The sequence below is a fragment of the Lynx rufus genome, unplaced genomic scaffold (assembly GCF_022079265.1).
Source record: "Lynx rufus isolate CCGP_SWC_20201006 ecotype Redwood Valley unplaced genomic scaffold, mLynRuf1.p SCAF_5, whole genome shotgun sequence".
Classification (NCBI taxonomy): Eukaryota; Metazoa; Chordata; class Mammalia; order Carnivora; family Felidae; genus Lynx; species Lynx rufus.
The window spans coordinates 132,798,683-132,942,861 of NW_025814867.1; the positions used below are offsets into that span (position 1 = coordinate 132,798,683).

General features: G+C 38.7%; 2 protein-coding genes across 2 annotated transcripts; one reads left to right on the forward strand and one right to left on the reverse strand.

Moving 5' to 3' along the window:
• Window positions 1-22,787: 22,787 nt before the first annotated feature.
• CXADR (CXADR Ig-like cell adhesion molecule) lies at window positions 22,788-79,343 on the forward strand. The gene is made up of 8 exons (XM_047100097.1): window positions 22,788-22,858; window positions 47,037-47,203; window positions 51,281-51,485; window positions 57,831-57,986; window positions 59,356-59,478; window positions 60,011-60,149; window positions 61,654-61,837; window positions 78,986-79,343. The coding sequence occupies exons 1-8, from the start codon at window positions 22,816-22,818 to the stop codon at window positions 79,025-79,027; spliced, it is 1,059 nt and encodes a 352-aa protein (XP_046956053.1). The 5' UTR covers window positions 22,788-22,815; the 3' UTR covers window positions 79,028-79,343.
• BTG3 (BTG anti-proliferation factor 3) lies at window positions 79,343-100,843 on the reverse strand. Its single transcript, XM_047100098.1, has 5 exons — window positions 100,687-100,843; window positions 97,148-97,326; window positions 93,152-93,289; window positions 86,726-86,933; window positions 79,343-80,162 (listed from the first exon to the last, which is right to left on the reverse strand). Exons 2-5 carry the CDS (start codon window positions 97,318-97,320, stop codon window positions 79,923-79,925), a joined length of 759 nt encoding a protein of 252 aa, XP_046956054.1. The 5' UTR covers window positions 97,321-97,326; window positions 100,687-100,843; the 3' UTR covers window positions 79,343-79,922.
• Between the last annotated feature and the right edge of the window lie 43,336 nt (window positions 100,844-144,179).

Here is a 144,179-nt window from a genome sequence, read left to right on the forward strand (position 1 = left end):
GCATTGCATGATTTACTGCATGTATAGTGCTTAGCAAGTACTTGATGTGCATATAAGTGTTGATGGTTTGGGTTGTTGTTCACTCACTGAAACATCATCTCCCTTCCCCCTACAACCCTGAAACAGTCCAAACTCCCACATAAATTTATTGCAGATATCTTCAAAACTGTAAAATACAGTGCTGTCTCCATGGGTCCCGGGAACAACCCCGGGTGTTGTGCTCTGAATCCACCACAGCGTGGGTTCCAAGGTCAAGCTGTCCAGTTTCTCCCAGCAGATGACCAAATGCAGCATGGAAACAAAGGCAAGCTCATTGCAGGCTCATTCCTCACTGGTAACTTTGGTTTGAGGATTCCCCGTTGGCCTTGCTGAACTGCTTAGAACTGCTCTGCATTCTAAGATCCTTCCCACCCACCTTTCTTTCCTTCCCTCTCCTTCACAGGGGTCAGAAGGGTGAGGTTGTCTCTCCTCTATTCCCTCTCTGTCCATCTTCACTCAAAGGCATTTTCTCCAAGAAATTTCATACACTTCTAATCCTGTCTTGACATCTGCTTTTGGGAGGACCTCAACTAACCCAGCTTGTAATCATCTTTTCATTTCTGTGTGCACATTTCTCCCTAAATGACTCAGGCCATGCAGAACTATCAGACTTGTTAAAACACACACACACGCACACGCACATGTGCACACACACACACACACACTCATTCAAAATTTCTTGGCCATCAGTTGGCCTTAGGGACTTGGCAGTATTAGTTAGGGGACACAAGGCTGCGGTTAAAATCACCAGGAACCACAAGCACTGGCAGATTATCAAGAAGCTGAATCATGGACAACTGTTCCTCCTCTTCTCCTCTCCCTCCCCCCAGCCTTTTTTGTCATCATTTATTTATTTAAATTAGTTAAGAAATAGGAATGATCCCAGTATTTTCTAGTTTAATTTTCTGAAACACCTATGTATATTCCTGGCACCTCAAAATTGGAGTTTCTGGCACATCAACCTTATTCCCATCCCCCACTACTCAATCCCAGTTATTGAGGCACCACAAGGGAACCACGTGGGTCAAATGTGTTGCCACCACTTAATCTCCTTTGTATCAATAGCTCCTCTTGAAAAACAAGCAAGCAAAAAGAATTCTTAGACCTTTTAGAGTTGTTTTATGATATCTACATTGACCAGCTTCTGCTTAAGAGAAAGGATCTACCTCAGCCACAAACCAGACTGTTGCCTGTCTTGCCCTGCAAACCTGTGCCAGAACCCAACACCTTCATGATCCATCCCCACCAGTGGGTTACCAAGCATTTTTTAAGACATAACCTTGTCATAAGAGATATCTAGTGACTCCTGATCCACCACAATGAGAGAAAGTATGCACGTCCCAACATACAAGGTCTATGCCATGCCAGAAATCTCAGTAAACCAGAACCAGTAAGCCAAAAAGCCTCCTTCTTAAAGTGGCACAGGCATGCGGGGACTATACTTACTCGTTTTATGATAATGACTTTGTTCCAAAGTCGTGATGATATCATAGCAATTTGGATACTGTTTCAATACTGGTTAATTTTCCTAGGTACTGGGAATCTCTTTCTCATAGCCATAAACACTACTAAGCTAGAAACTGATAATAATTATTGCTTCTGGAGGAACTCTAGCTAACTGGCAAGTCATAAGGAAAAAAAATACTTTTATATCCTTTTATAGCTACTAAAATTGAAGCTATACAATTGCATTGCCCACTCAACAAACATGACGTAAAATAAAAATAGACCGTTTTGAATTTTAGATGGCCTTATCAGAATCAAATAAAAGTTCATAATTCACCTAATTAGGGAAAATGCTTATCTTAGTCTGTTCGAGCTGCTATAATAAAAATGCTACAGGGGCACCTGGGCGGCTTAGTTAAGTGTCTGACTCTTGGTTTTGGCTCCTGTCATGATCTCACGGTCCATGAGACCAAGTCCCGCATTAGGCTCTTGCACTGACAGTGCGGAGCCTGCTTGGGATTCTGTCTCTCTCTCCTCTCTCTCTACCCCTACCTCTCTCTCTCTCAAAATAAAAATACCGTAGACTGGGTGGCTTAAACAACAAACATTTCTCACAATTCTGGAGACTGGAAAGTCTAAGATGAAGGCACTGGCAAATTCAGTGTCTGGTGAAGACCTGCTTCCTAGTTCATGGATAGCCTTTTCCCTACTGTATACTCACATGGTGGAAAGGGCTAAGGAACTGTAGGATCTCTTTTATAAAGGCACTAATTCCATTCGTGATGGCTCAACCTTCATGACCTAATTATTTCCCAAAGGCCCCACCTCTAAATACCATTACATTGGGAGTTAGGGTTTCAACATATGAATGGGAGGGGGGGGGGTGGTCACAAACATTAAATCCCTAGAAATACTATTCTATATAACACTTTTACAGTGATATCTTAACTATACCACCTGCTACAGGAACACTTGGACTTCCCTCCTTCACATCCCTGATTCCTTCTAAAAATGTCATCCATTCCATCATCAAGAATACAGCATTTCAAAATAACTATGCAGTCTATGATTCAGATTTCATAATACTTTCTTCCACAAGGCTGTCTAAGATTCGTAATTCCCTAACTGGCCCCAACCACCTTGTATTCACTTTCCAGCAAGATGGGACAAGGTAAAAATTTTCCATAGATCAGCATAGATCCCAAAAGATAGAAACTCTTTGACACTTCAGATGTAGCTTTTAAATCCCAATAAATTGAAGACAAAATCATGTACATATAGGCACTTACTGTTTTTTCTACTGAGATGATCCATAATTTTAATCAAATTCTCCAAGTGGTTAACAACCAAAAAACCTTAAGAACCATGTAGGACAAGTTTTGGTGCCAGGCCTATATTTACTCAGCATATATCGTTCCCATATTTCCTATGGGTAAGAACCAATGACTGACTGACTGCCTGAGGGTCTTCTCTAACTGCAGGAATGTGCTGGACTCCTGAAGGACAGACTGGGAATGCTGGGGAGTTCATATCCCAGGAAAAGCCTTCAGCCATCAACATATGGGAGTTGGTAAATAAACACCCCAGATCCCCACCCTTCAGATGGAACAACTCCAAGACTTTGTCTACACAGTCTTTCAGGATTTCCCATTGGGATTGATGCATTACCCAGAGTCAATCTACATATCAACATACCTTCTGTTGGCTTTTTTCCATGGTTATCTCACTTCCCCATTTCCCTACTTGTGTTTCCTGGAATCATATTCTAAATAAAATCTTGCAGTTACATCTGTACCTCAGGGTCAGCCCAAGTCAAACCACTACTCTACTGGTTCCCATACAGGTTATTCATCCTGGTTATGCTTAGTTCATCTATACTCTAACCAACCAATGCTAAAATCAGATGCCTGCTAAATGGGCCGAGTTCTGGGGTGCCTGGGTGGCTCAGTCGGTTAAGCATCTGACTCTTGGTTTCAGCTCAGGTCATGATCTCCACAACTTTGTGGGCTCAAGCCCCACATCAGGCTTTGCACTGATGGTGCAGAGCCTGCTTGGGATTCTCTTTCTCTCTCTGCCCCTCCCCCACTTATGCTGTCTCTGTCTCTCTCAAAATAAATAAATTTAAAAAAATTTTTAAAAAATGGGTTGAGTTCTATATTGATCTTTGGAAACCTATCTGTGTTTCACTGACCCTTTCTATAATGATTACATTAGACCCTTGTCAACAACAAAAAAAAACATCCTGGAAAGCAAGGATTTTGTCAGAGGCAAGGAAAAGCTTTATTGCCATGCAGTTTGCAAACCAGGGAGATAATAGCCTTTGGCTGCAAACCGAAAGTACACTTCAAAGGCGAAGGATTAAGCTCAGGGTTAAATGGGCAAAAACCATAAGTTCTGTGCCCTTTATGTGGGGACTGGTCAGACTCAAGTCCCAAACTGCAAGTTTCAGGAGTACAGTGGCAAGGAGGATAGAGTTCACTATTTCTGGTAGCACTTTCAGGATGTGGCAGCCGTTCAAGAGCATGACAGGATGTGTTACAGGGGTCTTTTTGCAAATTGTGCTGAATTTTGTGCAAGCTTGCCACCTTAGGTGGTGCTGACTGGTTTTGTTCCTCATGGTCATTCAACCTGATTAAAATTTTAGTTTTTTCTCCTTTTACATGGGGAACCCATACTCTCTATTACTTGTTACTGTCTAATTATTGGGTCTTTTGTTATAACCCTAGTTTGTATTTAACCTCACTATATTCCATATACACTAGAGGTAGTTTATGGAGAAAATACATTTTTCTTCCTAATATCTTAGGCTTTTGTATCTAGCATCATACCACATGTGATTATCTCAACAGATGCAGAAAAAGCACTTGACAAAATCCAACATCTTTTACTGATAAAAACTCTCCACAAAACCAAGGATAGAAGGAAGCATCCTCATTTGATAAGACATCTATGAGAAACTCACAGCTAACATTATATTTAATGGTGAGAGACTGACTGAATGCTTCCCCTCTGAGGATCAGAAACAAGAGAATAATGTCCACTTACAACTTCTACTGTACTAGAGGGTCTAGCCATGGCAATTAGATAAGAAAAAGGAATAAAAAGCACCCAGATTGGAAAGGAAGAAATGAAACTATCTCTATTTCCAGATGACATGATCTTGTTTTATATAAAATCCTAAGGAATCCACATTAAAAAAAAAAGTCCTAATGAAATTAACAAGTGAGTTCAGTAAGGTTTCAGGATATAAAATCAACATACAAAAATCAGTTGTATTTTTATATACCAGCAACTTTGACCTTTGGGCAACTTAACATTTTTGAGCTACTCCTTCCTCAAACAATCAGAAAATGAAATTAAGAAATCAATTCTAGGGGCGCCTGAGTGGCTCAGTCGGTTAAGCGGCCGACTTCGGCTCAGGTCATGATCTCCCGGTCCGTGAGTTCGAGCCGCGCGTTGAGCTCTGTGCTGACAGCTCAGAGCCTGGAGCCTGTTTCAGATTCTGTGTCTCCCTCTCTCTGACCCTCCCCCATTCATGCTCTGTCTCTCTCTGTCTCAAAAATAAATAAACGTTAAAAAAAATTAAAAATAAAAAAAAAGAAATTCTATTTATAACAACATCAAATATAATAAATTTAACAAAGAAATTTTAAGACTTTTACCCTGAGAACTATAAACGTTGTAGAATGAAATTTTAAAAGACCTAAATAAATAGGAGGACGCCCTATGTTTATGGGCCAAAAGACTTAATATTATTAAGATGACAACATTTCCCAAATTGATTTATAGCCGATAAGCTGAATCTTTAAAATGCATATGGAAATGCAAAAAGCCTAGAACACCCAACACAATCTTTTTTTTTTTTTTATGTTTATTTATTTTTGAGAGAGAAAGAAATAGGGTGAGAATGGTGGTGGGGCAGAGAGAAAAGGAGACACAGAATCCAAAGGAGGCTCCAGGCTCTGCAGGGCTGGAACTCACCTACTGCAAGATCATGACCTGAGCCAAAGTCGGATGCTCAACCGACTGAGCCACCCAGGTGCCCCTACCCAACCCAATCTTGAATAAAATAACAAAGTTAGAAGACTTAGACTTCCTGATTTCAAAACTTATTACAGAGCTACAGTATATAAGACATACTGGCATAAAAATAGAATCTATAATTTAAAATAAAAAAGATAGACTTATAGATCAATGGATTAGAAAAGAGAGTTCAGAAATAAACATTTATATTCTATGGTCAATTGATATTCTTTTTTTTCTTTAATGTTTATTTTACTTTTGTGAGAGAGAGAGAATAGGAGCAGGGGAGGGGCAGAGAGAGAGGAGAACAGAGGATTCAAAGCCAGTTCTGTGCTGATGGCAGAGAGCCTGATGCCAGGCTGGAACTCAAGAACAATGAATCATGACCTAAGCTGAAGTCAAATGCTTAACCGACTGAGCCACCCAGGTGCCCTTGGTCAAATGATTTTCAATAAGGGTGCCAAAAAATTATGAGGGATAAATATACTTTTCAATAAATGGTGCTGACACACTGGGTATCCACATGCTGAAGAATAAGATTGACTCATAAACCTAAATTTAAGAGCTAAAACTTTTTTGGTTAAATGTTTATTTATTTATTTTGAGAGAGAGAGAGAGAGAGAGAGAGCAAGTTGGGGAGGGGCAGAAAGGGAGACAGAGAAGTGCAGAGCCCAATGAGGGGCTTGATCTGTGACCCAAAGATCATGACTTTAGCCTAAATCAAGGGTTGGACACTCAACGCACTGAGCCACTATGCCTAAAAATTAAGTTTTTAGTTTAAGCTAAAACTTAAAACTCTTAGAAGAAAATGTAGGAGTAAATTTTAATGAGCTTGGATTAGGTATAGGCTTCTAAGTCACAGCACCATAAACACAGGGAGAAAAGAAAATTCTCAGCAGCCCTTTGGGACCTGAGGGGAAAAATAAAAGGGTATGAAAAGGAGCTGACCCAGGATATCAGGAGGCTCAATGTTTATTTCTTCTTCTTGAAGATTATAACCCACTTTGGTTTATTTGTTTTTTGACTTGAATTGAGACCTTTCCTTCTTGCTGCCTTTATTGGGCTCTCAACCTTGAGAGATTAACTGGAATCTTAGTATTGGTCTAAGAAGTTGGCCCCTACAATCTGCAGGCATGTCTTTTGGCAGATGGCTTTTTGCCGTTCTGCAGACCAAACCTAATTATCCACTCTGAGTTGTCATCTGAGTTTCTATCTGAGTTGCCAATGTTTGTCCATTTGATTCTTCTTCTGTCCATTAAGCAATTTTAGTGCATGAAAGAGCATCTAAAAGAATGTCAGGAAACCAGCAGCCATTTATTAAGAGCCATATGGGATATCCTGGCACTATTCACCAGAAGTCCATTTCTTTCCTTAATCAAGCAAGAAGGAAATGTATAATATTGTAATAATAATAATAATAATAAACTCAAAAAAGACATGGCCTAACACATCTGCAGAATAGTCTACAAAATTCCTGTCATGTTAACAGAGTTTAACATATGCACTGAATGCAATTCCACTTGATCAAGCCAGAATGTACTTAATCTCTATCAGAGATTACAAAAAAACCTAAAATGCCACAAACTGCCCTGTATTCCTTTCTTGCTTAGCAACAGAAGGGAAATTAAATAAACAAGCAAGTCAGCCAAAGTTTATTTTTATATGCAATAAAGTTTTCATAAAAGTGAAATTATAAAGCTCAGTGGAGTCAAGAATGCTTTTTTTTTTTTAGTTTATTTATTTATTGAGAGAGAGACAGACAGATAGACAGCATGAGTGAGGGAGGGACAGAGAGAAAGAGACAGAGAATCCCAAGCAGGCTCCATGCTGCCAGTGGAGATCCCACCATGGGGCTGGATCCCACACACCGTGAGATCATGACCTGTGCTGAAATCAAGAGTGGGACACTTAACCTACTGAGCCATCCAGATGCCCTGAGAATGCTTTTAAATGATAAGGGGGCTTCTTCAATCTTTCAAGTACTTTTGAATCAGGAATGCATAACTGACTTTTAAACATGTAAAATTAGGGACAGGTAAGATCACCTTGATAACAAGCCCATCTATAGAATAATACAATTATTCCTTTATCAGAAATTTACAAGTTTCCTAGCTCTTGAGAACTTGAGTTGTGAACTGGGATATGTTCTCCCTACTAGCAATCTGAAATTAGAAACATACAAGGTAACTGCAAAAGGCTGTCCCAGCTTGGGAGTCACCTGGTGGTCCAAAGAATAGCCTTACCCTGCCTACTCCCACTATCCCTGGGCATCTCCTCTATTTCATCTTCTCTTCTTCACTACTGATTAGCAGAATGCATAGCTGATAAAGGCTCTGCTCCCCAATTTTTTAAAAAGATGATTTCTTTACTTTTTAATTTTTTTTTATGGAACCTCTACCCCCATGTGGGGCTTGAACTCACAACCCTGAGATCAAGAGTAGCATGTTCCACCAACTGAGCTAGCCAGGCACTCCATCTGCTCCCCAGTTTAAATGTTTGTATGTGTGTGTGGTGTGGGGGGGGGTGCTGGGTTCAACACCACCAACCGATTCTCTAACACCAGCCAGGTGTCCTAAAATTCATCTCAGTTCTGACACTATCTACCCAGAGACTGCATCAGATTCCATAGGTTGAGGGCTCAGTTTACAAGTGGCCTCTCCCCCACCTCATCACTTGTGCTTCTGACCAACCAGTTATAGATTAGGGGTTCCAATAACCCTCTCCGTGGGTTTAATTTGCTAGAGTGGACCTCAGATGCCAGGTGCCACAGCCAGGTTGTCATCTGTGCTTCTCACTGAATGCCTATAAATCAGAGGTTCCCACACCTCCCTCCTTGGGTTTGATTAATTCGCTAGAGCAGCTCACAGAACTCAGGAAACCCATTTATCTACTTGACTACCAGTTTACTACAAAGAATATTAAAGGATACAAATCAACAGCCAGATGAAGAGATATACAGGGCAAAGGCTCAAACACAGGGGCTTTTGTAATTGTTGAGTTTGGGGCCCTGCATGGTGGCATGCATGGAAGAGTTCTGGTTCACGTACAGGGAAGTTCCCTGAACCCCAGCCTTTTGGATTTTTATGAAGGCTTCATTACACAGGCATGATTGATTGAATCACTGGCCACTGCTAACTGATTCAACATCCAGCTCCTCTCCCCTTCTCAGAATTCAGAGGGTGGAAATGAAGTTCCACCTCTCTATTCAAGACTGGTTCTCCTGTGGGCGCCTGGTGGCTCAGTCTGTTAAGCATCCAACTTCCTTTCAGGTCATGATCTCACAGTTCATGGGTTCAGGCCCTGTGACAGGCTCTGTGCTGACAGCTCAGAGCCTGGAGCCTTCTTGGGATTCTGTGTCTCCCTTTCTCTCTGTGTCTCCCCTGCTCACACGTGCTGTCTCTCTCTCTCTCTCAAAAATAAATAAACATTAAAAAAAAAAAAAAAGACTGGTTCTATAGGCAATCAGCCTCCAAAGGTAGGGAATTTCCAAAAATCACCTCATTAGCAAACCTAGTGGTGGTGAAAAGGGGCTGGTTATGAATAACAAAACATCCATTTCACCTTTATGGCTGTGAAGCATTTTCAGGAACTGAAGACAAGAGACCAAACATTATAACAAAAGGTGTTCTCATTGCTCTTATTGCTTTAGAAATTTCAAGAGTTTTGGCATCTATGAGCCAGGAAGTGTAGATGAAGATCAAATATATATGAGAAATATTTCTCATATATATTTGGTCATTCAGATGAACAAAATATTTTTTTCTGAATGACCATATGTATGTGTGTATGTATGTATATGTATGTGTATACACATACATATATATATATATTTTTTTTTCTTTTAAGTAGGCTCCATACCCTGTGTGGAGCCCAATGTGGAGCCCAATGCAGAACTTGAGCTCATGACCCTGAGATCAAAAGTTGGATGCTTAACCAACTGAACCACCCAGGCACCCCTATCTATCTATCTATCTATCTATCTATCTATCTATCTTCCTTCCTTCCTTTCTTCCTTCCTTATAAATCACAGCCTATACCTTCCCAAACTAATTCATAAGGTTGCAAAAGTTGCCTGGAGTCTATGGTCCCAAGCTTTCTATTCTTGCTGATTCTCCTGCTATTCACTCAATGCCGACCAGGTCCTTCACCCCAATTTTCCCCTATATCCCCACCAGCGTCTATCCATGCTAGATCACTTATCCCTATCTGAACAATATGCCAATTCTCCCCTTCACATGTTTAAATGTAAATGTAGTCTCTTCTCTCTAAACTATAATATTAATCCCACATCCTAAATATATGCAACTTGCCCTCAAACATTCGATGCTCCATTGTTCTTGGAAAAAGAATAAGGTTTTCAAGCAAAGAAGTCTTGGCTCCCAATTCTATGTCTGAGGGAGACAAGTTGCTTTACTGGAGTGTGGAGTTGGCCTTGTGAATGCAAGTTCCAAAGAAACATTCTTCTGAAGGATGTATCATCATGTTCTGTCAGGAAGACTATAGGCTAAAAAGGTATTTATCAGCTTCCTTGTGAAATTCATATTTACAGCATGGCTGCTATGAGCTTTACAACCAATATAAAAAAACTAATTCCTCAAAGGAGTATAATCTAAGTTCCAAAATCTGGATCTCCAGCCAGTTGTCTCTCTTTCTGGCATCTCCACTTGGATGTCCCCCAGGCGCCAAAAACCTAACATTTATACTCTACTAAACCTGCTTGTCCTCTATTCCCTATTTACTTAATAGCACCCTTATCCACTGATTGCCCAAACCTAGAAACCTGACCTGGCTTTGTTTCCTGTTCCTCAGAGCCCACATTCAACTGGGCTCAAATCCTGCTGGTCCTTTCTCTGAAATGTCTCCTGTTCTCTCACCAAAACTGGAGTTCACACCCTACCAGCTTTTACTGTAACTATGACAATAATTTCTTCAAAGATCTCCTCCTTTGTTTCTTCCTACTTCCTTCAGATCTATCCTTGTACTACCTCTAGAGTTTCTTTCCAAAACAAAGGTAGCATTAGGAAAGGCCCTTTCTATTTATTTTTAAATGTTTATTTATTTTGAGAGAGAGAGAGAGAGAAAGAGCGAGCATGGATGGGCAGTGAGAGAGGGGGAGAGAATCCCAAGCAGGCTCCAAGCTGTCAGCACAGAGCCTGACAGTGGGGCTTGATCTCACAAACCATGAGATCGTAACCTGAGATGAAATCAAGAGTGGGACGCTTAACCGATTGAGCCACCTAGGCGCTCCCACCTTGATCATATTTTTAATGAGCTCATGCCCTTTCACCATTTTCCTAACTTGTCTTTTGTCATCTTACTAGAGGCTTAATGGTTTTAGTTTGCATTAAGTTGTTGAGGCATTCTATATATTTTCCTATTCAAATGATAGAATAATAGTTTAGAATGTCAACTATTGTCTTACTGATTATATTTCTGAATTGAAATGTTCAGATTTGGGCTTGAATTGTGAAAGAACACTTTTCCTAAAATCTAAATTATTTCACTCAACAAATAGGTTTTGAGGTCAAATTTAGCACCAACCACACAACTAGATGTTGGGACTACACTAGAAAGAGGAAACAGACATGTTTCCTGACATTGGGGGAGTGGGATAGGCATTAATCAAACGATCAAATAATTTACACATTCAAGTATAGAACCGTAATTATGCCAAGTCCTCTGAAGAGGAGGTGCCTAGTACTTTGGGAAACCCTGATTCTGAAAGTTGATTTAATTAGGGGCTCATTTTAGAAGGAAACACTCTGAAATGGGATCCATGAGTAGGAACTACCCACCTGGTAGGTCAAATGTTCCAGGCATAAGTGACAGCATCTGCAGAGTGGGTGCAGCAATGGGAGGGTAGGAAAATGAGATGAGCTTGGAGAAGTAAGAGCGCAACTCTTCACAGCTGAGAAGTATTATCATTTTTATAAACACAACCGAAGCCCTTGTAGATCTTACCATCATGGGGATGGAATGTTAAGGTCTAATCAGAGAAAGGGGAGACTTAGCTGAATTCTGTCTCTGACTCCCAAAATACCTCGTTAACACTTTAACGCCTCCATGACACTAGTTTCTTTACCTCAATAACCAGTTTACCTCAATGCATGTCATCTCAAGTTTTGTAGAGATATTTTAAGGAACAATGAGTCATAATTGCGGAGTTCTTTGAACTCCTTGGATGAAAGATGTTATATGGTCTATAAATGTAAAGCATTGCTATTATCTATCAGACAGAAAGCTGTCTCCAGCCAAAAAGAAACCAGCAAAATATAAAGTATATGAGGCTCCATCCACTTCTGTCATATTTAAATATATAATCTAAGTATAAATTAAATGGTTTAATGCTGGGTAAGCTCAGCATCTTTGATCTAAAATGCCCAGAGCACTGTGCAAACATTAAGTCATCTGTTCTCAAAATGCCCTATGTATACGTCATAAACACCAGCCATTGTAATTCTTCCTGAGGATTATTATAGTATTCAAAGAATATAATTTTCTTTCCAGAGGTTACCAGCAGAGTTAGTGTAAAATCCCAGAAAGAGGATAGAGGCTCCTGGTTTATTCTGCCAGTCCTATTTACTTTCACCCAAACAAGCAAACATAAACACCTCAAAGCCAAAATACAAACTACATAACATGGAGATGAAGAGCTTAAATAGAACAAGCAGCAAACTTTTATCCTTAGGTAAATATCATATCCCTTATCTTTAGTACAGGGGAAATTCAGTACTTTGTGGGTTGTTTTGACATAGAAAACGTAGAGAAAAGGGACTGAAGATCAAGACACCATACGGATGGGACCTTTAGCAAAAGAGGTGAAACAGAGATGAGAGGAATATTTATAAGTTCACTCTTTTCCTTCCCTTTCATATTAAACCTTTAATGTTTTAGGTACAGAAAAACTTATAATTGAGAGGAGGGGAATTGAGAGGCAGGAAGAGGCAAGTAATGCCCAGAGACAGTATATCCAGGGCCTTTGAAAATGTTTTCATTTCTGGGGCGCCTGGGTGCTTCAACTGTTAAGCGGTTCAGGTCATGATCTCACACTTCAGTTTGTGAGTCTGAGCCCCGCGTTGGGCTCTACACTGACAGTATGGAGGCTGCTTCAAATTCTCTATCTCCCTGGCTCTCTGCCTCTCTCTCTCTCAAAAATAAACAAACATTGAAAAAAAAAGAATATGTTTTCATTTCTTTTAAACTCAGAAGAAATAGGGGCACCTGGGTAGCTCAGTCGGTTAAGTGTCCGGCTTAGGCTGAGGTCATGATCTCGCAGTTTGTGAGTTTGAGCCCCGAATCAGGCTCTCTGGTGTCCACACAGAGCCCACATAAAATCCTCTGTCCCCCTCTTTATCTGATCTTCCCCTGCTCTCATGTGCACACATGTGCTCTCTCTAAAAAATAAACATCAAAACAAATAATAATCAGAAGAAATAATGATATAATGTAGCCTGGATTAAACTTGTCTTTTTACCAACACAGTTGTGAAAGACAATTTTAAATATCTTTTGTGGTGGGAGGGGACCACAAAGATAAAAGTACCTAGGGTCCCCAATAGTCAGAATGTGGCCCTGGAAATGCCCTAATTTAGATAGTTTGAGGAAAACCTGCTGAGGAAATCCTTAACAAGGATTTATTTATTCCACCCAGACACTAGAGAATCTTGCAAAAGCGACTAAATACAATGTTTTTCAAGTGATTCCACAAACTGAATGGAGCAAGCTCAATGAAAAACCCTAGAGGGCTGTCAACAAAGGAAGATGTGGTCTGATTTCTGTGTACAGCCAATCTACAGACTACAGGAGTGTTATTTTATTTTAAAGGGCTAAGGAAGATCTGAGAATGATGAGCCTCATCTGAGAATTTAGAGTATTTATAACTACCAGCCCTTCCTCATGCTGGTTTATGATCCAAATTTATATTAATCGTGTCATTTGGGAACTTAATGCCAAAAATTATTTTTAAAGTTTTCCTGGATTGGTAGTGCCCTTGGATCCTGGCAGAAGCTAATACAAATTCTCTCTCAAGGAAAACACTTCAAACCCTCAAATACTCCACAAAGATAAAGTTCCACAAATACCCACTTGCAGTAAAAAATAACCATAAAACATGAAAAAAGAAGCCTAACACAAGCAAGAATCTGTATAAACAACAAAAAACAAAATGAGGTACCCAAAGATTTCAAATCACATAATTATTGCACACGTAAGATATATTAAGTGCATTTAATATGTTTAAAGAAATGTAAGAAATATTTGGGAGAAAATATTTGGACGTAGGAGTACAGAATAAGAAACCCAACAAATATAAAAAAAGACTAAATATCTATGGATGAAAAAATATAATTGAAATTAAAACTCATTCGGAGAATTGAAGAGTAGATTCAACACAACTGAAGAGCAAACTGGAAGATAAAAATGAAAAAATTACCTGGGATTCAGCTCAGAATATTAAATATATGAAAATGATAAAGGATGAGATGTGAAGGATAGAATGAGTTGTAACATACATCTAATGGGCATCTCAGAGGGCACATCTTAGAGAATATGAAAAAAGCAATATTCAACAAGAATTTGAATATTGAGATTTTTCAAGAATTGAGAGATGACAGGAATTCTCTCAGGTTCAGGAAATCCCTGGCTGGCTAAATAAACAGAAATCCCAAATTAGACACAACGTAATGAAACTGAACAACAAATCAAAGAGAAATTTTTAAAAACAGCCAGATGATCTACAAAGATCATTAGATAGATTTTATTAGAGCTGCAAAGGAAGCCAGAGTACAGTGGAATAGTTTTTTTTTTTTCTTTTTAGTGTCTTTATTTTATTTTTGAGAGAGAGAGAACAAGAGCAAGGGAGGGGCAAAGAGAGAGGGAGACACAGAATCCAAAGCAGCAGCTCCAGGCTCTGAGCTGTCAGCACAGAGCCCGAGGTGGGGATCAACTCACAAACTGTGAGATCATGACCTGAGCTGAAGTCAGACTCTTAACCAACTGAGCCACCCAGGCGTCCCCAGTGGAATAGTATTTTGAAAGCATTGACAGAAAAGACCAATAAGCCCCAAATTCTATATACCAAGAACTCTACCTTTTAAATTAAAAATAGATATTTTTAGACAAACAGAAACAAAGTTTACCTTAAAGAGATCCTCAGTAAAGAAATTTATAAAGGACATATTTCTGGAAGAAGGAAAATCATCCCAGAAGTGGTCTGACATGCAAGAAGAAATGATGAAAAAGATATGTAGACAAATCTAGTTAAACATTGGCTATATTAAGGGGCGCCTGGGTGGCTCAGTAAGTTAAACATCTGACTTCAGCTCAGGTCATGATCTCACAGTTCATGGGTTCAAGCCCCACATTGGTCCCTGTGCTGATAGCTCAGAGCTTGGAGCCGGCTTTGGATTCTGTGTCTCCCTCCATCTCTCTGCCCCTCCACTGCTCACACTCTGTCTCTCTCTCCTTCAAAAATAAACATTAAAGAAAATTAAAAAAAAAAACATTGGCTATATTAAAAAAATGACAAGGTATACTTTACAATGTGTACAGAACAAAAACATTAGATTACAATATAAATTAGGAGAGGTATTTGATAGGAATTAAACCAGTCTGAGATCCTTGTATTACTCAGAAAATTACTGTTAATTTTCTTCAGATTTTTAACATTTCAATATGCATGGGGACATTCACCTCAACTGAGGGCAGATTTTTGCTCAGTATTTATATACTAAAGTTGATGCCCTCAGTGCTATTCCAGCCATCCTTCCAGAAAGCTGGCTCAGGGGTGCCTGGCTGGCTCAGTCGGTAGAACATGAGACACTTGGTCTCAGGGTTATGAGTTTGAGCACTATGTTGGGTCTGGAGCCTACCTTAAAAATAATAATAATAAAGTTAGCTAACCATGTGTTTACTCCCAAGAGCTAGATACCAGTTGTATTTTCTAAAAGTAATTTTATTGGTGGTCTCCCCAGATTGACCCAGTCTGAGACCACAATGGAAAAATGTCCCCTATAAGCCGGGAATTTTCAATATGCTTCCTTTTTTCTGCCCTATTTTAACTTTTGAGCAGAAAAGAAGAAATTAGCAGAAATTGGAGAAAAGCAACTAGCATGAAGTGACAGAGACCAAAACAAATAAAGCAATTGGAACAAACAGACTATTCTTGGATAAGAAAATTCAAAGGACAGGGGCGCCTGGGTGGCGCAGTCGGTTAAGCGTCCGACTTCAGCCAGGTCCCGATCTCGCGGTCTGTGAGTTCGAGCCCCGCGTCGGGCTCTGGGCTGATGGCTCAGAGCCTGGAGCCTGTTTCCGATTCTGTGTCTGCCTCTCTCTCTGCCCCTCCCCTGTTCATGCTCTGTCTCTCTCTGTCCCAAAAATAAATAAACGTTGAAAAAAAAATTTTTTTAAAAAAATAAAAAAAAAAAAAAGAAAATTCAAAGGACAGCAATAAAATCTTTAATTTTAGTCTGTATAAGCTTATCACTTTCTTTTTTTTAAGATATTTTATTTTTCATTTCATTTTATTTTTATTTAAATCAAAGTTAGTTAACATATACTGTAATAATGATTTCAGGAGTAGATTCCAGTGATTCATCCCCTATGTATAACACCCAGTGCTAATCCCAACAAGTGCCCTCCTTAATGCCCATCACCCATTTACCCATCTCCCCACCCAACACCCCACCAGCAACCCTCATCTGTATTTAGGAGTCTCTTGTGGTTTGACTCCCTGTCTGTTTTATTTTATTTTTGCTTCTCTTCACCTATGTTCATCTGTTTTGTTTCTTAAATTTCACATGAGTGAAATCATGTATCTGTCTTTCTCTGACTGACTTATTTTGCTTAGCATAATACACTCTAGTTCCATCCGCATTGTTACAAATGGCAAGATCTCATTCTTTTTGATCGCGGAGTAATATTCCATTGTATATACATACCACATCTTTATCCATTCATTAGGTGATGGACATTTGGACTCATTCCATACTTTGGCTATTGTCGATAGTGCTGCTATAAATATTGAGGTGCATGTGCCCTTCAGATCAGCATTTTTGTATCCTTGGGATAAATACCTAGTAGTGCAATTGCTGGGTTGTAGGGTAGTTCTATTTTTAATTTTTTGAGGAACCTCCATACTGTTTCCCAGAGTGGCTACACCAGTTTGCATCCTCTTTCTCCACATGTTCACCAACATCTGTTGTTGCCCGAATTGTTAATGTTAGACATTCTGACAGGTGTAAGGTGGTATATCATTGTGGATTTGATTTATATTCCCCTGATGATGAGCAACGTTGAGCATCTTTTCATGTGTCTGTTAGCCATTTGGATGTCTTCTTTGGAAAAGTGTCTATTTATATCTTTTGCTCATTTCTTCACTGGATTTTTTGTTTTTTGGGTGTTGAGTTTGATAAATTCTTTATAGATTTTGGATACTAACCCTTTATCTGATATGTCATTTGCAAAAATCTTCTCCCATTCTGTTGGTTGCCTTTTAGTTTTGCTGATTGTTTCCTTTGCTGTGCAGAAGATTTCCTGTGCAGAGGTCCCAATAGTTCATTTTTGCTTTTGTTTCCCTTGCCTCTGGAGACATGTCGAGTAAGAAGTTGCTGTGCCCAAGGTCAAAGAGGTTGTTGCCTGTTTTCTCCTCTAGGATTTTGATTGCTTCCTGTCTTACATTTAGGTCTTTCATCCATTTTGAGTTTATTTTTGTGTATGGTGTAAGAAAGTGGTCCAGGTTCATTCTTCTGCAAGTCACTGTCCAGTTTTCCCAGCACCACTTGCTGAAGAGACTGTCTTTATTCCATTGGATATTCTTTCCTGCTTTGTCAAAGATTAGTTGGCCATACCTTTGTGAATCAATTTCTGGGTTCTCTATTCTGTTCCATTGATCTATGTGTCTGTTTTTGTGCTAGTTCCACACTGTCTTGATGATTACAGCTTTGTAATACAGCTTGAAGTCCGGAATTGTGATGCTTTCAGATTTGGGTTGTTTTCTCAACATTACTTTGGCTATTTCAGGGTCTTTTCTGGTTCCATACAAATTTTATTTTATTCCTTAATTTTTTTTTTAACACTTATTTACTTTTGAGAGACAGTGAGACAGAGCATGAGCAGGGGAGGGGCAGAGAGAGGGAGACACAGAATCTGAAGCAGGCTCCAGGCTCTCAGCTGTCAGCACAGAGCCCGATGCAGGAATCGAACTCACAGACCGTGCATGAGATCATGACCTGAGCTGAAGTCTGACGCTTAACAGACTGAGCCACCCAGGTTCCCCTGGTTCTATACAAATTTTAGAATTGTTTGTTCTAGCTCTGTGAAGAATGCTGGTGCCATTTTGATAGGGATTGCATTGAATGTGTATATTGCTTTGGGTAGTATTGACATTTTAACAATATTTGTTCTTCCAATCCATGAGCATAGAATGTTTTTCCTTTTTTTTTTTTTTTTGGATCTTCTTCAATTTCTTTCATAAGCTTTTTATAGTTTACAGTGTATAGGTTTTTTACTCTTTGGTTAGGTTTATTCCTAGGTATTTTATGGTTTTTGGTGCAGTTGTAAATGGGATCAATTCCTTGATTTCTCTTTTTGCTGCTTCATTTTTGGTGTATAGAAATGCAACCGATTTCTGTACATTGATTTTATATCCTGCCACTTTGCTGAATTCATGGATCAGTTCTAGCAGTTTTTTGGCAGAGTCTTTGCGTTTTCCACACAGAATATCATGTCATCTGCAAAGAGTGAAAGTTTGAGTTCCTCCTTGCTGATTTGGATGTCTTTTATTTCCTTTTTTTGCCTGATTGCTGAGGCTAGGACTTTCAACAGTATGTTGAAAAACTGGTGAGAATGGAAATCCCTGACATGTTCCTGACGTTAGGGGGAAAGCTCTCAGTTTTTCCCCACTGAGGATGATATTAGCCGTGGGTCTTTCGCATATGGCCTTTATGATCCTGAGGTATGTTCCTTCTATCCCTACTTTCTTGAGGGTTTTTATCAAGAAAGAGTACTGTTTTTTGTCAAATGCTTTTTCTCCATCTATTGAGAGCATCACATAGTTATCATCTTTTCTTTTATTAATATGATATATCACATTGATTAGCAGATATTGAGCCAGCCCTGCATCCCAGGATTCACTTGATTGTGGTGAATAATTATTTTAATGTATTGTTGGATCTGGTTTGTTAGTATTAAGATTTTATTTTTACATAATCTTTACACCCAACATAGGACTTGAACCCACAACCCCAAGATCAAGAGTCACACGCTCCACTGACTGAGCCAGTCAGGTGCCCCTAAACTTATCACTCCTGTGTATTCCTTCTGGAATCACATTATTGGGAATAAAAAAAAAAAAATTCTAGGTCACTGACTAAGGGTTGATTTCTAAATATTATATACATGGCATTAAACTAAAAATGTATTTATAAATTCATTTGCACAGGGGTAAATAGATGTCTTGGATGGTATTAACCCATGAAACCCATGTTCTTGATATTGCAAGTAGAACACTTGTGAGAAACCTTCATTTCTTTTTCTTTTTTCTTCTTTTTTTTCTAGTAAGTAGGCTCCATACCCAACATGGGGCTTGAACTCATGACCCTGAGATCAAGAGTTGCATGCTCTCTGGACTGAGGCAGGTGGGTGCACCAGAAACCTTCATTTCATTTTCCAGAAAATATAAAAATCAGCCAGTGTCATCTATGAAAGAAAGTTTCTTGCTTCACATGCCTTCATAGTCCAGGTTGGTAACAGGGAAAAATCCTTTAATTCTTATGAATAAGTCAATCTCTGAATGTGTTCATAGGATTTTAATCATCTCTCAGTGTGTTGACAAGTTCACTGCTGCTGAGAAATCTTCGTAAGAACATATGCTATGTTAACCATAGTTGTTTATGTCTCCACAATTATCACCTTCTTGACAGACCAAGAATCACCTTTCTGCTGGTTTAGAGGCTATACAATATGGAATGCTTGGTGCTTTACTAAACTAGGACAATTCATTTAATGGCTGTGCACTATTGTCAGCTTGTTTTGAAAATATCAAATAATCAGGGGCGCCTGGGGGCTCAGTGGGTTAAAAGGTTAAGCATCTGACTCTTGGTTTTGGCTCAGATCATGATCTCAAGGCTCTTCGGAATGAGCCCTGAGTCGTTCTCTGTGGTGACAGCATGGAGCCTGCTTGAGATTCTCTCTCCTCTCTCTCTGCCCCTCCCCTGCTCTCGTGTGTGTGTGTGTGTGTGTGTGTGTGTGTGCGTGAGCACACGTGCAGTCTCTCTCTCTAATAAAGAGTTAGAAAAATATATCAAAGGATCAATAATTTGCATGATCCAGAATTAATGACATTATCTTATTACAGTTTTGTATACATAATTTCTAAGCTAACTATAGCCACAAAGCCTTTTTTTGTTAAATGTTTATTCACTTTTGAGAGACAGATATAGAGTGTGAGTGGGGAAGGGGCAAAAAGAGTGGGAGATACAGAATCTGAAGCAGACTCCAGGCTCTGAACTGTCAGCACAGAGCTGGACATGGGACTTGAACCCACGAACTGTGAGAGCATGACCTGAGCTGAAGTCGGATGCTTAACCAATTTAGTCACCCAGGCACCCTTAGCCACAAAGGCTTCTTAAAGGTATTAATAAGTTTCAGATATTGGCATAATTTTAGCTGCTGTTTTTATGAAATAATATAGTCGTAAACCAAAGTGTAAAGATGACTCCATTTAACTTTTTTCCTCCCCCCCATCTTTGATATAATTGTTTAAAGAATAGTTTCCTGAATAAGGTAAATTACTCCTTTCAAAGTTACTTAAATCTTAGAGATGATATACTTGGAAAAATTTGTGTTCAGTAACCTAATGAAGGGTAAAACACTAATTTTGGGGGTGCCTGGTTGGCCCAGTCTGAGAAGCATGGACGCTTGATCTCAGGATTGTGGGTTTAAGCCCCATGTGAGGTGTAGACATTACTTAAATAAAAACTAAAAAAAAACTCCAACCAATAAAAAAAACATTAATTTTGTAAAATTTACATTTTAAAGGTGCATTCTAAAAAGACACATTCAGATGTGATGATTTGTGAGTTATTGTATACATACTTAAATACTTTTTATTAACATACATCAACATTAACATATGAATTAAATATACTCAGTTCAACAAATACTAGATTCTACTATGGGCTGGCTTCCTAGAGTGACAAAGATGAATAAATAATGTGCCTTTCTGGCCTTCTAGAAATATACAGAGTAAGAAGTGATTGATAGGTATGAAAATGTCTACCACAGAAGGAGGCAAAAGGGAAAGATTGGAAAAAAAAAAGTACTAGAAGGAAAATGTTACGATAAAAATCCTTCTGGATAATTTCAAAAGATTTCCTCTAGTATGTGGTTGAGATAACCCATGAAGGGTGAGTTTAATTTCTACCAGAGACACTTAAAATAAATGTTGCTTCTTTGAAGTGATTAATACTAGAGAAATTCTCATATAACAGTCTGAAATAGATATGAACAACTTTAATATTTATTCTTTTCTAATTTCATGAACTATAATGTGTTAAGAAAAAATTTAAGTTCCCAATATTTTATACCTTCAATTATATCAGGTAGAATTTTTGTTTCCTCTGCTAGGAAATCCCTAGCAGTTACTCTGAACTCTCCTCCGTAGATCAGTCACGACTCCACTGGAGGCCCTTTGAATCAGGATCACCGGAGTGGGTTCAGATACTGGTATTTTGAACAAGTTCTCTGGATGATTTTATTTTACTTTTTATAGATTTTATTTTAAAGTAATCTCTATATGCAAAGTGAAACTGAACTTACAACCCTGACGTTAAGAGTCCCAAGCTCCACCGACAGGGACAGGGAGGCCCCCTCTAGATCATTTTAATATGCAGTCAGTATAGCCGACCACGAGGCTAAATTGCAGTTGAGCAACTTTGGTCTTACCAACAACTGATTTATTTTCTCTTTGCTGGTTCAACAAATAATAAGAATTTTCCAATATTATTCTTTATTAGCTGCCACTTTAAAAAAATGTTTATTTTCGGGGGGGGGCAGAGAGAGAGGGAGAGGGGATCTGAAGCACTCTGTGCTATTAGCTGCCATTTGACTGAGTATTTACTATGTGCCAGGCACAGTGCCAAATATTCTTTTGTGCCGTATGTCATCTAATTGTCATAGCTAGGTGTATTTCCAAAACACTTGCCCAGTTAACTGTCCCTTTCCAGGACCCAACAACTTACCCACTGCACCACACTGCTTCTCTCCTCTAAGTCATTCCAAATAGGGAACTGTTGGAAACACAAAAGTCTCTTAGCAGTTATATACAAACCCTATCTGGAAAGGGCAACTGAGAACACAAATGACACAAGAACAAGTATGGAGGATTCCAGGAAGTGACACTGTAGGGCAGACCAGGAGATTCAAAATCTCTTTCGCTGGTCCCCCCAACACCGCCTCCAGCCTTTAACCACCCCTACTTAGCCTCACTTTTAAAGCTCACTGGTCCACGATGGCCAATTATAGGGTTAGAATAACCTTTAAATACACAGGGTCAAAAACACCAGTCCAGATATTTCCCAAATCCGAAGCTGCAGCTGAGGGGTTCGGTCATTACTGGAGATAGGGAAAAGCCTTCTCGAGCCTTCCGCATCATCCCGCCGACTCAACGATATGGGAGCAAATGCCCGGGGTAGGGTGGTTGCCTGGTTCTGGGTCCTCACAGCCTTAGGAGGGAGACCTCGCAGCAAACCGCCAGAGGTGGGACCCGTGGCTGGAGGCCCCTCATTCCGTACCAGCCAGAGGGGAGGGCGGGGTGAGCGCCTGCGGGGCCAACCGTGTTTGCCGCCCTTCAGGATCCCGGGGCAGGACCGCAGGCGTGGGTCGTTCCGTGCCTCATCCTGAAGCAAGGGCGCGACCGCAACTGGGGAAAGGAGCCTGCTCGACCCTAGTGCACACACCCTGATTTAACTAAAGGCACTGAAGCGGGGACCTGGGCTCATGGGGGGAATGGCTGCCGGCTCACCCCAAGACAGAGCGCAGCTGGCCAGGGAATTCTATTCCAGAGGATCCCTAGGGCAGTCCGCACTGGTTGCCACGGCAACCCCACGCTCTTGGCGGAGCCGGCGCGCGCCGCGGGGCTCAGCCACTACCGGAAGTGACGTATTTCACCTGCCGTGCAAGGGTGGGGTGGGACGGGGGTGCGGAGGTGCAGCCGCCGCCAGCCAGTCGGGAGCGCGCAAGGCGCAGGGTGACTGAGACCCCGGGTGAGAGCCGCCTACCTTCAGTCACCGCCCACGGCCGGGCCGCCACCATGGCGCTTCTGCTGCGATTCGTCGTCTTGTGGGGAGTCGCGGGTGAGTGGGGGGCAATTCAGTTCCTAGGGTTCCTGTTGCCGGCACCGCCCTGGGGCGCTCGCTGCCTGCGGCCACCCGGGAACAATGAGGCGTGGGGGAGGGGACGGGTGCGGTTTGGGGGCGCTGCGGCAGTGGTGGCCGTGCGGGAGGTATCAAAATGGGGTGGTTTGCGGAGCCGGGCGTGCGAGCCGGGAAGGTGGAATGGCTCGGAATAGAGCCATGCAGGGGCATGAAGTATCCGGGGGGAGTTGGAGATGGTGGGGACCGAGCCCCGAGATGAGGGGCGGCGGTACAGGGGCTCCTCGGGCGCGGGTGGTGGGCGCGGCGTGCCGGATGCGCCTGGCGTCTCTCCCAGACCATTCTTTGCTGCGGGTGCAAGCTTTGCTTTATTCGCGCTTGCCTTTTCCCTTGTTAGCCGCGGTGTTGTGTCCGCCCGGGGTTACTCGATTTCCAAAGCCTTGGGCTGCGAGTTTGCAGGTGTTGAGCAGTCCAAACGGGGAGGCTGAATTACAAACGCCATGATTAAATAGACACCGAGCTTTTCAGTGCCTCAAATCGTCCAGGCTACCTCTAGGAAAGAGGCGCTGAACGAACAGTAGCCTGAGCCTTCTTGGTCTGGTAGAAGAGGAGAGCCCAAGCACGAGCTGTTACCTAGAAGGTAACTCGACGAAGTAGACCGTGTTAAATCAAAAGTAGATTCCAGCAAAAAATAAATAAATAAATAAATAAAAAATGCGGTTTTGGTTTCCGCAGTCCCGGCGCAAAGTGCAAAGGAGAAATTCGTAACCTCGGTTTGAATTTATGATGAGTTAATTCATTTTGAAGATAAGAGGGGATGACTTGTACGGGGCACTTCTTAAAGGATTCGCCAAGTACATTTTTCGACTGCGTCTTTCTCGGGAGGGGAAAAAAGGCATTTAAAAAATGCGTGGACTATTAGAAGGCACAATCATTTGACACTTTAAGTGATCTGTTTTCATGTCAGTGTTTTAACTACCTGATCTTGTTTGTCAGGGTAAGCACTTGTATTTTAGAACCAAATTGTTAATTAAAGGAAAAAAAAAATCCATAGGTGGGACCCTGGAGACACATTCGTGTAGCTTCTGGAAGGATTTTTTTTTTTTTTTTTTTTTTTAAGCCTGAAAGGATCGGGTGGCCCTTTCTGTTGGGATGGCTCTCCGTTTCCTGTTGAAATGTTAATTCCATTGTTGGATGCCACATCTGTGAGCATTACTCATGGGATCAACATTCTATTACCAAGTCTAATCTTCAGACTATAGCACCACCTCCACCTTTTTGATACATATCATTTAGACTTGGGTGAAATTTCCAAAGTAAAGCTTCTGCAAAAGATGAAGGGTCAGTAACCAGTTTACTTGGTACATTCCATCTTTGTTTTGTCAAGGACTAAGCTGAAGTTGAAGTGGAGAACACATGTTCTCTATGGGAAGAATATTTTAGGCTACATTTAGAGCAGAAAAGTGGAATAACATAAACAATGTAGAGGATTTAAAAAAAAATTTTTAATGTTTATTTATTTTTGAGAGAGACAGAGATAGAGTGCGAGCTCGGAAGGGGCAGAGAGAGGAGGAGACAGAATCTGAAGCAGGCTCCAGGCTGTCAGCGCAGGGCCCGAGGTGGGACTCGAACTCACAAATTTAGGAGATCATGACTGAGCCCACATTGGCCGCTTAACCGACTGAGCCACCCAGGCGCCCTGAAGAGGATTCTGTTTTTCACCCCCTGGGGATGTCCAACTAATTGTCTGGATCTCATTTTTTCTGGGTGCCTCACTTTGTTAGGCACAATGAGCTTCTCATTAAAGGACTATTGTCCTTAGCTTAACAAGACAACTATTTTTAGTTCCAATTTCCCAGTTTAGGGAACAACTCAAAAACTATGTAACTGATGTATGGCTTCGAGTATTTCTTGAGATACTCTTTGCCATTTTAGAAGTCCGTTGCTATGAATTCAGTTTGGGTGGTAACATGATTGGCTTCTACATTTGGCAAAACAGAGTGGAGGAGGCTTACAGATTAAAAATTGCAGTGCTATTTTTCTTCTAGATTTGTCTCCATATGGGTTGTAAAGCGTTTTGTGGTATATTCTGGTTGCTAGTGGAAGTCCTTTTGATGCATTTTATTACCCACCCAGCAGCAAGTCATACTACCTAAGTCACACTAATAATAGTGGCAGTGGTAGTGCCACTAATAATAGTGGCAGTGGTAGTATAGCTGTAGCAATCGTAGTAAAATTAAAGCCTTGATTGAGCAGTTATTAAATGCCAGACACTGTTAAGGGCTTTACATATACTCCATCTACCTAGTAACCCTAGAGGGTGTGTATTACAATGATCCCTATTGTACATGTGAGGAAACTGAGGCATAGAATAGTTCTATAACTTAATTTGCCAAGGTCACAAACTTCCTCTTTAATCCTTGCTCTTACCACCATGTTATTTTGCCTCTTTCCTCTTTGATTACCTCTGATTGACATCCTAAATTTTTGTCACTGGTTATCTGTCATGTAATAAGAACCTGCTGTGTGCCAAATGCTGAAGTCTTCTGTTATTAGCCCTTTACTTTTTTGATTTTAGTTGAATGCTTCCTGGCACCATTATGAAGACACGGGGAGTCAGGGCTTAGTGTTGTAAAACTGACGTGGCCCATGTACCAGCAGCATCAGCATCACCTGGGGATCTGGTTAAAGTTTGGGGGGCTGCTGTTTCTCACACTGTCAGCATGAGTGAAACTAAAAATTACTTGTCTACCTACCGCTTGTTAGTCATTTGATGGCTGCAGGCCCCTGTCCTTTCTGTGTGCCTCAGTTGCTTTATGTGTCAATAGTAGGGATCCTACCACCGCAGAGTTGTTGAGGAGCAAAGTGAAATGTTTATCATTTTGCTTTCCGGAAGTCTTCTTTTGCATAAAATATATGAAGATTAAGTGGGAACTTTATCTCCTCTATATATGTCTCTTACTGTTCACATTTTGGCCATTATACCAACCACCTAAAAAAAGTCACCCCTCCTCAGAGGCAAGCCACGTTAGATTGGCTCCTTACCCTGCTCGTTGTGGGGTGTCCATCAGTCACTCAGTTTATCTCATTGCACTAGGTCAGAGGGCAGGGGCATGACCTGTGTTCTTGTTACAGTCCCAGTGTTAGTTAGCTTGTGGTATGTGGCAAATAGCAAATGTTCAGCAATATTGTGTGGCTAAAAGTTTGCAGCTTTTTTACCACTACGCCTGTGTATATGACGTAGCTCTCATCGGTTCCATTTCTCTCTCTCTCTCTCTCTCTCTCTCTTTCCCTTCTCATCAAATAAAGATGGTCCTTCTAGTGATCATTCCAGTAGCCTTGTCTCATTCAGTTGTTAGTCTAAAGTTAAGCTTCTGCTTTATCTTTGATCTCATTGTTCTGTTCCACTTTAGTTGCCAAAGGTAACAATCACCGTGTTCCAAATCCGCTTATCTTTTGGAACTTCTTTTTGGTTCTTTCCCACCCTGTTAACTTGCTCTTCATTGACTTCTACAGAAGGTCCCTAAAATGTCAACCTTAGCCAAGATTTGGCCCATAGTCCTCTTCTTTCAATCTTAGGCCTGGGTGACCTCATCTACCCATTACTGTAACCTCCAAACAGTTGCTAATGACTTAAAAATAGTGCCAGCTCAGCCTACCTCTCCTTTGAATTCTGGGCCACTGTTTCCAACTGCTTAACATTCACATTCCATCCGAATGCACTTTAGTACCTTACACTGTGCAAGTCTGGAGCCGAACTCATCCGTTAATTAATTGATTAATGATCCAATCATTCAAATATTTATGGCCTATGTACTGTGCCTGTACTAGGCGCCCTTACAGTAGTAGGTGCAAAGGTTTGATAGGACATTCCCAGCAGATGGTACAGCTTTTGCAAAGTCATGGAGTTCTGAAAGGATATAATGTATTGTGAGAGGTGAGAAATTCAGTGCATTAGAGCATCTAACCAGCACTTCTCAAAGTTTTGATGTGTGCCTGAGTCTTTCTTATAAGAAAATATGGGGTGAGGCCTGAGATTTTGCCTTTTAACCAGTGACCCACACTGTGGGTGGGTGAAGATCTAAGGCTGTGCCAGGAGCTTAGTAGATGAAGACGATGGACAGCTGTCAAGTGCTGCCACCCTCCTTGGTGGTACAAAGAAACTTGTGAAGGCATTAAAAAAGTGAGATTATACACTGAGATTATTCTCTTGAATGATGAACCTGGAGGCAGTTCTGGAGGCAGATAGAACCAATAGATCTGATACAGGAAGCTATCTGGGATGATCTACACATAAGCAGTCCCTGTTAAAAAAAACAAAAACACAAGAGTTGTGTTGGGCTTCCTCTGGTGTGAAAAGTTTTAAGGGAAATGCAGTGAAACCTGATACCTGGTTGGTTGCAAGAAAAAGTTGGAGAGAAGCAGTAAGATTTCTGGCTTTGGGAGAATGGTGAAGTCACTAACCAACAGAGGGTAAAGAAAAAAGGAGCAAGTTTTAGGGGAAATGACCAATGAGCTTAAGTTTAGACAGGTGATATTTGAGGAGCCCGAAGGGAATGGAGGTAAAAAATACCTATTAGGAAGATTGAAACAAAGGACTGGATCTCAGGAAAGACAAAGTTTGGTGATAGAGAATTGAGAATCACCACTGATAGGTGGCATCTGTGTAAGGTTAACCAGGAAAAGCTGGTAGGACTAGGAGAGATGGTGAAATGTGACACTGGAGAGCATCAACATCTAATAAGTAAACAGAGGGTGAATAATAAGGAGTGATGGGGGGGGCATGTAGGAGAACTATGGGATGAGGGTATCCCAGAAACTGATGTAGAAATGAGGCCAGTGGGTCTTACCATTGGGAGATTATTGGCGACATTCAGGAAGTTCTTGATTCCATAAGGAGGACAGTTTTCTGTAGGGGATAGAGTACAGCTGGATTTTCATATATTAAGGAGTGGGCATCAGGTAAGTAAAGAATGAAAAACACGCTTAACGTTTGCAGTTGTCTTGACAGTGAAACATTGCACAAATGACCTTCATTCCAAGGGACAGTAGCAGAAGCTAAGCAGCTAAGGACTCCCTTACCTTCCAGCCACCCAGACTTAGAACCTTGTTCCTTATTTTCCTTTGTGCACCATTTCCTCCTTGTACCTTAAATATTGGGGTTCCTCAGTTTATGGCTTCAGTTAGCGTTTATGTCTTGACAGCTTCCAATCTATTTCTAGTCTGTCTCCCAAGCTTTTTCCCCTCATTTGAAACCACCCACTTGACATCCCTGCTTCGACTTTTGCAGGTGCCTCCAATTGAACCTGTCTACATAACGACTGTTCCCTCTCCCATTAAGTGGCTTTTTCAGCTAGCAAAATACCCAGGCAGAAATCTGGGTACCTTACTGACTCTTCCTGTTCCCTCATCTGCTTACATCCAGTCACTTTCTAAGTCACTTGTATCCCTCCAGCCACTACTCGTAGTCCAGGTTATCACCTCTTAAGATGGTTGAAATAGCTTCGTTGGCCTTTGATTAAGTGAATTTTTCCCTACTCCAAGCACATTACATTACTGGAGTGTGTTCTAATGTTTGTCAGGTAGGCCTTTATTGTAATTGTTTTTCCTGACCAGACTGTACATTTCATGATGTCAAGGATTGTCTGTTGATTCCATATTTTGTTCCCAGTGTATGCACAGCCCATGCTAATTAAATGGGAAAATGTTCTAGACAGGAATTGATGTTTGTTGGCTTGTGGAAAAAGACCTGGAGGGAAAGAGCACTTGAAGATCAAGAGTATGTTCCTCACAGAAGAGGTGAGCAGGGCTGGGCTCCGTACCCTGCACAGGCAAGCTGTGTGTGTCCGTTTTGCCCTGCGCTCGGTAACGGAGTGAATTTGTGTTAACACCGTCTCATTGTAATCTCCTGTTGCAGCCTGTTCTCCCAATCATGTTGTTTCTACCTTTCCTCTGTTTTATACAAATCATTATCAGGTGTAATTAAATAAAGGCAAGAATTGATAGTGGGAACTTTTGGTTCATTTATTTGGTGGCCAGCAAGAAATGGATAAAGTAACTAGCCCATGGGGTGCCTGGATGGCTTAGCCAGTTGAGTAATTGACTTCAGCTCAGGTCATGATCTTGCCATTCATGAGTTTGAACCCCACATCAGGCTTGCTGCTGTCACCCTGTCAGTGCAGACCCCACTTCGGATTCTCTCTCCCACTCTCTTTCTGCCCCTCCCCCACTTGCACGCACACACTCAAAAAATAAATAAAACATTAAAAAAATACATTTGTAAAATGATAAAGTAACCCAGAACATAATTAAAAATTATGTAATTAAAAAGAACTTAAGGCTTTATCCTGCTGTTTTTCATCTATCTTATATATTTTTAAGAAAACAAATCTAATATTCTAGAATAATTGTTACATTGGTGTTGGAATTAGACTGGTTTCTATTAGGAGTGTGGTGCGAAATATAAGTAAAAAGCAACAACCTTTTCTAGTGGTGGTTCCCTACTCATTTTCTACTCCACATTTGGGGGGGGGGTGCGGAAATGACAAACAGTGGAATGTGAAGGGGTTGGAAAACATCACCCTGGCATGGTGAAGTGAGCTGTTGGGGGAGCTGGTTTGGAGTTCATGGTTTGGTGATCTCTTTGGGGGTCTATTATTGGTATTGCTTTGTAAGTTGTTCAGTCTGTTGAATCCATTACGGTCTCTGTAAAAATGCAAAGAAAGCTGAAAATGTTTCTACATTCACTGGTGAAATGGTGACTTAAAGAGACAATTTCTCTTTTGTGCTTTTGCACAGGCCTTTTCTGTCACCTTTCTTCCCTCACCTCATTGACTCACTCTTCCTGGTTTCTAATAAAGAGTTAGCCAATTAGAGTTTAAGCATTAAAGGCCTTAACTTGACTCAGCATTATTTGCAATTTTAATTAGCAGTGTGCTGTAGAAGAAAAGACTGTGGTCTGCCCTGTTGACAAAGAGAAGGTAGGATAAGGGAGGGAGATAATAGTCTATTTTAGGGTAAGTGTGAGATCAAGGCATGGTCTAGTTTGTCCTTTGATAGTTGGTGAGAAAAAGGATTAACAGTCAAATTAACCATTGTTAATTGGTTAACTGAGACAATGCAAATTTCCTGTGAAACTATGAAATCACTTTCATTCTTTCAGAGGTATTTTATAAGTTGGAATGTGAATGGCTTTGATTTAATTTACTTCTAAGACATAAAAATTTGTTTAGATTTTAAGAAGAAACAGTAACTAATTGTAATCACGACCTCACCATTTTATAGTGTAAATGTATGTTTTGTGTGAGTTTTACAGGTTTCTCCAAAGGAAGGGTAGTTTGGCTGCACAGATCACATGCTCTCAAGGAATCTCAAGAAACATTCAGATACAGTGAATCAAATGTGTTCAGCCACATCTCTGTTAAATCCTTAGAGTGACTGTAGCTGACCCTCTCAGGCTCACTTGGATTCCTTAGGGAAGAGAGCTTTGAACTCTTGAATACCAGACGAGTCCCATGGGGGTTTTCCTTAATGGCCCAGACAAAAACTCTTGAGTATTTTGTGCCCTGGGTAGTTTGTACGGTAAAATTGAGAAGAGTCTTTAACCTACTTGGTGGCACAATGTGAAATCTGATACTTTTAGAATCTACTGGTAACTCTGGGCTGGAAAAGTGATTGTACCTTTTTTACCCCCTGCTAAATATACACGTATATTTTATTTCGAAAAACACACTATAGAAGTCTTAAATTTATATTTTACAATAAAAGATACCAATATATGCATTGTTTGTATAACTTCATGGACTGGAATTTGAATCAGTGCTATGTTGCGGTCACTATAGACCATCACACTGAACCACGATGCATAGTTATGATGTACCATATATTTTTTTGAGTTTAGTTATTTTGAGAGAGATTGAGAGTATGCGCTCGAGCTGGGGGTGGGGGTTGGCAGAGAAGAGGGAGAGAGAATCTCAAGTAGGCTCCAAGTGTTGTCAGCGAGGAGCCCCAACGCTGGGCTCGAATTCTCGTACTGTGAGACATAACTGAGCTGAAATCAAGAGTCAGATGCTCACCGACTGAGCCACCCAGGCACCTTATTTTTTAAGACAATTTCACACCCATCTCATTTGGGTCTTCTCTTCTGACATCCTTGGGGTAGGAAGAACAGTTTGTATTACTCTAATTTATAGGAATTAAGTCCAATAAATTGTCACATTGGTCTAAACAGTACTGTCCAGTAGAAATATAATGCAAGACACATATGTAATTTAAAGTTTTCTGGGGGCGCCTGGGTGGCGCAGTCGGTTAAGCGTCCGACTTCAGCCAGGTCACGATCTCACAGTCCGTGAGTTCGAGCCCCGCGTCAGGCTCTGGGCTGATGGCTCAGAGCCTGGAGCCTGTTTCCAATTCTGTGTCTCCCTCTCTCTCTGCCCCTCCCCCGTTCATGTTCTGTCTCTCTCTGTCCCAAAAATAAATAAACGTTGAAAAAAAATTAAAAAAAAAAAAATAAAGTTTTCTGGTAGCCACATTTAAAAGTAAAAAGAAAAAGTGAAATTCATTTGAATATGTATTTTGTTCCTTTTTCTGGCTTGCCTTAAGCATATCTATGGATGTTACAGGGGTGGTGGGATTTAGATGGAATTGGAGCTCTCGGGCTCCTGAGCCCTACCAGGTTGTACCTTGTTAGAAATATTTGAGTCCAGAGTTGTGAGACAATACAGTTCTTCGGAAAATATATGTTTTGTTTAACTCAGTATATACAGAATAGTTCCATGTGATCAAATTAAACATTAATAAGATTAAAATTTTTTTTCTCACTAATTCTCTGAAATCTGGTTAGTATTTGGCCTACACACATCTCAGTTTGCACCAGCCATGTCTGAAGTGCTCAGTAGCCGAATGTGGCTAGCAGCTATCCTGGTGGTCAGCACACGTCTAGAATTTGAAGCTTTAGTTCCAGTCACCTTCTAACATAACTAGTCTCGGAACATCCTGCTAACTGAACAAACATGGGTGTAGTGTTCTTATGAGATAATTATGTTATTATTTGTATCCATAGTATTCTTATTGGTAACATGCTAGCTAACTTTCTTGAAATTATGAGAACAATTGTTACCCATGCACAAAACTATATTAGCTGCCCTTATTTGATTGCTATGTGCATTTACATCTTAGGTATGAGGCAGAAAAAACAAATACATGCACCAAAATCACATTTTTAACTTGCCTGTGAGGGCAATAAATGCATTTATGGAAAGGTGGAAAATAAGGACAGAATGGCCCCTGATGATGGTTGCTAGGGAAATTTGAATTCACTTTGGGATATTAGAAAGGAATTAATGCCAGTATTGAGGCAATCAAGTTAGACATGCTTACAACGGAGATGATTTTCTTATTGTAATGAACCCTTTTTTTCTTACCTTCAGGATTTTCCATAAGGAGATAATATTATTTACTCATTTTGCTGTTATATCTATTTCTTTGCTTTCTTACTTACTGTGAGCTCATCTTTTTAACACATTTCACCTGAGGGCTGTGTGTGTGTGTGTGTGTGTGTGTGTGTGTGTGTGTGTGTGTGTTGCCAAGTACTCACTTTTCCTGTTTCATGTTAATTAAAGGAAGGGAAGAGAGCCTGAGGTTTTTATGAGCAAGGAGGCAAAGGCAGATTTTTAACAACAGAGCATATTCTGTGAAGGCGATGAAAGTATTCACCATGGCAATGGATCTACTTTACTCATAAGGCAAAATATGCCGTTTGCGTTTGTTTTGCCAGAGAATTCTAAAATTAGAAAACATGGGGAAGGTAACATAGTTCGACAAAAGGCTTAGACTTAATTCTGATTGCAGTTGAGATTTGAATTTCTTGAGAGGAGTATTTGTGTGTGTGGAGAGGGTGGGGGGAGAGAGGGTGGGGAAGGTTGGTCACAATCCAAGACAGAAAATCTGTCTTGCGTGTTTACTTTCTTAATTTCCCCTGGCTTTCCTTTATAATTCACATTTTTCCTGGTCCTGGTTTATAATATATATCGAATATTTCTTATTCAGAACTTCAATTCTTATGGAAGACATTTGGGGGTAAATAGATTATAATGTGTACATGTGGGGGAGGTTTTGTGCCAGATGCTTCAGAAGATGTGAAGAAGACACCATTCTGATACCGTAGGAAAGCTTCAGTTCAGAGAAGCGAGTCAGGCACTTACTCCCCAGCTCTGATTCTCAGCAGAGGAGGATGGGGATCAGAGTAGAAATGTTACGTGATATAAAAATGTATGGTTTTCTGGTTATTCTCTTTGGGCCCCACTGGCTTCTCCACACTACTTTCCCCTCCTTCAACCTTGTGTCCTAGCCCTTCAACCTTGAGACTCCTGCCCTCTCCTTATACCAAACTTCTGGTTGCTTCTTCACAATGACTGAGAAATGCCTTACCTCATACTCCTGTCCTGCCCCCATCACAGCATTATGTTTCATTTTTACAGTTCATTCTTCCACCATTCTTACATAGCAGTTCCTTGAGCTCTCAAATACAGTGATTTTCTCTCTAGTTTACTTAGGTAACCCTCTCTTTATACTTTTTCCTCTGAAATCTTGAACTCTGTGGTCATTGGCACCTAGAGCTTTCCTGAAATTCTGTCATATACCTTCTTGCTATCAGTGAGATCTTCAGGCCTTTAACCACCCTCTATCCCACTTCTGGTTACTTTAAAACAAGAATTTCTTTAATAATCCAGGGTCCCCTGGTCAGACCTCAGTTCTCATCTCTGATATGGATTGATCTTCCAGGCCAGTTTCTTTTTTAAGAAGATTTTTTTTTTTTTTCAACGTTTATTTATTTTTGGGACAGAGAGAGAGACAGAGCATGAACGGGGGAGGGCCAGAGAGAGAGGGAGACACAGAATGGGAAACAGGCTCCAGGCTCTGAGCCATCAGCCCAGAGCCCGACGCGGGGCTCGAACTCACGGACCGCGAGATCGTGACCTGGCTGAAGTCGGACGCTTAACCGACTGCGCCACCCAGGCGCCCCTAGGCCAGTTTCTTTGGTCCTGCTCATGGACTGTGATGCTCAGCTGTGTACATTGGAGAGACTTTATTGTCCACTTTAGCAAGACTTTTTTTTTTTAATATATAAAGTCCATTTATAAAGCAGTGGGATGTGATTTTTTTAACAAAAACAAAATAAAAATAACTTTTATCTCTAACTCATTCAGCTCTTTTAAAATTTCTTTAAAAGTAAACCTTTTAGGGTTGTCTGTCTCAGTTGGTAGAGCATGCAACTCTTAATCTTGGGGTCATGAGTTTGAGCCTCATGTTGGGTAGAGTTTACCTAAATTTTAAAAATTAAAGAAGAAAAGTAAACCTTTTATCTCAAGTATGTCATTTATGCATAGAGAAGCGCAAAGTTTAGAGCATTATTTACAGATGTACAGGTGAGAGCATTATCACAAAACAGAAACATCCGTGTAATTCTTACCCTGGGTAGGAAATAGAATATAACCCACATTTCTCATTTCGCAACAACTCTTCCCTGACCACACATCATACTCCGCTACTTTCTTTCTACCCTTGAGAGCCAAGTTCCTCAAAACTGTCATTTCTGTCTACTGACATATCTCAAGTCCCCGGCCTTTTCCAGTCACTTCTTCACTCTCTTCTGATTTCTAACAGTGTAGGTTAGTATTAACACTTTATAGAAATGGAATTATACGATATATGTTTTGTGGGGGGGGGGTTTTGGTGTAACTTTCACTTATGTTTGTAAGATCATTCATTTTTTGTAGCTGTAGATTGTTTGCATTGCTACATGGTATTCTATTGTGTGGCGATATCACAATTGACTTACCCATTTTACTGTGGCTGGACATTTTTTTCCAATTTTTTGCTATTGTGAAAAATGCTGCTGTGACTTTCTCATTCATATGTTTCAGTGCACATTTGCACACATTTCTCTACCTGTGAATGTTGTTTCTGGGGTCCCATAGATAATACCTGTGTTTAGCTTTAGTTGAAACGGCTGCACAGTTTTCCAGAATTAATCGTGCAGGTTGACACTCCCACCAATAGAGTGTGCGAGTTTCCATTGTTCCATGTCCCCATCAAAGCCTTTTATCATTTATGCTCTTCTGAGGGGTGCATATTGCTACATCCCCTTTTTTAAATTATTATTATTTTATGTTTATTTATTTTTGAGACAGAGAGAGACAGAGCATGAGCAGGGAAGGGGCAGAGAGAGAGGGAGACACAGAATCCGAAGCAGGCTCCAGGCTCTGAGCTGTCAGGACAGAGCCTGATGCCAGGCTCGCTCGAACTTGTCAACTGAGAGATTAGGACCTGGGCTGAAGTCAGACGCTCAACCGACTGAGCCACCCAGGCGCCCCAGTGCCACATCATTTTTAGAAAACATTTTAATTACGGAAATTTTCAAATCCATAAAACTAGAGAAAAGGGTATGGTAAGGTCAGTATGTAGATCTTTGCTCAGCTTCATCGACTATGAGCTTGTATCATTTGGACTCGTGGTACCATTCTGCAGTCTCACTTCTTTCCCCATTCCTTTCACAGGTATTTCAGAACTTGAACCTGCCTTCCAAAACCCTCTGCCCACATTTTTTTCTGCCTCTTTTATTCTAAGTAAATGCTGTTTGCCTCCTTTGTCACAGAGGAAATAGAGGCTATCAGGTACAAATTCCCTTAATTTCTTGTACCTTAGTGAATAAGCTTATCCATAATTGTACTGTCCTCTTAACTCCTTCCCTCCATTCTTATTTAAAGGTTGTCTTATTTCTTATTTTCTAGGCATCATTCTTTCTGGGGTCTTGATCCTTCAGTTTCTGAGGGTTCTGCTCTGTGTATTTTTAAACCTCTTTCATTCTATTTGCTCTTTCCTTTTGACTTGTATAAACATGCTCTACATTTCCCATTTCACAACAACCCTTCATTGACCACACATCATACTCTGCCACTTTCCTCCTACCCTTGAGAGCTAGTTCCTTAAAACAGTAGCCTTCTACTTCTGTGTCTAGTCACACATCTCAACCTTTGTAGTTAGCTGTATTCCACTGTAACTGCCCAAAGCCATCACTAAATCAGATTTGACCTAGGTCACCAGTGATGTTCTTTTTGTCAAACCTAGTGGATACATTTCAGTGTCATTTATTTACAAAACAGATTTTAAGTTCGTCCTGTATGGAAGGCACTGCTAAGTGTGAGTGATAAAAGATTAAAAAGTACCTTCCCTGGGGCTCCTGGGTGGCTCAGTCGGTTAAGCGTCCCACCTCGGCTCAGGTCATGATCTCCCGGTCCGTGAGTTCAAGCCCCGCGTCGGGCTCTGTGCTGACAGCTCAGAGCCTGGAGTCTGTTTCAGATTCTGTGTCTCCCTCTCTCTGACCCTCCCCCGTTCATGCTCTGTCTCTCTCTGTCTCAAAAATAAATAAACATTAAAAAAAAAAATTTAAAAAGTACCTTCCCAACACTACAGGAGTTTATGTCCTAGAAGTGACATAGTGTTATAGGATGACAGTGAATTGTCATATTAGATGTTGTTTATTGAAAGATGATACCATGTTGCGCTAGAACTGTTCTAAAAGCTTTACATACATTCTTTTATTTAATTCCTACAATGAAGTAGGCATTATTACTATTGATTGTCATTTTATTTTTGAAAAAAATTTTAATGTTTATTTTTTGGGAGAGAAAGAGACAAGAGTATGATGAGCAGGGGAGGGGCAGAGAGAGAGGGAGACACAGAATCCAAAGCAGGCTCCCGGCTCTGAGCTGTCAGCACAGAGCCTGATGCAGGCCTCAAACTCACGAACCATGAGATCATGGCCTGAGCCCAAGTTGGATACTTAACTGACTGAGTCACCCAGGCGCCCGTATTCCCATTGTAAGAGAGAAACACACGGACTTAAAAATGCTAGAAACTTACCAATCATTTAGTAAGCTCAATATGAATTTGAACCCAAATCTTACTTTGGAGCCAATGCTATTAATGGACAGAACTGTTTTCATAATTCAGTATGCAAATGTTTCAGAAATGTCTGCACATTTAAGTGAGCTCAGAACTACTTCTTACTTACTACCTTTGAGTTGCAGAAGAAGGGGAGGAGATGGATGTCAGGGGAAGACTTCTTGTTGGTTGATTGATTATCTAAAATTAGGACATATTTAGATCTGAAGTAGACATTTTGGTTCAGTATCCTTAATTTATGTTTAAGCCCTAAAGAAGCAACAACATGTTCAAAATGGTAATGGGTTTCTTGTTATTGTTACTGTTTTGTGACAAATGACAACAGATTCCTAGTCTGGTATTTATTTCCTTGTTAAAAAAAAAAGGTTCACCCAGGGGTGCCTGGCTGGCTCAGTTGGTAGAGCATGAAACTCTTGATCTCATGGTTTTGAGTTCAAGCCCCACGTTGGATGTAGAGATAAGTTTAAAATCTTTTGTTTTAAACAATTTTTAAAGTTTATTTATTTTGAGAGAGAGAGAGGAGCCAGGCACACATGTGTGCGTGAGAGCAGTTGAAGTGGCAGAGAGAGGGAAAAAGAATCCCAAGCAGGTTCTGTGCTGTCAGTGCTGAGCCAGACATGGGGCTCTATCCCACGAACTGTGACATTATGACCTGAACTGAAATCAAGAGCCAGCCGCTTAAGAAACTGAGTCACTTGGAAGTTTTGTATAGCAGAGGAAAGTGTGAACTTCAAACTCTCCTCCACCATAGTGATTGGAGTGGGGTCTAAAACCTACTCTTGTATTTCATACTGATTTTTAAAACAAGATGTCTGTGTTCAAGGGTGTTTACTGGTGGACTTCAACTCAACAGGATAAGTGTGGGAACATCTTGCTCCCCGTAGTAGCCCAGATACCTCTCAGGGTCTTGATTTCTTCACTGTAAAATGGGGATAATAGTAGTACCTCCTTCAAAGAGAATTTAAAGAGTTAATATGTATACACCTTTTTAAAAAAATATGTATACACTTTTGAAAAGTGCCTGACACATAATCTCAGTCACTGTTAGTTATTGTTTATTGTTAAGGATTTCCCCATTTCCATCTCTGTTTATTTCCTGGGTACTTTTTATTTCTCCTTGGGAGTGGGGAGCTGAAAATTTATATTTAAGAAACTGCATAGAAAAGCATGTAAGTATACTCAGTGTCATTTTTCATTCTTAATTAACTTATCTGACCGTCAGTATTATTTTCTTAGCTCTAAGTACATATTAACATACTGTACTGGGTAGCCCATATAGGAATTAAACAATTAAAACCGGTAGACAGCCAAGAGCATAATTTCTACCTTCCTGTAAGTGTTTTCTTCTCTCCTCCGGCAATATTGAAAGGCCTAGTTGGAGCAGTTAAATGTCTTTTTTTTTTTCCCCCTAGACACACTCACTATGTAGGTGACTTTTAAAAATTGCTAATTCTGAGGTGCCTGGGTGGTTCAGTAAGTTAAGCATCTGACTCTTGATTTCAGCTCAGGTCATGATCTCACGGTTCAGTTTGTGAGTTCAAGCCCCATGTTGGGCTCTGCACTGACAACAGCACAGAGCCTGCTTGAGATTCTCTCTCTCCCTCTCTCTGCCCCTCTGCTGCTCATGCGTGTTCTCTCTCTCTCTCTCCCTCCCTCCCTCTCCCTCTCCCTCTTGTCCTCTCAAAATAAGTAAATAAACTTAAAAAAAAAATTGCTAATCCCCAATCAACTTCCTTGTGAGAAGGAAAGTTGCTATAGGTTGAAGGTAGGATCAAGGAAATGATTTAAGAGTACAGCAGTTGCATTAAAAAAAAACATTTTATTTATTTATTTAAAAAATTTTTTCAGTAAACTAGTACCCCCAATATGAGGCTGAAACTCATGAGCCTGAGATCAAGAGTCACATGCTCTGCTGATTGAGCCAGCCAGGTGTTCTAGGAGTTGCATTTTTGCACAGTTTGGAATATCTCAGTGAGTTGGTTGCTAACACAGGCATCTGTAGTATTTGTCATCAGACACACACAACAGAATTATACTTGTCCTGATCAACGTGTCCTTTAAACATACCAGTTCCTGATTTACCCAGTTTATTTCTTAACGTTAAAATAGTAACCCTTGGGGCACCTGGGTGACTCAGTTGGTTAAGCATCTCTTGATTTTGGCTCAGGTCATGATCTCACGGTTTGTGGGTTTGGACCCCATATCCAAATCCACGCTTGTCAGAATCTATTTCTTGGGATTCTTTTTCTCTCCTTCACTTTCTGCATGCACCCTCCCTCCCCCCTGCTTGCGTGTACACGCATATGAATGCATATGCTGTCTCTCAAAATAAATAAATACATTTAAAAAAAATAGTAACCGTTATGACATTTTTTGACATTTCTCATAAAAGTCAATATCAGGTGAATTACTTACGGCATTTGATGTTAAGGTCATCATAATGTACCTCTTCCCATGAACTCAAAGAAATCTGCAAGACTTTTGGAATGTAAATTTAAATTCTCCCCCCCCGCCCCAGTTTTCCCCCTTTTTTGTTAAGATTTTTGGAATGACTCTAGATATTTTGAAAGGCCATGCATCAATATTTAGTGTTTTTTCTTTTTGCTTCATGTTGTTCTAAAGATGGTTGAAAAATAAGACTCTTAGCTGCAGTTGTGATTTTAGAATATTTACAAATAAAAGTTTTTCTCAATGTCTGATTTCTCTCATGTTAACATATACTATATGTAAAGTTGCATATGTGTTAATTTCTTATCAGGTTTACTAACATTTCTTGTAATGTTAGTTTTAAAGAAAGCATCAGGGGGCACCTGGGTGGCTCAGTCGGTAAAGTATCTGACTTCGGCTCAGGTCATGATCTCATGGTTCATGAGTTCAAGCCCCACATCAAGCTCTGTGCTGATGGGTCAGAGCCTGGAGCTTGCTTCCAATTCTGTGTCTTCCTCTCTCTCTGCCCCTCCCCTCCTTATGCTCTCTCTCTGTCTCTCAAAAATAAATAAACATTGAAAAAAAATTTAAAAAAAAAATCAGCCTTTGCTCCCATCAGAACATGACCAGGTTTGTTCAGCTTTTTCGCAGCTGTATCTTCTGTGTAGGGGTCATTCTGTTCCTTTGCTTTCCTGGATACATGGTTTCCCATGGCCCCCCTTCCCATGCTTTTCCCATAAGGACTGATGGTCTTGTCTCCCATTAGTCACCTTTCCTCTTTCAAGCAGCTCCTTCACCTTCCCTCTGATCTGACCTTCGCTGTCTGCTTGAAGTTCAGCAGTTTTGCCCAATGCCAAGTCTGGGGGGTTATTTTTTATTATTAATTTTTTAATTTTTATATAGTTTATGTATTTTGAGAGAGAGAGAGAACGTGCAAACAAGATCTGAGGACTGAGATCACGACCTGAGCTGAAATCAAGAGTCAGATCTTAACCAACTGAGTGACCCAGGTGCCCCAGGTCTGGGGGTTTATTAAATTAGTCTTGGGACGTACCCTCCAGAGATGAAGCCCCGAGACACTGTCAACTGAGTGAAAATATGTGTTTAAGGATGGGGCCGCATAAACAGTGTCAACAATAGAGGAACACATTGTGTAATGTAGAGGAGGGGGCAGTTCCCACTGTGAGGAACAGAGAGGAGGGAACAAGTAAGAGGTACTTTGATAAGTGGCTAAAGATGCTCTGAGTGGGAGAAGGTGGAGCAGGGAGAAAGTGGGCAGCATGTACAAACACAGTGCTCCACAAATATGGACTTTCTTATCTTTCTGTCCTCAGTGCTTCCACTGATTTCTTTGATTTCCTATGTATGATTAGCCCCAGACACTTTGACAGTTATAGTTCCATCTTTAATAAAGGAAGGTCTTAATTGATTTCTACCTTTTAGTCATATTACAACTTAAGTTTTCTCCACTATTTTGAAATAGACCATCTTTTATTTCTGGTAGATCCATTCTGTTTTCCTTCTGGTGTGAAGGTGCTTGTGTTTGTGGGTCGTGTTGTATTTTTTCTTTTCTTCTTTCTTGCTTTGGTCTTTAAAATCAAATGTAGGGTGCCTGGGTGGCTCAGTCGGTTAAGCAAACCGACTCTTGGTTTCCACTCAGGTTGTAATTTCGTGGTTTGTGAATTCGAGCCCTGTGTTGGGCTCTGCAGCTGGCACTGTGGAGCCTGCTCGGGATTCTCCCCACGCTCCCCCTTCTGCCCCTCCCCTGCTCATGCTATCTCTGTCTCTCTCAAAATAAATAAATAAACTTAAAAAAAAAATAAACTGTGAAATGTTCACTGGGGGTACAGGGTAGGAAGCACACAGTAAAGCAACTTCAGTAAAGCAGGAAAAGTGCTTATGATGGAGGACTTATCAGTTGCCCAAGATGTACATAGAGGACATCTAATTCAATCCGTGTTTGGGCACAAGGAATGCTTCCTAGAAGAAGTGCCTGGACTCAGACATGATCTTTAAAATCCCGGTCCATATGCCATCACTGGTCAGACTTCACGTTTAATATCTTGTTGATATACATAAAGACATGAAAAAAATGTTTGAAGCTGTTCTCTTTGTTTCCCAAGTGATAGAAAAACAGAAAGCCTTCCTTCATTCAGCAAATTTGTTAAAAGCTAGCCTGTGGTTTTCTTACCTAATACAGTTAAATTTGTGTCTTTTCTTTAATAGCTTTTGTGTTCTCCATTTCTAAGACTTTATCCACTCAACATTATTGAAAATCCCTATGTTTACTTCTTTCTCTCTTTTTTAAAAAATCAACCATAAGGTTTCAGTGAGCGCTTTTCATTTGCCTATGATTTTAAGATTGTGATAAGGAAAAGATCGCTGAAGGCCATCCAGATTAATGTGTAGCTTAAATTTGAAGAAGTCAGTTAAAGAAATGAAAGCAGAAGGGAAGCAAAAATGAGATAAAAACAGAGAGGGAGACAAACCATAAAAGACTCTTAAATACAGAGAACAGACTGAGAGTTCCTGGAGGGCTGTTGGGTGGGGGGGGGATGAGCTAAATGGGCAAGGGGCATAAAGGAGGGCACTTGTTGGGATGGGCACTGGGTGCTATGTAAGTGTTCTATTCCTGTAATCATTATTACACTGTATGTTAACTAACTTGGATTTAAATTAAAAAAAAAAAAAGAGAAATCAAAGTAGGTCATCAGTTCAAAATGTTGCCTTCCAGCTAGAGGAATGGAGTCTTCCATTATCTCCAGTTCTACTCCATTCTTAGGGTAGCAACAATTCTAATGTTTGGTAGGAGATGACCACATCAAGGCTAGAAAAATACTTGGGTGAGCTGGTGTCATTTTGATGCTGCAGTAGAAGGCAGACCGGGCAGAAGAGAAGCTCTGAAGATTCAAATGATTTGAAGTCTGGAGGTTAAAAAAAAAAGCAAGCAGAAAACCAGGAGATGTTATTTTAGTCACTGCCAAAAATGGGTTGTGATTCAGTTTGTTTACTTATATAATCCAATGCTGAGCACTTATTCACTGGATTCAGCGAATACTTGTGGTTGATAATGTTCTTCTATGCATTTAATCACACTGAATATAAGTTTGAATAACATCATAAGATTTGTTATTTGATTTAGTTTTCAGACCATGTTTGAACCTGCAAGTAGTTTGTAAGTTAAATTATCGCTCAATTTGCTGCATAAATAGAATTGGGCAGCACATATTAGGAAAGAATCCCCGGAGACACGGCATGGGACCAAGTGTCTGCCTTTTGTCTTGTATTAATTTGTGACTGTTGCATACTTCAACACTTGAAAAACTATGCCTCTGTGCAAAGAGGACCCTTCAATGTTGCTAGGAAACCCAATAACTGTTTTGTACAATCTTGAGATTTTAATTCATTTCTAGTGCAACACATTGAAGAGCAGTTGAATGCTTTAAGCATTTTTTTTGGAAAAAAATACTGAAAGCCATTTAAAGAGCTGTTTAAAAAAGTTTTTTAGCAGCATACACATTAAGAGAATGTCAGTGTAAAGCAGAAATGGGCAATCACCCTTCTTAAAATCTCAGTTTTGAAACAATAACTGCTGCTAAGAGTTTGGTATATATCTTTCCAGATCATTTTAATACATATGTAACTGTTTCCTGAGGTAGTCTTTTAAGATAAAAATAATTTTTATGTGTCAAACAAGAGAATGAAAGATACTGTCATGAAAAACTAAGTTGCATTTTATTCTAATGACTGTGCAATAGAAGTACAGAGTATGGTTAGGAGGACTTGAACATTATACACATTTAGATGTTTGATGTCATTGAACTTTGTTACTTTTTTTTTTAAGTTTACTTTTGAGAGAGAGCTTGAGTGAGTGTGGGAGGGACAGAGAGAGGGAGAGAGTAACTTTTTTTTTTATTTTTATAAAATAAAAACTCTAAAAGCACTGAATAACCTGAAAGTTTAATAATTAATAGCAAAACTTCACTCTCTTATGTATTGTTCCTTCCATATTTTTGGGCTATGTCTTGATTCATTTTGGAATGGAATTTTCATTCTGGAGTACACTTAGCTTGTTCTTATCTTAATACATAAAGTAATAATATCCAGACAAATTAAGTGCAGGTAACAAATTATAGTAGCTATGGAAAGAAGATCTTCAAGTAACAGGAACAATTTATGGGGGATTTAGTACTCTTTTTCAACCTTTATAAAATTGATCAAATTTATAATCCGTTCTTTTTCTACTAGCGTGCAAGGAACTACAACAGAAGATAGGGGTATCCACAATTTCTTTTAACTGTTTTGGAGCCTAATGATTTAAATTGGGACATGAGTTTTTAGATTTCACTTAATACAACGTATTATGGGAAGAAGATAAGCTCATCAACATCTAGAGCATATGACAAAAACCGTGGAGGCTATCTAAATCAACTTTGCAAGAAAGCTTATAAAGGAAAAAAACCCTTGCATAGTATGTGCTAAGTGCCAGTTGGATAATAAAGAGAGCAGAAAGTAAAGTACTGTGAATATGCATACAAAGACAGAAAGAAAAATCAGTGTAGGTTGAAGGTAGGAGAATGAATGTCTTAGTGAATGAGGTAGGAATGGAACTGAGTTTATTGGAAAAGGTAAACTGTGTATATTCAGAGGACTGAATATTAATTCAAGAGAAGCACTTGAGATTATACATGCAAAAATCAAATAATTTTAAATAGAATGTGGGCACAAAATGGAGATTGAAATAGTAATGGGTCTTTTTTAGGATATTGAATAAAATAGTCCATTTGGGTTGAATCAGTGAGTTGGATGCTGTGTAACAAACCAACCCAAACTCTAAAGTCTTAAAACAAAAACTGTGTGCGAGTTCACGATCCTGGGGGTCGTCATTTTAGGCTGTGCTGAGATAGGGAGTTCTAGGCTCACTCATAGGGCTGCAGACAACTGGTCTAGGTTGGGGCTGGGTTTTCTGGGTGTCTGCATGTTGAGTGGTTGCAGCTGTTGGTTGAAACCTCAGTTCTCTCCTGTGTGGTTTGGTCACTTAGTGGCAGGGGTCTGAGGGCAAGAGTGGGAGCAACAGGATCTTTTGAGACTTTGCCTTGGAACTCACACAGCAGCACTCTTTTGGTCAGAGTTAGGCCAGCCTCTGACTTAAGGGAGGGTAGAGTACATGTCCAGTTTTAATATGCTTTTTGAGGAGTGCACTTAAATGTGATTAAAAGCTTAGGATGATGCTCGAATATAAATAGCTTGTGTGTTATCTTGCTTTTCTTTCATTCTCAATCTATTAGCTTTAACTTTATTAGCATTTTATTATAAGTGACAGATATGCATTAACCTTCTTTGAGGGATAATGGAAAGGATTTTGGGATGGCTAATAATTTAATTCTATATTTTGGCTTGGTCTGTTGGAATTTATTATTTGAAAAACAACATCAAAATCATCATTATGGAGAATTAGGACTCACATTTACTTACTTTTTTTTTTTTTTTTTAAAGTAGGCTCCATGCCCAGCATGGAGCCCAGTGCTGGGCTTGAACTCATGACCCTGAGATCAAGACCTGAGTTGAGATCAAGAGTTGGATGCTTAACTGACTGAACTACCCAGCCACCCCTATTCTTAATTTTGCTCTAAAATGTTAATATGTTGGTCACAGCAGGGGAAAGAAAGGACAGAGAGGCAGGTCTCATGTACCATACATAATCTTAGTGCTTAGGACCTCTTCCAGATCATCACTGAGCCCTGAAAGTCAGTGTTAGGTTATGGAGAGGACCAAATGTTATGATCATTTGAAACTCTGGTTCTGTATATGTTGATACTTGAAGTTTATATGCAAGAAAATGTTGGGTTATCAAAAGGAAAACAGATGTGACAAACTAGTGCTGTGCAAACTTTTATAGTGTAGGTAGTTTAAAAAAATAAGTTCTGTGTGATAGTTTATTTACATACTAAATTTGCATTTCATATCATATTGTTGGCTTTTTCAGACTTTGATCTTCTAAGACCTACCTAGTGAACAAACCTATTTTTATATGTGAGTTGATATGAACAAAATTGCTTTCCTCTTGACAAACAAAATGTGAATTTATTAAACTCAGTGTTTTTTTCTCTGATATTTATCAAGAAACTACCATTTTGTTTGTAGTTTACTTTTAACTTTTTTTTTTTTTTTTTTTGGCATGTAAGTGGTACGAGTTTTGCAGCAAAGAGGAGACTTTTTGTTCTGTTCTTACAAAGATATGGTGGGTTTAGGGGGTGCCTGGGTGGCTCAGTCGGTTAAGTGTCTGTCTTCAGCTCAGGTCATGATCTCAAGTTTCCTGAGTTCGAGCTCTGCATCAGGCTCCCACAGAACCTGCTTCAGATCCTCTGTCCCCATCTCTCTCTGCCTCTCCCCTGCTTCTGCACCTCTCTCTCTCAAAAATAAATAAACATTAAAAAAAAAAAAATCAGTGGGTTTAGGCCATTTCTTTTTTTTTTTTTTTTTTTAATTTTTTTTTTCAACGTTTATTTATTTTTGGAACAGAGAGAGACAGAGCATGAACGGGGGAGGGGCAGAGAGAGAGGGAGACACAGAATCGGAAACAGGCTCCAGGCTCTGAGCCATCAGCCCAGAGCCCGACGCGGGGCTCAAACTCACGGACCGCGAGATCGTGACCTGGCTGAAGTCGGACGCTTAACCGACTGCGCCACCCAGGCACCCTAGGCCATTTCTTTTTAACAAACTCAGAAGAGTTTTGGAATTTTTATTTGGGGTTTAGGACATCTTATTTTGGTTTTTACATACTTTTCAAATATTGCCATTAATGGTTATTAATTCTCTGTGACCTAAGTGGAAGTTTCATAGAATACAAATTCCAGAATAAGTTATGGAATTTTAAGATATCTTTTTAACAATAATAAGTATGACAGATATTTTTCAGAAGAGAAATAGGAAGAGAGAAACAGTAAGAAAAGTCTTCCAGAAAATATTAAGGCCAAATATTTGGTAAATTAAAAAATACATAATTTTTTTTAAGTTTATTTATTTTGAGAGACAGAGAGTGGGGGAAGGGCAGAGAGAGAGAGGGAGAGAATCCCAGGCAGACTGTCAGTACGGAGCCCAACATGGGTCTTGATCTCACAAACCGTGAGATCATGACCTGAGCTGAAACCAAGAGTTGGATGCTTAACCAACTGAGCCAAATAAATAAATATTTATTTATTTCTTTTGTGTAAGCTCTGTGCCCATTGTGGGGCTTGAACTCATAACCAGAGATTAAGAGCGCATGTTCTACTGACTGAGCCAGCCAGGCACCCCTAATTTAATAAAAATTTAGAATTGAAGAAGCCTTGGTGGAAAACATGTCAGAATTCATCAGCATGTGCCCCAGCAGCAAGAGTTCCCAGTGTGTCTGTGGCACTGTGACAAGTTTGAATTAATGTAGCCTGAGCTGGTATGATGTCATTGACCTTTTAGAGACTGTAGTTAAGTTTACTTTTAAAACATCTACTTGGATATAGAATACCCTCTACCAATAGAAACTTGTATTGCACATAATGTTGGGAGATTCACAGTGCCCTTAAAGGAAATTGTATCAAACGAGATGTTATTAATATTGGCATTCCATTTCTTTCTACAAGGCACAAGCTAAAAACTGGGCACCACTGTGTTTGGACCTCCTCACTCTGGTCCCAAATCACAGCCTGTTCTCTTGAACAGCTGGGGTATGCTGAGCATGCTACCAGCCTAACAGCAGATGCTTAGTCCATGTGCATGTTTCTTTCTCCAGATTTCACCAGAAGTTTAAGTATCACTACTCCTGATCAGATGATTGAAAAGGCCAAAGGGGAAACTGCTTATTTGCCCTGCAAATTTACCCTTAGTCCAGAAGACCAGGGACCACTGGACATCGAGTGGCTGTTATCACCGGCTGATAATCAGAAGGTGGATCAAGTGGTAAGTTTGCTAAGTGCTTGCTCACCCACCAGAAGTCTAGAACTTGTCTTAAGTGTCCATCACTATGCCGATCACATGGACGGGGGTGGGGATGGGGGAGCTATGAGGAAAGCCCAGACTTCTCTCTCTTGTGATATGGGGGAGGAAAGCAGTCACTCTGGCAGAAAGTGAGGACATGTGTAATGGAGTGAAATGGATAACAAGTGGCCTAAGCTTTCTTAGAGAAAGCTTTAAGGAAGAAGAGGAACTTAGGAATGTTCTGAAATCTGGAGTTCGAAGTGTGAGCCACAGCATGGTGGGAGGAGGAGCGTATGGAGCAGGCATGATGCATGGCAGGAATATGCATAATGTGCCAGGGGACCACGAGGAAACTCGACTTTGTGAAGAATTGGATGGAATTCAGTTTTTTGTTTTTGTTCTTTTTAGAATTCAGTGTTGTTATTGTTGTTTTAATGTTTATTTTTTTGAGAGAGAGAGACAGAGCACAAGCAGGGGAGGGGCAGAGAGAGGGAGGCACAGAATATGAAGCAGGCTCCAGGCTCTGAGCTATCAGCACAGAGCCCGATGTGCAGCTTGAACTCACAGACTGTGAGATCATGACCTGAGCCAAAGGCAGACCCTCAACTGACTGAGCCGCCAGGCACCCCTGGAATTCAGTTTTTAACACAAGGATTCTCTTACCTGTGTAAGGGTCACCATGTGTAACAATGTAATGTAGGTACATATTATGACAGAGGCTGTTTTCTTTATTCTTCAAGTTAAATATCCTGTGTAATGAATTCTTAGAAAGCAAAGCCTTCATACCAGAAAAATTTATAAAATATCTAATTTTACATTAAAAAAATTAAATAGCAAAATATTGTTATAGAATTTTTTCTTTAAAAAAAATTTTTTTTAAAGTTTATTTTTGAGAGGGAGAAAGAGGAGACAAAGCGCAAGCGGGGGAGGGGCAGAGAGAGAGGGAGACACAGAATCTGAAGCAGGCACCAGGCTCTGAGCTGTGAGCACAGAGCTGGATGTGGGGCTCCAACTCATGGACTGCAAGATCCTGAGCTGAAGTCGGATACTTAATTAACTGAGCCACCCAGGCTCCCCTATAGAAGTTTTGTCTGATTATAAAGTATTAAGAGCCTAATGTAGAAAACCTAGAAATCCAGAAGTGGCACAAAGGAGGGAAATTGCCCAATAATCTAATTTCCAAATACATATATCACACTTTGCCTTTTAATGGTACCAAAGTATTTCACCTAACTTAGGATGTTGCCTATTAGCTTTGTCTGACACATTTAATTTTATTTATTCTCTTAATTTTGTTTAAAGATTTTATTATTTTTTAAAAGTAATCTCTACCCCCAGCATGGGATTTAAACTCACAACCCCAAGATCAAGAGTTGTACACTCTACTGGGCAAGCCAGCCAGGCTCCCACTGACACATTTAATTCTTAAAAATAACGTTTTATTAGAACAGGGAGAGAAAAATAAATGTAAATATTTAGAGGAATATAGTAACATACATTTGGAAGAGAAAATTTATTTTTATTTATGGTCCATCTAAAAGAAGGGGTTATTAAGCCATTTAACGACTGTATCAGTGCAGTGAAATACTTACTGTTTTTGGCAATTTCACGCAGGTTTCCCATGATGTATTTCTGAAGGAAAAAAATGAACGTCTTTCCCAGGTTGTGAATGACTAGGGCCACCCCCTCCAAGCACATACTTCTGCCCTGATTCTGCTACCGCAACTTCCTTCTATCTCCCTAAGCAAAATAGAGCCTAACTCATTTTGTCTGCTCAGCCCAGAAATCCTGCACCTCCCTGTCTTGCTCTGCTGTCCCTTGTCTCTCCTTCCATGTCAGTGCCAGCACCCCGAACACAGGCTTCTTTCTACCTGAGGTTCTGTGTACTCCTCACACCCTAGCCAGTGCAGAGGCCATTTCCCCTTAGAGCCCATGACTGCTCCCCCAGTTCACATGAATGAATGGAAAGCATGGGTCTTCAGTGCTTCTGGCTTAGGACTCAGGTGTTAAGCTGTGTGACAAGGTACATCTAGAGACCAGGAAGCACAGTATTTTGTGAAAGGAGGACCCAAAGTCTTCTGTGCTGAGTGGGAGGCACAGCTTTGTCACCTACAGACTTCTGAGACAAGTATGAGACTAGAAACTGGGTTTAAGTGTCCATTTCTGGGTTTAGAAACCTGGCCTCTAACCTAAAACACAGTAAAATCAAACCAAAAGATAGGTAAAAGGGACAGGAAAAGATTGATGCAAAAGAGGATGCTGATAGAGAATTTCAGTTACATTATATGTTAGCTGAGCCATTATTTACTTCAGTTAAATTAGTAGTCACTATGGTGGGGGACTGGACTGGAGAAGTTACCATCCTTGTTTCTTGTATGATTTTAGTCTGCAAACAGTTACCATGTCCTGTGCACTTACTGTGTGCTGGGCAGTGTTGTATATACTTCAATTACATATACTTATTTAAGCCTTAAAACAACACCCTAAATGAGAATCATTATACATGTGAAGAAGAGGAAATGGATGTCCAGAAATTTGAAGGAACATGCCCAGGGGCACACAGCTAGCAACAGAGCTGTTGGGGTTTGAACTCAGGTCTCTCTCACTCCCCTCTTGCGCTTTATTCTCCTTTGCACTATCCTGTACTGCCTCCCACATTTCATAAGCCTCTGTCCTCATGTGTGAAATAGGAACAAATACACATACCTCTCAGGATTGTGATAAGAATTCACTGAAATACTATATGCATAAGGATTTTGTAAGCTTAAAATGACACAACAAAGTTAATAAAGTCAGTACCAAGTCAAATGGATCTGATTTGCATCTTAGCCGTGTGACTTTGCAACAATTGATCTCTAAGAGCCACTGCTTTCCTCAGCTTCAAGGTTAAATGTGGACAGTGGCACCACCCTGGCAGAGTTGTGAAGAGGAATCAAAATTGCCTGGCAAATGTTAGTTTTTCATTTGATAACCACCACTTGTAATATTGTTTTCATGGGAAAATACTAAGAGAGTTTACAAAATAACTAACGGTGAGGACACCTTGTCAGATGCTCCTTAAAGGCCTATTAAGGTGTGTTTGTAACAAAATACGAGGGATTGAGTGGAGTAGATTGAATAAAGGAGTCAGTGAAATGCAGAGGAAGATAGCACAGCCTCATGAGTTTACAGTGTTGCTATTGACAAGTCAGTGTGAAAAGTAGATGCAGCAAGGACAGTGATGGTTTGTGTTTATAGAGTAAGTCAGCTGTGGACCTTTCAGTTGTTGCTTTTACTTACTTAACAAACTGATACTGAGTGCTTCCTAGATGCAGACATTTAATATATAAGTTAAAACATCTAGTGGGTAAGGTAGTGGGCTTAGCATGGCTGTTGCACAGGGGAGGTGATAATACAGAAAAGAATCCAAATCCCTGCCATCAAGAAATTCCTACAGATGACACTATTTCTGATTATACTGCCCATAGTTAACATCTCAGATAAAAGTTACCTGCTGGATATGGACTATAGTCATGTTCTCTGATTATTATTTGAGTTTGATGCCAAAGTGTGTGACCATATTCAAGGATCAGTTGCTTTCTGTTTTCTTTTCTTTTTTAAGGTTTTTAAAAAATTTTTAACGTAAATTTATTTTTGAGAGACAGAGTGTGAGCTGGAGAGATAGGGAGAGAGAGGGAGACACTGAATTCGAAGCAGGTTCCAGGCTCTGAGCTGTCAGCACAGAGCCCAACGTGGGGCTCGAACTCAGATGGTGAGATCATGACCTGAGTCAAAGTTGGACGTTTAACTGTTCTAAGTGATCTCTACACCCACCATGGGGCTCGAACTTCCAACCCGGAGATCAAAAGTCACATGCTCCACTGACTGAGCCAGCCAGGCACCCCATGATCTGTTTTTTAAATCTGTGATTTGAGTAATTGTAGGTTTCCTGATAATACTGTGCTTTTATTTTTATTTTTTTTGATCTACAGAAAGTACCGTGGCATATCCAGAACTCCTGTAATGAGACAGAGGGTTGGTTTGCTTGTTTATTTTTCCTCCTGTCTTATTTTCTTTCAGATTATTTTATATTCTGGAGACAAAATTTATGATGACTACTATCAAGATCTGAAAGGACGAGTGCATTTTACAAGTAATGATCTCAAATCTGGCGATGCATCAATAAATGTAACAAATTTACAGTTGTCAGATATTGGCACATATCAGTGCAAAGTGAAAAAAGCTCCTGGTGTTGGAAATAAGAAGATTCAGCTGACAGTTCTTGGTAAGTTATTTGTTTTAAATGGTACTTGTTAAGAGGGTAGTACAACATGGTTCTGTAGGAGCATTTGAAGGAATTCGAATCTCCTCAGATAACATAGAACATAAAGCTAACATACTTTATTGGATTAAAAAAAATAAGAGTGACTAGCTTCTTTGTGAAATTCATAAAAGAGTTTAAAGGTAAATGAAGGAGTTTTGTGATATGAAAAAAGAACCCTAAGCCAGGCATTAGGAGATGAGGGATTTTTTTTGTTGTTTTTTTGTTTTGTTTTGTTTTGTTTTTGTATTCTCAGATTTGCCTTGAGACTGAAATGGAATCTCTTCATTTCCTGGGCCTCAGCCTACCTTTTTGAAACAAAAGAATTTAATTATCCTTAAATCTCTATCCTTTTCCATTCAGTTCAGAAGTGTTTGTTATGGACACTTTAAGCTTTTTTCAAACTACATAACTCAATAAGTGAGATTTCTACGATGAATGGTTGGAGTATTTAGAACAGAGAAGTGAAATATAGTAGAAGGTTGGGATAAGGTCCTTACACATCAGATAATCACTTAACCTCCCTGAGGATCACTGATTTTCATCCTTAAAGTAAAGGGATTAGATAGGTGATCACTAGGTTGTCTTGTTGTCTCCATGACAGTTAAGGAGATAAGTAAACTTTCAGAGACTGCAATGTTTATTCTTCTCCAGATTCTGTGGTTGTGCACAAATACCCCTAATTCCTTCCAATCGAGAAACTGAAAGGTTATTGTTCGTAAATACACTTCTAAAATACCGCAGTAGACTTTACACAAAAGTATAACTGCTACTACATAGAAAACCACAACTGTCTAGCTCTGTTTTATGACAGGAAATTCCCTTTCTTTGTGACCTAAGGTCTCCTGGTTTGGGTTACATTTGGAGACCCACTTTGTGTCGGAATTTTGGATTGCTAGAACTGCCTAGCACACCCCTAGAAATAACTGATCAAGCCAGTTCTCTCCCACATCCTCATTCCTTTTGTTTTAGAGAACTGATCAATGTGGGGAGGATGGAAAATTGATGTATTGGATTCCAGACTCATTTAGAACATCCCTCTTTTCTAAAGAATGAGTATCAGAGCAAGTAGAGACTAGGAACAAGAATGTGGGTTTTTGTGCACTCCAGTGGCAAATTCAGGGGTGTTTTGGTTGGTATGGCAGTCTTCCACTTGAGTAGCACACCAAGGCCCTGGTAAAAGGCACTTCATCCTAAATGGCACTAGTTCAAAATGTTTCCTATGGTAATGTTGGAAATTCTAGCTTTCTGTGTCTACATTTAATAAACATGGAGTTACCTTTCTTTTTCATAAATGTGAAAGCGGGTAAAAGTTTAATAATTTGTCCGAACTTTTATCCCAGCTATAGGTATATTTAGGATTATAACTCTGATTGTGTATCTTCTTTTAACAATGCTCTCCAGAAAGCATTGTGTTAAGACATATATGGAATTTTAACTGGTCCGTGATGTACCAGTCAGACTGTACTTGTTATTGGAATTATTTGTTGTGGACCCTGAGGTGGGCAGGTACACTGGGAAGAATTTGTTGGCACACATTTCCAGAAGCAGTGTGAATAAGCACAGTGTGTGTGAGTGTGTGTATGTTCCCATCGGACCAAGTTCTGGATTGAATTTGCAGTTCCTGACTAAGGAATCATTACAGCAAAAGGCAGCTCATGTCCTAGAAGGAACCTGGGTCAGTAATAATGGTTGGCACATGATGTGGCTAAGCACATTGGTGACAGCAGCCATGACTGCCATGCAGGAACCTCACAAGCCAGCATCTCACACCTCAAGATGGGTAAGTGAGAAGCATTGACACAGTAACTGTCTTTGTTAGCTCTGGAGGGGATCACCTTGGCCAGGCAAGCTGTGAATCCAAACCAGAGAGGGAGAGATGGGTTAAGTGGAAGAGAAGAGGAGAAAGGGAAGTGATTGCTGAAGGGCAATGGGGATGACTGTGATTTGAGAGGCTGTGTCAGAGCTGGAGGAGAATTTCTTGTAACTTTCTCTTCCATCTTTTCAGATGAGTCATGGCTGCTGCTGGGAGAAACTATCAGAATTTTGAAAGTGGGGGGGTGAGGGTGATGCCTGGCTGACTCAGTCAGAAGAGCATGTGGCTCTTGATCCTTGGGCTGATGAGTTTGAGCCCCATGTTGGGTGTAGAGATTAAATAAATAAACTTAAAAAAAAAAAAAGAGTTGGATGGAAGCTTATCTGTTAGCTTTTCCTGAAAGATCTGTTTGTATAGTCTGGAAGAAAGATAAAACAAAGAGGCCTCTAGGGACCAGATTGAGTGTTAGTCCAGTGGAGCTCAGTTCACTTGAAGGCTTGACTGTATAATACCTTGATTTTCTTGTGGGAATCTGGAGGTGATGCCATCATGGTGTTCACAGAATAACGAGAGTTTATCTCTTGAGCCCTATGTGTGAACATGGACAGGGATGACTGTTAGTTGCCTAGGTGTGAGGGGTGATGTGTTACTATAGCTTGCCCCATTGTCAGAGCCTGCCCAGCTCTTTCAGATATGCCAAAATTCCTGTGGATGTAGCTCAGTAACAAAGAGAATTGATGGAGGGTTAGTATGGTGGTCAGATATCACTACCACCTTCTGATAGGACCTCTGATAGGGCATATTATTGAGACCCTTTGGTATAAACAGACTGGGTTGTCTTGAAGAGTAGAGTAACAGTCATCCCCTGTATGTGTATAGTGTACCAGCATGTGGAGTAGCTCACTGGCCTTGAGGGGCCTGAGGGATTTGCAATCCATTGGTAAGGAGTGTGGCATTTGTTTTCCATTTTTTGCTTTGAAATGATTTTAGTTTTATAGAAAAGTTTCTCCAATAAGAAAATGGATTAAGTTTAAAAAATCTGTAATTAAAATATATATATATATATACACACACACACACACACATACATACATATATGTATGTATGTATGTGTATGTATCATGGGACCATTTTTGAGACTATGCAAATATCTTGTTTCTCCTCAGATTTTTGCCCATTGATTTCTATGTGTGACTTCACCTGGACTCGGCATTTTTGTTGTTGTTACATAAAGTAATCCATTTGTTATAGGCTAGCGGTGTTTCAAATGGTGAAACTGATCTACTGGTCTTTTTATCTTTCTTTTCTATAGTGTTTATTTTTGAGAGAGCAAGTGAGCAGGGGAGTTGCAGAGAGGGAGGGAAAGAGAATCCCAAGCAGGCTTCATGCTGTCAGTGCAGACTCTGACATGGGGCTTGAACTCATGAACCATGAGATTATGACCTAAACCAAAATCAAGACTCTGACACTCAACTGACTGAGCCACCCAGGCACCCCTGGTCTCCTAGTCTTTGAAGTCCTTTAGTCTTGTGATGGCAAACTTTACTGTGATGGCAGAAGTGGTGTTGTAGGTCCAGTAATCACTGGCTACCATTTCCATGTGGGAGCCACAGTACCTTGTCCTCACAGCTCTTCCTTTCATCTTGATTTTGCCACAGTGTGCTTAGTGTGCTGGCTTATTTCTCATATTTACCAATAGTTCCGACCTTCTTGTGTTTAGCCATGTTACTGCAAACTAGATCTAAGCCCAGGAAGCCTGGTATTTTGAACCAAGCAAAAATAGCTTTCCTGGATGAATGATGTGATGATAAATTATACCCTGTCCCATATAGGAATTTCGAGTGTTCTTCCTATAGACTGATGTAGGCCACTAGCATGGAGGGGTGATGATGCAGGACATATGGAGTACAGCACTAGTAGACCTTGAGACACTGCCCAAGTGCAAGGTGATAGACATGCACCTTTACTTGAGAAGGACTGTTGGCTATGCTAATAATCATGGAGGCAAATGTTCTGGGGACATTGGCCAGGTGTCCTGGAACTCCAGGCCAAAGAAACATTAGAAGACAAGACTTTTCTGTGTTCCTTTGTGGTTTCTTTATCTTTCTTTCAGGATAGCCAAGTGCCATGGATTAAGAGTTTTCTTCCCTGTGGTATGATGGTTGGGGTTAGCATGTAAAAGACTTGGCACTTTCTCTTCCCAATGGAAAGCAGGCGGACCACTCCAGAGTGACACCCAGAAGCCAGTGTTGGTGAAGTCTTATTCTGATATAGAGTATGGATCTCAAGCTCTGTGGCAGCCACTTTAAGTAACTGCCCGTTATTGGATATGTTGGTTTATGGGAAAGAGATATTTTCAGGAGAAAAGATGAAGATTAGGGTTAGAATACTTGGTACCAATAGATATTTGATGTAGAAAGGATTGCTTTAATATCTCACTTACTGCTAGTTTATGTAATAAAAGGTTTATTTGGTAGTTTGAAGAAATGGAGAATAAAGCTCATTTCAGTGGAGATTCACAGGATGAAATGATTTGCATTAGACTGAATTGAAAGTCTAATTGATGTAGTAGTCCCCAGAGCGACTGACCAATCTGAAAAAGAAACAAATTTTCTTAGGAAAATCATCAGTGCATTTAAATAAATGCATGTGTTGATCCTTATTAAAAAGTACAGTCAGTAAGAGATGGCGTGGAGAAATAAAATCAAATTTAAGGATTATCAAGAAATATGTGAAGTGAAATCATGATTGACAACCTTAAAGATGCCCCCCAACAATTCTGTTGGCCAACTTTGGAAAACCATTTGCCCATTTTTTATTGAGTTAAACATGCATTTACCATGTATGACCCAGAAATTACCAAGAAAAAAGAAAACATGTATCGATATTTATGTACTATTCAAGCAGCATTTGTAATAGCACAAAACTGTAAAATCCATTTACATTTTGATAGTAGTGAAAGAATAAATGCCCATTCAGGACTGAAAGAATAAAAATGAGCTCAGGCTAAAAAAGAAAAACACAGTCGTGCTACTTATCAGGCTGGGAAGACGGATGCTGATAAAAGCCAGCTGCAGAATTCATAGGGAACACAGTTTCCAAAGTTGTGGGGCAGGAGTAAACTGGAGACCACTGTGGCCTCCCCCGTGATGCCCCCACTTTGCACTACTCCTCTTTTCCTGGGGCACTCCATTGCTAAATGGCCCTCATCTCCAGTTTAATCCCTGCTTCTCCTAATCCTCCCTCAGAAACATCATCTGATTTAGAACAGGTACACGCTTCTCTCAGACCGTCCTCAGAATCTTTCATAATCCCTCCTCTCTTGCCCAGTGACATGCTATGGCTCCTTATAGTGCCTTCCTTATGGGTCACTCACCCTGATGGTGGCAGACTACACACGTCTCCTGTTCCGTTTAGCTGATTGAGTTTTAGCACTGGCCCTAAAACTGGAAACAGTGTTCATTAGAAGCTGAATGGATAAGCAAATTTATGTTATAGTCCATCAAAAGATAAAGCTCAGCATTGAAAAAGAATGAACTACTGATATACGCAACTGCATGGGTCAGTCTCAAAAGCCTTACGGTGAGTAAAAGGAACAAGACAAAAGGTAAATGTGTATTATTCCATTTATATGACTCTGTAAGAAGTGGAATGAATCTATAGTATGATAGAAATCTGATCAGTGGCTGCTTGGGGTGTGGCATGAGATCTCAACATGAGGGAACTTGCTTGGAAAAGGATTGGACCCGTTCTTAATGGTGGTGCTTATACATTCATTAAACCTGATCATCCCACAAGATTCAATTGTGTTGATTTTATTTTATGTACATTGTGCCATAATAAAAGTTCAACAGAAGAGTATGAAATCCAACGTGTTAATCCAGTGTTTGGAGTGAGTTGAAAGTAATGGGTTTAGCAGCTGCTTAAACGGTTACCTAGAGAGACTTGGAATATAACCTCAGGTTTACCTTTTTATAACACTGCAGTCTGGATAGTTTGGGGTTAATGTAAATGCAGTGTTAATTGGTCCTGGCTTTGGTAAACATATGTATCCCTATTATCAGCATTGTTTATTATAAATCCGTCGATTGGTGAGGTAGCAGCACTGAGAGATATGACGTGGTGGATGCTGCCAGAGGGCTAACTACCTGTCACACAGTTCAGAAGAATAGGTAAGGAGTGGAGGGAGGCAGAAGCTTCCTTGAGTCTGAAGTGGGTACTGTTCGCACCGTCCTTTCTTTTTTCAGATGTGCCCTTTGGAAACGGGGGTGCACAGAGCTACCACCCGGGATGCCTGAGCTCATTCTTGCCTACTTTGTTTTGGATAAAGCTGAGTAAACTGGTGTTGATAACCTATTACAGTCTTTCAGTCCCATCAACTCTGGACTCAGGACCACATGATTATGAGTCTGTGGTTATGCGACACGCTGTGTGTTTAATCCTTGTAAACATAAATTCTGTTCTCTTACATGAAGTTACATTTCTTTTCTCAGTTAAGCCTTCAGGTACAAGATGTTATGTTGATGGATCAGAAGAAATTGGAAGTGACTTTAAACTAAAATGTGAACCAAAAGAAGGTTCACTTCCATTACAATACCAATGGCAAAAATTGTCCAACTCACAGAAACTGCCCGCCTCATTGTTAGCAGGTACTGGTGATTTTGCAGTTGTACTATGTGCCTTTGATTTGTACTTAAGTCTGGTTAGGGGTGTGTGTGTATGTATACATATTTTCAAATTCCCAAATACCTTCCCTTTTCTGGATTCCATGAGAATTATTCAGTGTTTTATAATGACAACTTAGTGTCATATAATGTTAATGAAAATATTTTTATAGTGATTTCACTGCTTAGGATATTATAATATTTTGTTTCATACACACACACACATATTAATGTTTATTTATTTTGAGAGAGAGAGAGAGAGAGAGAAAACGAGCCAGGGAAAGGGCAGAGAGGGAGACAGTGGGAGAGAGGGAGAGAATCCCAAGCAGGATCCACACTGTCAGTGCAGAGCCCTACACGGGGCTCGATCCCATGAACTATGAGATCATGACCTGAACCAAAATCAAGAGTTGGATGCTTAACCAACTTGAACTCAGCACCCTGAGATCAAGAGTTGCATGCTCTGCCAGCTGAGTCCAGCAGATGCCCCAATATTTTTTATAATTGTTGTGGCTCTGCCTCAGCTGAGACCTTACCTGGCTAAGGCAGTTGTGGTTACTGTCACTGGTGATACAAATGAACTGGAGGGACAATTACAGTTGGTCCTTGAACAACACAGGTTTGAACTGTGCGGGTCCATTTGTATGTGGATTTTTTACAGTAGAATACTGTAAATGTATTTTCCTTATGATTTTCTTAGTAACATATTCTTTTTAGCTTATTTATTGTAAGAATATGGTATATAATACACATAACCTAGAAAACATGTGTTAATCGACTGTTTGTTACTGCAAGGCTTCCAGAATCAAGAGTAGGCTAATTATAGTTACATTTTGGAGGAGTCAAAAGTTATACCCTGTTCTTCAACTGTGCAGTGGATCAGAATGCTTAACCCCCACCCCCTTGTCCAAGAGTCAACTGTGTTTGCATTCTGGAGACCTGCAGATGTCTCCCTGGCAATTTATTCTGTTTCCAGGTTTAGCTTGTCTCACTTTTTTTAATTTTTATTTAAAAAAAAAATTTTTTTTAATGTTTATTTATTTTTGAGACAGAGCATGAACCGGGGAGGGTCAGAGAGAGAGGGAGACACAGAATCTGAAACAGGTTCCAAGCTCTGAGCTGTCAGCACAGAGCCCGACGTGGGGCTCGAACTCACGGACTGCGAGATCATGACCTGAGCCGAAGTCGGACGCTTAACCAACTGAGCCACCCAGGCGCCCCTCAGCTTGTCTCACTTTTACCTGGGTTGTCAAGCTTCATAAGGGCTTGCCTTTACTAAAAATTTAGGAATACAGTATTGTAAAAGTGGGTTTTGCCACACACACACACACACACACCCTTTTTTTCCTCCTAGAAATGACTTCACCTGTTATATCTGTAAAAAATGCCACCACTGAGTACTCTGGGACATACAGCTGTACGGTCACAAACAGAGTAGGCTCTGATCAGTGCCTGCTGCGCCTGGATGTCGTTCCTCGTAAGTACCTTCTTTCTGTCTGTTGTGATGATGTTTGTTTCCATGGGCTTTATACAGCTTCCTTTGGTTCAGTCAGCAAGTGTGTATTAACGGCAAGGGGATGCCAACTTTTAGCAAAGCACCCTGTGGCTCAGTGATTAGCTATTCTAAGTCATGGAAAGGAAAAAAAATACAATATTAATAAGATCTTCATTACTGTAATGACATTAAGAAGCTAAGAGTTGTCAAATCAACTCTCGGACCATGTTTCGCCATTATAAACACAAGCTATTTAGAATATTCTTATATGCCTGCCAAGATAGCTGTGAATATTAAAATCTTTTAGTTTCATAATTTTTATGCTTGAAATAGATTATACATTTCAGAAAAAAGTTCTTTCAGTGGATTTTCCCACTGGACCAAAAACTAATTAATTTGTCTCTTAAAGTTAATATATGCTATGAACTCTGTCAGTGTGTATCCTTACCTTCAACATGACTAGATATAGGTTTTTGTTACTATTAATTATTTTCTTATTAACATCTTGTTCCAGCTTCAAACAGAGCTGGGACAATTGCAGGAGCTGTTGTAGGGATTTTGCTTGCTCTCGTGCTCATTGGCTTTATCGTCTTTTGCTGTCGTAAAAAGCGCAGAGAAGAAAAATATGAAAAGGAAGTTCATCATGATATCAGGTAATTAAGTGACATAAGACTTCAGTGATATAAACTAAATTGATTTGGTTTCCAAAGCATGAGTTCTCTTAACCATCTGAAGCATTTACCACTTTAAGAACTGGGTAAAAGCTGTAGCTCTTCCCCTCAATGCATTTGAAGGCTTTTACTTTCAATTTCGAGGGTGCAGAATCCACCAACCTCCATTGTGCCCTGCCTTCTGCCCCAATATTGAATCCTATCATAAGGGCCTCTGCAAAATACTTATCTCTAGACTGCCTGCCTTCTCCCAGTAAGTGCAGGCATGAAATTTTTTAAAAAAAAAAAGAGGGGCGCCTGGGTGGCTCAGTCGGTTAAGCATCCGACTTCGGCTCAGGTCATGATCTCGCGGTCCGTGAGTTTGAGTCCTACATTGGGCTCTGTACTGACAGCTCAGAGCCTGGAACGTGCGTCAGATTCTGTGTCTCCCTCTCTCTGCTTGCCCTCTATCTCTCTCTGTCTCTCAAAAATAAATTAAAAAAAAAAAAAAAAAGCAGATAGTAAGGTTTGAAAAGAAAGACCTGATAGTATCAAGTGACATAGGTAGTTTATAGTACTGTTGATAATGTGATATTATTTTATTTTTTAACATTCTAAGCCAGTAGATCTTAACTAGAAGTGCATATTGTGTTATAGAACTTTTTTAAAAAATGAGAATATGACCTAAATAACATCCAGGAAATAAATTGACATTTTGATAGGTCTAGCATGGGGTCTGGGCACTTGAATTCTTCTTTTTCTTTTTTTCTTTTTCTTCCTTTCCCCCCTCCCTCCCTGACTTCCTTCCTTTCTGTCTTTCTTTCTGTCTTTGCATCCACACCCAGCTTGATCCCACAACCATGAGATCATGACCTGAGCTGAAATCAAGAGTCTGATGCTTAACCAACCGAGCCACCCAGGTGCCCTTGGGCACTTGTATTTTTAAACTGCACCAGAGGTACTCATATATATTCTTTGTCAGTGTTTGGTGTGAAAATTCTTATGCCTAAATGCTCAGCTTTTGCAAATTTAAATCTGCTAAATTTTCAGCTAAGGTCTTAGATAAGTAACTCTCATAACAAAAAGGTTTTTCTTTCTTTCTTTCCTTCTTTCCTTTTTTTTTCAGTGGAAATACATCTGTGAGTGTTAGTGCTTTATCAACTACAATGTGTTGCCTGACTCTAACTAGACTATCTTAATCAGTGATAGTAGAGTATGAAGATATTTGAGGTTTGTTTCTTATAAGATAACATTATAGAAACATACATTTTTGTAAAAATTACATTTTTGTGTGGAGATATACACTCTGTAAATGATAGATTTTGGACAAATACACAGTTCATGACATTGTACCTTACTGTGCTTGCTTTATTTGTGTCACACACAGTTTTATATACCTGGTACTTAGAGGATCTTTTCTCACTCCTGTCCATTTTTCACAGCTTATATAACTGTAGGTTTTTAGAAACTTGTTCTTTGACCTTGTGTTGGGATCTTTGCTTTCTAGGGAAGACGTGCCTCCTCCAAAGAGCCGCACATCCACTGCCAGGAGCTACATCGGCAGCAATCACTCGTCCCTGGGATCCATGTCTCCTTCCAACATGGAAGGATATTCCAAGACTCAGTATAACCAAGTACCAAGTGAAGACTTTGAACGCACTCCTCAGAGTCCGACTCTCCCACCTGCCAAGGTAGCGGCCCCTAATCTAAGTAGGATGGGAGCGGTGCCTGTGATGATTCCAGCACAGAGCAAGGATGGGTCTATAGTATAGAGCCTCTGTGCTTTCATCCAGGCTTTCCATCTCTCTTTCCTTCTCTTCAGATAGGGAAGCCAGTTCCGTTTTAAATTCTGCTACCAGCCTCAAAATAGATCAAAAAGAAGTTAACTGGAAACTGAGAGTTATACTTTAAAAAGTTTTGTTTGGGGAAAAAAATAATAATAAAAGTTATGTTTGGTTATTGAAATAGTAAAGACATTGAAGTCACTAAAGACATTCACCATCTGAAAAAAATTTCCTTTAGGAGATTGATTTGATAAGATTTCTAAATATTAATACTTAAAATATAGCACTTTGAATATGAAATCATAGGTGAAGAAATTGGTGAACTTACATGCACTCTGAGTTGATACTTGAATCATCTGAAAGTGGTACTTACTTTTTTCTACCATTATTTTTAGATTGCTTTTCTCAATTTGTGATCAGATAGTTCCCTCCAAGTTGATAAAGAAACATTCATGGCAAAAATATTTATGATACATTTATGTTTGTTCTTTTTATAGCTTCTTAGAAAAGTCATTTAAATATGAGTTTGAAATCCTTCTAATAACATAGAAAACAGTACAGTATTCTAGAAATTGCTACTTTTACTTCAGAATCATTCATAAACCTTGTCTATGAAATGATTTCTTAACTATTTAGTTGATAGACTGCTATAGGCAACAGGGACGCAGTAAGCTCTTTTATATGCTAAAATAATGGAGCATCTCTCTGATTTGTTTAGAAAATTTGCTGTCAGCTACATACAGCAATGACACTAGTTAGGGGTGCAATAGTGAGTATGGGTTTTGTTGAGGAGTAATCCGAGGGCCTTGAGGCCTATGATGGTCTTCAGAACAATGACCAGCCAGAAACAGGATGGAATATTTTGCAGTTCCAACTAAATACTAGCCCCGGACAAGATATTTTTCTAACAAAAATTATGGCTCATGTATTAACAGTTTGAAATTCCCTAATTATGGGTTCCAAATTTAAAAGCATTTTTTTACCTGGTTGGTTCAGTGTGGTTGTTTTTGGCGGGGGCGTGGGGGGTGAGCTTTGTGGTTGGTATTGCATATTACGTGTTCTAGAAACATGTAATCCTAAATTTACCTACTTGAATTTAGTCCCCGGAGGATATTTTCTTTCTAGACTCAGAAGATGAAATAATTTTAAGCTAGTAAGTGTCCTCCATCAATTCTGTATTTCAGACTTGGGAGGGTGCATAGCTGCTCTTGTGTGGCCAACATGTCTGTGTAGTTGCAGAAAATGAAGGTGAGCTTTGAAAAGAATGAGGCTTAGTTTTGTGAAAGTGATTTATTCTTAATAAAAAGCAAGAAATGAAAGGAAAAGGAGTAAAAGGTATACTCTTAACTGCCAAATGTGTTAAATACTGTGGTAGTAGAAGAAAGTGAATTTCTTGTATTTCCCTTAAGATTGTGAGGGAGTGTGGATATAGTCAAATGAGCCAACAGTTTTCTTTTATAGTAAATAAGGTTTGCAATAAATATTTCACTAGCTCTAAAACCTTTTCCCTAGATTTTGGTAGGGAGTTGGTTTCTGTAGATCTCTTTGGGTGCTGTGGTGGTAAATGCTACATTATAAATTAATGTTGGTATGAATTTGAGATTAGGCAGAATACGGTGTATACTTTATAATTAATGGTGAACTTAAGCTGAATGTCTGTGTAATGGATTAGTGTATAGTTTTATATATTTGGAAGCATTTTTTTTTAGGTAGGTTTTTAACCCTACATAATATTGCTTTTATACTTGTGTTAACATTTTCATCTGTGCCTTTGGGTAATTTAATTTTTATTATGAATTTCTGGTGCCTATGAGCTAGCTATCACCTGAAAGGTGCTTAGAGGTGAAGGTACTGTTCCTAAAAAACACATCACTGTGACACGTTTCTCTTTTCATACTTTGAATCTTGCCTCCTCTTCTCTATTCTTTTTGGGTGCAGCTTAACTGTGTTATTCATAAAGATTTTAAAACTTCAACACCCCCAACACTCTTTGTGTTTATGGTTTTATAACAGTAGCTATTTTTGAATGCCAGATGTCTGGCCTGTTTTATATGATAAAACTTATAAGATAGTATAAGAATAAATAACAGATCACAAAGTTCAATTAATAAAAAAAAAAAAATCTGGTCCTTCCTGTTACCAGTTTTCATACAGTGTCAGTCAGTCTAAGTAGGAATTACCATAATAGGTGGACATGTAAGACTTTCTAGTGTAGGATTTGGTTATAAGTAAAGTCCATACCACCTACAACCTGAGAATGGAGCTTGTAAAAACATCAGTTGCGTGACCTGAAAATGAAAAGACTTGCCGGGTGTGATTAAATTTCAAGGACAGAATTCAGTTTGAGACTTAGTTCTCCAGCTGCTCTCATTGTAAATTTCAGTCTAATCCAAAAGTTGGATGGCACTGATAACTTCCCAGATAACTCTCAGTGATAATTCAGTTGAACTAGAGATCGGGTATTTGTTCTTTACTATTGGTAATCACCAAGCAGTTCAGCCAAAAACTGTAATTCGTGCGTTTCCATCAGAAAGCCAGTGTCCGTCAAGATGGGCACTGCATCTGTGAAGACAAACAGGTTGATTCTACTGTACCCTTGAAAGACTGGACACCATCTTTTTCAGTTTCATTTGAATCATTTGAAAAGAAACAAAAGTGTAGAGTATGAGTTCTGTGCTTTAAATATGTAGTTTACTGGTTTTCTTTTTCTTTTTGGCAATCTTAGCAGTATTCCCGTTAGAGAACCCCCACAATTTCTTACTGAAGACACTGACCAGTTATTCCAGGCGAATAACTTCCTTTAAATTTGGGCTATCTACCATGGAGTTGTTACAATGGAAACAGAGCCTGAGTATGTCTGGGGGGGTTAAATGAAGAAATGCAGTTAGATTATGGATATGAAGAAATAGTTGACTTTTGTTAAAAATAATTTTTAAGATTGAGTTCTGGAAGTTTGGAGCAAGTGAAGGGGCAAGTAAACGTGATTAAATATAAAAAGAACTTGCTGCATGAAGTTGGATATCAAATTCTATAATGTATGACTTCTTAAAATAACTGTTTTGTCTTTTTGTGTGCGTGTGGCATGTAAATTTGAAGTTCTATGAATGTTTAAAGTTTTTTTTTCTAATCTCTTCAATTTCCACAGTGTTTAGGGCTGTCAGATGCCTTATTCCAGTGTGAACAGAAAAAAAAAAAATTTATGTGGTTAATGCTTTGATGTAAGGAGTAGCTGTAGAAAATGTTGGCACAATTTTAACTTTTTAGTGGCTTGTGACATTATATATATATATATGTACATATATCTTTATAATAGCCATGTGTTTAGTAGTATAAATGTTCTGGGCAAGTTTTAATATTTCAAATGCCTTTAGACTTGGAATAGAGGCAACACATTCTGCAGTTGGATTTTTTTATTCATTTGCCTGTTTTGACACTAAAAAAGGTCTATAACTGAGCACAAATTCTACAGTGTTACAGAAGCAGGGAAAAATAATAAATTTGTGAATTGTGGTTCTGTTTATCTTATAGATATCAGCAAATATTTTGCTTCATCTAATCTCATATTAAAGTTACTAAAATTATTATTTAAAATTATTTAAAATCAAGTTTAAAAAATACCTTATTTTGTAATTTTAAAAGTGTGATGATGTCCGTTGGATTTGGCTTTGGTCACGAACACCAAAAGCTCCAATCAGAGAACTCTGTTTTCTGCTAATTTATTCAATGGGAAGTGTTAAGAGAACCACAATTTATTCACTTACTCTCATTCCTAACTGTGAACTTTTGTGATAAATACACCTGTACTACTGATAAAAAATATTTTGACACTTCACATATGCAAGTAGAGAATTGATAAGTGTCAGTTTCAAAAGTGATTTTGTATTTAAAGTTTCTGGCTTAAGTATCCAATGGTGCAGATTTTGAAATTTGTAAGAACAAAATTTGTTTTTAAAAAAACAAAAACTTGCTCTAGTTTTGTGACCTTGTGTACTTTTGAAATAAAATGAAGAAAGCAGTTTTCTGCCTCGTGTGGCTTCATTGTGCCTCTTGAGAAATGTCTACTTTATAAAACCTCAATAATGCTATTCCTCAGAGTTTCCTTTTCTCCTCCCCTCCTTGCATCCTTTTGAACAGAATAAAGATCAGACTGTCACACTTCATGAAAACATGTCAAACATACTTCTCTTTCCCCACTCTGTGCATTTACATGACAGCATATAGCATAATGTAATATTTGGGGTTGAAGCCTCCACAGAGTTTGTGATCAGTTCACAGTTTGGAGCATGAACTCAAATTTGAGTACTCCAAGAGTAGCATTAAGTACATACACAGCTAGTTATGGTTCATTGATTCTAAACAGTGACTACAGGAAACAGAATGAGGTAGTAATACCTCTGTAAGAAGACACTTAGGAATGTTTTGTTTAGTGCAGGGTTTTTCGATCTTCCCACTTGTAGCATTTGGACTGGATGATCCTTTGTTGGGAGGAACAGTCTGTGCGCTGTAGTATGTCGAGCAGCATCCCTGGCCTCTACCCACTAGACGCCAGTCGCATTCTTTCTTCTGTCCCGAGATGTGATAGTCAAAAATGTCTCCAAACTTTGCCACATATCCACTGGGATGGGGGGCAAAATTGGTTTAGTTGAGAACCACTGGTTTATATTAATGTGAAATTGTCTGCTCCTAGATTAAAAGATTAAAAGATAAAGATAAAAAGATTATAAAATAGGCCTTGTAGTCAGACATAAACTTCTGCTCATTACTATATGCTTTACTTAGCTTCAGTTTCCCGCTGTTTAAAATGGGGATACAAATCCGTCACAGGGGATGTTGGATGGTTCTAAAGAGAGAACTGATAGAATAATGAAAATTCTTTGCATTTGTCCCTCATAGCTGGGATGCTGATAGGGATTCACAGATTTTCAAAGAATCAAGATTTCAATAAAATATGCTAAGTGAAACTACTGAGTATAATTTAATGCCTTTAATTTAGTCCATACTTTAATCTTTTAAAAAATTTTTTAATGTTTTTATTTTTGAGAGAAAGAGACCCAGAACAAGTGGGGGAGGGGCAGAGAGAGAGAGAGAGAGAGAGGGAGACACAGAATCTGAAGCAGACTCCAGTGCCTCTCTGAGCTGTCAGCACAGAGCCCGATACAGGGCTTGAACTCATGAACTGTGAGATCATGACCTGAGCCAAAGTTGGATGCTCAACCGACTGAGCCACCCAGGCACCCCTCATATTTTAATTAGCCAGATCACATTTCTGGCTAATTAAATACCAAATGGCAAAACTGATGAAATTCTTGAAATTTGAGATAAAATTGAATATAATTTTTTTAAGTTTATTTATTTTGAGAGAGAGAGAGAGAGAGCGAGTGCGTGTTGTGCACAAGCAGAGAAAAGGCAGAGCAGGTGAAGAGAGAATTCCAAGTAGGGTTTCACTCACGGCATGGAGCCCAACTCTGGACTCATGAACTGTGAGATTATGACCTGAGCCAGGATTAAGAGTTGGACGCTTTACTGACTGAGCCACCCACGCCCCTAAAGTAACTTGTTTTTAAGTAAAAACGGTCTACTTTTAAGTCTAAGGCATAATCAAATGTAATTTTCTAAATGCAGTAAAGGTAACAAAAGATGAAAAAGCCAGTCCTAGGAACTGAAGCTCAGTTTTTCTTGCCATTTCTGAAATCAAAATCAAATGTGAATGTGTTGTTACTTAAATGATTTTTCTAGATTTGATAACCATGGTGGGGGAGGGGGTGGAGGGGGAAGCGCTGTTGCCCTGAAGTGTAATTGCAGGAAAAAAAATTTCTAGAGTTAATCGAAGGACCAAGAAATAAATTTCAGGACAAATCCATGGTTAGTTTGCTTCTCATTTCACCGCTGAGCTGTGAAAATTCTAACTCTAATGGGGGAATGAGAAAGGTGGGAGAAGATGTAGGAAATTAGAGGTAAAAACCAATGTCAGTCCCCAACAAAGTACCAGAAGCCGTCATGATCTTGACTATCTTCCCCTACTACCTTGTCCCTTAATCCACTAAGTAAATCTTAGTGGATTGGTTGTCTTCAAATGTAAATATGGTCCAATTAAAAACCAGGTCATCTTAACCTAATGTAGAAGATCTTGCAAGGTCCATTCCATTTCCCTACGGTTTGTTACCTCCATAGCTGCAGATGCACCTTCACGCAGTAGACACGCTCAGTAGCTGAGGGGCCTTGGTTTTGGACCTTTGTGGGTATGCGATTTCTTCAACCAGAGAACAACCCTCGTTTACCTGTCCTGCTAGTGTCAACTGAGTCATTTTTCCTGATATGTACCCCTGTTCCTTACTTATAAGTTGGGGGTGCATCTGAGCTCTCAACACTGCCAGCACAGGTCTTTGAGGGCACAAAGTCTTTTCCATTCCGTTTGTTGAACATGCTTAATATGCCCTTTTTCAAGTTTGAAGCTGATTTGCTCACCTCATCATACTCAGTGCCTAACTCTGACTTGCATACTAGTAAATGCTGAGTGAATTTTTAGAAAGGAAACTACGTAAACACTAGGGGCAAGTTTGCATTGACTTGGTATGTGTCCTGTGTTCTGCAAGACAACTGCCCTGATCTCTTCCAAAAAGACTGTATCCGGAGAAAAAGTGTGAGTATGTGTGGTGAGAGGAAAAAGTGTGACATTGCTTAAAAAGTTAACTTGGACAAATACAGAATGGGGTGACCTGATTGAATAGGAGCAAACACTAAAACAAACCTAATTATTATAAAAACCCGGAGAAGTGGAGAAGCATTTTAGAAGTAAACCTGTAAAACCTTCCTCAGATTCTGAATAGTCTGGAGTCAAGTTAGTGACTGTTTTCTCTCCAGGGTTATTTTGGTAATAAATGAAATTCCTTGCAGATGACTGGTTTCCAGGCCAAGTCATTAATGGTAGTATGTTTTTTTCTCGGGCTTTACAAACTTCCAGAAATATTTGAGTACACCTTTAGAGAAGCCAAGAAACTTACGTACTTAAATATCATTGCCTAATTGTGATATACTAATTTATCTTGGTTTCAGAATTCAGGGCAATCTACTTAGATGGCTGGAACACCATTTCTTAGAAGATTTTAATTTCAAACAAACATAGAATGTCAATTGTTTTCAAGTCTTTTTAAATGATTAGTTTTCTGAAATGACTAGTCATTTATAACTAATTTCTATGTATAATTGTATTAGTTTGTTAGGGCTGCCATAACAAAGTGCCACAAACTGGGTGGGTTAGACAAATTTATTGTCTCCCATCCTGGAGGCTAGAAGTATGAGATATAGGTGTTGGCAAAATCGGTCCCTTCAGATTGCTGTCAGGGGAGGATCTGCCCAGGCCGCTCTCCTTGACTTGTAGGTGGCTGTTCCTCTATGGGTATCTGTTTCTGTGTCCTAACTTTCCTTTTTTTTATAAGGATACCAGTCACGCTGAATTAAGACCCACACTGATGACCTAATTTTAACAAACTGTAACTTCAAGGACCCTATTTCCAAATAGGGTCACATCCTGAGGTACTGGGGATTAGGACTACTACCTAGGAGTTTTGAGGCACACAGTTCAACCCATGTCAGTAATGATGACTGGAAATTATGATGAAGAACTAATAAAATAGTGAAAGTTGGTGTGGAACACATTCCCAGAGAGCTTCTTTGCTTACTTTTTAGCAGTGTAATAAAAATATCAGCACACAGGGCACCTGGGTGGCTCAGTTGGTTAAGCATAGGACTTCGGCTCGGTTCATGATCTCACGGTTCATGGGTTCGAGACCCGTGTTGGGCTCTGTGCTGACAGCTCAGCGCCTGGAGCCTGCTTCTGATTCTGTGTCTACCTCTCTCTCTGCCTCCACCCTGCTCATACTCTATCTTATGTTTCTCACAAATGAATAAAATGTTAAAAAAATATATCAGCACCTAAATAACTATGCCAACAGCTATTTCATGGTTGTCTGTCTCCCTCATTCCTAAACCAAGAGAGTATGTGTGATCTTGATTTCAAAACTGGAGTGACTATATATGCTGTTAACCTCATATCTGCTTGTCAACTGGAAAAGTAGTTGATGGAATGGTTATGATTTGTCTTTCCTTACGAATCTTGCTGACAAGATGAAACTGTTTTTCTGGAGAAATAGTGTTTAACCTCAGGAATATATGGAATATATGAAGAGGTGATGGACCACTGTAGAAAGAAAACAAGAATCCACCTGATTATGGAAGCAAATAGATGGCCATTGCTCTACAATCACCTCTATGATCTAGACAAAAGTTGATTAAAACTCTGCTTCTAGGTTAATTGTCTTAAAGCACTTAGGTTCATTTCTTTTGCTCAAAAGCTTTCCAGGACAACCTCTAACTTGAAGTTTATACTCTGGCCTGATTTTAGACTTTCACAACGGGCCCTCCAACTACCACACTTATTTGATGCTTACACTTGCATTACATGTTTTGTTTTTTTTTTAAATAAAGTTTTATACAGTTTCCAGTTTAGCAAATCTTTTCACATTATTCTATACATTTTTATCTTTTATGTATCTACCCACCTAAAACAACCATATTTGTCTTAAAACTATATATTGTGTCATAGTGATATACCATAACTTTATTTAACCAGTCTCCAATTGAGGGCCATTTAAGTTGGTCCCATCTTTTTAATATAATGAGTAAAAGTACAAGCAGTATACTTGTATAGACATTATTTTGCATATGTATAACTATATCCTTAAGGTAAATGTCTAGAAGAGGTGCTGAGTCAAGAATATTCTGATAGCTATTATTAACATACCTTCTTACAGCACTTTGTCTTGCAGTGGATTAGAGTGCTTAGCTTCCCCCAAATCCTCACCCATACTCTTACCCAACTTTTTGATCTTTCCCAATTTCTGAGAAGAAAATTCTCTCTTTAAAATTGTATTTCTGTTTATTCACTTGAATATCTTTTCCCGTGTTTAAAAGCCCTTTGTACTTTTGAGAACAGTGCTCATATGCTTTGCTCAGTTTTCTTTTGTACTGATTTTGCTAATTTGGAGAAGCTCTTAAATATTAATAAAAATTAGTCCTTTGTGGTGTGAAATGAACTTTTTTTTTTTTTTTTTTTTGGCTAGGCTACCCTTTCTCTTTCACTCTGATTATGGTTTTAACCCTTTCCTGATGGTGTAATCCAAACCCTTCCCAAACCATCCTCCTGGTGTAATCTGCCTTCTCCCTTCTTGAAATTGTACCCTCAGAGGAAGCTGAAGGTCCCGTGTCTTTCCATGTTCGCATGGAAACTTAAGCAGATGTCAGACCTTTCAAAGATGGGACATCTTTACCCAGATGTTCAACACACAGATTCAGTAACCTTGGTTGATGATCAAATTGCAGGAGCTCTGTGTTCACATCAAGCCATTGCTTCATGTACTCCCATCACAGTGTGTTTTTTCTTAATTTATCTTTGGTTTCTAGTTGCTGGTGTTTTGGCTCACAGCATTTTAATGGAATCAGCACAAACTAAAGTAATGAAGAAAATGAGTTCTCTTGCACTTGAAAAGAAGAGATGTGTATGTCACGTGTTAGGTCAGTTATCACACACTCTCCCAAATTGAATGTTGGCTACCCTCACTGTGCTCTTTTAATGTTGCTAAGTAGGACTCTTTCCCTCTCGCATAGTCCCAGAACTGTCAACAGCGAGAACCTTCGTAGGGAACAGTAGAATGAATGACCTTGCAATTCTAAGGAGAGTGGGATATAGAAGATACCAATGACTGGTTTGCAACCTGTTGGAAAATCACAGTCCTTTGACATTCAGCCTCCAGTAGTATTTTGATCTACTAACAAGAAGGGGACTTATTATGTGTTCACAGGAACAACAGCACAAAGTAAAATTAAATAATCACATGAATAATCACATTGCCAACTAAAAAATACTTTGTTCTACGCCCAGGACAGAGTAAAGATACATTGTATAGTACCCAACAGGGCTTTTATGAGCATGTTTATAAATTTGATTTAAACCTTTTTGTAATATGAGCAACAAATTTGTGATATAGTTAAGAAAATTGACATGGCAGTTTAAGTTTTGTAAAAAGACAAAAAACCTAAAATACCCATGGGCTACATTATCTAGTTCAATATCATTTCAGGAAAAAAATAAAGATCCAGAAAGGTTTTGATCTCCCCAGGCCACATAATTAGGAACAAACTCCAGGTCACCTGACTCCCAATCTAGTATTTTTCTAAGAACCTCCAGTTCTTGGCAGTCTGGGCCCCTTGAGAACCATTTGAAAGAAAGAAAATGGGAATTTGCAATGTGTGGCTGTCTCATCTCTCACTGCTCCCACCAGCACCAGCCAGGCAGGCCAGTGGAAAAGAGCAGACTCTGGCCTAACCAGTGCTTTCTGTGCATAAACGTGGTCACTGATGCCCAGGGCACGCTGAGCATTGGCAGCTGCACTCTTCTCCCAGATGGATTGATGGTCCCATGGGGGTTATGACTGGAGTGCATGTTGTTTGGTACCACGCCCATGTATGCTTGTTATGTTGCTGATTACAAAATTTAAGTAAATTGTACATAGCAGCTATACTAGATGTGGCAAAGACAACATATGTAAGGAAATGATTCTGCTTCAAAATATGTTGGTTTCATTTGACTATAAAAAACCTAGGCTTTAATTAGGATCAATATGGATGTAGGTTATGGGAAAAAGAAAACATAATTCTTAGCAGTAGACCCATATTCTAAGAAAAATTCTTAACTACATGATTTGGTGACAAAGTATATTGGTACATTTTAAGCATTTAAAAATTTTTAAGAGATATATCACTTTTAATGGTTTTCCACTTAAAACTTTTTTTATTGGCACTCCTAATTGTGTCTGGGGAGAGGGATTTTACTGTAAACCTGCATGCCAAATGCCTGTCAGGTCCTGTATTTTAACTTTTTGTGTCTTCCTTCCCAGATTTCACAGTATCAAGCATCACAAATGGTATCTTCAAAATTATTTTCCAAAGGAACTTATTAGCTATCCATATCAGATTTTAAATATAGTCTGTCTTATCACTGGGAAACATGAAATAGATTTCACTTAGTAATAACTCAGATGACAAAACAATTTCACATTTTTCATGTTCCACTAATCTTAGAGTTTCAAAAATTTCATTTTTAATCAGTAAAATTTGTTTCACTTCTTTTAAAATTTTTAATGTTTATTTTTAAGAGAGAGAGAGAGCAAGAGCAGGGGAGAGGCAGAAAGAGAGAGGGAGACAGAATTCAGAGCAGGCTCAAGGCTCTGAGCTGTCAGCACAGAACCAAACGTGGGCTCAAACTCACAAACTGCAAGATCGTGACCTGGGCTGAAGTCAGATTCTTAACCCATTGAGCCACCCAAGTGCCCCTATTTCACTTCTTTAGAAGAAGTGTTTGGTGGATGATTTATAAGATGCAAACCCAGTTTTTTTCCTATTGAATTTAGTGAAATAGTTAATCACACTGGCTTATTAATTTAACTCAAAAATTTATCATCTATACATTTCTGTGTGAATTCAGTTAGCAGTTCTGGTACATGATTAACCTGTCCATAATATGAAACTACTAAAAATAATGTTTTAGAATATGTTAATTAACTAGAATTTAAAATAAAAATTTAAACAATAAATTAAAACATAGAGAGAAAATAAAAAATTGTTTAGAAAATCGACATAAGAAAGTATTTCAAAATATCACATTGTGTAACCATAAAACGAACATATTTCTTAATACAACAGTATAGGAGTATGTAAAGTAAAAGTTCCCTCTTTTAAACATCCCCATCTACTAAAATATTAACTGTGGTCATGTCTGCTGGGGTGATTATAGGTGATTAATGATCTTTCTGTGCTGTTCCTTTTTTTCCAAAATGAACATTACTTTTGTTAACAGAAAAATAATTCTAATAAAGAAATTTTGTGTACAGTGAATATGGCATTCTGAGTTAGAATTCCCCATTACTAATGACAATTCTACATATAGATCCATAGGAAAAGCAGTGATTTAAACAACAGCCACTTAAAAAAAACAGTATAACCACTAATGCTTTTCATGGAAAAGGGAGATTTCAAATACAGCCTTCTGCTTTGAAGTTGGAAAAGAATATCTGATGCCCTCTTGTGGCCAAATAATTTTAATAAGGTAATTTATTCCTTTTCATTTAAATCAGCCTGCATCAAGAGAATAACACCAAAACATCGATGCTATTGCTTTCTAAACGACAAAAATGCTCACATATTATTCTTAACAGTTTAGCCTATCTTCCCAACATGTGTCCTGGATTTATCCTGCCAGGGTTTGAAGCTCTTGTTAATTTAGGTCACCTAGGCAACTTGAATACTTGAGACACAGTGTCCTCAAATGTAAGATGAGAATAGTAGAACATACATAGGTTTAACTTAGAATGGAAGGAAGGGACTTACTGGCAGTATCTGTCACACAATATGGTGATTATCTTCCCACATCAGTAGACACAGATCATTTTTTTATTGGCCTCATGTTCTTACATAGTATGAATGAATTATAGTCTTTTATTATGGCAAATGATGCTGCATCAATTATACATTTTTATACATTTGCAAAAGTATTTCCATAGGTTATCTTCCAGGTATATAGAATTTGAATTACTGGATAAAAGAATATGCGCATTAAAAAAAAAAAACATTGACATTGTCAAATTGTCTTCCACAAAGAATCAAACAACAATCTTTTCAATATTTGTCAATTTGTTAGGTGAAAAATGGTATTTCATAACTTCTTCTATTTTCCTTGCCATTAGTGTTCCATTAGCACACCTTTCGTTTTTAGTTTTTACATCTCTTTATATGTATTTAGCTCTGCTAAATAACTATATATACAAGCTTTTGATAGAATACTAATCCATTTTCTTTTAAACATGCGCAAATTTTCTTTGGAGTTTCTCTTTTAAATTTATGATGTCTTTTGATATGCAGTTTACTTTTTAATTCCAAACCACTAACATTCCTGTTAAAATTGGGAAAAGTTTCCCAAGCTGAAGTTAGTAAATATCTCCCTTCATATTTCCTCTCAGTACTTTTAGTTTCATAATTAACATTTTATCTTTAATCTATTTGGAATGTATTTTTATGGCTTAGAGTTAGAATTTAACTTAAAAAAAAATGCATCCAGGGTGTCTGGCTAGTTCATTTGGAGGAGCATATGATTCTTGATCTTGGGGTCATGGGTTTGAGCCCCCAAATGTAGAGATTATTTTTAAAAATTAACTTTAAAAAAATGAAAAAAAATACATAGTCAAAATAGTTCACTATTAATTTATTAGTGGATCATTTTCAATTTGAAAAGTCACTTTCACCATACATTAAATTTCTGTTTCTGGTTGTGCACTTGTAATTCTGTTTCATTGTTCACTGTTCATCTGTTCAGGTCTATGTTAACTTTTGAGTATATATTGACAAATCGTGTAAAAGGAAGAATACTCCCTATCCATTGTTCTTTAAAAAAAAAAATATATTGGTTATTTTGGAGAATTATTCTTCCATGTAAACATAAAATCAGTTTCGTTTTCCATTAAAATTTTATCAGAATTTTAATTATGATTTATATTTTTACATATTAACTTAAAAAGTGGTTTCTATAATGTTGACTCAATTTAGAAATATGGCATATTCTTCTAGTCAGTTTTTTCTTTTTGTAAATTTTTATAAATTTTTCTCTTCTATTTGACTCACTCCTTTCTGTTTTTAGTTTATTTCCAGGTATTTGGTAGTCTTTCTAATAGGGGTTCTCTTCCACAAAGCATATTCTAAATTTTTCTTATGAAATTAATATTATTTACATATAGTTGGGAACAGTGAAGGAAAAGTATATGATACTACCACTCTATTACAAGCACTTATTATTTTGGAATATTTCCTTCTAGACGCAGTATGATCAACAAAATTTTTACCCACATTACAATCCTTTTATTCAGAAGTGTAAGACTCCCCATGAAACATACATGCAGTTTGGTTATCAGTGATAGAGTATTTGTATTTGCTAAAAATAAATCCACCAAACTTGGCTTAAATTAAGTGCTTATGAAAAATATTTTTTCTTTCTACCCCTCTAGTTACAAAGTAATAATGCTCAGTATAAAAGTCTAAAGACTGAAGTGTACAATCTAGAAAAATAAAGTTCTCTGTATCTGACCCCTTCCCCTGCCTCTGAGAACACTGGCTACTGTTAATTTGGTACTTATTTTTCCAGGCAATTTTTGGCACCATCATAGAAATAATATTTTTCATCCCCCACTTGTGGTATTTCCCCAATCTGCAACATTTTATGCCATGTCATTTCAATTTTTTTTTTTTTTGGTAGCTACATGGACTTTTCCATAGTATTTTCTTGAATAGATGTTCAGATTTTATTTAACTGTTCACCTGTTGTTGGCTACTTGGATTTTGCAATGAACATAGATAATGGCTGGACCCTTTGAGTATTTCTAAAGACAAATTCCCAGAATTCGTTTCTTAGCCAGAAGATCTGCACATTTATATTTTTAACTACCCTTCAAAAATGGTGTTTTAAAGCCAAGTTATGGATGTCTACATAATACTTGGTATTTTTCAAGTCCTATGAAATTTAAGCAAGGGTCTAATTATGTAAAACTTACAGGAGTCACTTCTGTAGCAAGTTATTCCTTTTTTGAGGGTACAAACAATAAAAGTTTAACACTTTTATTTGTGCTGATCATGTGCTTTAAAGAATTAACATCAAACCAACCTAATTGCAGTGGTGTATATGCTACAAGTACTAATGGTGAATTTGCGTCTGACAAGGGTTAGATGGGTTTCCATTTCATTCCTTAGGTTATCCTTCGAATTATGTAAAAGAACAAAGGAACCTACAAAGTGTCTAATGCGATAAATTGGGAGACAAACGGATGCTTTCTGTGGTGGATAAAGTGTGCACATTTTAAACAAATTACATGAGCCTTCTCTGGAACTAGTGCTTGCACAACTCCCAGGATAAGCCTATGCTCCATCTGTAACGTATGGATGTTGTTTCCCTTCGAACCTCACAGTATTACTGCCTCACAACTGGAAAACAAACTCCCGAGAATATGAGAACATTGAACACCATGTTAAACCATCAAATATACTTGATAACTAACAGAAATTAAAGCCTATGATGAACTTGTGCCTTTCTAATACTGCTAATTCTGTGTGTGATCTTTCCCCGGGACCAATCATTGATACACTTAGCTTTGTCATCTCAATCCTGTCAAGTGGGCTGTATCTCCTCCTATTGCAATCTGATTTACAGTTCAAGCAAGTAAAATAAAATGTCTATCAAGTTAGTGGTTTGTAAAAAGGAACTCTGTCAAGGTTTTATTAATCAACAGATAATTTAAATGTCTTCTATCCTCATTTGCTTAATCTAATCTTTACATCTGTCCCTTTTTTCACATGTTGGCTTGATACCGAAACTTCTCACAGAATTATAATGAACTGAACCAAGGCACCATGAACCACATGGGCTTTGCAAAACCCAGACTGGTTAAAGTCAGGGCTTCATTTCTTAGCTGTTATCTTGGGCATTTTTTAACTTCTCTGAGAGTCCTTATCTAAATTGGTAATAATGGTACCTACCTCATGGGGTTATTATGAGGATTAAATAAACTACTGGCACATAGATATATAAAAATGTTTTTGAACTTACTGTTATCTGTAAAATGGATAGAATGTCTTCTCTGGGTTTTGCTTCTTTCCACTCAGCAAATAAGAAATCACTTTGACAGTGATAGTTGAGAAGTCAACATAAATGCTTTGACATAAATATCACATTAAAAAAACAGAAATAAGTACTTTAGTACTGATGTAATAGAACTTACCAAAAAGATGTGTTTGTCACAAACCACTGTTTGAAACAGCCCAAAAAAGGCCTTCAAACTGAAATTATGCAGCCATATTGTCTTCACTAGAACAGTCCAAATTATCTGAGACACAGAGATGTTACGATTCCTAGAGTCCTAAATACCATTCAAAAAGTTTGACAAATTTTTGTACCCTGTGCTTACTAGACTGAATTTAAGACCCAACTGCTTAGAGAAAGATGGCTTATTTCATTAGGAATGGATTAGAAAAGCTATATTGATGAGTTTTCTTTTGCTTTAAATAACTTTTCAAATAAGGTGGGAGGTTGGATAGTCAATCAAAGGGCAAAGTCTTCTACAGGTAATATATCATATTAGGAATATGTAAAACAAGCATTTTCCCCAAGGCACTCAGCCATTTAGCTGTCAGCACTAATGAGTAGGAAATTTAGGTTTTATAGTAATCCACAGTGGAAAGCCCTGGTTACTAGATGTGTCCCAAAAATACTTCCTTTCTTGTATGGATATTTATTGCTTCTGATTTTCCCAATAAGCTCATAACTACAACATGAGCAAACTAAAAGAACAAATGCTCTCTGCTAATTCCATGATAAAAATACTTGAAACCCGCCATCTTTATAATTGCACACTATCTGCAGTTATTACACAAAACTTCCTAGGACCCAGAATGGAACAGTTAAAAACATTTTCAAACTTAAATAAAACTAATGTTCATGTGATGCCAGTTACTCTTAGAAAAATACACTCAACTCTGAATAGGCATTCATTATATATTTCAGGAAAAAAATGTTCATGGCTTAGAAATACATTAAAAGGTGTATATAGTTTAAGTTAATACTAAAACTAGATGTCTCTAAGGTTTAAAAACAAGTTTCTTGTTGACATTGTGTAATTTAAATTCCACATACTTTCAAATCTTTGGGATATGTATCCTTAGAATTTGGGTACTTTTCTGGCATTCTATACTTAAATAGAATTTTTCAGAAAAAAATGACAACAGGAATATGTGGAATAGCCAAGGTCTTCTAATGATTTATTAGCAAGTTCTGATTTTTCTAAGTCAAATAATTTATGACTAGACATTTAAAGATGTGGGTTAACAGGAAAAAAGTATCTTTTTAAAAAAATTTAATTTTGGGAAAAAATCCAAATTCTTATATGTCTTTCTCTCTTTTTGTAGTTCAAGTACGCTTACAAGACTGATGGCATCACAGTGGTATAAATATGAAGGGACTACTGAAGAATCTGAAGTACTGTACTATTTGGCTTTAATTCAGACATCTATTAATGACTTTCATGTGTTGAAAAAAAGCACAAGGAACAGAGATGTGAGAACATTTCTGCTTTATGCAGTGGCATTAGGCATATAAGTCAGATGCCATGTCAAAATTAATACAGACTTTGATTCTTGATTAGGAAAATCCTATGTATCACAACTTTGATGGTTTAAAGAGGTTTTATTGTATATATATTTTCCACTAGTACTACTAATAAACTTTAGACTTTTATATGCACATTTTGATACTGTTGCCTTGGGGAAAATTATGGTTAATAAAAAGTTGATTTTTTTTAAGAAAACTTTATATTTTGTTTTTTCTTTGCTAAATATTTAAACACATTAAAGTGAAATATCCCCTTTGCTATTTCTGCCTTTTTTATGCATAGAAAAGAAGCACACATCATCATGCCTCAAACTACTTTTTATTTGCAACTACATGATTTCACGCAATTCTTCTAAACAATGACATAAAATAGATTTCCTTGTGTATAAATAACTTACATATTCTCCATAAATGCTCAAAGGTGCTAGAACAGATCGTCTGCTGCTACAGTGTTCTCATATCCAACAGAGTTGATGCACAATATATAAATACTCAAGTCCAATATTAAAAACTCAGGCACTTGACTAACTTTAATAAAGTTTCTCAAACTATATCAATATATCTAAAGTGCATATATATTTTTTTAAGAAAGATTATTATCAATAACTTTTCTATAAAAATAAGTTTGACCGTTTGGCCCATCTAACTTTACTACTATATGAATATGAACTTTTAATATGTGGTCAAGCTTATTCTACCTTCTCTCAACACTGACACCAACAGAATCAAAAGCAGCTAGTGAGGTGCTAACATGTGAGGATTAATCCAGTGATTCCGGTCACAATGCATTCCAGGAGGAGGTACCCATGTTACTGGAATTGGGCGATACGGTTTATTCTTTCTTCCCTGATTTGGATAACCAAATGGAATAGGAGGAGGGTAGTGATTCTGATGGCCATTCCCTCGGTACATTCCTGGCTTTTTTCTGGGCAAAGGGTGCCACATTGGAAGAGGTGGGAATATCAATTCTGAAATCTGCATGAAAGAGGAAACAGTAAGTTAATTCAGAGGAAAAATCAGTCACATTATTCCAGATTACTCACTAAAGAAAAACAAAACCACTCACCCATACCCTACCCTTAAGTGTAGGTCTAAATAACATTCCTATGGTCAGATCTAAATATGTTAGAAATTTCATATATTGTAGGTGATTGCTTAGTTTTCTTTTCTTTTTTAATTTTTTTTTTTAATGTTTATTATTTTTGAGAGAGAGAGAGAGAGACAGAGAGCAAGCAGGGAAGGGGTGGAGAGACAGAGGGAGACACAGAATCAGAAGCAGGCTCCAGGCTCTGAGCTGTCAGCACAGAGCCCGATGCAGGGCTTGTACTCACTAACTGTGAGATCATGACCTGAGCTGAAGTTGGCCGCCCAACCAACTGAGCCACCCAGGTGCCCCTGATTAGTTTTTTTTTTTTTTTAATTTTTTTTTTTCAACGTTTATTTATTTTTGGGACAGAGAGAGACAGAGCATGAACGGGGGAGGGGCAGAGAGAGAGGGAGACACAGAATCGGAAACAGGCTCCAGGCTCTGAGCCATCAGCCCAGAGCCCGACGCGGGGCTTGAACCCACGGACCGCGAGATCGTGACCTGGCTGAAGCCGGACGCTTAACCGACTGCGCCACCCAGGCGCCCCGTGATTAGTTTTCTTAATGAATGAAAATGAATAAAAAACACAGCACTCTAAAACAAGCAGGAAAGATCAAAACAGAATGAATGGAAGCCTGAAAGGACACATCATGTTTTAGACCAGTGGTTTCTACAGCTGGCTGTTTAATAAGAAGTCACCTAAAAAAGCTTTTAAACACAAAATACATTTATGCCCTAGCCCCGCTCTAACTGAACAATAACAATCTTTTAGGAATAGAGGCCAGGTACTCTGACCGCACTTCAGGTGATTCTGACACAGCCAGTTTGTGTTTTGGAACTACAGTCTTAGATTATCCCCTAAGTCAAATGGGACATCAAGTCCACATTACTCAAAAAGTTATCAGCAATTTTGTACACCCCTGCTAAGAATGCTGTACCTTGTGACTATGTGTTTCTGAGTTTTCTTTTTAAAATGTTTATTCTTTTTGAGGGAGAGAGAAAGAAGAGAGAAGGAAAGTGAGAGGGAGAGAAAGAGAGCACACGGGGAAGAGAGAATCCCCAGAAGGCTCTGCACTGATCAGATGAGGGGCTTGAATCCACAAATCATGGGATCATGACTGAGCCGAAATCAGGAGTGGGATGCTTAACCAACTGAGCCACCCAGGTGCCCCTGAATTCTCTGATTTCTAATCTGTTCCTCTTAGTACAGGTATTTTAAAACTTATAGTCTGTATACAATTACATTCATATGATAGAAAATACAAAAGGTATAAAAGCATATACATGGAAAGTCCCTCTTTATCTGATTACTGGCTACCCAATTACCCTTTAGAGGCAACTTACACTATTTTTTTTGTGTATACCCTTAGAATCAATCCATGCATATAATAGTTAGGCATACATCTATACACATATTTTAAAAGACATTCATATCAATACATAACATCCTTTTTCATTATTTTACAGCTAGATGTAATGCAATGACTATGCCATAACTAAATTAACTGGTGTCCTACTGATAGAACATTTAGGCTGTTTTCAATGTTTTACTATTAAAAAACAATGCACAACAAATAAAACAATGCTTCAATGAATAACCTTAGTACAGTTAATTCCTTTTTTAATAAAAATTTTTTAACATTTTTATTTATTTTTGAGAGAGAGAGGGACAGAGTACTAACAGGGGAGGGGCAGAGAGAGGGAGACAGAATCAGAAAAGCAGGCTTCAGGCTCTGAACTGTTAGCATAGAGCCCGACACAGGGCTTGAACTTGTGAACCGCAAAATCATGGTCTAAACCGCAAAATCATGACCTGAGCCAAAGTTGGATGCTTAACTGACTGAGTCACACAGGCACCCCAATACAGTTAATTCTTGATTATATATAATAATGGGGAAATAAGGCAGAATTTAGAGTTCAAATAATTGGCCTATAAAACAAACAGAAAAATGCAATGTTTTCATTTCTTTTTACACTGGGGTGCTGGTAAGGTTTTAAAACTGTCAGAAAGACGACAAAATTCTGGAGCTTACATTACCCTTTCTAGTTAATCCTAATACACCACAGGCAACCACTGTTCTGATTTCCATCACCAGAGTTTTCCGTCTGTGACCTTTAATAAAAATCAGCCAGCATGTATTCTTTGTGTATGGCAAAATTCTTTTGCTCAACCAAATGTTTTTGGGGTCCTTCCATATTGTATTTAGTATTATTAGTTCTTCCTGTTTTTTGTTGACTATTATTCTATTTTGTGAATACCTCACAATTTTTCTTCCATTCACTTGTTAATGGACATTTGGGTTGTTTTCCATTTTACTATTATGAAAAAAGCTGCTATAAACATTGTAATACATGGCTTTGTAAATATTTTCATTTCTCTAAATACTTAAGAGTATAATTGTTGGGTAATAGGGTAGATGCATATTTAACAAGTTCCAGAGTTTCCAAAGTGGTTGTACCACATTATACTCTCACCAACAGTTTATGACTAGCTACTTCACATCTTTGCCAACAGTTGGTGGCGTTAGACTTTAATTTCAGCCATTCTGGAAGCAGTGTTTCATTGTGGTTTTAATTTGCATTTCCCAGATGATAAATAAGGTTAAGCACCTTTTCATGTGTTTACTGGACATTTATATAACTTCTTTTGTACAGTGTTTACTCTCATCTTCTGTCCATTATTTTTAATTGGGTCATTTGTCTCTTATTATGGATTTATAGGAATGATTTACAAAGTATATTCTGGAAACAAGTCCTTTGATGTATGTACTGAGAATATTTTGTCCCAGTCTATGCTTTGCCTATTAATTTTCTTAATGGCTTGTCTTGATGAGTAAAGATTTTTAATTTTGGTGAAGTCAAATTTATCAAGTTCTTTTCTTGTGTTTTTTATATCCCTTGAGAAATCTTTGCTTATCCCAAATAATAAAGATACCTTTTTGTATTTTCTTCCAGAAGTGTCAGAGTTAGTTAGCTTTTATGTTTGGGTCTATGATCTATCTCAAATTAATTTTTTTGTGTGTATCATGTCAGACAGTAGTTAGGCTCATTTCTTTCCATAAATAGACTAACCAATTGGTTTAGTACATGTTCTTGAAGACTTTCCCCTATTGAACGGCTTTGATACTTTAGTAATAAAAAAAAAAAGACTGAACATATGTAAGTCTATTTCTGGAGTCTCTATTTTGTTCCATTAATGTATTTGTGTATCTTTAAATCTACACTGTCTTTTTTTTTTTTTTTTTAAGTTTATTTATTTACCTTGAGAGACAGGGAAGGGAGAGAACCATAAGCAGTCTCACCGTCAGCACAGAACCTTATGCAGGGCTTGATCCCATGGACCAGATCATGACCTGAGCTGAAATCAAGAGTCGGATGCTTAACTGACTAAGCCACTCAGGCACCAATGGCTTTATATTAGTGTAAGGCCTCTAACTTTATTCTCCTTTTTATAAATTTTAGAATCAATTTGTCACTTTCTAGAAAAAGGCTTGTTGGGATTTTGATTGATACTGACCTTGAATCTATAGATCAATTTGGGGAGAAATGACAGTATTTTCACTTCTTCACACAAAAATTTTTTTTTTAATGTTTATTTGTTTTTGAGACAGAGACCCAGCATGAGCAGGGGAGGGGGCAGAGAGAGGAGATACAGAATCTGAGGCAGGCTCGAGGCTGAGCTGATAGCACAGAGCCTGACGTGGGCCTCGAACTCACAGACACTGAGATCATGACCTAAGCCAAAGTTGGACACTCAACCACCTAAAACCACCCAGGCACCCCATATAATCTTGACTTCTTAATTAGTAATTTCCTGGGGGTATCTTTCAAAAAATGGACTTCTAAGAGAAAAAAGATCCTAACCTAGGAACTTTTTATCTTTACTTTGAAAACTCCCCTTTTAAAACCTTTTAGCAGTACCAGGTTCAAGATGAAAAAGTGAATAGGAAGAAAAGATTAAAGTGGGTCACTTGCACCAGCTTTCTACACAATAGATTATAACAGTCAAGCTTCTCTGTGATGAAAAATTGTCAAGGAAAAATATTTTATTTTAAAAGCACACAAAAGACACTTCAATTTCCATGCCTTTGTTTAATTTTACCCTAAAAGTTTCTTAACATGGGGAGAAATAAATACAATTTAATTTAAAAGGAAAATCTAAAAATTAAAGGTCAATTTACTTGTAAAAAATCAGCAGCAATCAGTTCAATTTAAGACTTACTTTCTTGCTTTGTTGAGTAACAATAAAATTCTGAGTATGAAAATTGCCATGTGTGAATGAATTCCAGGCAATATAACAACAGTAATTTGGAGAATATATCATAATACTCTTTTACACTGCTTTAAGTTGTTTTTTAAAAGTGCATGTTATCTTACAATATGCATATATAGATATATCCCTAAAAATGATAATCATCAGACCTAATTTCCCTCACAAGCCTAGGAGGGATAATTCAACAACTGAAAAAACAAAGCAAAACAAAACAAAACAAAACCCCAGAGATATAAAAAACTAAGGTATACTGAAAGTATGTTCATTATATAAATGTATGGTGAATGTAAAGATTTAGTTTCTCATACTTAAAACACTAATTTCTTACTCATTAGCCTGAAATTCTCATTGTAGCCCAAATCCTACGCTCCATATGTTGGATATGTTTCATCACATCTAACTAATAAGGTGAAATTAATAAAAATAGGTACATTTTTAAATAAACTCAGGGGTGCCTGGGTGGCTCAGTTGTTAAGTGTCCGATTTTGGCTCAGGTTATGGTCTCATGGTTAATGAATTTGAGCCCTTCATCGGGCTCTCTGCTGTCACCACAGAGCCTGCTTCGGATCCTTTGTCCCCACTCTCTCTCTGTCCCTCCCCAGCTCATTCTGTCTCTCAAAATAAATTAAAAAACTTAAAAAAACAACCCTCAAAATAGGAAAAAAGTACAAATAAGGCTCAACTGAATAGATTTCCTAACATTTTTTGACTTATCTTTTCTGTTGAAGACTATTATTGTATTAAAAGTGTGTGTGTATATATATATATGTATATATAGATGTGTGTATATTAAGAGTATATGAAGTACATTAAATAGCAGTTAGGTTCATTTTTTTCCATATAGACCATCCAGTTGTTTTAGTACCAGTTCTTGAAGACTTTCCCTACTGAACTGCTTATATATATTTATATATATGTACTATATATATTTCATTCACTCATTCATTCATTCAGAGAGGGAGTGCCTGTGAGCAGGAGAGGGACAGAGAGAATCCTAAGCAGGCTCCATGCCCAGTGCAGAGCCTGATATGGGGCCATGACCTCAGCCAAAATCAATAGTTGGACCTACTGAGCACCCAGGCACTCCAAGAATTTTTAAAAGTATGTTAAACGTTCTTTGGTGTGTGGGGTATAAATAATAAATAAGTGAACAAATTTGTAAGTGCGTGCCTGGTAGCTATGTAACTCTTCCACTGTTGTAAGTAAAGGAGATATTGTTTTGACTTGAGTGAAAAATTAACTCCCGTATTATTCAGTGAAGTTTCTCTTGAATTGTGGGGAGAATAAAGTTAAACCCAATGGTATTAATCAGAAGTGCTGAAGGCTACAAAAAATGAATACCTATTTTTTAATACAATAAGGATTTTTAAAAAATCAGGAATGTTTTATCACCATGGTTTTTTTCTATTCTTTGCCACATTTTTTTAAATGTTTATTTTTGAGAGAGTGAGCGAGAGTGCAAGCAAGAGCAGGGGAGGGGCAAAGAGAGAGAAAGACAAAGAACCTGAAGCAGACTCTGAGCTGTCAGTGTAGAGCCCGATGTGGGACTCAAACTCACAGACTATGAATTCATGACCTGAGCTGAAACAGAGAGTCAGAAACTTAATCAACTGAACCACCCAGGGGCCTCTCTTTGACACACCTTTTAAAATATACTTATTCTAGGAGCTCCTGGGTGGCTCAGCTGGTTGAGCGTTCAACTCTCGATTTTGGCTCAGGTCATGATTTCAAAGTTGTGAGATCCAGCCCTGAGTTGGGCTCTGCACTGGATGAGGAGCTTGCTTAAGATTCTCAGTCTTTCCTTCTGCCCCTCTCCCCCGTTCGCTTGCTCTCTCAAGTCAAAAATTAAATATATATATATTAAATTTAAAAAATCAAATTAAAATTTAAAAATACATAAATTTTTCTGAATATATTGTTAAAATTAAAAATATATATTCATCCTAAAAAATAAATAAATAGAATGTTTTTATCCTACTTATTGAGTAGTAGTAAAGCAGACCCTTGATAAAGTGACTCAGGATGTCTACATCTCAGGAGCAGCTTCCTTTTGTACAAAAGCAAGAACCAGGATTCAAAATCTCAAATCAGAAACCCCAAACAACATGAGCAGGACTACCTGGAATGACATGGCAAGCCATGCTCATGACCTTTAATAGAGAGCTGATCCATGGTTACCTGGTACACAGGACTTGGGGTTGTAGTCACCGAATTGGGTTTCACTTCTACTTCCTTACTTGTTTCTTCATCTGAAGAAGAGGATCCTGAATGATAATCAGAGGTAACTTTATCAAGGGCCCTAGTAACTTTCTTGGAGATTTCATCCTTGTTCTCATCCTCATTTTCAAAGCTGGCAACAATGAATGCATTGTTTTTCTCTCCATACCTAAAAATTAAAAAAACAAATTCACACACCTTGAAGCACTATCAACAAAAGCAAGAAACTGTCCATAAAAACAATTAAACAGGCTTGGACATGCCATCGGTCCAAAGCAAAGAAGGAACACTCCCAGAACTTAACCCTACGTAACCCACCTACAGGCCAACAGGTCAGCCATGATTTTCTACTTCTGGCCTACTTACGTGCAAATAATAAGTGATTCTATTCTCTTCAATTTTCTTTCCCACTGCCTCCTAACAAAAATAGTTGTTTAAAATATCTATGAGAAATTCACTGTTTTGTTTTTTTTTTTTTAATTTTTTTTTTTCAACGTTTATTTATTTTTGGGACAGAGAGAGACAGAGCATGAACGGGGGAGGGACAGAGAGAGAGGGAGACACAGAATCGGAAACAGGCTCCAGGCTCCGAGCCATCAGCCCAGAGCCTGACGCGGGGCTCGAACTCACGGACCGCGAGATCGTGACCTGGCTGAAGTCGGACGCTTAACCGACTGTGCCACCCAGGCGCCCCAGAAATTCACTGTTTTGATTACATTTTTGTATGTACCATTAACCTGGCTTATATAGTAAGATTTTCTAATGTATTTTTAGCTGACGACTATAATATAGATACTAGTGATTCAAGTCACAAATCAACTGGACATTTCCTTTGAGATTTACTTTACCATTATTAAATTAAAAGAGGGTCTGAGTTGCCTATATCCACACTGACAAAAATGAGAACTAAGACAACTGGAAAACAAACACTACTGTTGAGGAAAATAAAGGGGTTTTGCTTGAATTATATTGCTTACCAGGAAAACTTCTCATCTTAATTTTTTGAAAAAAGTAAAATGAGCCTTTTAATTCTGCCAAAATATTTTTAAAGCCTTGAGCTAAGAAAAATAATTGGTATATGTAACTTTGGCTGTTGATTACTAAAAAAAAGGCGGGAGGGGGGCGCATGGGCAGTTCAGTCAGTCAAAGCGTCCAACTTTGGCTCAGGTCATGATCTCACAGTTTGTGGGTTTGAGCCCTGCATGGGGTTCTGTACTGGTAGCTCGGGGCCTGGAGCCTGCTTTGGATTCTGTGTCTCCCTCTCTCTGTGTCTCCCCTGCTTGTGCTCTGTCTTGCTCTGTGTCTCTCAAAAATAAATAAATGTTAAAAAAAAAAAAATAGAAACAAGAAAAGGAAAATAAATTCTGCAATGAGGGAAAATAACATAAAGAATAGTAAAACCAGTAGTTTTTATGTGGAGCATAGGAGAAACCCACAAATTTATTTACATAGACTACACAGCATATACACTATGAAACTATTTCTAGTAAGTGTTAAGGACAAAGGAAATGGGATTGTTAAGCAGTTCTTATACAACATATGATTAAAGTTAGAAAGACAAAGTGATTTTAAGCTTAAAAAAACAAAAACAACCTTGACAGAAAAACAGGGTTTATTTTAACTATGTAAATTAATTTCATTTTGAGATAATCCTTATCTCAAATTATTTCTGAATCAGGATATGTACAATAAGTAAAAGGCCAAACTGCAATAAAGCCTTTGAAAGTTTTACAGAAATCATGCAGTCTCACAGGTGAGTTCTATTTCTTTAGATAGCTGTGCTGTCTTCCATTCTCACACAGGCTGAAAGGGGGCCATAAATGCTACCTAATATGGGACATAACTCCCTTTTCTATTCTTTTCCAGTTTACTTCATAAAAAGAGTTGCTAGATGGTGGAAAGAGCACTGAACATGTTTCTGGTTCTGGCTCTCCCACTAACTAGCTCTGTAACAAGGGGCAAGTCATTTAACGTGTCTAGGCCTTGGTTTTCTGTCTGTTAGGCAAGAAAGCTGAGAGCTGACTGGGTACTGGTTGGTTTTCAGCTAGTGATTCTCTGCTATAAGATGCCTGAGAAGCTGGGCAAATTGTTCACAACACAGAATTCCTTTACTATAATTTCAAGTTTAAAACTATAATATAGTTTTAGCAATGGAAATTTACCTCTCCATCCTGCCCATATATTAAAGACTCAACACATTTCAATACAAAGCTTAATTCATGTTAATAATGCCAGCAATATTAACAAGGGGCTTAGGCCAACCTTTAGTTTTTGCCCATTAATGGAGTCAAAATTCAAGTAAAACAGAAAGGCAGGCAATTTGAGAAAAATCCCTGCCTCTGTAGAAACTGAAACCTAAATCAAGGGCAGACATCTAATGAAGGATCAGCTAGTTCAATTAGGTTCTGCATCTTTCCCTCTGTAGTATTTTGGGTATGAGGGTTCTCATATTAAGTGAAGCTGTTGATTATTTTAACATTAGAGTGTGCAGTTAATGCCTTACAATTAGTAACGGACAACTTTTAAACTTTCCATTTTTCAACCACATGCTGCTAAACATTAAGTCCATTTAGTTAATTTGAAACACATTAATAGTGTCTAATGCTCTAGATCAGGAAAAGGATAATAGAAATTCTAAAAAAAAAAAGGTATAGAATGTTGAGTGGATAATAAAGCTGCCACCCATTCGCACGCATTCTCTTTGTAGGAAGGATCCATTATCTATTTTGTATCTCCTCACATAGTTCATTAAACAATAACCTTTTAACTACACCAACAATCCTTGCACACTTCCAATATTTTATACTGATGGAATAACTCAGTGATACTATGAAGAATGTTCTTTTTGAGTGCATTTCAATTTTTTCATAACTTTAGTCTCTAGTGTACCAATGAGTTATTATTAATGACTCAGATATTTGTTCTATTATATAACTGCTAGATCAGCTTTAATTTTCAGAATGTTTATCTCTATAGTTTTGGTCCCAAAGTACTAATCAATATTGCAATCTCCTCTATTAACTTAGAGCAATCACCTCTACTCAATCACTAGCACATCTTTCTTTTTGGAGTTCTGTTATCACATAATGAAGATGATTTCTTTTTGTTGTTGTTGTTATTTATTTTGACAGAAATAGAGAGGGGCAGAGAGAGAGAGAGAAAATCCCAAGCAGGTTCTGTGCTGCTAGCGCAGAGCACATCATGGGGCTCGAACCCACAAAACTGTGAGATCATGACCTGAGCCGAAACCAAGAGTTGGACGCTTAACCTACCAAGCCACCCAGGCGCCCTTGAGGGTGACTTCTATTAGCTGTGAAAAAATATCACATCACAGTCAATTGTTGGCAAAATTTTACTTGTATGTAAAATTATTATAAAGCTACTGAATGCAAAGATTTTCTTATATTAATAAGATGAAGGAACAATAATTTTTCATTATCTGGCATTATTAAGCAATGAAGTATCCACCTAAGTAGAAGATCTATTTAGAGATTTCATCTTCAGGTGCCAAGATTTAGTTAAGTCATTTCAAATAAATATGTCCAAAATGTTTATACAATTATCCAACCTTTTTTTAAAATTTTTAAAAATATTTATTTGGGGGGCAGGGAGAGCACAAGCAGTGGAGGGGCAGGGAGAGGGAGACACAGAATCTGAAGCAAGCTCCAAGCTCTGAGCTGTCAATACAGAGCCTGATGCGGGGCTCGAACTCATAAACCTCAAGATCATGACCTGAGCTGAAGTCAGATGCTTAACTGACTGAGCCAGCCAGGAGTCCCTACAATTATCCAAATTCTTAAACACATCTTTGGACATAGAAACATTTCCCTAATGACTCAAGATCATTATATTAAATAATACTCATTATTTGATTGGGTGATAATACATTTGTGCCAACTCTTTAGCTTTTTTGCTCCTGTCTCCACATTAAGACTACATGGTATTGGGGCGCCTGGGTGGCGCAGTCGGTTAAGTGTCCGACTTCAGCCAGGTCACGATCTCGCGGTCCGTGAGTTCGAGCCCCGCGTCGGGCTCTGGGCTGATGGCTCGGAGCCTGGAGCCTGTTTCCGATTCTGTGTCTCCCTCTCTCTCTGCCCCTCCCCCGTTCATGCTCTGTCTCTCTCTGTCCCAAAAATAAATAAACGTTGAAAGACTACATGGTATTTTTTTGTTTGGTAGTTTTATAACTACATGAAAAAGCCCCTTTCAAACACTGCTTATAATTTTTATGGCTGAAAACCTATGTAACCAACTAAAAGAACTGTGTGTTAAATAAGAGTCAGGATCTAAGTGTAGGCCTAATAAAAAAGTAAGCAATTCAATATAGTAACTTTGTGATAACTATTTCTTGTATACTAAGGTCCTCAGCAGGGGCTCAGTGGCCAAAGTCTATAAAGTCTCACCTTGGCTTAAGGAGTCCTTAATTAGTCCCAGAATCTAAAAATGTTTGACCTTCTTGGACCAAAACTTGAGATGTCTTGCTCTCCTTTTTTCTGAGAAGAAGTGTTGAAGAATCTAGTACCTAAGTTTCCTACAGAATAAGCTGACAACAGCAGCTTTTACCAAATAACTCCATTGTGGTCCAGAATAATTTGGTGGAAGAATTACCATGTATTTTTGGCATGACATGTCATCATCTTTACTTTTATTGTTGAAGATCAGATCAAATTCCATAGTCCACCTTTGGAATATATTATGGTTGCATCAAAAAGTGTCTCTACTGGGGCGCCTGGGTGGCGCAGTCGGTTAAGCGTCCGACTTCAGCCAGGTCACGATCTCGCGGTCCGTGAGTTCGAGCCCCGCGTCGGGCTCTGGGCTGATGGCTCAGAGCCTGGAGCCTGTTTCCGATTCTGTGTCTCCCTCTCTCTCTGCCCCTCCCCCGTTCATGCTCGGTCTCTCTCTGTCCCAAAAATAAATAAACGTTGAAAAAAAAAAAAATTAAAAAAAAAAAGTGTCTCTACTATATATAGTCAACGGGTGAAGTGCACTTAAAACCAAAGGGAAACACCTTAAAGGAACAGCTGTAGGAAATCACTCACAGGGATTCCAAGAATTTACTCATCCTATTTTCTTCCTGCATGGAAATGTCCTTCCCACTTTGTCACCTAGTCAACTGCATCCTTCTCCACCCAGCTCACATATCATTTAGCAGTGTACTACCCAGCAGAGGCAGTAACGTTCTCTTTGTGCCACCAACTACTGCATTTTGTACATATTATCTATTATAGTATAAATCACCCTGTTGTAATCTGCTTGTTCTTTCTTCTCCCTTATTACACTTTGAACACCTGATAGCAGAATGCTACTTTCATTTTTTTAAAACCCCAAAACTAAGAATGCCTGGTCCACAATAAATGCTTTTAGAATAAATGGAGTTCAATTAAATATCATACCTAACACTCACCTATGTATAATTCTGCTCATTAGAAGAGTAGAAATAATCTCCGTTATAAAAACAAAACCATGAAAATATTACTTGGTCACTTAAAAACCAAAAAGAGAGAGGGAGGCAAGAGTAGAAACAAACAGAACCCCCCCGCCCCAGTTACTATTATTACTTTTTAAATGTTTATTTATTTATTTGGAAAGAGAGGGAGGGGAGGGCAGAGAGAGAGAGAGAGAGAGAGAGTTAGAAAGAATCCCAAGCAGACACTGTGCTGCCAGCACAGAGCCGGGTGCAGGGTTCGAACTTCCGAACCGTGAGATCATGACCTGAGCCAAAACGAAGCTTAACCAACTGAGCCACCCAGGCGCCCCAACCAAAAGTTATTATCCAGTACTATTTGGAATTAACTTATTTTCTTATTTGAAGATGGGAAAGACATGTACACCACCAATGAAAGAAAATAATTGACCTACAGGAGTCTAGCTATCTAAATTCTGCTTTTTGGTGTATAATAAACTTCTTGGTAGAAAGAACCATAAAAACCCTGCCCAATCAGTTTTTAAGTTTCTTAAAAAAATTTTTTTTTTAATCTTTATCTACTTTTTTGAGAGAGAGACAGAGCGTGAGCAGGGGAGGTGCAGAGAGAGGGAGATACAGAATCCGAAACAGGCTCCAGGCTCTGAGCTGTCAGTACAGAGCCCAACACGGGGACTGAACTCACAGACAGCAAGATCATGACCTGAGCAAAAGTCGGATGCCTAACCAACTGAGCCACCCAGGTACCCCAAGTTTTTAGCTGTAAGTAAGTTTAAGCTGTAAGTTTCTTTAGCTGTAAAACAGGAATGTAACCAGCCCTTCACCTTCAGATTACTTTACAAAATTCACAACTGAGAAAGCAAAAACCTGGCCATAAAGATACACAGGCAGGCAATACCTGAGAGAATTTCATAAAATCAGTTCCAGCATGGTAATCCTCTCAGCTGGCACACTCAAGAACTTACCGACAGCACACCTCACATGGATCCACCCACAGAGTGAGTTCCTTTGGCAAGCCTAGATCACTGTACAAGATGCAGCTGTTCTCACAGGCTTTCAGGACATCAGGATCAACTCTCTGAAACTTATTGACACGAATGCATCTACAACAAAGTAGAATAATGTTAATAGCTTTAATTGAATCTTAATCATAAACCTCATTATATTACTAGTATTTGCCAATGTGAATTTAAAACAAACAAACCCTGGCGGAGAATGCTGGAGCATATGTATCCTAAGTAGATAATAAATGCGAACTAAAGGCAAAGAGGAAGCATCAACAAGACTACTCAGCCTGGTGGAAAGAGGAGGGCTTCTGTGCGAGCCCAGAGAAATCTGAAGAACTGACTCTACCTCATTTTAGCCAGAAACTACTCAATCTCACAGGTCCATGAAATGAACAAGGAGTATTAAAGTTGCATGAAATTACTTAGAGCTCTAAAGGTAGTATTAATAGGCCAAGTTACTATATAACAAAATCTCCACAACTAACAAAAGACCTTAACCAATGTTTAAAATATTTTCAAATTCTTGTGATTTGATCATTTCCTTGCTTATACATCCCAGATAATAAGTGTTAAGAAATACCTATCATTGTTCTAAAATACAGAATCAGTCTAAGACACAGAACTATTCATATCACATAGTTAAGATTAAAATACAGTCCAAAGTATTATTGGCTTATCTCATTTATTTGTTACCAAAGGGTTTTCATAAAAAAAAAAAAAAAAGTTGTCAGAATAACTGAAAAAAAATTTTTTTTTGAAAAAAAAATTTAAACCAATGTAGCCTCTGTTCCATTTTTTAAACCTAAGAAATACCACCTCTACCTAATGGAATGCTCAAAGATGACTCCCAGGATGAACGCAAAAATACATACTTATTTAAGCATTTTGATTATGTAACAGAAATGGTGGGTACAATAAAAATATTTAATGCCTACAACTAAGAAATCAATCATGAGAACCCAGGTTTTAGTACCAGTCCCAGCACTTATTTATTGGGTGAATTCAGATTAAGTCATTTCACTTCTTCCTCAGATCCAAAGTTCTAAAATATGGAACATACAAGTTTGCTGAAAAATAGTAATTATACCATTAAATAAAACAATATGAATAGAAAAACATGCTATTTAAAGTTTTAAAAATTATTTTATTAGTTGATGTCAATTTTCATTTAAAACTGAAAAAATTCTCATTAACAGTGAATACAGATTTCTAAATAATTCTTTCTCAAAGTTTACTATAAAATGGACAGTTTACTAGATGCTTCGCATGTATTAATTCTTCTAATTTTCATATTATCCTGTAAGTTAGATACCACTTCCCCACTGTAAGAAAAAAAGAAGGCAGAGTCTGAGTATTTTGCCCAACATCACAACTAGAAAGTGGTGAATTCAAGGGTCAAATCTGGACAAGACTCTAAAATCTCTTTTATTAAATACCCTATTCTGTCTGTACTAATCTTAACATCACCATTAACAAGTAAGCAATTCAGAGTGAAAAAATTATTTTATGCAGGTAAGATGCTATTTGTTCCTTTATTTAAGATGGTCCTATGTTTACAAATTGTAGTGCTGTGTATGTTGATTCAAAAGCCTCATGTGCCCTAGGATCAAAAGCAGTTATAGGTAAGATAGATGTATGTGTTTTTGTTATCTACAGTAAGGATGATGTAGACTCTAAGCTTAAAAAATATATATGTAAATAAAGATGCTTAGAGACTCTGCTTCAACAAAATTTGCATACCTTACATATTTTTGTGCTGTTTTTTTAAACTCTTTATACTGTGACTACTCATCCATTAGCCAGTCTTCAAAAACAAGATTTTAAAAGTTGCATAAAAATAGTCTATCATTTACTTAATGTTGACAGTTATTTCCAATTTTTTGCAATTATAAAGAAACATCCATATTCATACATATTTATCTGCATTTCTGATTATACTTCTGGAAGAGATTTTTAGGAGACTTACTGTTCAAAGAGTAGGAGTATTTTTATAGATCTTGATAATATTGCCAAATTGCCCTATAAACGCCTCTTATTTGTATATATTGTGGAGAAACTATTTTAATTTATAAACACTTTAGAAGAAAATGAACACGTACAACCTACTCTATGGATTCAAGACTCTTACTGGTTAATCCTATATTCTATTCATTTTTATAATAGTAACAACCCACCATTAAGTCTAATAGTTTTCTACTTCAAAGACAGCTTCAAAATGACTCAATAATGATACTTCTGATCATATGCCAATTTAATCCTGTTTAGCTAATTTTTTTCCTCAAGTTTTTAGAATTAATGGAAATGAAACTGTACACTGTCTGACCTTTAAGCATTTACTTGACAGTGTCTCCTTTTTCAGTAATAGTAAAAGTTGTCTTGGCACTTCCAAAAAAGTCTTTGTCCAATGTCAATTACATCAGTGTAAAAGCCTCAACAGCTCTAACTTAAAAAAGCTGTTCACTCTATCAGATATGAAGATGTGCAGAAAAAAATTAAGAGAATCAAGCGAGAAGATAAAAAATATATTGAGTCTGCTTTATATAGAACATCCACATTTCTACTTTAATTCGCCACATTTTCCAATTTACTAGGAAACCTCCTTGGATAAAAATGAAGAGGAAAATACATCAATAAATTTGATTCTTTTCTTTTCAATAGAATACATGCTCACCTGTGGCTTCTAGGAAATGAGAACTAAACAAATCATATTTTCACTTCCCTTGTAGATTCCCTGAATAGTCTTGCACTTGCTACAGCTCAGCAAATGAAATGAAGTCCTTTTTACATCAAAGCACAGAAGTGCTGATGGGGGCAGCAATATGCATAAATAAAAGAATTTCTGTAGTCACACTGTTTCATTTTTTTGTGGCCACCTCCACAAATGGGGCACGGTTTGACAGCTGAGTTCATTTAGTAGAACCCAGGTTCTCAATACAGTGGTCACATAAATACCAGGGAATTAGCATGCCAGGACATGCTTTGCAGGAGCCTGCTCTTTAAGCTAAAAATGTAACTTTTTTTTTTAAGGTTTACTTATTTCTGAGAGAGAAAGTTCTAGCAGGGGAGGGGCAGAGAGAGAAGGAGACACAAAATCTGAAGCAGGCTCCAGGCTCTGAGCTGTCAGCACAGAGTCTGAAGTGGGGCTTGAACTCATGAACTGTGAGATCATGAACTGAGCCGAAGTCAGATGCTTAACCAACTGAGTCACCTAGGCGCCCCTAAAAATGTAACTTATAAACCAGAGTACAACAGACAGCTGCAAGTGAGAGTTATTTTCCCTCTCAGAGACAAGGCAGCGGTTAAACTGTGGTATGCAGAAGCCCTAAAGAATTTAGGGTCAGTGAGACCTGACTTTAAAACGCAGAGCTAATATTTACCAGTTGTAGATCATAACAAATTATCTTCATCAATAAAACAGTTATAGTGGTTTCTACCATAAAGAGTTATGCATAGTATAAATGCAATTATTCTTGTGTCAAAATGCATTAGGTGTCTAATACTCAGCTCTCTTTTGCCATAAAACTTTTATTTTTTCCAAAATGTGTAACACGTAACTCACTTGCAGAAACAAAGACACTCATTTCTCTCAACTCTTACCGTGCCCATTTATGGATAAGTTTTAGGGATCTTCTAGAATTGTGAAAACCCTCAAGTACCTGTGATACATAAAGAAATCCACTCAAGCAGAAACCAAACTACAATCACAAGACTAACTCCCATAAGCCAACAGTATTGGCTTCCCAAGTCCAGACAGTGGGACACCAACAACAAATACTTGTATTTTAAAATGTGTAAGGAAAAAAATACCAAAGTCACCCCAGAGTTCTGTATTTTGCAGATAAACTGTGAAAGAAATGGACTGGATACCCCCTCAGTCCTCTGGCCTTGCACTCATTTCAGGTGCTATGAGCCTCTCCACTTAGTCCAATCCAACTGTCCAATTTAATCCTTTACCTGTAGGCCTGTCCTTTTGATGGTTTTTCTGGATACCAGTGATTTTTATATTTTTCTTGAAGTATAAGAGTCAATTTCTCAGCAAACCTCTCAACTGCCTCTTTTTTCAACTTATCATGTTTCCGAACTAGCCTTGTGAAAAAGAAGACAACAGCAGCAATTTCGTTCTTCATCTTTCCCTGCAAAGATAAAACAGTTTTTCTCAAAAAACAGAACATAAAAACTGGAAGATAAAGCTCTGCAAAATACCCCTCTTCCACAGCTTCCCTTCTTTTATCTTCTGTTTCATTGGCTCAGATCTGGAAGAGGGAAAATAACCACTAATTTATACCATAAAGACCTTATAATAATACTATCTAAAAACCGTATCACTTAGCTTTGTGAAGTTCAATAAAGAGAGCACACCAAATTGCTCCTGTTGGCTAAAATAAATCAGAGATAGTATATACTTTTTACTAAATTTGTCAACATTTAGCTACAATAATTTAAGTTTAAAATTTTGTGAAATAATCTGAACTTTAAAACACAAGTCCACTTTGAAAGCCAGCATTGTATAGCTACTATAGAAAACAGTGGCAATTCCTAAAAACATTAGACAGAATTATCATAAGACCAATCAATTCTACACTCATAGCTATATATACCCAAAAGAAATGAAAACCTACTTCTACACAAAAACGTGTACACAAGTGTCAATATTAGCATTATTCATAACAGCCAAAAAGTGGAAGCACTCAAATGTTCAACTGATGGACATTTGTCAACTGATGGACAAATAAATGTGGTATATACATGCAACGGAATATTATTCAGCAACAAAAAGAAGAATGGCATGATATACTGATACATGCTACAACATAGGTGAAGCTCAAACACACTGTGTTAAGGGAAAGAAGGCAGTTACAAGAGACCAAACATTGTATGACTTCATTTACAGGAGTTTTCCAGAAATATGCAAATCTACATAGACAAAAAGTAGGTTGGTGGTCTAGGGGCAGGAGTGATAGGGGAAAGGAGGAGAGATGTCAGTGAGTACAGGGTTTCCTTGTAGGGTGAAGAAAATGTCCTAAATGGATTGTGGTGATGGCTGCACAACTTTGTGAATATACTAAAACTAATGAACTGTAGATTTTAAATGTGTATGTTGTATGCTAGGTGAATCCTATTTGAACAAAGCTGTTACACATAAAGAAAAAATTCAGCAATGAGTTTCTATTATAAGCATTCTTTCAGGAACAGAAATCTATTTGCCTAAAAGATATGACCAAAAATAGTGGCTCTATCAAAACATATTTAAGAGAGCAGAAATTCAGGGTCATCTACAGAAAAATCAAACTAAAAGAAATAATCACAGAGATTTAGCTGCATTCTGGAACTGCCTCAAGACTCTTTAAATGGCAGATCTGATTTATCATTGATTAATCCATAAAGGCAAAAACCTTGTCCTGGGATTGTTTCGATGTATATTCTGGCTTTACACGATGAGCTCATTCATTTGGCTGCTGGAAGTAACTTGGAGTTATTCACATGCTGCATTTACCAAGCAGTATCACCCTTTCCAGAGCCAATTATTAAAGACATACAGCATCTGCTATATTTAGTATAAAAACCAACTAACCAACTGATAGTTTTTGTGTTCTCACACGTTTGTTTTCTCACACCTCTTAAAATCCCTCTTCATAATATGATTCCTTTACTCCTTGTGCAAATTCAAACAAGGGATCTCACTGTGAAAGAAATTCTAGTTATCTGAGAAGTGTGCTGGCAGCCATACCCACTCTGATCCTGGATGGGAAGACACCCAAACCTTTCTCCTGGAACCACAGAATGACAGCTACCAGACAACAGGTACTAGGTTGCATACAAGAGCGTGCAGGTACACACAATCTCTGCCTTCTGCAACTGCTGTGAGGCGTACTCCTAAAAAAATGTTCAGCCATTTCCACTTCATAAGGCTGTATTTATATTCCACCGCGTTAGGATGGAAAAGATAGCCCACTTGCAATTTAATATACGGTTTGAGATGAAAGTTGCTTTTTGATGGAACTACGTTAGCTTCCATCTCACCAAAGAAAACAAGGAACCATACTAAAGTACTGAATCCTTAACTAGATCATTCTTCTCATTCATTAAATTTGTCTACTACGTTCTACATATCTGAGTTCAGGGTTTTGTTCTCATTTTTGTTTTGTTCTGTTTCCTATCAAAAATTAAAAAAAAAAAAAAAAGGAAGGAAAGAACCACTTAGTGGTTGCTATTGGTTGTAACACAGGATGAGTCATATGGAATTACTTTTTTTTTTTTTTCGGTTTGAAGGAATGATGCCTGGAATAGCAGAAAAATTAACCCACTCTCACCAGTTAGAATTCTGGGAGTACCAAAAGGTAAACGAGGTAGTTATAAAGTCAGAGAAAGAGAAACTGGAAGCAAGCAGGTCCAGTAAGACCAAAGGCGTCTTAAGTAGCCGCAATTCCTCCACCCACACCGCGAGCGAAAAGCTCCCATTTTAAATATCGCACGGTGACGTCATCCTGGGACGTAGTCACCGCGGCGGCGGCTCAAGTTCTACTTTGTTCCACAGGCTCCTCTGCTCACAGCGGCGTGCACAAAATCCAAAGGAAAACCAAGCTCAGCCTTCCAGGAGTTTATAACTTTGCACTTTTCCCTGTATTGTAACGAAAGGCTAATCGCAACCGTTTCTAGAAACAAATATTCCTGATAGACATTCCCAAGGTTGAGGAAGCGGGGATCCCGGCCGTGGGGGTGAGGAGCCCTTGACCAGCCTCCGCGGCGTTACAAAGCGGGCTCCGGGCGAGGAGGAGAGACAGGATTTCCCACGGGGCCGGGACGCGGACTTTTTAAGCCATCAAAAACCTGCTGCTAAGCACTCACGCTTGGGTTTTAAGAGTGCTAGGTGAGTAGGCATCAAACATCTCCACCCACTCTGGAAAGAACGGCCTGCGAGCGCGTCCAACTTCTGCAATCGCGGTTTTCCCCGAGTTAAGCGGGGGAAGGGCCCTGGAGCCCCATTCCCCTCCTCCCCCGCAAACAGCCTCGCGGGGTGCGTCTTCCCGTTCGCCCGGCAGTCCGCGGCCGCCGGCCAGGTTCCAGCCTCCGGGGGGCCCTGGGTTCCAGGACGGCGCTCCCCTCAGGCGCGACCCCCCGGACAGCAAGCCGGGTCCCCGGCTTGGGAAAACGCACGGACGCGGAAGGGTGGTGGGAAGGAGCAAGGCTGTCGCCCACCCCGAGCGGAGGGTAACGCGCGGTGGAAACGTGGCAGGAGCCTCGAGGCGGCGTCTCCTCCGTCCCCATCCCGCCGAGGGTCGTGCGGAAACCCTCTCGGGCCGCCCCCCTCGGTCCACAGTCCTTCCTTCTTGCCAAGCAGGGCCGATGCAATCCGGTTCGATCCCACACTCCTCCCCCTTCCCTGGCGCGCCGCCCGCCGCGAGCCTTCGACGTGGCCTCTGGTCGCCGGGACCACCCTCCTCCCGGCGCCCTCGGCTCCACCATGTCCGCCTCCCCCGTCCCGGTCTCCTTACCGCCGCCGCCCTGGGGCCGCAGATTTGGCGACCCCGACCGTCTCCGGGCGGGGAACCGAGGGCGCCGCCTCAGCGGGCCGGCGCTCGGCGGTAGCGAGCGCAGCTAGCCTAGTCCGGAGCGTGTGGCTCCCGCGTCGTCGGGCGGCCGAGCGCGCGCTGAGAGGGCGGGCGGACAGGAGAGCGCGCGCGCGCGAGCGAGCGCAGCCTTGAAGCGACGCGCGGGGGGCTCGCGGCCCGGAAGAGAGGAGGGGCGATGACCCGGGAAAGGGTTGGCGCCGCGCGGGACCGGCTCGCGCGCCTTAGGGGGCGGGGGCGGAGGAGCCGGCGGGGGGGGGGGAGGGGGGCGGGGCTTCGCCTAGAGCCCGACCCTGAGACCCGAGCCGCGCGACGCGCTGACAGACCCTCTGGTCCGACGGCGAGGCCCACAGCACTTCATGCTTCCATCCTGCGTTGAGATCACGGTGAGGGCCGAACCGACCCCCGCCCGCCCTGCCTGTTGCGTCGCCATCGGGGGTCGCGCCTGAGCCTCCGCTTCCCCCTCTTGTGTTTCCTTGCCAACCTGCCCCCTAACAATCTGGGGCCATGAGTTCTAGACCCAGCGCTCTGCTTCAGCTCTTCTTGAGAGGTGGGGTGGCGACCCGTATCAGATGGAAGGAAGACTTTGCATTTGTGGACTGATCCTCGTCTTTGGGGTAATTTCAGGCACGTCAACTGTGCAGCCGCTCTGTGATATTTTAGGTTGTTTGTTTAGAACCCCTAGTTGGGCCCTTCCCTGGCCAGGCCAGTGGCTCCTTCAGAACAGGGACTACGTCCTGTAGACCGGTGTACCTGCCTGGCACTGAGTTCAGTGTCTTGCGCAAGGAACGGGCTCCAGGGATGTCAGCCAAATGAATGAAACCTTGGGAGCCCGAGCTTTCTATTTCTGAGACACTTCTACTCAAGGGCTTCCCAAACACAGAGCTTAATCTCAGCAAATACAAATGTGGAAAAGGTACATTTTAACGTTCTGAAGAAAAGGAGGAGCATCTCTCCAATCTTTTACATGGAATTGGCACCATGTTATTAGGTTTGCGAAAGTACGTGAATACATCAGACTAGAAAAATACAAGGTACTTCTTTTAAAAATTATTACTGAAAGAGAGCCAGTTTTCACTGTTTCCAGCTAAAACATGTAAATTGCTCAAGCCCTGATTGTTCAAGTTGTAGATGGACCAGATTCTTCACTGCCTTCTAGGCCTGAGAGCCCTATTCTATGTTTTCAGCCCTATTCTATGAATATTTTATTTTTTATTACTGATACTGGTGATTCAAGATTCAAAGCACTTTTTTTTTTATTATTAGGCAATTCTAAAGCCAATACAATAAGCTTTTATTTGTTAAAAAAAATTATACTGTTCTATCTATGGTTCCTTATTGGTCGATTTAAAGAGGATACTGATATTTACACCCTGGACTGTTCTAGCAGATAGGAGAGTGTTTCCATCATTCTAAACTCTTAACAATCTGATTGAGGCTATTTTACTGATTAAGGCTTTTATCTCTGCAATTTCATAAAATAGCTACAAATACTCAGAATTTGTCCAGAAATTTCTATAGTTTGAGATTAGTATTTTGTGTGATGTTTATAAATCTGTGACCCACATGGTCCAGTCTTAGATCAGGACCATATTCAAAATACACAGGCAAATATCTGAGGTATAATTTTGAAATAATTCTTTAAAAATTCTCATAGCCCGAACACTGTGAAGCAGATAAATGACAAACAACATATCTTAAACATATCTCTTTTTTCTCTCATCTTGTGTTCTCACACAAGATAGCTGCTTGTATTGTATTTCAAAATGTGCCCTACTGTTGTTCTCCAGCCCTGGGTGTGTGCTTTAGATCTTTTCCCCCAGCTCTCTTTCTTCCTGATTCTGAATGACAAAAGCCCAAAAGAATTGGTCGTGTTACATGGGAGGACCCTCTTTAGGAGGGGAGGACCCTCTTTAGGAGTCTGGAAGAGGGAAGCAGAGCTAATACAATTATCCATTAATATGTACTTTTTCTTTCACAGTTGATTCCTTTCCGTAGTTAACTCTAATGCTCAGTAATACTGTGTGTTAATAGGTATAATAGTTTTAGTACAAGTGTTTTTTGTTTTTGTTTTTTAGTTTAAATCTAAGTTAGTTAACATATAGTATAATAATAATTTCAGGAATAGAATTTAGTGATTCATCACTTACATATACCACCCAGTGCTCATCCCATCAAGTGTCTTCCTTAATGCCCCTCACCCATTTAGCCCATTCCCTCACCCAACACCCTGCCAACAACCCTCAGTTTGTTCTCTATATTTAAGAGTCTCTTATGGTTTGTCTCCCTCTCTGTTTTTATCTTATTTTTGTTTCCCTTCCCTTATGTTCATCTGTTTTATTTCTTAAATTCCACATTTGAGTGAAATCATATGGTATTTATCTTTCTCTGACTTATTTCGCTTAGCATAATACACTTTAGTTCTATCCACGTTGTTGCAAATGGCAAGATTTCAATCTTTTTGATCGTCAAGTAATATTCCATTGTGTAAATATATCATATCTTCTTTATGCATTCATCAGTGGACCTTTGGGCCCTTTCCATACTTCAGCTATTGTCAATAGTGCTGCTATAAATATTGGGGTGCATGTGCCCCTGTGAATCAGCACTCCTGTATCCTTTGGATAAATATCTAGTAGTGCAATTGCTGGGTCATAGGGTAGTTCTATTTTTAATTTTTTGAGGAACCTTCATATTGTTTCCCAGAGTGACTGTACCAGTTTGCATTCCCACCAGCAGTGTGCAAAAGGGTTCCTCTTTCTCCGCATCCTTGCCAACATCTGCCGTTGCCTGAGTTCATTTTAGCCTTTCTGATAGGTGTGGGATGGTATCTCATTGCAGTTTTGATTTGTATTTCCCTGATGATGAGCAATGTTGAGCATGTTTTCATGTGTCTGTTAGCCATCTGGATGTCTTCTTTGGAAACGTGTCTATTCATGTCTTTTGCCCATTTCTTCACTGGATTATTTGTTTTTTGGGTGTTGAATTTGATAAGTTCTTTATAGATTTTGGATACTAACCCTTTATCTGATACATCATTTGCAAAAATCTTCTCCCATTCTGTCGGTTACCTTTTAGTTTTGCTGATTGTTTCCTTCGCTGTGCAGAAGCTTTTTATTTTGATGAGGTGCCAGTAGTTCATTTTTGCTTTTGTTTCCCTTGCCTCTGGAGACATGTCAAGTAAGAAGTTTGCTGCAGACCAGGTCAAAGAGGTTGTTTCCTGTTTTCTTCTCTAGGATTTTGATGGTGTCCTGTCTTACGTTTAGGTCTTTCATCCATTTTGAGTTTATTTTTGTGTATGGTGTAAGAAAGGGGTCCAGGTTCATTCTTCTGCATGTCGCTGTTATTTTTTCTGTTAAGTAGGCTTCATGCCCAGCTTGGAGCCCAAAGTGGGGCTTGAACTCATGACCCTGAGATTAAAATCTGAGCTGACATCAAGAGTTGGATGCTTAACTGACTGAGCCACCCATGGGCCCCAGGACAAATTTTAAGGCTGTTGTTTTGTTTTGTTTGAAAATGAGCCACCCTCATTGGTCAGGGGCTTTATAATCACACATATCTTGTGGTATCCCAAAGTCATAGAGAATATGACTCACACTCAATCACCAAGATCTATGAATTGCTTTCATAACCAGGACTTATTTTCCACTAAATAACTGTGTAACTCCTTAAAATCTGTTATTCCATTGAGCTCAGAGAAGTTCAGCATTGTAAACAGAATAGCAATTTCACCATCTTCTCAATGTACATGTCAAGTTTAAATTTGAGTACAAAACCATCACCTTTATAGTGGACAGAGAAAGTTCTGTTATATAGCATCAGGGAAAAGTGTGCAGGCTCTGAGGGCCATTGGAGGTCTACCAAGTGAGATCTAAGACTTTTTAATTCTAAAAACACTTTAATACATTTCTTCAAAAATTTCCAGGACCTAACCATTTGGCTAAATTAAAAGAAACTAAATCTAGTCTCTTTGCTTCAACTTCTTAAATATCTGTAAACTGGCAGTGGTTAAAAAAACATAAGTATAAAGAAAATTTGTAATCTTCATTATTTTCTCCATTACATCATGCAATAAAACTGACTTCCAAGAGTCACAACACAGACTCTCTTGATGAATGAGGCAATGGAAACTGGGCACACCAACCTCCTATTTTGAGTTGCATTAATTGTTGAAGCCCTCCTCCCTGCCCCAACCATGCCCCAAACATGGCAGATGATTTTTGGAAGAAAATGTTTTGGTCAAACTACTCATTCTTTATTGGTAATTGCTTAAGATTTGTTAATTGGTACAAACTAGCTTAGGAAAATGTTCCTAGCTTAGGAGGTAGGGTATAATATTTAGGTACCTTCACACTCTGGGCTCAAATAGAGCTCATATTTGAAACCTCTGATGTAAAATTTTCCTGCTTGACAGGACATGCGCCATTGTTGAGTTCCTTTGACAACTCTCTTGTTCTCTGTACCAACAGAGAAACTGACTTCTATTAGTAAGTAATAGAAACACTCCATGAAACAAAATTAAGAATACAGTATAATTCAATTAGCAAAAGTTTCAGAGGTATTGGAAAGAATGCTTTGAAATGCAAGTGTTAGGGTTCTCTAGAGAAGCAGAACCAATAGGATGCATATGTGGAGAGAAAGATTTTTTTAAGGAATTGGTACATGCGGTAGTGGGCACTAGTAAGTCTGCAATCTGTTGGGCAGGTTGGCAGGCTAAAAATACAGGCAAGAGTCGAAGAGTTCAAAATCCATTGGCAGGATTTTTGTTATGATTTTGAGGAAGTAGTATTTGTTCTACTCCCGGAAACCTCAATTTTTGTTCATATGGCCTTCAACTGTTTGAGACCCACCCACATTAATCAGGGTAATCTCCTTTACTTAAAGTCCACTAATTGTAAATGTTAATACATCTACAAAATACCCATCACAGCAACATCTAGTGTTTGACCAACATCTAGTGTTCGACCAAAATGGGCACCACAGTCTAGCCAAGTTGAAACCTAAGATTACCCATCACAATGGCCTCCATTCAATAGTATTTTCTCAAAGGCACAATGGTAATTAAGTTTAAAAATATAAATTCCTTAATGAACAATATAAGGAATGTTTTCATTAAGAAAACATATCCTCTTGTTTTATTTTTCTTTGCTCTTTTCAATCAGTTGTGTGGTGGTAGAGATGGGGGAGAATGAGGGAGGGAAGATTGGATGTTTTCATGTGACTTCTTCTGCATAACCGTGTCAAATATTTGTGCTAGAGCTTTGAGAACAGTGTGTCCATCATTAGAAAGGATCAAAATATGGACAAATAAGTAACTCACAATCTAGTGGAAGATAGAGATGTGAACAATCTATCTTCCATATTCCATATTCCATATTAGTTATATTGTAAATTCATTCCCTCAAAGACATATAAAGACAATAGTGTTGTGGCCATATAAAAGGGTTTGGATGTGATTGGGCTCCCACCTGAAAGGAAGTTTCACAGACTTGTGAAAGGGCAGCATTGCAAACCCTCCTTACCACTTTTCAATACAGGCAGGTAGAAGGGGAGAGGCCATAGTATGAGGAAATTGTTTCCAAGGTAGGGTTACTTCTCAGTTGCACCACAGAGTTGGGTAGAATTCACCAAATTCACATAGCAAGTCCTGACATTTGATGGCCTAATTAGAGTGATTATGAGTATGCTTTAAAAATGTGCTTTGTCAGCACATCCAATGGGATGTTTTCATAAAGAGCATGTTCCCACTCCACACCTGGCCCAGGAGAAGCTCAAAACATGAAACTAAAGTTAGTACATTAATAATTGTTTGTGATGTGGTTGGCAAAAATATTTTGTAATTGTGCTCACAGGAGTGCTTTAGGGAGTTAATTGCAGCAGGTCAGGTTTTTCTCTACCTTGTAGGAATGTTTCAGTAACTCTGTGATATAAAAACTTTATATGTATGAGATACATGTATATAAATATTTAAAATTTCAGATATACAAATAAAAACTTTATCTCTCTTTTTGAAAGAGGGAGTGAGAAAGAGAATGAGAGAGATTCATGACAGGTTTATAACAAAGATGTATACATATATATGTAAAGATTACAAATTTTCTTTATGCTTAATATATAATATATTGTACATATATAATATCTTAGTGCTTGTATACTAGCCTAAAGTGCTCACAAATACTTTTTTTTTCAGAAGGAAAGTGTGAGAATAGTAAACTAGCTATGACTTGTATATATCATGAGCAACAACTGAAACACAATGGGGGCAAAGCAAATAGAACAAAGTTGTTAAGTTGGTAATTTTGTTTTGTTTCGCTTTTGCTTTTAATTGCACACATGTAAATACTGAATTCACACAGTATTGAGGAACCAAAATGAACTGAAAAAATAATACTCCTCACCAGATACTCAGCATAAATGTTATATAAAAATGTAAACAATAATAGGATATGAAAATGTCTCAGAGCAACAGCTATTGAGGAAATATAATTCACCTGTCTTTTGATATGCATGTGTAGCTTATGCTAACTTCACTAGGGTATTTCAACTGTATGATCTGTGTTTAATTTGGAAGACCTTATGACTATTTTATTTTGAATTTTCTGTGATAGTACGGATATTATTCAATTTTATTATTTTTAATGCAGTGTTGGAAAGGGAAAAATTTACTTTACCCTTCAAAGTTTGTCCAGCTGGTCCAAGAATTAAATTTACATGACACGGATTAACAGGAGAAAAAACAAAGTTTAATAATAACGTGTGCACAGAGGCCGAATAATAAAATTGAAGCCTAAAGAAATGACCAAGGCATATACTTTTTGGACAAAGAAACATAAATCAGTGAGGAATTGACAGGACAAAATAAATTTATGTTCAGGAGTTTCAGTTAGTAAGGAATTCTAAACAAAATTTGGGCTAGGTAGTAAATTAGTAAAAGTAACAAGGTTTGTTTATCTATTCAGCCCTGAAATCCCTATCTTTGGTGATAAGGATGTCTTTTTACCTCCTGGTACAGGGAAGATACCTTTCACTTGGGAGATTTATTTCCTGCTTTCAGGAGACAAAGGGGGGTCAGAGTGTTTGTTCTTGCACTGGCTATTTGTTAAGTAATTTTGATTCAAAATTATCAATATGCTATTGTTGCACATTGGAGCCTGGGGCCCTTCAGCAGGCAATTCATTAAATATATAACTAAATATTTAAAAAGTATTTCAGATTGTGGGATTATTCATGTATTTGTATTTACAAGTCAGAAAAAAATGATCTAGGAAAGACTTTCAAAAAGAAGTAAACCAGGAAGCACCACTGTTCTTTCTTTACACTCATTTCCTGCGTGTTTGAACTCTTCATCTCATGGTTTTGAAAACCGTTGTTGTGAGAGGACTCCCTAATTAATAGTTCTAGCTCAGATGATCCTCTGAATTTCAGTCTTGTATATCTGACAGTTAATGAACATCCTTACTTACTTGGATGTCTGATAGGTCGTTCGTACATGACATGTCCCAAGAGGAATCCATGCTTGCCCTTGCTCCTTTACCCCCATAATCTCTCCCCTCCTGCGTTGTTTATTTCAGTAGAACTCTTATACCCTTGGCTCAGGCCAATGATTTTGGAGTCAACAATGACTCCTTTCTTTCTCCAACACCCCTTAGGCCATCTATGAGCAAATCCTCTAGACTCATCCTTTGATTTTTAACTGTTTTTGAGTCACTCAAATGGCAAGTTTATATGCTTCAACTTAATACATCCAGAATCTGACTATTCTTATTTCCCTTATGATTTTCCTAGTTTACATTGTTGCATGAACTATTGCAATATTCATTCAGCTGGATTCTAAACAAGGTAGTTCACAGTGATCCTTTTATAATGTAAATTTGATTTTGTTATGCCTGCCCCCATCCTCCATTGGCTCCCATTTCATCTGTGGTTAAAAACAAAGGCCTTACAATGGTCTAGAAGGCCACACAGTAGCTACCCTCTTGTTCATCTTCTTCCTGCAATCCATCCTTTCTACCTCTTTTGTTTCATCTCCTATTATACTCCCTATCTTTCAATCCAGTGTAGTCTATAATAGTTTTCTATTGCTGTCAAAGCAAATGACCACAAATTTCCACAAATTTAGCAGTTTAAAACAATACAAATTTATTATCTCACAGTTCTGCAGGTCAGAAGTTGGGTTGGTTTAGCTGTTCTCTCTGGTTATGGGCAGAATTTTGTGCCTTATGTTTGTAGGACTGAGGTCCTTGTTTCCTTGCAGTTTGTCATCTAGGGCCTGCCCTTAGCTTCCAGAGGCCTCTTTCTGGTCCTTGCTCTGGGGACCTTACATCTGAGAGACAGCAACAGTGTTCAGTATTCTTTTCATACTTGGCATCTTTCTGGTTTACTCTTCTGCCAAATCTCTCTTGCTACAGCCAGAGAAAGTTCTCTGCCTTTAAGGTTCATGAGATTAGGTGAGACCTACCTCGGTAATCCAAGATAATTTCTTTATTTTAAGGTCTGGAACTTTAATTCCATCTACAAAGTTATTTTGCCCGAAATATAGTAGTTTCATAAGTTCTGGGAATTGGGACATGGTCAGCTTTGGGGGACTGTTATTCTGCCTACCACTGGGCCTCTTGGCCAAGCATGCTTCCATCTTAGGCCTGTATGCTTACTGTCTTGCTACATGGAATATTCTTCACCTGGATAATCATCACTTCTTTCAGGTTTCTGCTCCATTATCACCAGATTCTATCAGCTTCTTTGACCAGCCTTTAAAAGAAATATCCACTTGCCATTGCTCCTTTTTTTCCCCTTTAACCTTTTCTTTTATTCCTTTTTCTGACCATTGCCTGACATTGAATATATTTGTTTCCTTGTTTACTGTCTGTCTCCTTCTATGAAATCCTTTGTGAACAGGGACTTTGATTTATTCACCATTGTATTCCCACTACCTACAGCAGTTCCTGGCACATGGTAAATGTTTAATAAATATTTATTGAATGAATGCAAATCACCAAAAAAGCCCCAGAGCCCCCACTCCATTAATCATGTCTCAGAAAAATGAGTCAGCTAACTCTGAATTCACATAATAGAACAACTTAAAGAAAACTCTTACTCATAAGAATGTTACTAGTTTGTCAAATCCCTTGCTGAAGTCATTAGTTGCAACTTCTATAGCATCCCCTGATCTATCATAAAAGAATACAGAGTTTGGCATTTCTATCCTTGGCATACGTAAACTAGCTCAAAGGTTCCATTTCCTCCATCTCTAAGTGATGACAAGCTTTTTAATAATCTGTTCTGAAACTTGAAAGAGCTCAAGTCTGCAGTTAAGAATTCATTTTTTCCATCTTTCAAAATAAAGATATATGTTATTTGCAAATTCTTGGTATTTCTCTTATTTAAAATATTTCCTCAAAGATTACTGACAGCCCTAAATCTGTAAATGACTCTAGAATCAGAGATATTAATCCCCTCAAAATTACCATTCCTTCTTCTTCAATTCCCCTCTCTATGATGTTTGTTTTGTTTTTTTCTTATTTAGAATTGCATTGCTTGGGGTGCCTGCGTGGCCTAGTCGGTTAAATGGTTAAACGTCCCATTCTTGGTTTCTGCTGAGATCAAGATCTCACAACTTACGAGTTGGAGCCCTGCAATGAGGCTCTGTATTGACAATGTGGAACCTGCTTGGTATTCTCTGTCTCCCTTTCTCTCTCTGTTCCTCCCCCGCTCTCGCTCTCTGTCTCTCAAAACTAAATAAATAAACATTAAAAAAAATAAAATTGCTTTGCTTGGAGCAAAGAATAAACACAAAATGAGATTTTGAAGGTTTTGCTTTCTAGCTCCATCTACACTGTGCAGAGATCTGAACACTTCCTCTGAACTTAGCCAAACAGCCCCTTGTGGAAGTATCAGCTCATCCTGACATTTAGCCTTCACCATTTTTAAGGTTTCAGCCCATGACTTTTATCTGTAGCTGATCCATCAAGCAGCACCTTGTGCAGTCTCTTTAGTTTCCTATACATTTTTCTCTTTTCTTTCCTCCTGGGTAATGTCTTTGATAATGTGGGCAGAATATTTTAGAGTTACCCAGCACTCCTAAGCCATTTTCCATTTAAGAATTTTCTCAATGCAAGCATACCTATCCTTCTAAATTAAAACAGATTTTTAAAAAATGTTTATTTATGGGGCACCTGGGTGGCTCAGTCAGTTAAGCATCTGACTCTTGACTTAGGCTCAAGTTATGATCTCACGATTTGTGGGTTTGAGCACCACATTGGGCTCTGCTCTGATGGCATGCAAGGCTTGCTTGGGATCCTCTCTCTCTCCCTCTTTCTTCGCTCATGTGCTCTGTTTCTTTCTCTCCCAAAATAAAGGAAAAAAAATTAAAAAAAAATTTTAATGTTTATTTATTTATTTTGAGAGAGAGGGAGAGAGCATGAGCAGGGGAGGGGCAGAGAGAGAGAAAGACAGATAGAGAATCCTAAGCAGGCTCTGTCCTGCCAGCACAGTGCCTGACTCAGGGCTTGATCTCACAAACCGTGAGATCATGACCCGAACCAAAGTCAAGAGTGAGATGCTTAACTGACTGAGCCACCTAGGCCCCTCTAAAACAGATGTTTTAAAAATAAAGTTTTGAACCCATGCTAACTGCAGGCAACAAAATGTATTATATATATAGTGGATCAGTTTTTTCTCAAAGTGTGGTCCCTGGATCACCTGAATCAGAATCACAAGACAGCAAGGGAATACTTATGACAATGTAGATTACCAATTACTGAATCAGAATTGGAAGGAGGTGGATGAGAGGTGTGGGAATCAGCATTTAAAAAAATTTTTTTTAACGTTTATTTATTTTTGAGACAGGAAGAGACAGCATGAACGGGGGAGGGTCAGAGAGAGGGAGACACAGAATCTGAAACGGGCTCCAGGCTCTGAGCTGTGAGCACAGAGCCTGACATGGGGCTCGAACTCACGGACCGTGAGATCATGACCTGAGCCGAAGTCGGATGCTTAACCGACTGAACCACGTGGCGCCCCGGGAATCAGCATTTTAAATGAGTTTCTCAAGCATATTCTTTAAAGTTTGAGAACTTTATCTGTCAAGGATATGCAGAAGCATAAATCCCTGCTAGTAAGGAGACAGTAGTATATTTAAGATGATAAAGCCTAAAAATAATACGTGGCAAATGAATGGCATAGAAAATAAAGTACACTTGACTCAGCAAGTCCAGCTATTGGGGGTGCGGTGAGGGGGATTCTGGTTTCACAGAACAGGTGTGTATTTGTCATAAGAGATACTTAAGAACTGTTTATTAATGACAGAGCCGTGCTGGAAGATGAAGAAACCATACATTTTTTTTAAAAATCTTTTTTTTTTAATCTATTTATTTAGAGAGAGAGTGCACACACACAAGTGGGGAGGGGTGGGGAGAGAAGGAGAGAGAATCCCAAGCAGGCTGTGCTGACAGCCCCGATGTGGGGCTCGATCCCACCAACCGTGAGATCATGACCTGAGCCAGTACCAAGAGTTGGACGCTTAACCTACTGAGCCACCCAGGCACCCCTTTCCACTACTTTTCTTTCTTTCTTTTTTTTTAATTAGGCAGTTTCTTTCTTTCTTTCTTTCTTTCTTTCTTTCTTTCTTTCTTTCTTTCTTTTTAATTAATATCCAAGTTAGTTAGCATATAGTGCAACAATGATTTCAGGAGTTGATTTCTTAACATCCCTTACCCATTAAGCCCATCCCCCCTCCATCAATCCTCTGTTCTCTATATTTAAGAGTCTCTTATGTTTTGTCCCTCTCCCTGTTTTTATATCATTTTTGCTTCCCTTCCCTTATGTTCATCTATTTTGAATCTTAAATTCTTCATATGAGTGAAGTCATATGATATTTGTCTTTCTCTGACTAATTTTGCTTAGCATAATGGCCTCTAGGTCCATCCCTCTCCACTATTTCTTAAGAGAATTTGGACTTGCTAAGAATAAGGGGAAGGCATTTTAAGAACTACAGTAAATTTAGTTGAATGTAAGTAAAAGAAGTGTGCATTTACCAACGTAGCAGGAAGGATGGAGGATTTGCTTGAGAGTCTGATGAAAAGGTAGATTGTGATCATATTGTGAGCAATTTTGAATATTAGAGTGAAGGATGTAGATAGTGGAGAACTGCTGAAAATTTTGGGATAAGATAAAAGGAATGTATTAGGAAAATTAACCTATAGTTGCTACTGGGAATGATAAGAGGGAAATGCCAGAGCCAGGGAAAAATGGGAGGAGGAGCTAGCTTCATGTTCCATAATGAGAAAATTCAGACCCAAATTGATAAAAGAATAGATGTGTGACCAAATTTAAAGAATGGATCAATAAAACATGGAAACTAGTTTAATTCTAGTCTAGTTTAGTAGTTTCCTTCTTCTTTTAGTTGACTTAACATTTTAGCTGCAATTTTTAAAAAGCAAGGAATTTACTCTTTCTCATACCATTGTAGGGCCCAACATTTCTTTCTTTTCAAAATTAACTAATTAGTCAAATATAAATCTTACATTTAGACCATTAAAGCACTATATTAAAATGCCAGGTAATTCAACAAACCATTAAAAAGAAGCATCTACTTCTTGTTAGTCACTGTGCCAAGTTCTAGTTCATTAGAAATGCATAAGATATGAGTTTTTGTTTTTGTTTTTTTTTTTAATTAGGGTTCTCCAAAGAAACAACCAATAGGATGTATACATATTAAAGAGTTTTTGTTTGTTTGTTGGTTGGTTGGTTGGTTTTATTTTATTTTATTTTTTTTTAAATTTTTTTTTTCAACGTTTATTTATTTTTGGGACAGAGAGAGACAGAGCATGAACGGGGGAGGGGCAGAGAGAGAGGGAGACACAGCATCGGAAACAGGCTCCAGGCTCCGAGCCATCAGCCCAGAGCCTGGCGCGGGGCTCGAACTCACGGACCGCGAGATCGTGACCTGGCTGAAGTCGGACGCTTAACCGACTGTGCCACCCAGGCGCCCCGGTTGGTTGGTTTTAAATAAGGAATTGGCTCATGTTATTATTTTGGAGGCTAAAATGTCCCAAGATCTGTAGGATGAATTGGTAAACTAGAGACCCAGGAGAGTCAATGGTGTATTTCTAGTCTAATGGTCAGCAGGTTCAAAACTCAGGAGAGCTGATGTTAGTTACAGTTAGAGTCTGAAGGCAGGAGAAAAGCCAGTGTCCCAGTTTGAAAGCAGTCAGGCAGGAGGAATTTTCTCTTACTTGGGGAAGGGTCAGCTATTTTGTTCTACTTAGGACTTCAAGTGAATAGATGAAGCCCACCCACATAATGGAAGGCAATCTGCTTTACTCAGTTTGCTGACTTAAATGTTAATCCCATTCAGAAACACCCTCACAGAAACTCAGAATAATGTTTGACCAAATATTTGCTCACCACTTGGCCCAGTCAAGTTGACACATAAAATTAGCCATCACAGTTGCTGTTCTCAAGGAACTTACAATTTACTAGGGAAGACAGACAAGTAAAATAATAATACATAATTTTAATGTTTCAATATGGGTTATTTTTAAAGTGCTATGAAAACACAAAGGGGAGAATGATAAGTTCTGTCTGTGGAGAGAGGGGATGTCAATGAACTTACAGGAAAAATAGCTTTTGTTTAGAAAAACACCTGGGTGAGTTGTTTTGTTTATGGGTATCAGGCTCTCTGAGTACAGTGAGAATAACCCAGGAGATCTCTAAGGCATTCTGAGTGGGAAATAATGTGCATTTGAGGGTTAGATACAGCCAGGAGATTAAGAGCTAGAATCTAAGAAGAAATCAAAACAACTAAAAAATATATTGGACAATTCTTGAATGGAGAAGACACTCAGATGAAAATTTCTAAGATTCAGGATTAATAAGGACTCTTAAAAAGAGGAATATATTATTTTTTATTTTTGAATTTGAAAATAGTATTAAATGAAAAAATTTAAACACCTGCAAAAAAAGAATAGCACAATCCATATCCATCAAGATTTAACAGTTATCAAGATTATGCCACACTTGCTTAATCTCTTTTCTCTCTTTGCTGACTATTTGGAAAGAAATCTCAGAAATCCTACTATTTCACTTCTGCATACCTCATGATGCATCTCTAAAAAAGAAAGTGAACTTTAAAAAAAACAAAATTTAATCCACTTTTACACCAAACAAAATTCATAATCACATCTTGATATCATTTTGATATTGTCAAATACCTTTAGTCCATATTAAAATGTTTCTGATTGTCTCAAAAATTTCTTCATACAGTGTGGTTGCCTGAGTCATAATTCATAATGTGTGTAAAGTTCACACATTACATTTGAATGTTTTAACTCACAAGTCTTTTAATCTAGAGAAGACCTCCTTCCTTTTTTTGTTTGTTCTAATATTCATTTCTAAGTTATTTTTTGCATTGTTCTGCAATATAATTCTCTACCTTGTGCTGTATACTTTTAGCAAATTCAGCTCCCCATTCAGCTTGAGTCATAGGTTCTTACGAGAGCAAAAGAAATGGGGAAATGTTTTCCACGAAAGTGGTGGATTGTGGAAAAAAGAATTCAAGTGCGGAAGTTGACATTGATGGCATAGATCAAGAAGATAAAGGAAACAGAGATGGAAAAGAGAAAGTTAATGTAGAGAAACAGGCCTCTCCCATCTCCCTCATACCTGCTGAAGGAAGTGAACCAAATTTGAGAAAAATGGAGACGTTAAGTGTAGACTTTAAGGTAATTGTAGAAAGACCAGTATTATATTAAGAAAATGATGGAAATCTGAATAGTGAAATGTATTTAATCCTCAAAATAGATTTTTGTTATGTTGGCATTGTAGACTCTTTAGCTTAAATATAGAACTGACAGTTTTTTCTTGAGGGAAGGATAGATTATGACATTTACTGTAGAATTATGTAGAATTCAGTGGTAAACGGTTTAGTAAAGTTTTACAGTTTGTTGCTTTTATAGTCTTAGACTATAAAATAAAACAGTTGAACTGAAAATGTCTTGCTTTTACCCAATTTCATCTCCCCATTGCTTTCCACACTCTTTTGCTTTTTGTTGGCCAGCACACTGCTTCATTTTACGCCAAGCATTTGGAAGTGTCAAATAAAAGTACTGTTACAGTTAGGCAACAGCTGACTTTGTTTTTACTCAAGTGTGAGATAGCACCTACAGATGTCAACTTGGATTCTTTTTTAATGGAATAATTTTTATGAATTCCAGATACACTAAAACATTGCCAGAATTACCTTTGAAAATGTAGTGTACAGTAATCAATTTAGATTCCAGCAACAACTTAAATATATCAAATTCTCATTCCCATAGAGACCTGGTGAGATCAATACAATAGTATTAGCAATTTTACCTTTTTTTAAAAAATTCACTCTTGATATCCTTTTCATTTTATACATTTCTCTACAGATTGTCATTTTATACATTTCTCCATGTTAATGCCATCTAAGGCAGACTGTAAGCCAAAGGCACATTTGTGTTGCCAAGGCACAGTAGGCTAGACAGCACTTGATTATGGTGACAATGAAGGAAGATTGGATTTATTTCTTACTATTTAAAAAAGTGTCTGAATTTGGGAAATTTCAACAGGAAGCAAACATGATTGAGAATTGAGGTATACATAACTTACATATTTCCAGTTTCAGCACCATATAGTAAAAGATTCAGAGTGGACAGTTTGGAGTCAACAAAATTCACATGTTTTTCAGGAGTGAAGGGTTTTACAGTCTTTAGGTTAAAATTGGGATCTGAGTTTAAAAAGTCTGTGAGATACAAAGTTTAAGGGTTCAGCGGGAAACTTAAGAGAATACAATGTGAGTTAACAGCCTTAGGAAAGATCAAGGATGGGAAGAAGTATAAAAAGAACAGATAACGAGTTGCATATTAATATGGAGTCTCAGTTAAAAGAAAATTAGGGCAAACTGGTAAAAATTTCCAAAGGGCAACATTTAGGAGCCACAAGCCAGGTTGGTAACTCAGGTAGTCATTAGTGGTATAACTTATAATTAAAACTAAAGGGGTTAGACTTGAGTCAAAGCCTGTGTTGATAGGTATGAAAGGTTTGAAGGAGGGAGCTTAGATTCTGGCTAGAGTCAAGAATCAACATGGTCCCAAAGTTTAAGTCTAATTCTTTATTTTATTTTATTTTCATAAATGTTTATTTATTTTCATGAGAGAGAGAGAGAACACGTGCCAGCCGGGGGTACGGGCAGAAAGAGGGAGACAAAATCCGAAGCAGGCTCCAGGCTCTGAGCTGTCAGTACAAAGCCTCACGTGGGGCTCTAACCTACGGACGTGAGATCATGACCTGAGCCGAAGTTGGATGCTTAACCAACTGAGCCACCCAGGCACCCCACGTCTAATTTTTTAAACCTATGCTAAGGTAATTGTATAACATGAAACCACACCTGGAATGTTTTTTATATATGTGAAACTTATATCTTAGAATGACCTCACATACACTAGTAAAGATTAGCAGGTCTTTTGGTCTTCTAAAATAAAGTTGAACAGAAGAAGAAAGAAAATCTCAAAAGGTCATGAACCCAGGAGTATGATCTTTAGAAAAGAGATTTCATCTCAAACTTTACATAATAGTAATGCCCTATATGGGAAGATCTGCCAACTGGGACCTGCCTGGGGCAGAATAAGATAGTGGTACCTCATTCTATCACAGCTAAAAGACAAAATACTTTTTAAGGCTGCAAAATTTCATTCATGTTGCTTATCTTTTTGAATTCTGTCTTTATGCACTAAAAAGAGATAGCCTAAACAGGGCTCTTTTTGGACTATATTCCTTTTAGCAAAATAGCTCTCTACTAAGTCAGGAATCAGATTTACAAAAATATCAAAGGGAGCTTTTCAGATGTACCTAGAGAAAGATTAGTTGGTGAACTTGAACTAGCTATTTCCATTTAGTACGTTGAACCTCTTAGTTTACTTATCTATCCTTCAATACTCTAGCTTGCTCTGGAAATCAATAGAGAAAAATAATGGTGGTATCTCATGCATGTGATCTGCCAAAGACTGCATTTTGGAGGACTGTAGAGAGAATTAAAAATAGAAGTATCCACAATCATTGGTAGAGATGTGCTAAAGGCCACCTTTACTGGTCCTGGATGAAAGAGGATACCATTTTATAGCCCCTGATTCCTTCAAAACAACCACAATCCCATAGTACTGTTCTCTAATAAAGATGTAGATTACAAGGAGGTGGATTCTATAGAGAAGAAATGAATAAAAGTTATCTCAAAATGAAGTAATGCTGAAACACACACACACACACACACACACACACACACACACACATACACACACATACAGAAAAGCCTAAATAAAAATTTTTAGGATGGATCTTGGAGGAGCTCTTAGAAATTATGTCCCTAGGGGCACCTGGATGACTCAGTTGGTTAAGTGTCCGACTTCAGCTCAGGTCATGATCTCGTGGTTCATGAGTTCAAGCCCCGCATCGGGCTCTGTGCTGACAGCTCAGAACCTTGAGCCTGCTTCAGATTCTGTGTCTCCATCTCTCTTTGCTCCTCCCCAACTCGCACTCTGTCTCTCTCTGTCTCTCAAAAATAAACATTTTTAAAAAATTAAAAAAAAATGGGGCGCCTGGGTGGCGCAGTCGGTTAGGCGTCCGACTTCAGCCAGGTCACGATCTCGCGGTCCGTGAGTTCGAGCCCCGCGTCGGGCTCTGTGCTGACAGCTCAGAGCCTGGAGCCTGTTTCGAATTCTGTGTCTCCCTCTCTCTCTGCCCCTCCCCTGTTCATGCTCTGTCTCTCTGTGTCTCAAAAATAAATAAACGTTAAAAAATTTAAAAAAAAAAATTAAAAAAAAAAATTATATCCCTTAATAACCTTCTTTTGAAAATGACTAAGACCTAGAGAAGTAAACTAACCTGTCCAAAGGCTGGTTAGTGACAGAGCCAGTACTAATACAGATTCCCAGTTCGGTACAGTTTCTAAAATTGATGTTACTATTCTTTGCTCTGCTAAGGCATAATAATTATAAACATCAAATATTTGTAAAATATCTTCTCTATAATAGGATATCTTTCTTTTTATTTATTAGTAATTTTATAACTTTTAATTTATTTAGCAAATTAGATTGCTTTTCTTCCAGTGCACCATATATTTCACTAGCAGGTAGTCCCATGCACCCTCATGAACCATCCCATTTCACTCTCACCTGGTGTCTGAAGGATGGAGTTATTCAGGCATTTCTTTCTTTCTTTCTTTCTTTCTTTCTTTCTTTCTTTCTTTCTTTTTTAAAATTTTGTTTAAATCCAAGTTAATTAACATATAGTGTAATAATGGTTTCAGGAGTAGAATTTAGTGATTCATCACTTGCATATAACATCCAGTGCTCATCCCAACAAGTGCCCTCCTTAATTCCCATCACCCATTTATCCCATCCCCCACTCAGCACCGCACCAGCAACCCTCAGTTTGTTCTCTGTATTTAAGTCTCTTATGGTTTGCCTCCCTCCCTGTTTTTATCTTATTTTTACTTCCTTTCCCCATGTTCATCTGTTTTGTTTATTAAATTCCACATATGAGTGAAAATCATATGATATCTTTCTCTGACTTATTTCGCTTAGTGTGATACGTTCTAGTTCCATTCACATTGTCACAAATGGCAAGATTTCATTCTTTTTGATTGCTGAGTAATATTCCATTGTATGTATATACCACATCTTCTTCATCCATTCGTCAGTTGGTGGACACTTGGCTCTTTCCATACTTTGGCTATTGTCAATAGTGCTGCTATAAACATTGGGGTGCATTTGCCCCTTCACATTAGCATTTTTTGTATCCTTGGTTAAATACTTAGTAGTGCAATTTCTGGGTCATAGGGTACCTCTATTTTTAATTTTTTGAGGCACCTCCATACTGTTTTCCAGAGTGGCTGCACCAGTTTCCATTCCCACCACCAGTGCAAAAGTGTTCCCCTTTCTCTGCATCCTTGCCAACACCTGTTGTTTCCTGAGTGGTTAATTTTAGCCATTCTGACAGGTGTCAGGATGTATCTCATTGTGGTTTTGATTTGCATTTCCCTGATAATGAGTGGTGTTGAGCATGTTTTCATGTGTCTGTTGGTCATCTGGATGTCTTCTTTCGAAAAGTTTCTGTTCATGTCTTTTATACACTCATTCAAGCATTTCTTAAGCTCATGACAACTACTAATATACTTTAAAAATATTTCAAACTAAAATGGTTTTAAGCTGCAAAATTTACTTTAATATTAAATTGGTTTTTCTTATGGATATTTCCAGCCTTTTATCTAGAACTATACTTCTAGAAATGACTCCCTAGAAAAATACTTTAAAAAACTTAAAATGTTCTCTTTGTTCTTTTTTCCCAAAGTGTTTGGCTATTCTGGATCTTTTGCATTTTTATATAAGTTTTAAAATCAGCTTGCCACTTAAATGATATCTTAACAATATTGAGTCTTCTAATCTGTGAACATGGTATATCTGTCCATTTACTTAGGTCTTCTTTAATTTTTCTCAGCAATGTTTATGGTTTTTAGTGTATAAGTCATAAACCTCTTTCATCAAATTTATTCATAAGCATTTCGTAATTTTGATGCTATTGTAAATGGTAAATTTTCAATTTCAGTTTCTAACTGCTCATACTAATTTCTAGAAATATAATTGTTTTTTGTATGTTGATTTTGCTATCTTACTAAACTCAGTTTTAGTTCTTGTAGCTTATTTGCAATTTCTTTAGGATTTTTACATAAACGAGCACATCATTTATGAATAAACAGATTTGTGTTTTCCTTCCTAATCTGTTTGCTTTTATTTTTTTCTTCACCTTATTATGGTGTTAGAACCTCTGTACAATGTTGAATAGAAGTGGTGGAGTGGACATCCTTCCCTTCCTATTTTAGTAGGGATGTGTTTAGTCTTTCACCATTAATGTTAATACTAGCTATAGGACTTTCATATATGTCTCTTATCAGGACGAGGAAGTTTCCTTCTATTCCTGTTTTACTGAGGTAACATACAAACTGAAAAAGTAATTGTCAGCTTGGCATAATTTTGAGTAATTAAAATATTACATCTCAGTTATGTTTCTCAATTTTTATGTATGTCATCTTTTCAACAAAATCTTCTTCAATAATAATAATAGCTGAATCAGTTAAAACTCTTTCTTTGGGCAGAAAAAAACCACATTGACTGAAGTAAAAAGGAGGGTTTGATTGTGTAACTGAAAGTCATTCACACTGACCTGTGATGCCATTCGGCCCATTTCTCTCTCCCAGCATCTCTGCTCTCCTATTTGTCACTATACTAAGACATCCTTTCTTTCTGTGGTGGCCAAAATGGCTCCAGCAGTTCCAGACCTTACATCTTTTCAACCTTAAGACCACCCGTGGAGAATGTCTGCCTCTGTCTTGGAAGTCTCAGCAAAAGTCTTGTTGCATTTTTGCCTTAGATTGGGTCACTTATCCATCCTTCAACGAATTAGCCTGGCCTGGGAAGTATGAGGAGTCAAACGGCTCAGGCCTGTGTCCAGTGTACCACCTGGAATTGGGGTTAGGCCTGAGCCAAAAAACACACACAGCCTGAGAGTGGCTGATGTCCTACCCTGAAGAGAAATAAGGATATGGTTACCAAAATTAGAGGAATAGATTATGACTGCCCAGAATCAATAACAGTTCAGTGTGCTAATATTTGTTCAGCACACAATATGTATGAAACCCCTTAAATATCTTCATTTATTTCCCTCAAAACAACCCTATAGCATAGGGACTGTTGTTATTCCAGTTTTCCAAATGAGGAACTGAGGTTCAGAGATGTCACACAGATTCAAACTCAGGTGGTCTGACTTCAGTGGCCAAGCACTTAAACCAAGATGGCTCTAGATAGCATATTTAAATTGTGGACAATAAGATAGGAAAGGTGGAGGCATAAAATACCTGCTAACTGAATCTGTCCCTTTTTGTTAGGAGTACAATAGCTTTCCTGGGAGCCTTTAAATAGTAAATGTCCACTTATATTTCATTAGCCAGAGGTGAATCATATGTCAGCCACTAGCTGGAAGACATTTAGGGAAATAGGTTTTTATAACTGGTTATTTTTCTACTCCAAAGAAAATTGAGGTCCTGCTTTTCAGAAGGAAGGAGGGAAAGACTATTGGATAGGCAATTAGTATATATAATATTAATACTAAAACCCACTTCTCTGTTTATCCAATATTATGCAATCAACCACCCCCAAATCTAGTGACTTAAAACAATGATGACATTTAATTTGCTCACAAATTTGCATTTTGGCAGGGTTCAGCAGGGACAGGTTCTCTCTGCCCTATTCTGCATTAGTTGGACTGGCTCAAGGCTGAAGGCTAGATATGAAGCCTTACTCATTGAATCACGTATCTGGAGAATTATGGCTATTACCTGGTACCTCCACTGGACATTGACTGGAACACCTTCATGTGGTGGCTCTTCTGTGTAGCTGCTTGTCTTCCTCACGATATGGTGGCTGAGTTCTAATAACAAAGGCAAAGTTCTGTTGCCTCTCGTGACTTAGCCTGGAAGTCATATGGTTTCACTATTACTGCTGGAGCCATAGGCCTATGTCAATTCAAAGGAAGGGGACTTGGCATCTTATATTGTAAGAACATGCGAGATGGGATACATCTTGGTGCTATATATTGGTGCTACCTGTGGAAGATATAATCTGCCAGTAAGTGCTTACCTGCTACTAGGCTAATGTCTGAACATGAATATTTCATTTCTACAAACATCAACCAAAGCATTCTTTTTCCTTCCTTCCTTCCTTCCTTCCTTCCTTCCTTCCTTCCTTTCTTCCTTTTTTCTTCTTTCCCTCCTTTCTATTTTTTCTAGCGTTTTTAAAAATTTTTTAACATTTTTACTTATTTTTTACTTATTTTTTTTTTATTCTTGAGAGTCAGAGAGATATAGAGTGTGAGCAGGGGAAGAAGAGAGGAGAAGAGAGAGAGGGAGATAGAACGTGAAGCAGGCTTCAGGCTCTGAGCTGTCAGCACAGAGCCCGACGTGGGGCTCGAACCCATGAACCGTAATATCATGACCTGAGCCAAAGTTGGACACTTAACCGACTGAGCCATTCAGGTGCCCCTAGAGTACTCTTTTTAAAAACAAAAGCTGGACCATGTTGTTTATTCTCTTAAAATGCTTCAGTTCTTCCTATTACAACTTAAATACAATAAAATCTTTTTACCATGGTTTGTGAGCCTGCTTTCTGTCTCTAATTTCATCTTATTTTATTTTCCCCCTCACTGGCTGTGCTTCTGTTAAAGGACATGTCAGTTGTGTAAACATTTCAGCTTCTTTTATGCTTCTAGTCCTTTGTACATGCTGTTTGCTCCACCAGGGGCTCTCTTTCTCCAGTGCATTGAATGGACCCCGAATCATTCTTTACCTTCTTAGAAGGCTTCTAAATAGGTGATCAGCTAAGATGTTATATATCAACATTTATTTTTACTCATTTATTATTTACTTCACCCTCTGAAATGAAGCTTCACAGCTGTAGAAACCTCATCAGTTTGGTCATTGCTGTATATCTATGTATACTACTGTGCATGACATTTCATTGTACTCTGATGAGCTAGGTACTATTGTCATTGCCATATTACTGATAGTAACTGAAGCGCAAGGCCTTGTTGGGGAATAAGAATGTCCTGTCCCCTTCAAGGTCCTTCTGGCTGGACTAAGAATCAAATTGACATGAGACACATTGTCCGGAGAAAATCGAATTTAATAGTGTGTATACGGGAAATCCACACAGACATGGAAATTGCAAAGAAAGCAGCAAGGTGTCTTGAACTAAGGAGAAGGGGCCAAGGGTCTGGGACTTCAAAGGGAGGGAATGCAATGCTCAAGAAGAATGAAAAAGAGTTAATGTTTGGTAAACAAATGTTTGCTGGGCCACTTAGAAGCAATGGGACAGAGAGGACATTGATCAAACAGACCTTGCTAGGTTCCTCCCTGTCTATTATATCTACTTCATATCATAATGTAGTTATCTATGGTGACAGCTCTTTCTGGAGCAGGTCCTCTATCTAATTTCTTTTTAGGCAGTTGTAGGGGAGGTAAAAAGCTTTTCCTAAACCTGCTGGATCTTGATTACTTTTAACTCAAAATAACCTTTATGCCAAAGTGGCATATTTGGGAGGGACCTGTCCCAAACTTCATCAACCAGTAGGTAGTAAGTAAATGACAAAACTAGGCCTGAAACCCAGGCACTTGGACTGCAGAAGCAATGCTCTGATTCACCATGTTCTAAGTGATTTGGTAAAAGAGAGAAAGCATGCATTGATTTGGCCTGTCATAGTTGATCAAGAAACAGCTTCATAGAGGTAAGGCCATTTGAACAGGGCCTTGAGTGATATATAAAACTTTGTTGGATGATAATGGGTAGATATATGACAGATAGATAGATGATAGTAGATAGATACATAGATAGATAGATACATAGATAGATGATAGTAGATAGATGATAGTATGGTAGTAGATCGATAGCAAACATCATAGATAACATAGAAGATTGGTGGGTAGGCAGGTGGGTAGGTAGATCACTTACTATAAGTTATGAGTCAAGTCTTCCAAGAGCTTTACAAATATAAAACCCATTTAAACTTGTCTTGCTGGATAATAGTGTCTTATTAAGAAAGAAAGATGGATAGTAATTAGTAGGGTGGTACTAATAGGGTGGCAATTATAAGGGAAGATTGCCCTTAGGATGGGAAAAGCTCCTAAATTTGTAAGCTGAGAGAGAAGAGGCAGCAGAGAATAAATGACTGATTGGAGAAAGAAGAGTTGGGGGACAGATGGAACATGTACTAGAGAAAAACAAGAGGGGTTGAATCCAATTACAGACAAAAGTTAGACTTGGTAAGTGGATAAGTTTAAATACAGAGATGATTTCAGGCAGAGGAGAGGCCAGGGAAATAGATGGCATTAATTTCAGATGGTTTACTTTACTGAGGATGTATATAGCTAGGGCAGATGATGGAAGGCACATAGGAAAAATTTGGAGCAGCCTCTCTGGGTAACATGACAAGGAACAAAGTAGGGTGAAATAAGATGGCTGTGTAGAGTGAGGATTCAGAGTTTAGAAATCATGAATTATATAGTGATGGCAAGTGGCACTATAAAGTGACTTTCTCAAGCATTGCATGGCAGCCTACAGTGGAACCGAAGTTGATGTTTGGGCTTGCACAGTTGCTGAGAGCTGGATATGTGGATCGATGTGAAGGTCATGCTGGTCACATTTTGGTATTTTTGATTGCTGCTTTAAGGTTGGGTAAAGAGCCAAGTAAAGCCAAGAGAAAGGATAGAATCATGGGTCAAAGCAATATGAATAGAGGGTATGAATACTAGACTGAGAGCAAGGAGACCTGAGTTCCAACCCTCCCTCCACTTTCTAGAGGGTTGACCTTGGGTCATCTCCCTTAATTTCTTGTCTTTATAACAAAAGCATTGAAGAAAATCAGGTCTCAAATTTGGTTATACGTAGAATGACCTGGGGAAATTAAAAAAAGTATATTATTCTTGGTCCCTGTCTTCAAACAATTAAATTATATTGGGAGTGAAAAAAAATATTATTCTTGGGGGGCACCTGAGTGGCTCAGTTGGCTAAGCATCCAACTTCTGGTCGGGTCACGAGCTTATAGTTCATGAGTTGGAGCCCTGCATCAGGCTCCTCACTGACTGTGGAGCTTGCTTGGGATTCTTTGTCTCTCTCTCTCTCCCTTTCCCTCTGTCTGTGCCTCTCTCTCTCTCTCTCTCTCTCTCTCTCTCAAATAAGTAAACTTAAAAAAAATATATATTATTTTTGGTCCCTATCTTAGAACAATTAAATCAGATTTTTTTGTTTTTTGTTTTAAAGCATGCCATTTGATTTACTTTCTACCCCATTTTTTTTGAGATATAATTGGCATATAACATTGTGTAAATTTAAGGTATACAAGGCGATGATTTGATATATGTATATACTACGAAATAATCACTGCAGTTTGGTTTGTTAATGCATTTATCATCTCAGTTACCTTTTTTGTTTTGTAGTGAGAATTTTTTTTAAGTTTATTTATTTTGAGGTGGGGGCAGAGAGAGTGGGAGAGAGAGCATCCCAAGCAGGCTCTATGCTGTCAGCTCAGGGCCCAGCATGGGGCTTGATCTCACAAACCATGAGATCGTGACCTGAGCCAAAATCAAAAGTCAGACGCTTAACTGACTGAGCCACCCAGGCACCCCTGTAGTGAGAACTTTTAAGATTTATACTCTTAGTCACTTTTAAGTATACACTACATAACTACAGTCATCATGCTGTACATTAGATTCCCCATTCATGTTAGAACTAGAAGTTTGTACCCTTTGATCATCTTCACCCATTCTCCCCAGTTCCCACCCCTGTCAACCGCCAATCTATTCTCTGTTTCTATGCATTTGGCTTTTTGGTTTTTTTATTTTTTTCGTTGTTGTTGCTGTTGTATATTCCACGTATAGGTGAGATTATATAATATTTCTTTATCTGTTTGGCTTATTCATTTAGCATAATGCCCTCAATGTCCAAACATGTTATTGCAATGCCAGGTGATTTCTATTGAGCAGCCAGAGTTTAGAACCACTAGGGTAGATGATCTCTAATATTTCTTCTCTGTTCTACTTGACTAGAGGTTTCAGTGAAGGCAAAAGCAAGCTCAGTTATAGTGAGTGAGTGAGCATGTGGGAAAAATAGGTCAGAAAGTGAAATTTCAAGTTGATGATGAAGTTTGGAGAAAGGCCCTCCACACAAGTGGTCCACATTACCCAGTGTTGAATTTTGTGGTGGCACAGAAAGAATTTTTTTTTACTGAATTTCTGTTAGGGCCACTGTGCAAGGAGTCCATAGAATAAATGCCATAGTCAAACAGTTGATAACACATGGGTTCTAGCCTGTGGTAATCTCAGCACTTACAGACCAGGCTAACATCATTGGGTCACCTTGGGCTAAGCTCGACTGACACTGATAAACTCACAGAACTTTGTCAGCTATTAATTCCTTTCATGCTTTCATTGGCTGTCACCCTTTAGTCTAGAATGCAGGCTCTTCAGGCATTTCTTTCTTATTTTCTTCATCCTGCTCTGTGCTTTTCCTCTCTGAGTCATCTTTTCATTGCTTCCCACTGCTGACCTCTCTCACAACCCTTTCTACTGCTTTCTGGAAATATTCTATTCTCTACAACATCCGTGATCTCTTCACAGAACTCACTGTATTCTTGTTCTAATGTAAACTTGGCTTTTCCTTGACATCATAACTTGTCAGGCAGCTTTCTTTAAAGATGCTAGCCATTCTTTCTTCATTTGTATCTCGGGGCCCAGAAGTGATATTCACTTAGACTTTCATTGTTACTTCCAAACCTTGATTCTCCTATCATGCCCCAAAAGCCCTCTTTCTTTGAGTTGTATGATACCCCACTCTAACACCCACTACCCTACCTCAATTATTCTGGTCACTTCCACATTTCTGAGGGCTATAACAAGTGATTCCTCATCAAAAAGAATGTGAAATGAAAATTGTCTTCCTCTTATGTCTTCCAGTCCCCCACTGCCCTCTGTCTGAAAGGAACTATCATCAATTTTTGGATATCCTTCCAGAGATATTTTATGGAAACAGAATCGTATGCATACATACATACACATATGTATACATATATGTGTATGTATGTATGCATACATACAGGAGAACCAACCATGTGATTAGAGGGTTGGCACTTTCAGTCCCATCTCCTTGACCTCTGGAGAGGAGAAGGGGAACAGAGGTTGAATCAATCACCAATGACCAATGATTTCATCCATTATGCCTATGTAATGAAGACTCCATAAAAATCCGAAAGGAGTTGGTTCAGAGAGCTTCCAGGTTGGCGAAACAGAACTCTTCCATGTGCCACCATGCTGGGCCCCAAACTCCACTAGGACAGAAGATCCTTTGTTTGAGACCTTACCCTATATATCTCTTCATCTACTTGTTGATTGTATCCTTTAATATCTCTTGTAATAAACTGGTAATCTTGTGGGTAAATGGGTTTCCTGAGTTGTGTGAGCTGCTCTAGCAAATTAATCAAACCTAAGGAGGGAGTTGTGGGAACTTGAATTTATAGCTGGCCAGTCAGAAGCACTGTTAACCTGAACTTGTGATTGGTATCTGAAGTGGAGGGTAGTCTTGTGGGACTGAGCCCTTAACCTGTGGAATCTGATGTTATCTCTGGGTGGTGTCAGAATTGAGTTGAATTGTAGGACACCTAGTTGGTGTCAGAGGCTTGATTGGTGGAGTGGGAAAAAAACCTCACACATTGGAACTGGGGGCAGAACCCTTACCTATCTTTGTAGTGTTTTGTTGCAGATTTTTACATTATAAGGAAAGTAGACCTCTACTGATACATGAATTGAAATATATTTTTTCCTAGTTTGTTGAATGGTCATTTGGTTTTGGTGTTTGTTGTGTAGAACAATTTTATTCATATGTTATTTACCAATCTCTCCATTTTGCTATCTATATTTTATATCATGCTTATACTTTTCCTATTTTGAAATTGATTTTAAAAATTCCTGTGCAACATGGTGACATAGTTAATAATACTGTATTGCATATTTGAAAGTTGTTGAGAGTAGATCTTGATCTCATCACATGCACACCAGAACTTTGTAAACATGTGGTGATGGACATTGACTAGACATTGTGATTATTTTGCATTATATAAAAATACCAAATCATTATGTGGTACACCTGAAACCAATATAATATTTTATGTCAATTTTACTTCAATTAAAAAAAAGAAAGAAATTCACAATAGTTTTGGTAGAAAAATACTTGAAATATATTTTATTATTATAAAAATTGAGGAGCTTCTCAATATTCCACTTAATGTGAATTTTGTCAATAAGTGTCAACTAAGAAAAAATTTTGTTTCTTCCAGTACTTCAGTTTTTATGTGAAAAGTTTTGGTCTGGGGCACCTGGGTTGCTCAGTCAGTTAAGTGTCTTACTTTTGACATCAGCTCAGGTCATGATCTCATGGTTCATGAGAGATTCAGCCCTGCATTGGGCTCTGCACTGTAGAGTGGAGCCTGCTTAGGATTCTCTCTTCCCTCTCTCTCTACCCTCCACCACCGCCTCTCAAAACAAAAAAAGTTAAAAAAAAAAGTTTTCATCCATCTAAAATCCTAGTCCTTCTAACTCCTGCCACCATCTTGAATCACTTCAGTGCTAATAACCTTTTCAACCTCCCAACCACCACGGTCCTTGCTGTCTTCTCTCCAACAGCCACCTCTCTTCCCACCACTTACCACCATATCCTGGAGCTTCTCATCCCCTGTGAGACCCTTCTCTTTTACTGAAAACTTAAACCTCTCCCATTCCACTCCATCATCACAGTCCCTTACCCTTTTATGTTTCTTGCAGTCCTAGTTTGACTACATATTCATAATAGTTTTCTCAAGACCTCTGACCCTTACTGCCTCCTTTTTTTCTCATATTGTCTGTCTCTCCTCCTAGGCAGGACCACATAATGACTTTCATGAGACCTAGGGATTTTTGCCTTGATGGGCCCCTTTCTCCACTAAAAAAAGGAAGAAAAATTACAATTGCACTTATAAAAGGTAAATATAACAGTTTCTTTGGCTTAAAAAGTTTATTTTTTCTTCTGATTCTGAAAGAAATTAAAACATTTTTGTGGACCTAGACCGTGTGCCCAAAGTATTAGTAGGCTCTTGCTTCCAGGCACTGATTTACTGCTTACCCACTTTCTCAGCACCACCTTCTGCTCTCTTGGCCCCTTGCTTTTCTGATTATCTGCACTGCTAAACCTCAAACCTATATGAATCTTTTGCATGATACTAGAGAAAAATCATAAAGGGGATTGATGCCATTACAGATTTAGGTCTATGACATGAACTGAGCCCTTGACAGTGTTTAATAATTTTTCTACATGACTCTGATCAATTATCTGTGTCATTTATATTAGCGCATATTAGCTATTTCAAATCATTTTGCATTCTACTCAACTAAGAGGAAATAAAGCCTGAACTCTCTTAACTCCCCATTGTTCTATGTTCTGATTAGCCTTGACTAGGCTTAAGATTTAGTGGCTTAAAACAATTCTTTTTCTCCAGTTGTTCTGTGGGTTGCTGGGTAGTTCTCATTTTGGGTGTCTCATGTGATTGCAGCTTGACCAAAGATAGTCAGCCTGGCCTATAGACAGTTGAAGATTAGACTTGGCTGGATGCCCAAGATGTCTCTCCCACAAGGCTGGCAACTGTTGTTGGTTGTAAGCTAAGAGCTGGGCTGGGGATATTGAGCAGAGCACCTATGTGGGACTAGCCTCCAGTGGCTATGTGTGCCTGCTCACAGCATGTTGTCTAGGTCTGAAAGGGAATGTCCCAAGATCAAGTATTCCCAAATGTGGTCAGAAGTGCTAGAAGTCCCAGAATGTCAGTTCTACTGCATTCTGCTGGTCTAGCAAGTCATTAAACACCGCCTAGATTCAAGGGTAAGACCATCTTTTGATGAGGGAGTGACACGGTTACATTATTAAAGGACATATGGAAAGAAAGTGTAATCTGCCACATCCTAATACAAAATTAGTTACCTCTTTCCCCATTTTTATTTGCTTCATTCCCATCCCATTCTTTATATCTTTTCATGCCTGATCTTTTAACATAGCCTGTTCTTAGCCTTCCCACCTCTTCAGAGACCTCATTTTATCAAGTATCTTCCCTCTGTGTGTTCAGTCTTTCCCTCTACTGGTTGCTTTCTAATGAATATCCTCAATTCTCACTCTTAAGAATAATTAACTTTGGATCTATATTCTACCACAGATAAATGTCTTATATATTTGTTTTAATATGTAAACACAATGTTTGAAAATTTGATCTATCCTTATTGATTTCATCTTTCTGACCTTTTCTTCATTGCTCAATTTACTGGACATTGGATATGGACTACCATCCCTACCACCATGTTGAAACTATTCTTTTTGTTACTAAAGACTTCCTAATTGCCTAATCGAACAGGCACTTTAAAATCTTTAAACTTTTGGTAGTGTTTGAAGATATTGATTACTCCCTTGTTCTTGAGACTATTCATGGGCTTTTATGAATACTTCTTTACTGATTTTCTTTTCTTTTCTTTTCTTTTCTTTTCTTTTCTTTTCTTTTTTCTTTTCTCTTCTCTTCTTTTCTTTTTGAGAGAGAGAGCATGCACAAGTGAGGGAGAGGAGCAGAGGGATAGAGAATCTAAAGCAGGGTCCACACAAATGCAGGGCTCAATCCGACATCCCTGGGATCATGACCTGAGCCAAAATCAAAGGTCAGTTGCTCAACTGACTGAGCCACCCAGGCACCCCTCTACTGGTTATCTATATGACTTCTTGGAACAATATAAGTGCTAAAGTCTTAGAGAATGAAAGTAATGAATAGGGTAGTATTGAGGCTGTGTTGTTGTTGTTGTTGTTGTTGTTTAAGCTGGAAACCACAGTCTGGAAAAAGAAAACAGCAATTCTCTTGTAGGTTTAGGACTTGTAGAAGGAAGCAGCCCTTACTGGAATTGACTGCAAGGGAAGGAATCTGGAGAAGGCTAAATTTCAGGTAAGACAAGAAGGTGAAAGAAACCTTAGGTAAGAACCTACCTTGACATAACAATTATGGTGAAGTCATGTTAGTATGAGGAGAGAGCACTATAAATGCATCTGAAATAAAATTTGTTTCAAACTAGCAGTGGTAGTACAAACCATTTACCATGGTTTCCAAGTTACTATTCTAGAATAGATACGGTATAGTTAATGCATAATCAATTAATTATGGCTTGTCTAGAAAGACTACTAAAATTCCAGACGATAGTGCTTGATTATGTACTTATTCAAGAATTTTAATTAAGTGGAATTAATTCACTTAATGATGTAATGAACATAATGATCTTAAGAAGAACTTACAGTCTGACCTCCCCTAGCTGGAGAACAATTGTCCCAGAAGACTCGTTTTAGTACTGACTTATACTTGCTCGTATAATCAAGTAGTCAGTCAGATATAAACCTCCTTGAATTTAATTTATATACCATTTTCTTCTTTATTTCCTATCTAAAATGGTCTAAAATGGTAAGAATTTAAAGAGCAGTTAGTTGTTAATTACAGTAAAATCATATTTCAAATTACCATGAATTTGCTTTGAAATGTGGGAAAAAGACTTTCAGTGTTGACCGTGATAGACTGAAATTCAAAAAGAATAAAAGCAAAAATGTACCATAATTGCTGCTGAAACAGAAGCTATTGATTTCTTCCCCATCATCTTATCAAACAGACAGTGAAAGGAGAAAAATACAAGTTCAAAGGGACCAGCAACTCAGGTATTGGGCAGGAACTTCGAGTGAAAATTTCAGCCTCATTAAAAACATTTAAAGGAACCAACTTGTCTTCATGTAGGAATCATTATTCTCAGTTTGAGTTCATGCTCTGGAGTCTTTCACCTTTTCAGAAGGGTGCATTCTGTGCAATTCTAAGAAGTGCTTCTTTAATGGGAGGGATTTATGTTAAGTTAGTTCAGGAGAGGTAGACAATTGTGGAGCCTTTTTAATGGACTACAAAAGACTGTCAAGTAATTAAATAGATTTCTTTTCCTTTAGACTGTTCCATGGTTTTAAAAACACTCCACTGAGCATGTAAAATCAATTTCCATTACTGGCCTTGACCTTTGCAGTTTTATAAACATGTTTTTCCCTGGGTTTGGAATGTGGTTCAAAGGCAATAGTAGAAGACTGGAGGATAAGATAGGTCATTGTAATAAAAGTTACTGCTTTTACAATGAAAATCTTTTCACACAGGCATTCATTCAACTGTGTATATTATAAATATAATTATGTAAGTGTCTGCTTCTCTGTGTTTATATTGTATATGCATATGTGCATTTATATTAGAGGCAGGATTTTTATTTTATTGCTCTGTAATTAAAAAAAAAATCTTTGTTTTCGCTGCTCGAGGTATTTTTCCCTTTCCCATTCCAAGAAAGTAGCCAAACCATTGTGTTCCTTTGCCCCAAGGGCTTTGGTTGCTGAATGGAAAGCAGATGTTGCCAGAGGACAGCTTCATTCCTTTTTTTTTTTTTTTTTTTTTTTTTGGTTTTGTTTTGAAAGAGTAGATCCATTGTGGGGACCCATTCTCTTCTCTGGAAGAGAATAAAGATGAGGGCTTTATTGGGGGTGTGGTATTGGGGGTGGAAACAGAACTGGATATAGGTAAGCAAATCCTTGAGTTCAGCAGGAGGAAGGGGGTTTAGGTGGTTTCCAAAAAAGGTAGCACAGGTCCTACTTGTTAACTCCCAGTTGGGTGGATTGCTATAGGATGCTAGGGAAGAGGGGCTCTAGGAGCTATGGCCAGGAACTGAGATGACAGAGACCTTTGTTCAAGTTGTGAGTACAACTTCCTTCAGGGACAAATCATGTGACCTTGGACAGTGAAAATATCAGTGGGGATCAGTGGAGACCATAAGCCAATATGTTGGAGTGCAGAAGACATCCTCACTCCCAACCTTTGTATCAACTGGAAATGTGAATGGAGGAGGTCAGTCCAGAAATGACTGAAATGGAATTTCCTGCCAGCTGATTGGTACTCTAAGCAACTCAGTTTCATTTAAACAAAATAAAGAAATGTGCTGTCTTACACTCAGAATTATGGTGAAATTTTCACTGTCCTTTATTTTCCCCACACTTCATCTTTAAGATAGCAATTATTAAACTCACTTTGCAGAGTTGTTTTAGCATTAAATTAGATGACACGTACAAAGTGACTATATCAAATCATCTATGTTCAATAAATTTTCACCAGGAAATATTCATATGTGTACATACTGTTGCAAGAATAGAATCAGGTGCTAGGTTTTCAAAGAAGTACAAGACATACTTCTGGTTCCCAAGGATTTTATTATAATTAGAGATGCAGATTAAGTATATAGGACTATCTAGAAGTACTAAGTTTATATCTCTAAGCAAGAAATGCAGGCAGTTGAAACATGGGGAGGACCAGAGGAAAATTGAATGGAAGAGTTTGGAAGCAGGAATCATGACACAAAACAGAAAACCTACAGGAAACTTAGAAGAGAAGATGGCAACTTTAGGCATGATGGGAATTTGAGCATGATGCCATCACTGGAATATTTCACCAAGATATAAATAGTTATTCATACAATATTTGGACAGTAGGTTTAGATTTTTTTCCCTGTGCCTTTTTCCCCCTCAGTTTTTTAAAAATCAAAGCTATAGGTGCACAAAGCTTAAATAATAAAATAACAGGATAATACAAACCACCACCACCACCAACAAAAACAACTTTAGTCTCTCTCATCCATTTCTCTTTACCCAGAAGCAACCACGTTTAGCTCTTTTATTTTTTCTTGGGTATATGACCTTCCTTTTTGTAAATAAAATTTTTATTCTTGATTTTTTTTAATTTCAGTCATTATCTATTGATATTAATATATCCCATTTTGGAAGATGATGATTTTTCTTTAGTCCTCATGCCTATACCTCACTCTGTCACATGCCTATTTTTTTTTTTGCTCCCCACATTTCTTCTATAGTTATTTCATAATTTGGGTTGGAGAAAAGTTATTGCATTATTATTATTATGATAAATGCTATTATTCACAGCTATGCCTTGTAGAATGTAATGATTAATACAAGTATGATTATTCCTCCCACTCACAGCTATGTTTTTCCTGGATTAAATAATTGTCCTGAAATTGTTTAAAATTAGTTTTCTGTGTATTTCTAACTGCAACTATCTGCCAGTTGCTTAAATCTCTTCTTGGTATGTTCAGACACGTACGTTATTCTGGCTTTGCATATCCTTGAAGCACCCTAACCTGCCCTAATCTAGAAAGGCTATCTTCAGGGCCTCTCCACACCTATGACCATGGGATTGCTCTTGACCAGGATCTTGTAATTTCTTCTACCTCTCTCACCTGTAGAATTCCTGACTCCAGGGTCTTATGTCTTCCTTGTTTTTGGTCTACCCGCTGTGAAGCATAGCTTTTAAGTGATTATCTGACAGAGGGTACAGGTAATGTAAAATTTTTGATACACTGAGTATCTGAAAACATCCTTATTCTTCCTCATACTTAACTGACAGTTTGGCTGAATAGAGACATCTGTTGAGAAATATTTTTCCTCAGAATTTTTAAGGTGTTGGTCTTCTACTTCCAGTGTGCTGCTGAAAAATCCAAAGCTATTCATATTCTCCATCTTTTTAGGTGACCATCTATCCCCAGCCCCCCACCTGGAAGCTTGCCTTTGTCCCAGTGTTTTAAGATTTCACAATGACATGACTTTGGTGTGGTTTATTATCAGCCATTGCCTGGGTACTCTGGATTCTCTTTTAGTCTGCATACTTAGGTCATTCTGTTCTGGGAAATACACTTGAAATGTTTCATAAGTAACTTTCTCCCTTCATTTTCTCTGTGCTGTTTCTTGGGACCTCCTTTCATCTAATGTTGACCTTGTGAATTTGTCCTCTAATTTTCTCATTTTTTTTTCTCCTCTTTTCCATTCTTTATCTTTTTTGGCTCTGCTTTCTGAGGGATTTCTCCAGTTTTTATCTTCTGACACTTTTATTGAGTTTTTCATTTATGCCATTGTTATTTTCTAAATTTCTAACATCATATGTTTATTTACTGATTTTTTTAAAACAGGCTATACTTGTTTCATTGAAACAGAGTCTTCTCTTACCTCCATGAAGATGTTAGTAATAAAATGTTTTCATCTCTTATATTGTCTGATTCTTCCAGTTTGCTTATACTGTAACTGTATTCTCTGTTTTTTGTATTAAAGATGTCTTAAGTATCTGGTGATCCTTTGCGTTTGCACATATTTAAGAGTGTGGCACACTTAGAGTGTGATAGCAGAGATTGCTGGCTTTGTTGTAGGGAGATCTGTCTGGAAGAGTGCTATCTAATATAACTGTATTCAATGATGCACATGTTCTATATATACACTGTCCAATATCATAGCCACTATGTATCAATCACTAGTGCCACTGAGGAACTGATGCTTAAATTTTACTTAATTTAATTAATCAAAGTTTTAATGTAAATCATTACAAATGACTAGTAGCTACTATATTGGACAATACAGGCCTATGGTTTCTCTTTGAATTTTTTCCTTAATGAATTGAGTTGGATTTATTAGAGAGAGAACTTTTTTTTTTTAAGTTTATTTATTTTGAGAGAGAGACAGAGAGAGAGAGTCAGGAAGGGGCAGGGAGAGAGGGAGAGAGAGAGAAACTCAAGCAAGTTCCAACTGTCAACACAGAACCTGATGTGGGGCTCAAACTCATGAACCGTGAGACCATGACCTGAGCTGAAATCAAGAGTCAGCCCCTTAACCAACTAAGCCACCCAGGTGCCCCTAGAGAAAGATCTTTGAATGTTTTTCTGGAAGGTTAGGCTTTGATTGCTACCATTCTGAGAGCCACTTAGAGATGGAGGACTGGGGGCAGGGATGATTTTCATTCCCAATATGCCAACAGCCACCTATTCTTAATTTTCTGCTTAGTATTGCAGCACCCCCCAACTCTCCCAGAGTTCTCTGGCTTAGCTTTTCTAGAAGATAAACTTATAGGCTTTTGTTGTGGGTAAATAGGGGATTTGAGGCTCTGTGTCTTCTTCTTGGTTCTACCTTCAGCGCTATTTCCAGAGCTGTCTAGTGCCATCAGTTCCCAAAGCTTGTTTGTAATCAATGCTTCTCAGCTTTCCCCCTCCCCTCCCCACTTTTTGATATTATGTCTTTCCTCATACTTTGTCCTTATGATTTGATGTTTTGGAAAAATAATATTTATCATGTTTTAGTGGGATTTCAGAAAAGTATAAAAAACAAATGTGCATGTTCAGTCATCATCTTTACTCCACAGTTAAGTTGTTTCATATGTGGGTTGTCTTTGCCCATTCAGGCTGCTATAACAAAAGTACCGTAGACTGACTTAAACAACCAACATTTATTTCTTGTGGTTTTGGAAGCTGAGAAGTCCAAGATCAAGGTGCTGGCAGATTTAGTGTCTGGTGAGAACACTAATCCCATTGATGAGAGGCTCCACCTCATGACCTAATCACCTCCGAAATGCCCTACCTCCTAATATCATCACTTTGACGGTTAGGATTTCAGCATATGAATTTGGGGAAAAGGATTATCTACAATGTCATCCAACTATTGTTAATTTAGAAATCATACCTCCCAGAATAATTTCAAATTTGTAAAATGTTTTTACATTAAAAAAAAAATAAACTCCATCAGCTGACTTCTATAAGCATTTTAAACATCTGAGACTGAATCAGGATAATTGAATAGGTCTCCCATAACAGGAGAGACTTTGATCAGGTTCAAATATTAGGTATATTTTTATCTCTAAGAAAAAATTTGGGTAAAACTATACCATCTATTCAAATATATGTAATTAACTTTTTGAATTAATTAAACAGGCCCCCCTGTAACAGGAAAGACTTTGTAAAGACTCAAATATAAGTCAATTCCTTCTATTTCTTTGGGATAATTTTTGAGAAAGCATCATTAATATTCAAGTTAATATTGTATTTAGGCAAATCTATATAAAATATAAAGCATGGGTGTAACCTAGTCAGCACTAGTGTGTTTTCTTTCCTTGTCTCCCACTGAGCGGAGGTCAATAATGATGGTTAGATTTTTGTGGGGGTGCATATTCAGATTACCATGATTTGCAGAAAATAAAGTAATATTTTTTGTTCATCCATATTTATGGAATTGGGCATAAGCCCAACGTATATTTAAAATTTTTTAAATATCTTTTTATTTTATTTTTGAGAGAGAGAGAGTGAGACAGAGCATGAGCAGGGGAGGGCCAGAGAGAGGGAGACACAGAATCCGAAGCAGGCTCCAGGCTCTGAGCTGTCAGCACAGAGCCCAATGCGGGGCTGGAAACCACGAACCGTGAGAACGACCTGAGCTGAAGTCGGACGCCCAACCGACTGAGCCACCCAGGCGCCCCAAATATTTAAAAGAATATGTGACAAGTGAGGTCAGTAGAGTTATGGGCAGAGTAAACCATTTAACTTTATAAAGTAATGTGGGTTTTTTTTTATGTTTATTTTTGAGAGAGAGAGAGAGAGAGAGAGTGAATAGGGAAGGGTCAGAGAGAGGGAGACACAGAACTGGAAGCAGGCTCCATGAGCACAGAGCCCAACATGGGACTCGAACTTACAGATTGCGAGATCATGACCTGAGCCCAAGTCGGATACTTAACTGACTGAGCCAGCCAGGAGCCCCTAAAATGATATGTTTTAAACTTATTTCAGTTTGGACCTTATGTGGAGTTGGATGATTTATTTCTGCTCCTCATTTTCTAACTCTAAGATGACTTTCCTTGCAAAATAAAGATGGTCATTCATCTCCTATCCACTACAGGTAAGGCCAGTCAAGGTCCATGCTTAGAACTTTCAAAGTGCTCCGGTCTTCTTCAAGATTGTGACCTTGGGGCATAAGCCACCAGAGCTGCCTGGTTTTGCTAACATGACCTTTGGATGCTAAAATGAACCCCTTTTTAGTAGATTGCTCTTTTGATTTTGTTAAATCTAGAATTTGACTTCTGTGTAAATCTTAGTGGTCAAGAAATCACACTTGTGCTTGTTTTTCTGTTTAGTGCTTAAAGCCAGCACCCCACCCACGTTGTTCTGCCTTTTCCATAAACTCTTACTCTGCCTCAAATCTGTACCTCACAGTTAAATATCTAATTCTACAGTGTGTGGTTGGTACTTTGCTTCAGATAGTCCTTACTCCCCGTCTGCTGCTCTCCCCTTGGCATCTAACTAAATTGTGATGGTTCAGAAGACAGGAGTCATGCTTGATATGTCTGTAACCTCCACAGTGCCACATATGTGGAGGCATTCAGATTATGCTTTATTTTACCATGATACAGAACTGTGATGTGTGCCACCACTTATCTTGTACATCCTCTGTTCCAAATGCCGTGGAGACGCTTTACATATTATTTTGCATCCTACATAGATCCTGCAAGGGAACTGATATTCTTATCTAATTTCTCAGTTGAATCTGACACTCAGAGGAAGCAAGTAACTTACAAATAGTTAGTAGGCATCAGAGTCAAGATTTGGACTCAGATTGAACCCAGGACTTGAATCCATGTTCTTTCTACTACTGTATATGCACTTGCCTCATTCTCAGATTTCACATAGAATCCAAATAAGCATATTATAGCATCATTACTTAGCTTTCAGCTAGATTTTATTTTGGGCTACTAACATAGATGAAATCCAAGTCCTAGCTGATGACTTCCAATGTTAGCTCTGCTCTTTTGAGAATTAGGTGACCAACTTTCTGAGCAAAAGTACTTGTCTTGGGGTGCCTGGGTGGCTCAGTTGGTTAAGCGTTCTACTCTTGATTTTGGTTCAGGTCATGATCTCATGATTTGTGAGATCGAGCCCCTCATTGGGCTCTGGGCTAACAGCAAAGGGCCTGCTTGGGATTCTCTCTCTCCCTATCTTTCTGCTCCTCCCCCATGCACTCACCCTCTCTCTCTCTCTCTGTCTGTCAGTCTCAAAATAAATAAATAAACTTAAAAAACAAAAGTACTTGTCTCTTTAGGGCTACTGGAAGCTGGTGAGAGAGCCCAGGAGTGTCAAGATATTATCAGTGAACAGTCTGGTTTTAAAACCCAGGACTTCCCCTGAGTCCAACAATGGCAGGACTATGTAGTGATGTAGGGTCTAACTTGTCCCTTCATTTCCTTCTCTGCATTTCATTACTCCCACATTTTTAAAACAACACTTCCTCTATGATATAATAATGGGCAAGCACTCTGAGTTTTCAAGTGACAAGTGAGTGCCAGGAATATTTTATTTGTCTTGGAAAGATATAAATTCCTAGGTCTATACAGATTCCAGTGGCTTTCAGAGAGACAGAGCATGCTGCTCTCCTTAAGAAAGGCCACCAATGGGAGTGATTTCTGGTGATGCAATGCTGATATTTTAGTACCATTCTGGAGAGGGAAGAGGTGGGGTTTCTCTGGAGCCAGATGAACTCACAATTAGTTCTCACCCAGGCTGCTTAAGCAATTATGATGAAACCAAATCACATTACTTTTTTCTTCTACTCCTGATAAAAGCCTCAACTCTGTTCCTTCTGCCCCATAGGGCACTTGGCTGGCCATTATTCCTAACACTATAGACGCTATTCTTTGCTTCTGTTTCCAAGCTACAACTGTCACAGTGTAAAATAAGAAGTGTGGGGGGAATAATGCACACCTCTCGGTCTCACTACTTCAGAGGCACCTAGCAACCCGGTCTCCAGGCAAGCAGCACGAATCTCCCGGGTAGTTTACTGCCCACTCACAGCAGAGGCGGCGTGCTCTCTGCAAATAGCCTACGTCTTTGCCATTGCCAGCTTGGTGGTGGGGTGGTAGTGTCATTTGGTATCCTTAGGGATATTTGGTTCTTGTTCTGGGAAGACTAGGACAAAGCAATGACAATTTCCCCAAAGCTGTTTATGGAATCAGAAATGAGGTCAAGCAGTTCTGTACTTGGGGTTGCATAGTCTAAAATCAAAAGCAATCATTTTCAATCTTTGTATTTTTGGTCTTTGACACATTTCTGTCACGAATTTTCCAAAATGTTCATGACACTCTTCTAAAGGAGGAAAAGAGTGTTTCCCAGTTGTATCTATGCAATGAACAACCCTCCTGGCCATCTTGTCCACCTATCAACACACCAATAAAACATTCCCATAGTTTTTACCAAATCTACTTCCTCCCTGCAAAATGTTAATTGGGCTGAAGACAACCCTGCAATGGTTTACCAACCAGCCACATGAATTTTCCATTTCAGGCTCATGTACCACAGGGCCTTATGTACGGATGTTGAGCTTCTAATTTGCTTTCTTTACTTCAGGGAACTGTTAAAGGTTCTTTGCTTCTTTACTACTTGTATTTCATCTGCATTTTAACCCTCCCCTAGAGTGAAAGCCCTGGAGAATGGAAGTTACCTCTCTTTTGGAGGGAAACCAGTCTTTTCCTGTGGTGACTGATTAAAGAATGGAAGGACATGCAGAGCCTGATCTAGGAAACAGTGCTGCTGGATAGAGGGCTGATCCCAAGATATCAGGAAGGGAATAGGTTTAACCTTCAAGTCATTCCCTCTCTCACCAAACAGTTATGGAATTCCTATCATGTTTTAGGCCCTCTGCTAGGAGCAAGGGAGACAAATACAAATAAAAAATCTTACTGACAAACTCATATTCTGCGGGATATTTTAGTGAAAACAACAGGAACAATGTCAGACTCACTGTATACAAGCACGTTTAAAGTGCTTTGGGAGCTCAGATGGGATGGGAGGGCTCTCTAGGGAGGCAGGAGGGGAGAGAGAGTGAGATTTATATAATTTGATTTTTTTTTTAATTTTTTTTTTCAACGTTTATTTATTTTTGGGACAGAGAGAGACAGAGCATGAATGGGGGAGGGGCAGAGAGAGAGGGAGACACAGAATCGGAAACAGGCTCCAGGCTCTGAGCCATCAGCCCAGAGCCTGACACGGGGCTCGAACTCACGGACCGCGAGATCGTGACTTGGCTGAAGTCGGACGCTTAACCGACTGCACCACCCAGGCGCCCCTATAATTTGATTTTTAATAATAGCTCTGTTAAACATTGTCTCATGACATTCCTGAAAAATTCACACTTGGCTCCTATGAGCTGTTGAGAACCTGCTCCAGCCACACCTTAGGATGAAGGTGAAATTGGGAAGTGTAGGTATATCTTGTAGCTGCCAACTATGAAGTTTGGGCTCTCCATAGGTCAGGATAACTTGAAATTTTAATGTTTTTGTTTCTCTTGTTTTATGTATTTTTATTTTCTCCCACCAGAGAAGGTGATTAACTTTAGTTTTTCCTTATTTCAGAGGCTTTTCTATTGCTCGGCCAAAACTCTTTCTCTAAAGAGCTAGACTTGACAATAGGACCACCTGGATACGGCCAAGGAGAAGGTTAGTAATGATCATTGTAGACTAAGACCAGAGGGCCATTCTTGAATGTATTTTGTGAGATCCTTGTGAATTTCAAAAGATTCTTGGTGGAAAGAATAAGCCTAATAAAAAGACTGAAATTGGGGGTGGGTGGCTGGGGGGATGGGTTAAATGGGTGACCGGCATTAAGGAGGGCACTTTTTGAGATGAGCACTGGGTGTCATATGTAAGAGATGAATCTGTGGATTCTCCTGAAGCTAAGACTACACTGTATGTTAACTAACTTGAATCTAAATAAAAATAAAACAAATAAACAGAAGACTGAAACTGACTTTCTCCCCAACTAAGTAGCAGAGAGTTCAGCATAATTTAACTATTTTAGAGAAGTTAAGAGAAATGATGTTTCTTACACTCCAGTGTTGTGGAATAAAACTGATGCCTGTTCCAGCTATAGGTCATACATGCTTTTTTTAACCAAAAATGTGACCTGATTGTATTTAAAATTTAGAATGATAATTGTCACCCACATAGAGAAGGAATTGGAAGGAATTTTTCTCACTCTAAAATGAGACTAGTTAGGTGTGAGCATCTACCATGTTAAGGAGAACAATCAGGGTAGTCTGTGTGAATAAAGAGGAGAGGACAGGCTCCATAATATGTCAGAGGATAAATGACAAAGGGTGGAATACAAGTTATAGGATTTAAAATGTGAGTTGCTCTGACTTAGAGGCAAATGCAACCCAGTGCCTCTGTTGGTTACCCCTGCCTTTTGCATGCCTGGCACAGTGCCTCATACTTATCAGGTACTTAATAAACACATGTTGAATGGATGAAAGAGTAAATAAATCCAATGCACAAACAAATATGCATGTTTTTACTACATCAAAAATGACTCTGGTCAAGAGAATGTTAAGACAAGCCACAGATTGAGAGAAAATCTTTACAAAAGATATATCTGAAAAAGGATTGTTACCTGAAATAATACAGAGAAGTTTTAAAACTCAACAACAAGGTGCCTGGGTGGCTCAGTTGGTTAATCATCTGACTCTTGGTTTCAGCTCAGGTCATGATCTCACAGTTTCATGAATTCGAGCCCCACATGGGGCTCTGTGCTGGCAGTTTGGAGCCTGCTTGGGATTTTCTCTCTCTCTCTCTTTCTTTCTCTCTCTCCCTTTCTCTCTGCCCCTCCCCCACTTGTGTTGTCTCTGTCTCTCTCAAAATAAATAAATAAACTTAAAAAACACAGACCCAACAATAAGAAATGAACAACCTGATTTAAAAAATTGGCAAAACCTGAAAAGATGTCTTACCAAAGAAGATATACAAATAGCAAATAAGCCTATGTCATTAAGGAAATGTAAATTAAAACAATAATGAGGGGTGCCTGGGTGGCTCAGTCAGTTAAGCATCTGACTCTTAATTTCAGCTCAGGTCTTGATCTCATGGTTTGTGATATGGAGCCCTACATCAGGATCTGTGCTGACAGTGCAGAGCCTGCTTGGGATTCTCTCTCTCCCTTTCTGCCACCCCCCCCCACTCGCATGCATTCTCTCTCTCTCTCTTAAAAAATAAATAAATAAATTTAAAACAAATGAAGAGAAAACATAAAACAATAATGAGCTACAACTATACACTTATTAGAATGGCCAAAATCCAGAACACCCAGAACACATGCTGACGAGAGTATGGAGCAACAGGAACTCTCATTCATGGCTGGTGGGAATACAAGATAGTACAGCCACTTTGGAAGACAGTTTGATGGTTTCTTATAAAGCTAATCATACTCTTACCATATGATTCAGCAATGGCATTCCTTAGTACTTACCCGGAGGGGTTGAATATTTATGTTTGTACAAAAACCTGCACGTGAGGGGCGCCGAGGTGGCCCAGTGGATTAAGTGTCCGACTTCGGCTCAAGTCATGATCTTGTGATTCATGAATTTGAGTCCTGAGCGGGGCTCTGTGCTGACAGCTTGGAGCCTGGAGCCTGCTTAGGATTCTGTGTCTTCCTCTCTTGCTGCCCCTCTCCTGCTAGTACTCTGTCTCTCTCTTTCTCTCTCAAAAGTAAATAAAACATTAAAAAAAAACCCTGCACACGAATGTGCAGCTTTATTCATAATTGCCAAAACTTGGAAGCAATCAAGATGTCCTTTCATAAGTGAATGGATAAACAAACCGTGTTACATCCAGCCAAAGGAATGTTATTCAACAGTAAAATGAAATGAACTATCCAGCTATGAAGAGACATGGAGGAACTGTAAATGCATACTAGTAAGTGAAAGAAGTTAATCTGCAAAGGCTACATACTGTGTGCTTTCTTCTATATGACATTCTGGAAAAGGCAAACTATGGAGACAATACAAAGATCACTGGTTGCCAGGGAATAAAGGAAAGGAAGGATGAAGGGT

What these genes read in the sequence shown, in the direction of transcription:
- CXADR (XM_047100097.1), top strand. Translation starts at nt 22,816, where the DNA reads ATGGCGCTTCTGCTGCGATTCGTCGTCTTGTGGGGAGTCGCGG. An exon ending in GATTCAGCTGACAGTTCTTG is followed by an intron (nt 51,486 to 57,830) that starts GTAAGTTATTTG and finishes TTCTTTTCTCAG; the next exon opens with TTAAGCCTTCAGGTACAAGA. An exon ending in GCCCGCCTCATTGTTAGCAG is followed by an intron (nt 57,987 to 59,355) that starts GTACTGGTGATT and finishes TTTTCCTCCTAG; the next exon opens with AAATGACTTCACCTGTTATA.
- BTG3 (XM_047100098.1), bottom strand. Translation starts at nt 97,320, where the DNA reads ATGAAGAACGAAATTGCTGCTGTTGTCTTCTTTTTCACAAGGCTAGTT. An exon ending in TCAAAAGGACAGGCCTACAG is followed by an intron (nt 93,290 to 97,147) that starts GTAAAGGATTAA and finishes ACTTTGTTGTAG; the next exon opens with ATGCATTCGTGTCAATAAGT. An exon ending in CCCCAAGTCCTGTGTACCAG is followed by an intron (nt 80,163 to 86,725) that starts GTAACCATGGAT and finishes TCTTTCATGCAG; the next exon opens with ATTTCAGAATTGATATTCCC.